Source organism: Amblyomma mixtum, chromosome 7 (assembly GCF_055824585.1).
Source record: "Amblyomma mixtum isolate Tamu chromosome 7, ASM5582458v1, whole genome shotgun sequence".
NCBI classification, from domain to species: Eukaryota; Metazoa; Arthropoda; class Arachnida; order Ixodida; family Ixodidae; genus Amblyomma; species Amblyomma mixtum.
In genome coordinates, this window is record NC_143018.1 from 77,709,890 (window position 1) to 77,831,232 (window position 121,343).

At 47.7% G+C, this 121,343-nt stretch overlaps 3 protein-coding genes across 3 annotated transcripts; 2 read left to right on the plus strand and 1 right to left on the minus strand.

Moving 5' to 3' along the window:
* Positions 1–17,455: 17,455 nt before the first annotated feature.
* Positions 17,456–26,757, minus strand: LOC149336565 (uncharacterized). The gene is made up of 3 exons (XM_089554734.1): positions 26,641–26,757; positions 20,444–20,661; positions 17,456–18,104 (listed from the first exon to the last, which is right to left on the minus strand). The coding sequence occupies exons 1-3, from the start codon at positions 26,755–26,757 to the stop codon at positions 17,456–17,458; spliced, it is 984 nt and encodes a 327-aa protein (XP_089410860.1).
* A 15,780-nt stretch (positions 26,758–42,537) lies between these two features.
* Positions 42,538–107,437, plus strand: LOC149336566 (uncharacterized). The gene is made up of 10 exons (XM_089554174.1): positions 42,538–42,633; positions 45,122–45,219; positions 51,955–52,153; positions 56,543–56,594; positions 66,525–66,616; positions 67,485–67,573; positions 71,522–71,744; positions 92,979–93,116; positions 94,274–94,453; positions 107,243–107,437. Exons 1-10 carry the CDS (start codon positions 42,538–42,540, stop codon positions 107,435–107,437), a joined length of 1,362 nt encoding a protein of 453 aa, XP_089410300.1.
* A 2,081-nt stretch (positions 107,438–109,518) lies between these two features.
* LOC149336567 (neprilysin-1-like) lies at positions 109,519–119,792 on the plus strand. The gene is made up of 6 exons (XM_089554175.1): positions 109,519–109,552; positions 112,387–112,674; positions 113,237–113,434; positions 114,886–115,121; positions 117,883–118,026; positions 119,351–119,792. The coding sequence occupies exons 1-6, from the start codon at positions 109,519–109,521 to the stop codon at positions 119,696–119,698; spliced, it is 1,248 nt and encodes a 415-aa protein (XP_089410301.1). The 3' UTR covers positions 119,699–119,792.
* The last annotated feature ends 1,551 nt before the right edge of the window (positions 119,793–121,343 follow it).

A 121,343-nucleotide genomic window follows, 5' to 3' on the forward strand; every position in this document is an offset into this window, starting at 1 on the left:
AGGTCCTAAAACCGTGCCTTGAGGTACGCCGGAGGTAACAGGGGAGATGGAAGATGCATGATTGTTAGCCCATACAAACTGTTGGCGGTTAGTCAAAAAATTCCGGAGCCAATCGTATACTAGTGGGTGGAGGTTTAGGCGCGAAAGTTTAAATACGAGGCGTGTTTAAATAAGTGTAAAGTCTTAGGTGAAACAGCCTGTATGTAGCCCACGCTAGAATGAGCAAGAAGCCGGATCGTAATCGCGGGTCATGAAAGGCGTTCCTTATAGGCTTTCGCCGTAGACCATCTTAGTACTACGTAAGGGAACGCCAATATTTTGTTGAAGCTGCTTTTATTGTTTTTAAAGGCTAGGTAGCATATCTAATATAAGTGCTCAGCGTTGTTAGTGCACAAGTACTGACTCTCTGGAGCGAGGTCATTGATTCCTGTAATGCTAGTCGCAGTGTTTTGAAACCCGCAAATAATTTGGTCTTGTTAAGTTTGTTATTGTTAGACGACAATATAATGGCCTAAAGTGAGGCTGACTATTCCATCAGCCATAATCAAAATGGCTACAAAGCTGGAATAAAAATATGACTAGAATATACCCCAGCCCCTTTTTTTCACTTCTAGTACACAGCGACCTTTTCCACTGCAGCGTTGAAGAATCCATGAGTTTGGGATACCAGAATAAAAGAGACTAAAAAAGCGCAAGAATCAATGGTTCTCACTGAATACTGGTGAAATCCAGGATAATGTGTTTTAAGCATCGCTCTGAATGTGCTGCACTTTTTCGTAGTCAGACTCACTACTGAAGTGGCATTATTTATTACTGCGCATACTACGACAGTGGTTACAGAACAGGCATGCGCATTTTATCTCGCCTTCAGAATATCTTGCTAGAAAAAAAATACACTTACGCCTCTGATGGTCCCTAAGTCAGGAAAATTCACGTGGACGCAGTCTGTAAGCCACAAAAAGAAGACGCGAGATTTCGCGTTTTGATAAAAGCACTCGACGTAAAATTGAAGCGATGGTCAAAACCTCCCCGCTTTTTGGTCTAGAGGTAGTGCAGCAGTGAAAAGTTTGTGGAAGAAAATATTACCGTGGGAACAATTTCAGCAGCGTTTTCGCAAGGAGCCTAAGATAGGCAGCTGCCTCTCAAGTAAATGTGCTCTGGATGAGAATTCGCGTTTCATAAACGTATGACAGCTGGTTAACATTGTCATCACCCAGCTATACCGACTCGAGTGTAATTTTACATCAATATGCAGCCCATGATTGTACTTGCTTTTTTCCACACAAAGACAACAAAAAAAAAACGTTACAAGCGCCGTTAGATTGGTCAAATCCAACAAATCGTGAATAGCAGCTCAACCTATGTGCCTCAAAATTAATTTTCTTTTTAATGGAATTTGAAACAGGCTATGTGCTTCGGAGAACACATTTATGGCATAATTATCCTATTTCCTGCAGGTGAACATGTTTTCTGCGTGCATCTGAAAATCCTGACAATAAAGAATGAATTGCTGCGTGTTTACCTTAACGTTCCAGCTCAAAAGAAATCTATGTACTCATTGGGTATTAGTGAGATGCGCTACAGGGTCTACCAGCTGCTCTCGATGTAAATTAGGACGAACTGATTCCTTTCGTTTGCAAAGTAAATTATCTTTAAATATTACCATTCAGCAGTGTTCAGATATATTACATCGGCTACATGTCAGGACTTAAGCCGGCTGGCTATTAATATAAGCCATGTTTGGAAAGGATGCGATGTTAGCGAAATAGAGTCAAGACAAGTTTGGCAATCCACCGTCCACGCCTTCAAGTTCTGCAGGCGGAACAAATGGTCCAGAGGTTATTACCTGATGTCGACGCCGGCGGGCAGAGTCCTCCTAGACACAAAGCGACGAAGAAAAGGCAAGAAAGAGTCTTCATTGCGAAGTATAGCTTTCGGCTGCCTAAGGAAAGACATGCCGCACGGTCACGATGCCCGGAATATATAATCCACTGGCCGCTACGAATATGCGCATGGTGCCTGAACATCGTGGCATGCTACTGACAGATGTACCTTATCTGCCAGCCGTCACGTCAACCTCACATCACCGCTTTATCGGGACGTTCGGTAATGAAGTTCGGGCATGGTAGACAGACTAGAGCAGCAAATCATTCGCTGCTTATTAGATGTCGGAACTTGGTGACGGCTTTTGTTCCTAACATGACATGAAGAAATATAGTCTGAAGTATGAGCTGAGAGTGCTTATTATACAGGAATTCCGAGGTACGTCGAGATGGAAAACAGAATTAAGAAAACAGTCTTTCCACAAGTTGTGACTCGGTCCGTGCCATAAAACTAACCGACATTGCGGGCCGTAGCGCAGATGTTTACGTCCAGCAGATAACAATCACTTTCTGCGTGACGGACGGCGAAAATCTGCATTCCACTTGACGGGGTTATATGGAGGTGTATGGGAGAGCCCCTTGTCCTGCAGTGTATGTAATTAGGCGGATGATGACGACACTCGACTGCCAGCTTCCGTCACCGCCTCACTGCTCCAGTAAACCTCATTTCAAAACTCGCAATGTAGGACTTGTCATCTGCATTGTCGCTAGCTATGGGAAACCTGTGACAACCGGGAAGCATTGTACCGTCATGAGGACCCTTGTCGTTTGGTGTACGACGTTTGCGATGGCTCTAGTTATCTTTCCTTTTCATGTACATCATAGAAACAGAGCTCTGGCTCTTTGCGAGTACCGTTTTTTTTTGTTTAATCGAAGTTCACCCAAAAAAGGCTTCCAGTGGAGAAATGTAGGATATTAATACGTAACTCAAGGCATTTCCCGGAAAACAAGATGCGCGAATACTGGAGACAGCATTTTAACTCGAACCACTGATTCCTTTTTAAGAACTGTGGGATGTACATTGCTTGACAGAAGCTAACAATAACTGAAGCCGAAGAGCACAGCGCATGTTTTTTTTTTTTAAATATAATTCGTTGTGTTCTTGAATGTGAGGTTAAGAGAGCAATTCTATTAAGTATAATTTATTAGAAAGCAGAAAACAAAACAATCTCATGCCGCAGGTGGCATCCGAATCCACGACGTACGAATTTCGCGTCCGGTGTTCTAAACAACTAAGACTGTCACTGAAGCCGAAGAGAATAGCGCATGTTTTTTTTTTTTAATAAATTCGCGGATTCCTCGATATGAGATGAAAATAGTAATTCTATTGAAAATAATTTATTACAAAGCCGAAGAAACAACAATCACATGCCGCAGGTAGGATCCCAACCCACGACCTCCGAATTTGCGTCCGGTGCTCTAACCAACTAGGGCTATCCGATCTGCTTTCGGGGGTATCTATGTGTAGTGTAAGCGAAGCTTGCGAGTGTTCACCAGCGCCACCTTCGTCCATAGCGGTGGACGAAGTGCGTCCTATATTACCGCGAGTGCCACGTACGAACATGGTCGAACGGTGAGGGGGGACGCTGTGCGAGAACAGTCTTACCCTGCCTAAGGCATCAAGGCTGCCAGAATCGAGGTCATCGTTAGCCATTGAGCAGACAGGGAAGGCAAAAAAGGGGCTCGTTTTGATATATTGAGGAAGCTAGCAGTCACCGACACTGATCTTCACTAGGTGGCTGGATGCCGCCTTCCAGCTTTATGAGACGAGCGCGAGTGAAGCCACCGGAAGTTGGACGGCTTGTCCCGGAAGTCGGTTGTCTGCTGTGTATTTCAATGCAAAAAGTCGCGTCTTTCGCCCTTTCGTTCTCAGTTTTTTGCGTTGTTCTCGTGTAATGTCTGCTGTTATATGAAAGGAACAAGCAAGATGAACGCGAGAAATGTGAGCATTGTGTGCAGAATCCTGTAGTTTCAGAGAAACCGAAGAAAACAGGCATGCAGGTCTCACCCTACCGCGGCAAAGGGGTACGTGCATTAAACCCTGTATTCTTGTCTGGTTCGTGTATTCCGATCGTGAAGAAGAAGTAGTGGAATGACGATGAGGCTAGGCAACCTTAAAACCGGATTTTCCCGGAGCAAACAAAAGACACAGCGCGAGAGGAACGCCTGACAAGAAAGACGAATTCTGCAGTGCGCGTGAGAAGCGCTGTTAGAAGTGAACTGCACCAAGCACCACGAATTAAAGCCAATTCAGGCTTAACTTACTACAATACAAAACAGTACATGACACGCTCCGTCGAAAAAGCAGTACCATACCTTTTGGAGGCGCTAACGTGAACCAACCGAACACCTTCGACACCTCACCAGATAGTAACGTAGCCCTCGCTCCGGTTCGGTCTACACATAATTCGGTAAAATGGTCGCTGCAAATTCAGATGCCTGGTGAATGTTTCCACCTATTCTTTCTTATATTTATCCCCCATTGATAGCATAAGCAAGGATCACAGTAAAGAGCAGAGTTGGCGAAGCTAGGCAAACGAGACGACACCGAGCCGAGTATACGAGGATCCATACTTGCTGCGTGTAGCGACGTCCTGTCGTCTGCTGGTGTTGTCCCATTGCGATGCACTGGACCCTTATTTTTGAAACGTCTTTTCCGAAGACCTCACTGGTCTCCCCACTCAGTTGACGGGCAACAGGTAGGCATTGTCATGTAAAAAGACGAGAACGACGAAAAGACGAAATGCTAAGTGGGAAAAGAAAACTGGAACTGAAAAACCGTGCTGAGGCCCGATTTCATGCACTGCCAAAGGCTGACTTCCGGGACAAGGCCGCTTACTTCCGGTGGCTTCACTTTCGGGCGCCCGATGCGGCATCCAACTCCCCTAGTGGAGATCAGTGGTCACCGAAGTTAAGGAGCATAGTTGACGTTTTTTTTTTTCGTTTTTTCTTCTGGCGTTCATTAATGACAGATTAACAGGGTAATTGTATTAAATATAAATGATTAGAAAGAAGCAGAAAAAACGGCCACATGCCGCAGGTTGGATCCGAACCGACGCCCTCCAAATTTGCGTCCGGTGCTCTACCAACCGAGCTTGAACTTAATATTTGCAGCTGTCGCTGAATGAGGGTAGCATGTAGCGTCTTAAGGTTCCGCATGCCATCAATATTTTCATCGCGTGACTCTTTCTGGGCTGACAGTCGTTAACGACGCAAAAGCCAATTTTAAACGCTTCGGTGCCGTTCATCGACGCGCCATCTACACTGAAAGCAGGAAACTAGTTTTTTTTCTTTTCACTTGGTCTACTTTCCTTGTGGCAGCTATTTCTGAACCACTGTTGAAAACACTGGAATGTAGAAGTTGAGAATTGCCAAAGTGGAACCCTCCATGAAAGGCGGCAAATGTTGCCACTCAGCTGCATGAACATTTCACTGACCATCATGCATGAACGTTCATGAACATGCATGAACATTCATGAACATGCATGAACATTCATGAACATGCATGAACATCATGCATGAACATGCATGACCAGCTGCATGAGCATTCGACTGCTGCTTATCAGCAGATTTTTGTTGCGTTCCCTCGCATTTTTTCTACTCCTGTAAAAAATGCAAAAAAAATAAATTGAATTGAATTTCGTCGGAGATCTCGGTACCAGTGGCTCAGGGTAGGCTGCCGCATAATCCTGCTTTGGTGCAGAGGGCGATGAAGAACCGGCTAGTATTTTACTTGGGCCCGTTTAGGATTAAGCCGCCGGTTTGAAAATGGCATTGAAGTTACATATTTTACCGGTCTTCTTTGTGGTCTTTCCATATCTATTACGCAGAATTTGATGCCACCTGCACAGTGAAGGGTACACCTGGCTTTTTCACGAAAGCCTGCCTCATTATCGGGTCTAAAGTGATTGCGGCCAAGCAGGAAATCTGCACGATCTAAGAATTTGGCTTTTTTCGGAAGTATTTGCTTTCGGGTACGCAAAAAGTTTTGATATCGCAAAGTTTTCATCAATTTTTTCTTTCGTTATGGAGGATGTCAAGGCAAATTTTGCAACAAATTTTCTAAAAACAATTTCGCAAATAACTTTGAGAAGTAAACATTTATGGGAGGCTTTACTTTATAAGTTTCCGCTGAAACTTCATTCCAGAAACTAGGAGATTAAAAATTTAACTCGGTAGACAAAAATGAAGACAACTAAATGCGCATCTTTATCGTTTTATTTGGCTTCCTTTTGTATGTATGTCGTTAACTTATTAATGACATTGTTCTGAGCCCAAATTAACGAAAACGCATAAATATTAGTAATGGGTGGCAGGCAGAAGGATCAGACATGATGACAGATGACAGACGACTATCAGAAAATTTAATAGCTTCTCGCCTATCGCGAGCGCTCCGCCCGTGTAGCGGCCCCCATCATTGTCTTCCTAGTACGCAACAAGACCCGGGGCCAAACTGTCGCCGCATACTCATAAATCCTATAACACTATGGGCTAGACAGAAGGGAATACGCGCCATCGGCTGAGGAACAAGACAAGGAACCGGAAATAACACTGAGAAGGATAAGAACACACACTCAAGCTCAAAAAGACTTCCTGCAACCTACTCGGAAGACTATGAGCCACAGTGCGCACACTGTGGTATAGGGACGAACCTATACCACACGGTATGTCCTGCGAAAAGCATGAAGTGTTAGAAAAAGTGAAAGAACCGGCGAATGAGTGGTGGGAGGAAATGTTGTCCAGCTCCGACCCGAAAGTTCAGCAGAAGCTGACCGAAAGGGCAAGAGCGGCTGCAATGTCTAACGAATTCCCGGAAAAGGAGGACCGACCACATTTTAGTTCCAATTAAAGTACTTTAATCAGCATCATCCCGATCGTGAAATAAGAAGACTTCTTCAGTTGATGAGGTACAGGACATGACCAAGGGTGTGGTTGGATTGTTGTAGAGGGATGAGAAAGTGAAGAGCTTGCCGCCACGATTAAAAGACGTAAGCGGATTATGAGCGGATGAAATCTGGTCAGTGACACCTGCGAAGCCACCGGTCGCCAGAAGCCAGTGTCTAGTTCCACGGATGCACCAGACGGTAGGGGCAGGAGTGCCGCTTTTATGATCAAAAACATTGGGCGAGTCAGAGTAAGTAGGGGTGATTCAGCGGGGGAGCGGCTGGTTGGATTTGGTCAAGTCGAGCGGGGGCGATACCGGCAAGTGCGAACCACCAGCCCTCCACAGGAGACCTCGGCGGACAACAGGCTCCGAAGCGCAAGGGACAGGGCTGATGTCCGGACTTCCACACTTTCACCAAATATTACCTGATGGCAAAGAGAACGACGAGACATGATGAAAGATAGCTATGAGATGATTTATTATCTGCTAGCTTAGCGCGAGCAGTCTAAACATGCCACTGCCTACTTCGGCGCCTTCTTGCTCCGCAACAATGCCCATTTGGTTCGTGGTTGGGAGAGAGTTTAAAAGGAAAATATATTTTATACCTCCCATCGATGTCCCAATTATCGACATGCAGCACCGAAAATTGTCAAATGCCACTTGGTAATTTGGGTGCTATGAACTCGCTGAGAGGAATGCTCTCATTGGTTTGGAACGATTACTCTTCTTGCGGGATTATGAAAATTCTGAAAAGCTGTGCGAACCTTGTTATCTGGCCTCCCACGTACATAAGCCGTCCAAGTAGCAAGAAACAAACGCGCAGCACTCGCCACTCAGAATGTAAGCAGTCCTCTTATTTGCTATTTTCATGTAGTGTGTCAAAGGCAGCTGTCACGGCCGGTGGCTCCCCGCGGGTTATGCCATGGCAGAAAATCGGCGCAAACGTGAAAATCTCTTATCTGCGCAGTTTCCCAGAAATTATCGCCAGCCAAGTTCTTAGCAGGGGCCCCAACTCTACCGCGCTCTTAAGCGAGCGCATTCGGTATATGATAGATGGAGAAAAAGAGCGTGTGTGCTTCCAACGATCCAAACATATGCTCGGCGTTCTGTAGTACGTGTGTTTCACCGCAAGAATGGCCTTGGCTTACGTTTGAATTAAGAAACCTCACGGTTACTCGTCGCTTGTTGCGCTAAACAATGTCCGCTTCTCACTATCATGTGCATCAACCCTAAACTTCGTGGTAGCTGAGTTTAGAACTCAGCTGCGTGTAAATGTCAAGTTCTACGTAAAACTGTTTACAAACACTGTTGTGTAGTCCACAGGTTTCGCTGTTTAGGATTGTGTAATCGCCGAAAAGTAGCTGCTGCATGCATGATGTATCCGCGCATTGACGTGCACCTCAAGAAGCAGTGAAAGAAACCTGTCCTATGGGTGGTTTGCGTATACAGGCAAAACCCGCTCGGAATGCGCGCAGTTCTATACCAGCATGTGTTCTTTGTTGAGGTGTCGATGACTTTGTTGAGGTTGTGGATATTTTTCAGGCTTGGATTATAGATATTAGGGACGTGATTAAGACAACGGCGTTAACATGATGTTGCACATTGTATCATCCAGATATATGCTGACGAGTGATTTACGTAACCATAGGTTCGAGGGTGTTGGTTTTATTCTCAATTATAGTGAACAATTCAGGACAAAGGTGACGGAAGTCAACAGTCACCGAAAGCAAGGAGTATAGGGACGGTTTTTTTTTTAATTTGTAGTGTTAACTAGGAGATTGATAGTGTAAATGTTCAATCACTTAAAGTAACCGATAAGAAGGCTGAAGAAAAACAACCACAAGCCGCCGGGGGGATCCGAACCCATGACTGAAATTCGGAGGTCATGGGTTCAGATCCCATCGGCGGCATGTGGTTATTTTTTATTCTCCTTTCTTATCAACTATATTTAAGTGACTGAATATTAACACTACTGACTTCCAATTAATTAACACGACAAATTAAAAAAACATCCCTATGCAGCTTCGTTTCAGTGACTGTTGGCTTCTGTCGTGTATGTCATTACGAGCATCTCTTTTCCCTACACTTGTCGGCTAAATAATTCAGCACAAAGGCGTCTTTGAGCGGGATAGGGTATATGAATGATTTTTTTAATATATTGTGAGATTTTGCTATAAGATATCAATACATCCACAGATCTCTCTTCGACACGCTTGCATTTTTGGCTACTAACGTTTGAGCTAAAACCAAAAGCGTTCCTTATTGGTTTTCTATGGTAGATTTGATTGCTCGGTGCGAGCGATGGAAAACTTTAAAAGAAAGATTTTCATCGTGAGAACGAGCCATTACCGTCATATTTCCATAAGAATAGCTTACAACATTGCAGTATTCAAAGATTATGTCCTAGAATATTGTGCATGGTGAGGAGATGCTGTGTTGGCGATACACTGCGCAAATTTCCATGATGGTAACAAAGATGCGGCGGCGAACTGGTTGTTCGAGCGGAGGAGGACGGACACTTCGGATACGCAACATGCTGCATGCGGATTACAAGGTACACAAGGCACAAATCACACTCCGGTGCTAGGCACGTCTAGTGTGCGAACAACTAGTTAGGAGAGGCGTCTGCACTCTGCCAGAGTACTCGTGGTAGAGACCATTCTCGCAAGGCCAAGGGGGGAGTTCCAATGCGTTCCAGAAGCTTGATATGAGCTTGAAACATACTCCAAAGAAGTGGGAGACTACCGCAGAAGGCCTTCACAAAGCGTTGCATACAACCGTGATGAATTTGCAGTGAAGCATCAACTTTTGGTGATGAGCATGCGAATGACGAAGGCAAATTAGCAAAATTTCGTATAAATTTCAGACATGCGGTGGCCAACAGAGTAACTTGTCAATGGTCGCATATAAAAATTTGTGGTTAGCGACGCAAGGTACTGGGGTGCCCGCACCTTTCAGCACGTAGTGCGCAAGGTCGGCCCTAACAAAAAAAAACAGTGAACACGTTTCTCTTATCATTAAGGCGCTCCGTTCTCTTTATATCACTTCAGTTGAAATTAGTGCCTTCTGCAAAATTGGATGCGCAATGCGGCTGTTCGACTTATACACCATACAGGAATGTCGTCAGCGCACTGCGAGATTTCCTCAGATGGTGGGATGCATTTCTAAAACCCATTGAGTAAGATAAAAAATGTGGCACCTAAAACTCATTCCTAAAGAGTCCCTAGAGATATGTGGTTTTGGGGGCTTTTGTCGTTGACACGTAAGAAGACTTATCGTGAACATATGCAGCTGTACAACAGGCCGTTAATTCCGTCGACTTTAAGACTGGAGGCATGAACTTCCGTATAACTGTGTGAACTTCTTCGTTGACATCAAAGAGCACGTAAATTGTTATAGACCAAACCGCTTTGTTGCATCTGACGTGGTTTGAAAGGGAGCAATTTTGTGGATGTCGCTCTGGTCATTTGAGAAGCCTCGCGTCTATTTATAGATAGTAAGCCGTCATCACTATCACTTTTCAACCAGGAACGTAAAACTGCTAGGACACGAGGCGTTTGTTTCTGAATGACGCATGACGCACAGTGGTTGCAGGCAGCCTTTCCAAACAGCTTATGTCACTCCAAACAAAATGTTAGCCGAGCGAGGTCATCTGATGAACATATATTCCGCGCGTTAAATGCAAATGTGATATTTTTCAGTTAATATCCGAGTGAAAGACATATGAAATAAATGTGGAAGCACGTGCTAAACTATTCAGGATCGAATAAAGAGAAGGAAGAGAAAGAGGAGAAATGTTTCTTTAAACCAGCGGGATAATTGATCTTGAGGTGGCGTGGGTGGCTTGCTCATTCCAGGACACCCACTGGGCATGGCTGCTCGAGGAACTTGGTGGACGAGCGCTTCTCGCCTCGCCAGGGCGTCGCCGGACAGATGTACCTCCCACAACTGAAATGATGTGCTAGGCGCCTTTAAGTTTTGTGGTTTTCACCTGCACCCCCCCCCCCTTCCCCCCGAGATGTGGAAGAGTGAGGGACGCGTGTCCGCGCACCCGGGGTAGGCGCCACGATATGTTAGTGGGTACATTTTGCTGTATCTGTGTAGGTTTGGGAATGTGCTTGTTTGAATAAGGCTGAGAGCTACAGCCTCTTCAGTGCTGAGCTTTTTGTGACACGGACGATAAATGCTGTGGTTAGGCCGCTGGATACTGAAGTGTTCACCGTAATTTGACGGCAGGGACATGAAGGTAAAGATTGGAAATCGTTCGGATGATTGGTCTCGTCCCGTACGGTTGGTTAACGCTCGAGCTAAGGCGTTCGCTCTTTCGCTCCCCTCCGGTCCCTTGCGGCTCGGCGTCCACGTAATTTGATAGTATTCTTCCATCTTCGGCCAGAGGATATGAGCAGCCAGCAGCGGTGTTCGTCCGTTGGTAAAGTTGCGGCACGCCTGTTGCGAAACGGTGACGACGTGAACTTTCCTGCCGACCCTGTCGGGGTACGGGCTTCCTGTCAGTTTTTTGTAGTTGTTATGTATTTATTGAGAGTTGAACAATAAAGGGATGCTTGATGATTAGCGCCACGGCTATGATTTCAGCACCAGCTGGGCTCTCTGCTGTGACGAAGGTCGCGAGGGTCAAGCAGTCGTCTCTTCCGTCCACGGCGGCTACCGCAAAGAGAGGGTCGCCCTTCAATTTTCGCCGCTGACGGTGGATGCGAGCTTTGTGACGACCTTCGTGGAGTTCGTGGTTCATGTGGTTAGGAATGGGGCTGGCCTTGATGCTGCTTGTGACTTCGGGCAGTTGGTATCGTTTCCAATCGAGAGCGCTGAGCTCCGTTAGCGTTCCGATCTGTTGGAGGATTGCTCTTTCCGCCACCGTTTTCTGCAGTCTAGCCTTTTGCGTAGCCATAACCGTGTCCGGATGTTCGGCGAATGTGTTGTGGATCCGAGAGTCACTACCTTCTCGTTCGAGGTGGTGACGGGCATATCCAGCGCGATTTTCTATGCGCCTTTGATAATGGCCTCGATTTGTTCTTGGTCTCGTGTATTTAGAGAGTGGTGGTGATACGGCATGCCATACGTCCACCTGCTGTTCACCAGGATGCCGACAAAGAGGAGCGTGTCCTCTTCGTTCATGCCCTTGCGGCTTCTTGTGATTCTCTTGACCATTCGTGAGATGTGGACCCTGGCGGGTGCTTCGGGAGACTGATTTCTGTGGACCCATAAATCCAGAAACCTTGTCTTATTGCTCTCTGGGATTTTCTGGCCCTCTTGATAGAAGTCTATGGGGCCAGGGGACTTGCAGATTCCTCCTCTATTCACCTGGCCACCTCGGACTTTTCGGGCGAGCAACGCATCACGCTCGCGGCCGCAAACCTCTCCAAGGCCGTTGCGGCCTCCTGGAGGGTCGCCTCATTTGTTCGAGGGAGGCCATGATGGCCAGGAGCATGAAGTTGTCGGCGCAAAGGGCATAACCTAAGGTCCGGTATCTTCCGCAGTTCTTTGGTCAGCGCCAGCATAGCGATATTAACCGCCCCTTGCGGCGTTCCTTTGTTCCGCATCTCGATATTGTCCAGTCGAGTGAGGCCTCTTCCGAGGCCTCTTCCTGCCAATCAGGAACGATCCGGCATCATTAAAGATGGTTTCCCGCATCTGATGTCGTTCGGCCCCTTGAGGATGGCCTCGTGAGGGATGTTGTCGAAGACCCCCTCCAGGTCGAGTGCGAGCAGTAAGTGTTCCCCCTTTGGGGTGCCCTGTTGGACTTCTTCCCTTGGGATTAGGAGCGCATCTTCCTCAGAGAGTGCCGGCCTAAAGCCCAGCATGGGGTGCGGGAACATGTTCTCCTCTATGAAATTTTGGAGGTGGGCTTGGATGTCCTACTCGTACACCTTACCAAGGAACGAAGTCAACGAGATGGGACTCCGGGCTTCCATCGCAAAATTTTTGTCGGGCTTGGGGATTGCCACGATTTTCACATGTTTCGACTCCTTTGGAACACGGCCATGGGCCCAGAGTTTTTCCCTGAGGCATTCGGGTCACGTGGGTCACTTCTCCCTCCCTGATCGGTGCGTTCAGTTCTAGTCTTGATTCGGCTTCCTATTTTAGGGGGAAGGGTCGTACGAGGTCTCTGCCCAGGTATCCGACATGGACGCCCTGATCGTTTCCGGGAAATTTGTGAGCTATGTCCTGAAACGTGCGACTGGTTGCCAACTTGGCCTAGTCGATCTCGATCAGGCAACGCAGGATGGCCCACGCCTGCGCCGTACTGAAGCGCTTCGATTGATATCCCTCATGTGAACAATCATTGTCTCCGTTTTTGTCAAGATTTCGACAGGTACTTTCACATGTAAGTATGCTGATGTGCCAAGGAACGAAAAAACACGACTATAAGATTTAAGTTCGACTTTCTACAGTCAGGATGTCTACGATGATATTTCACTAACTATTTGCTTATCATTGTGGTTTCGTGGGAGCAATATCTTCTGCTAAGATCGCATTTCGCTCAAAAAAATTATTCCTGCTGTCTAGGAATACAAGCGTTAAAGGATAGTACTGAATAACGAAAATAAGATGCTTGTTCCCGTTACACAAGGAGTTTGCTACTACTTTCTGCTACGCGATATCTTTGATGGGTTAATGTCCTCATATGAAGAATTGGTCATTCTCTGCTTAGCATTCATAGATCTCTGGGAGCCCTCGTACCACTCCTGATGCAGTGATAGAGCGGTTAAGCGATGCGCCTCTGGCCTGCGATGACAGGTGCTGCTACCGGTGGAGCTGGTGCGATCAAGGTTGCTCATCTCGAGCAACCTCTCGCGATCAGTCACGAATTTAACTTCCATCTACCATGGTGCGCAGTTTGCCCACAATAGGTGAGGTGCGTTTCCGCCGTCAACGCAGAGAGTCATGGGAAAATCGTCTGCTAGCTACTTCCGGTTCCAAATTGCTCAACTGATTGCATGCATCGCCCTATTCACCGCGTAAGTTGACATCGTTTATGCGATAAATAACTCTTGGTACTAGTCACTGATTGCACTGAAGCATCGAAAGAGAAATTCAACTTCGCCTCATGAGCAGTCTGCAAGTTGATCCGCCTTGTAGCCTGCCGCAGTTGTGATTTTAGGGTGACGAAAGGAGCCTGGTACCTAACGCACTTTTCGCTCTAATATGGTACGTTGCGCAGCGCAGGGCTAATCACACATGCGATTGAAGTAAGTAACGTGGTGACCTTGACTTCATGCAACGTATTTCTAACGGATCACTGAAAGCAGTAAGTACTCGATAAAATATGTCTGCTCCACAACACGCGGGCAAGCGATTTCATTTTATTCACGCAGCTCCGTACAACACAGCTTGGCATATATAATCTAACGCCTCTACTCTCCTTTGCGGCGTGTTCCTGCGTGTTCTCACATGAAATGCCACCTGCACTTCATCTGGAATAACAAAAAGGCGACAAGGCGATTTATTACTGCACCATGCGATGTGCTGAGACGCGCGCCGCGCGCAGTGGCATATATAGGTCGTCTGCTAGCACACTGGCGGCTCTACACGCTGTCAGGAAAATACGAGCATCGTAGTTAAATACAAAGGTCGGATATGGCCGGTTGGTCCGATCGTACGTTGGTCAGCGGTACTTCGTCCGCTCGTCCGGCGACACGTTGCCGGTTGGGGCAGCAACTCCAAACTTCTTGACAACAAAACTCATTTAATGAAGACGAGACCAAAACAACGAACTTAAGAAAAAGGCGGTTTAAAGAAAGGCTCTTAAAGAAAAGGCTGCAGAAAAGCGGCCCAGACTGGGACTCGGCGCGCTCGTCCCGCTCTTTGTTTGCAGCGGTTTTTATCCCCTCGATAATTGGGCGGAGCTTTAATAAACCGGCTCTCGCCCAATTCCAACCAATACTGCTGCAGTGGCACTGCGCATACAAGTAGGCGGAGCCCAGTGCACGCCAGAGCCCGACTCTGGAGGCGCCACTGCTTAGCTAGACAGTCGGGGGTTTAAGGAGTCGTCGACCTTATTGTCCCCCACCCCCACTTCTATGTTTGTCAAGGGATCCTTTCAAGGGGTTGTCGGCCCCCTGGTCCCCGACAAGGCGGTCGCGGTCTTTCCCGCAGCCTTGGACGGCATCCGAAGCGCGCGACCCACTGTCGCCATTCCTAACCCCTCCCGACTTCAAACGGACACGGTAGGGGGGGAATTAGCCTACGGGCGCCGTAGGCTTCTGCCTTAACAATCGTCTAATCAGCTGCACAGATTGCAGTTTACCAAAGTGCGGCAAAAAACGGCTGTATAATGACTTATGCGCTAAACATGTCGAAACGCACACGAAATCACCCTCAGCGCATATGCACAACAGACGTGGACTACGGCGGCCGGCATATATCAACCATGAAAAAATACTCTTACCTCTCTAGATTGTCCATTTCTGCGCTCAGGTCATGCAGATACGTAGTACGGGCTTCTCTTTCCATGCTTCAGTGCAATCAGTGACTAGTACCAAGAGTTATTTATCGCATAAACGATGTCAACTTACGCGGTGAATAGGGCGATGCATGCAATCAGTTGAGCAATTTGGAACCGGAAGTAGCTAGCAGACGATTTTCCCATGACTCTTTGCGTTGACGGCGGAAACGCACCTCACCTATCTGATGGGCAGGCTGTGGTGACGTCACAAGGTTACTTGACTTAGGTGACCCCCCTGTCTCCTAGGTTCCTACTGTGGGCATTTTTCTGTCATGGTCAACGACACCGACGCCTACAACGCCGGATTTTCAGCGACACCAGCTCTTTAACACTATCGCGTTAATACTGTTTGGAAATATTCAGGTTGGTGAGGCTGGCTAAACTACCTTCCTGTCTTCCCTCGTCGCCTGCTTTGATTCTACTTCCTCGTGAATTAGAGACGCAGATCTGACTGTTTCGTCAAAACATGGGAGCCCTGCGTGCTTTATTTCTTGCGATTTTCATGATGCCTAAGACCACCGAAATCTGGGCCCATTTACTGGAAATGATTTATCGAGGTTAAAAAAGAATGAGCGACTGTTAACCTGCCCCCAGTGTAGTTCAATGCGAACTAGGGTGCCCTAATGGCGGCTACCAACATGGAGCACACCCAAAAAAAGAGGTTGTTTTGGAGTAGTGTTTTCAGTTTCCCTTGTTTCGGGTTATGCAAAGAAAAATGACTGCTGCACTCTTTTTCGCTTGGGTTTCCTCGTTCTTTATGCGTCACAAAGTTCTCGCTCTATAGTACAGTTGGCGCAAATACAGAATCATTATCTAACAGCAAATAAAAATGATGTGGTTATAACGTAGTTAAACTGAGTAGTAGACTCGCGAAGGCACGCGTTTAGCCTAACTGGCTTAATGGCTCAAGGTACAGTGTTGCTCAAGGTTTTGCTTTGCTATGTCGTCGGCACATCTGGCGACGATATTAGACTCAGGGTAAGCTCTGATCGAGGTTATGATATCTGTTCGCACCGCAGATGGAAATTGAAGAAGACGACGACGAGCAATCCATACCACGAGGGTGTGTTGCAGTTTAAAACAAGGCGTGATCGACTGTGGCGATCACGTTGGTGGCGATAGCATACTGCTCCCGTGCAGTGGCCAGCGAAGCTTGTCTGTTCACGCCGCCACATGCTTGAATCACAGTCGCGGCCACACTTATTTATTCAAGGCCAAGGTCGACGCGTTAGCGATGAATGGGCTTTTGCAGCTTTGGTCGTGAAGTATAGCTTTCGCTCTAGTAGGAAATCTACGGAGGGTGCCATAATAGTTGCCATGGAAACATCGTGTCACGAGACGTCGCTTGCAAAGCTGTAGGGCAAGGTATATGAGAATTAATATAAACATATTTTCCTTGTCTAAAGAGAACAATGACCCACGCTCTTCTCACTTCCGTCTCGTTGCGCTTAGCGTGGTCTCAATAAAACTTCAAGACGCTGTTGCGGCGGTCAGCTACGCAAGAATTCTGCTCAGATGATTTTCCTGTCACAATGCTAGAGTTCAAGAACAAGAGAGATCGTCAAGCAGGTAACTGTCTGCCGCTGGGGCTCAGTGGTTATGGCGCTGCTGAACCAAAGACGCGGGTTCCATCCCGGCCGCGGCGGTCGAATTTCGATGGAGGCGAAATTCTAGGGACCTGTGTACTGTGCGATGTCAGTGAACGTTAAAGAAGCCCCGGTGGTTGAAATTTCCGGAGCCGTTCTCTACGGCGTCCCTCATAGCCTGAGTCGCTTTGGGACGTTAAGCCTCTACAAACCCAAACCCTGACTGTGTAGGGACAAGATCGACTTTTTATTAACTGCAAATGTCAAGTCGCAGTGCGTATGCGTGCCAAGAAACTCCCACCGCCGAGTTTTTCAGCGCTGGACGCCTGTCAGCGTTTATTAGGGCAGAGACCTCCCATTAAGCACGCCTGTGTAGGTTTTAAGATTGGCAGCAAAGTTCGCAGCGTAATACATTCTGAACGGCAGTCGCTAAATCAACACTTCAGACTGCTAAAGCTCACGAAATTATAAGTCCTAAGCACCGCTATATCAGAAATCGAGGTGTTCAATCTTGCGTGTTAGAACATTCCACTTCTTGTTGCTGCCATATAGTTCGAGTTATATGCGTACTCAACAGCCATTAGGGACATATAGCAACCTTGCTCACACTGTGTGCAGTTCTTCAGTTTTCGTTCGACTATGACTCGTCTGGGGCTTCGTCTACAAAAGGTTCTGTGTGTGCGAAGGTGTAGGAGTCGCTTCTCAGGAAAGGGACCCCCGCAGAAGAGTTTGAGCTGGCGGTCCAAGAAACAATGGGCGACCTCCCGCCAGCCCAGATCTTCTCCCGCAGGGAGAAATGGGTAGCCAGTGGCTTGAGGTGCGCCGCATGGTCCCCTTCGCCATCCTCTGCCCGCCCTGCGGATGATTCCGAGCTGGCCTTGGCAGGTATCTTCGTGACAGTGGGCGCCGAAGTCCTCGGGATGAGCGGTGAGGCAAGAGGTATTTCCACATCATCCGTGTTTTCAGACCATCCCGGAGGCAATGCAGTGGTAATTACCGGCAACACTATGCGAATAAGCGGTTGTCCGATCATGAACTGCGACTGGAAGCTGGATGTCACAGCCGACTGTGATGACGTCTTTGTCACGGAAGTCTGGGATCGCGATGTCTGTGCTGCCTTCACTGTGGTTGTTTCTTGGCTTGTAGATGGTATTGGGGCAGGAGGCGTTTGGTGTGTCAGGATAGTAATACGAGATAGTTCAGGGCTCGTAGCCACAACCGAAGACTTCGAAGGCCTCGCGTGGTTGTTGTTCCTTTGTATGCCAACCTCTCTGGCCAGTTTCTCCCTGGTGAGAAAACAGAGCGAATTATGTTGAGACACGAACTGTAACGTGATTAACAAAGACATATTTCTGAAAGATGCGTTGCCCATGCTTCGTAAAACGAAATGAACTATGTTAATTGAACTCATGAAAAAAGTCAACTTAAGTGTCCTTGTAAGGTCAGGACGAATTAAGTCCAATAGACAAGCCCAGTCACCCATCGAATGGGTCACTTTATAGTAAAGAAAAAAAAACGAATAAAGCAGCTATTACACTCCATGCCAGTGAGCTACTCTTGCTTGTTTGCAAATCAAAGCAGATTGAATGTCGTCCAACCTTAACCGAAACCCAATCCAAGCAGGCCTGGAGACGTCTCATGCGCTGCACAGAGAACGATGCCCATAGTTTAACCCAGCTTTCACTACTAGGAATTCGCTTTCTACCAGAAAATTTCTTCCTTTCCTCAAGGAGACCCACGCTATTTGACGAGGACTACGGCGCATTTTTCTTTCTTCCTTATTTCACTCCTACCACCATCTCTTTCCTAATGAATCCTCTTTGAATCTTTGCTTCATGACCGCTCTCACGAAGCGGCTGAGATGCCCAGCGATTCGCTGGATAGTTGCTGCTCCCTTCGTTTCCTGAAAATTAAACTTCATTTTCATTTCCAACTTGGTTTTTTTGTCCAACGAGAACTAGATATGTACTGCACAGTTCGTTTCATCATGAGCATTTATTACTCTCAATATATGTCCCCACTGGTTATTGCTCAAGCTGCCAAATTGCTGTCGAAATAGAACTTAAAATCAAAACTATGTAGAGCCGCGAAGAACCTTTTCGTCCTGTCGTTGGTGGTGCAGCGTCCCAGTTTTGTAACACTGTTTAAGATTTCTTTTCTGGCGGCAGAATGGACTCTACATCTCATACAGAGAGAGAAAAACTTTTCTATCAACAAAGGTTGTAGGGATTCCCGCAGAGGATGGAGCCCTTTTTTCACTGAAACAGGGCTAATCCTGTCCGTAAGAACAGAAACCTCGAAATAAGATATAAAAAGGCAGGCGTTGCTATGACTGTAATGCCTATCTTTGCACTAATTTAGTTTACAATGTATTTCTTCCTGGCTTGTAGCCATAAAAAGTTTCCTTTCGTTTTACGTTAGCTTGTTTAGTTTTGTTTTTTGTTACGCGTACGATCTGCGGTGTAGCGCACTCCTTAACATTCTTCAGTAACCGATAAGGGTTCGTTGGCTTTCTCTTTATTATTTTATGATAATTAGAGTTAAAGCTGTAGCGCCCACAAACTATTTTGGTTGGCTCGCAGGTAATTTCATCCTGAAATCCAACCCGGAACATTGAAACCCAGCGTTATCTAATGGGCCTCCTATCGACGGCTTCGCCCCGGGCGTGACAGCCAGTCGCGGAGTGTCCACGAGCCGGGCGATTGACGTCACTGCCATGCGTGGACAACACTAGCAGAAGAAGCTCGAGCACCTGACGCGGCGCGTAAACGTCAGAAGGCGGCCGAAGTGGAGGGAGGCCTTTTGGAACAAATCACAAAAGCACACACGGCATGAACAGCGAAGAGCGCCCATAAGACTACTCACTTCTCGAATCAAAAGGGCGTCTTTGTCTCGCATGACATTTGGTGGATTTGGGACTAGCCACAAGATAAGCTACGAATGAGTCCAGGTGGTTGTTTATGATTGACTTGCTTAGCGAGATGCTCTGGCTACAAAGCAAAATGAAGGGAAAAAGAATAGAGGGGGCACTCAAGATCCGCCTTAAAGGTACGACGCGATAGCGTAATAGTTAATTCCCGTATATGCAGAATTGGTCATTCTCTACTTTACGTTCTTAGATCCCTGTGAGTCCTCATACCCTGCCTGGCGCAGCGGTGCAGCAGTTAAACGATGCGCCGCTGTCCTGTGATGACAGGTGGTTCCAGCGGTAGGCCTTGTGTCACCCAGGTTGGTCTTCCCGAGTGACCAATCATTACTTTAAGTGTCACATGCCACGGTGGGCAGTTTTGCTGAATATCCCGTAGGCAGGTTGTGATGACACCGCAGAGTCATGTGACCTAGGTGACACACTTGCCTCCCAAGTGGCTCTTTGGGCACAACCTGCCAGTCATGCTCGTGACTTTTCGCTCACAACGCCGACACCGCCGAAGCCAGATTTTCCGCACAACGGTGCCTTTAACGCTATCGTGCCTAAAAGACAAACACACACAGATCACAAACTATAAACTGATTTTTTATGACGGGAAATCACTTTATATGGGCTCTTAAAGCATGAAAGAACCATGCAAATCTCCTAAAGCTAACTATTTCCGATACTGAGGGTCGCACATCGAGGAACACTCACAAGAACCGAATGACGTCGTCGTCGTATGGAATACCCTTCGTGCTCTGCAGGGGCCTGCCATTTCCTGGCCCACGCCTCAAGGTCGCCGCCTTGAAGGTCGTAGCGCCGGCCTTATGGATGACGCGCCTCGTCGTCCGGATCAAAGTCGGCTTGCTCCCGCCCCTTGAGACGGGACGCACTCGCTGCGTCCTGTGTTTAGACGCCTCGCGCAGAGCAACCTGAATCGGAAAGAAACCAATTAGCGGGCAGAAAAGCAGTTCTTTACTAACTAACTTTGGTAATATAATGATGATCACTAGTTTGAATAGTGGAATGGCAACTTGGCCACCAATGAGCGCCATGTTAGCGTGCTTCGTTTGCGAAAGCTGGAATACAAGATTGCTTTTTCACAAGTTTTTGGCGCTTGCAAAAATGACAGCCGATTTACATAGTTAAGCAAATGCGAACTAGGCGAGCTAGCACTGCTCACCTCTCTTATGCTTTTCTATGCATTTTTACACTTTGTTAGGCCTGGTTTCCCTTTTGTATTAAAGGCGAGGTGATATATTGGGCAGAGAGAATGAGGAAATAGTGGATATAAGGAGAGATATGGGAGGAGAATGGACGGCAAGAGCAAAGCCGATGCTCTAGAGCTTGTCATCGCCGCATCTAGAGCAGTGAAAGAAGGTCCCCAGTGCGTAGAAAGGAAATCGAAGAGCAAGGAAGTGCGCTTGAAGGCGAGCGCCCGTTAAGGAGGGGAGGTGAGCACCAGCTGCTTCAGGATGCGGCGAGCCGCGTGGAGCCGAGGTCTACACAGTGAACAGAAAGGAGTAACAGGAGAGTAAGTTGTCCTATAGCGCACTCCCTCTTATAAAACGGTGTGCGCCCCTTTTAACTCTCATATAGGCGCATTAGTATTCAGAGTGTAGGGAGTAGTGCACTGCACGGGCTCGGGCCGGCCCGAAAGCCCGGGCCCGGCCCGGCCCGCGGGCCGGGCCGGGCCGAGACATGATTTGTTTTGCCGGGCCTGGGCCGGGCCCGGGCCTGAAGTTGCGGGCCCGGGCCGGGCTCGGGCTTAAAGCGGCGGATCCGAGTCGGGTTGGGTCCGTACAGAAACGGCTGGTGTCCGACTGTTCATTCACTATTGCAGAGTGAAGTACACAGCTCCAGCATTGGAGCAGCAACACGGATGAGCTATGGGTTATAGTAGGCGCTGAGAAAAAAAAAACTAACCTTTACTACTTGACTTTATTTTCTTATTTCCACTCCGCGGTGGCTTAGTGGTCAAGGCGGTTATTACTGAGCCGGGGAACCAAGGTTGGCTCCTAGCCTCGGCGGCTGCATTTCTATCTAGGCGGCCAGCATGACAGCCACGTACAGTCTTTGTCAAAAGTAACCAGGTTCCATGGTTTCGTTCTCATTCGTATAAGAGAGCCCGCACGGATTCCCTAAAGATCAAAAAGTTCTATGAAGGTGAGAAGAGGGGTTCTTCTTACCATACAAAGGTTTAGAGGTTGAGGGCTGGCATAATAGCTTTAATGTACGACTTTGAAGAAAAACGTGCAGCCTGGTTACTTTTGACAATGACCGTACTTTGCAGTATCATTTATCGTTGAAGAAATCCAGGTGGTCGAAATGATCCGGAGCCCTCTGCTTCGGTTTCTCTCACAGCCTGACTCCCCTTGGGCCCTTAAGCCCCAAAAACATAGTGTTTATGTTATAGCTATATTTTTCTGATGTGAGAAAATTCACAAAGTAAAGCGCATTTGGTTTTCATTTTGATCAGATGACCGGAACGTCTCGTCAATGAAACAGCCACAAAAGCTTGCGACAGTTTGTAAATCTCATCTCATAACCACATCTATCCCTCCTCGCTTCTTCAGCCTGGTTGTCATGACATGTGTTTTGCCCTGTAAGTTATCACGTAGTTCCCGCGTTATCTTCTGCTCCACCAGTAAGAGTAAAATTCAACCGGTCTTATAATTGGCCATTGATCGTTCGTCTTCCCAAAGATACCTATACACTATTACAAATGCATTCGGGAAGAACATATTGGTTTACGACGCTTATAGTCTTCAAAACACACACTGTGAAATACTCAAGCCTTTTAGCTTTTCGTTTCTGCTGAAAGGCGACCAGTTCGGCTATGCGTTCAACCTGTGAGATAGCGTTCACTAAAATTGTCATCCCAATGCTTGCTAGGCAGCTTTAATGTTTATACTTCCGGGCGGCAAAATATAACTGATTAAAATCATGGGGGAATGCAAAGTAGTCTATTACGCGCGTATGCAGCCCTTTTTATTTGTCTCTCGGAACTTCCTAGTTTATCTTTGCGCACCAACAAGAGATCACTGTCCAAAAAACGGGCCTGGCGAGCACTACTCTTAAGCGCTTCCTTCTGGGTTAAAAAGAACCAACTTTCTGCAAGCCAAACTGTTTTCAGAACCTTTGTCGGCCAGTTTCTTATCGGTCTAGTAGCAGTCTACTTGCTCACAGTGAGCAGTATATCTCAAGCGTAACTGTGAAACGGGCCGGGCCGGGCCCGGGCTGGGCTTCCCTCGAGGATTCACGGGCCGGGCCGGGCCGGGCTCGCTAGAGCGACAATTTAGCGGGCCTGGGCCGGGCCCGGGCTTGAAGCCGCGGGCCTGGGCCGGGCTCGGGCTTCAGATCTCGGGCCCGGGCCGGGCTCGGGCCTCAGATTGAGGCCCGTGCAGTGCTCTAGTAGGGAGCACCGCGCGTACACGTCTGCTAACCGTGTAGGCTGAGGGGTGACTGACGCGAGGGGAGAGAGGCCGAAGTTGAGGGCGCCCGAGCGTCTAGCTCAGTCCGCATAGCACGCGCTTGGACAACACTGCCCAGTGACGGCCGGGGCGGCGTCAACTGTGATACGCGCCACTCTCTCGTTCGCTGCAGCTGCGCGGCCGCTGATTGCGGCTAGAAGTGCTACGCACTAAAAGTAGCTTGCCAGGCCAGAGTAAACCTTCTGCGTTTTTAAAACACGATGGGTGGCCGACTTCCCAAGCAACCGGAGCGATGTCTTTGTGATAGAGCACCCACCTCTCATTCGGAAGGTGCTGGGTTCTGTCCCCAGTGCCTCCAGGTACCCACCCTTTCTCTAATAGGTACAATATTTCGCCCCGCTTTATACACAGCTCATGTGGGGTAAAATTCTGGGAAATCGGCGGTTGGACACTTTACCCTCCCTCAGTGGAAATTTATCCACGAAGGATCCGAAATCCGCCTTACCGGTAAAGCCTATTGCGGCCATATCTTAAATACAGGTACCCAGATTCCTCCACACATGTCACAGTGCAAGCTTTCGCCTGTACTGTCAGCGCACAACGGTACCACAACTACAGCTATCACCAATTACACCTATATTTGTCCAGCTGACCACCTACCGCAGTTTTCAAATGCCCCAATAAAAGAACTGAATGATGCAGTCTGTTTAAGACAGTTGTAGACAGCCCACCGGATCAAGCACAAGAATGAAAAAAGGAGTTGCAGTGGCCTTTTAGAAAAACAATGCCAAGAAATTAGGAGCAGACATAGTAGATGATATGCACAGAGTAGTTTCTAGATTTTTCAAGTACTGTTTGCACCATAAATGGGTTTTGCCTACTGGGGCAGAGCCAACCTATGGTTGTTGCCATACAAGCCGGATGGTAAAACCCATCGACATACTGGTGCGCTAGATATTGTCTGTGAATGGCTGAGCAGTTCTTACTACATTAGCTGAATGAGGAGCTTCTTCCACAGCAGGCTACCCCCCGTAGGATGTCGCAACCTATTCAATAGCTACGGAGTGCCATATACGTTACCCATGAATCGTAAGGCATGTTTAGATCAGAAATTGGCCCCTCTCGAGAATGGGCTATTTCTAGTCATGTGATTCATGAGCTCCTTAGAGTCGAAAGAATTTTGTGAGAGGGACAACATTTTGCGGGGAAGCCACCATTTTCACATCTTAGCCTCCTGCGGAGGGCAGAAGGGTTAGTAGTTTTTTAAACGTAAGACTATTAAGAAAGGTAACGGAGGCGAATATCTATACTTACCTAGAGTTATAACCCTATAAACTAGCAGTAGCAAAAGGAACGCTCCGTTCCACTACTCTTACGAACGAGCGACGTGAACCCGGGAGACAAACCAATGCATAAGGTTCTGCCTGGTGTCACGTAATAAAAGCTGATGCGGCACTTCGCGCACGTTTCTCGCGCCATAATCGAAGGCTCGAACTTGCCTTTTTCCGTGCACTTTATGCTCTTATTTTCACCTTATCTCGGACGCTCAAACATAACATTGCAAATATATTTCAGTAATAGTAATCTTAATCATGCGCAACAACAAGAGTAATGGTTAGTTATGAACACATTCCATGCGACGCAGTTTAATGTGATACCAAAGAATGTGTCACTTTCGGCACGTAGATTAGCTGATTTGGAACAATTTTACCGCGCCGCCGCCTATTTTGGTATGCGGGAGAGAGTACCCAGCAAGAGCAGCCTAAGCTGATTTGGTCGAATTGCCTACGTCAGGCCGGCTCAATGCCGAGCTTATTTTACCGTCTAGGGCCTCTATGGAATGTCGCGGCCAAATAGTAGGGCACACCGTCAAATCAACGTCACGTTTCCAACAGTGCCTAAAAATGTTGGCAAATTGCCATTCTTATGTTCAGAACTCAGTGTCCCCGGCCAGTTCTCTGCCGACGTGGTCGGCCACCGAATATTGCCCTGTCTTCGTTCGCACGTGGTTGGCCAAGGTAGCTGGTTGCGAATTAACATCCAATCTTTCGCAACCGCCTGCCATCCCTCATTTCAGCTCCAGCAGAGTACACATCTACGCGTGAAGCCATTGGAGTTATCGAATTCTTTTTCTTTAGCACGTGTGTTCATTTCGAAAAGTGTTTTGCTTGTTACTGCAGAGTTGTATATGTGTTTGCATGTTTAACCTCCATTTTCGTTATCACGTTATGCAAGGCGCGGTGTAGGCATCATCAAGAGACATGCTTGTCAGTATCCTTTTGCCTCACCTGTGGGAAAGCTTATGGAGGGTACTTAAAAGAGTACTTATTTAGGTGCTGTGAATCCGAAACCAAGCACGCGGGGTGTTCGGCTGCGGCGATGGCGTACTCCTCTAATGCAGTAGCCGGCGAAGATGACCTGTTCGCGCTACCCGAATGGAAGTTGATGAAGACTACGTTACCCCAATCCACTGGTAGTTACTGGCAATTTAACACGCGGGGCGTTGTGAACTGGTGATGGCGTAGAGCTTTAATGAAGTAGCCAGTGAAGGTCATTTGTTCACGCTGACCTGGGTTCAAAACCACTTCGAGAAACGTTTTATTTATTCTTCTATTATAATCTAGGCACTGCCGATGACGTCATGAGGTCGCGTGGGTTTTCGGTCCGTTTCTCGCAATGTATTGTATTGGGTTTTATGGCGCTTAAGCAACTGAGACCATCATGCGCCAAACATATTGTATAATTTCTTTCAAAAACTGGGGGTGTCCTCACTGAAAGTCCTTGTCTTGACAAGGAATACGATGAGCCCAACAAATCAAATAAAGACCTCAGCCTTCTTCTGAGGCCAGGGAAAATGGATTAGGTGTATCACTAAATGCGTCAAAGCACAGGCTAAGAATTTTCAGTTGATTTTTTGACTGACAAGTCTTATAGCGCTTTCGCATTAATGCTGCAATAATATCTTCAAATAAAATGTTATACAAACTAGCTCAGATTTTGACCTTATTAACTTCTGTATCACAATGAATTCCGCACTAGACAAAACAAAAGCTCGCGTGAGAAGACCGATCAGCTATAACATCCCAAACAGGACAGGTAATCGTCCTAATATTGAAAATACTTTGGCAAAGCCTGGACCCACAAAGAGCAAGAGTGGGATCATCCATTTTCAATATTGAGCCGATTACTTGTGCTGCTTGGTATACGCTAGGCGATGCTGTTTAGCCCTTATTTGGTTGCTTGGCTGCAACTGACCTTCGAGAAACAGGCCAGAGGCAAATCAGTCGTGGCCTAGAAAATTACAATGCTCACTAATGTGCACTGACATCAAGCGGACACTGAAACAAAGATATTTTGCCACAGTTGTCGAATGGTACAGATCATTGTAGAGGTTGGTGAGGTAGGCAGTGCCTCGACAGCAGAGTCCATGAAGAACATTATGCCAGAATTCTATGCTAAACTGTTTACGCTCCTTACCTCGCCTTTCACGTCGTCCCCGTTTTCTACATCCACAACGAGGGGCTCGTCTCGGCGGAGCACGCGCCTCCGGTGTTGCACAGCGAAAAGCACCATGGCCGCCACAAAGACCACCATGAAGGCCACGGCGCAGGAGTAACAAGTCAGGTCGCGCCTGCGCATGCGCGAACACGTTAGGGCATCCTCAAAGACTCATGCAGTTAGGGCGAAGGCTTGTGTGAAGAACTTCAACAGCTTCCTAAGTGTGCGTATGCTTCGCCAAGGGAGGAGTGCAGTGCCACCTCTCTGCTCATATAACTGTTTTGTTTGAGTGGGACAGAGCGTGAACACCTTCATTCATTCCTTTTGACGGAATCTAATATTCGGAGTCAACAGCGAAGATATAACGCTGCACTAAACTAACCTTTCCCAGCGATCTCGGCTACTTTTGGTCAAATGTTTAGGGAATCCCCCAAGGTGGAGTAGATTTGTAATAAGGGAGTAATCACTCATTGACGTCCACCCGAGCGCAGCCATACGGCTAAAGAGGAAAGCTATACAGATTTCTCAGAAACTTCGTAGATAAAAAAAAAATGAAGCTCAGAAACTTTCTCAGAAACTACGAAGTTTCTGAGAAAGCTGTTAGCTTTCCTTTGTAGCCGTTTGCCTTCGCTCGGGTGGATGTCAATGAGTAATTACTCCCTTATTAGCGGTTACTTTTGCGGCTGCGTTCGCAAAACAGTTCCACCCAACTTGCCACTCCTAGCGTAACCCATCACCCTATTCCACTGCTCCCTTGCATACGCGTACCTTCCTTTCCTAGCAACTCTCTCACTGTATGAATCATTTGGTATATTTGTGTAGGGTTACATTTCCTGCGTTCTTCTATTTGCTGTGCCTACGCCAGGTTGAATACTATAATTCGGTGTTTTTATCTAAGCTGCAGTCCTTGATTCTAAGAATGCCAACATCAATTTCAAGGGCACTGCTCGCACTTCTCTCCTCCTGAAGGTGGCTAGGAATCAATATGTGTAGTGTGCCATCGAATAAAATTGCACACTGCGGGGAAACAGAAATCAGCGGAAAAGGCAGGATTTGGCTTTCGCCAATCTTGGTCTTTTTTGGGGATCTGTTTAGACATAGTTTCACAAGAGTGCATAACAATCCCCTGCAGTGTCATTCAACAAGTGTTGGAAAACCACAAGCAGTCACGCTCGGAGGAGGCAAAAGGGCTCAAACTTGTTTTCGATGGTTTACCTTTCTTGTCCACTGCTTTGTCAGCTCCGTCATGGGGTGCCGTAATGGCGAATAAACTTTCCTAAGGAACGAACGGTATGGCAGACAGTTATGCTTCTAAACTCTTTTAGTGTGCATTTTAATGCGCAAGCATTTCTTGGCTCATCAGTCGCGTTCATCCGAGGAGACAGATCCATAGCCATTCCAACGCTAGCCGTATAACAATCCATTCATTGGCTAAACTGGCTAAAATGTCTTTTCGTGGCGAAAAAACTCAAATGAAAACAAAAAAAATAAAAAGTACAAGAAACTACAAAAAAATAAATAAAAATTAAAGCGAAAACAGTGAAAAAATATGGAGGGCGAAAGAGAGGACAGAGAAAGGCTTTCGCATTTTCGCTCTTAAGCTGGCTTAAGTGCAATCCTGCAGCTTTTTCATGGGCGGTCACCGACTACGGCACGTATCTACACACAACCGTTTCTTGTGTCCAATTTGATGCCGGATATTTTGCGCACTAGTGTGACATGCAAAGAGCATCAGCAATCAGCAGTCGTTCGCATTTTTATTCAGTGTTCTCAGATAAAGACATCATGGATTGTTTTTGTGATTATATAAGAAGCTATTCTCAAACGTAAAATTTTTTGTCAATGTGTGTATTTCATGGGAAGAGGACGGGCCCATTAATTCGGCACTTCGAGGAGGTGCAGAATGCCACAGTTGGCTCGGTACCACGCGATTGTATTGCGCGACGGTGAATCGCGCCAACCGAAGCCAACTGTTTGGGAAAGGCCAACAACGCGAGAATCAGACCCCTGTTTGATGGACATAACGGCCCCTCCGTTTGATGCACATAACGACAGCCTGAAAGTAAGGTTTTTTGTAACGGTTTCCGTGTCCCGCATTCTTGTTTGCAATACTTTTACATCACCGCAACCCTCGTGACGTATTACACTTCGGGCCCCGCCGCGGTGGCCCAGTGGTTACGGTGCTCGGCTGCTGGCCCGAAAGACGCGGATTCGATCCCGACCACGGCGGCCGAATTTCGATGGAGGCGAAATTCTACAGGCCCGTGTACTGTGCGATGTCAATGCACATTAAAGAACCCCAGGTGGTCGAAATTTGTGGAGCCCTTCATTAGGACGTCCCTCATGGCCTGAGTCGCTTTAGGACGTTAAAACCCAATAAACCAAACCAAACCAGTATTACACTTCGAGGCATTTTATAGCGTCCATCATGTTAATTTACTTCCATAAACCTGCAGAGTGCACATCATGAAGTGCGGACCACGGTGGAAGAATACAAGCGGCGTAATAACGGTATACAACTTGGCCTACGCGTCTAACGTTGCAGAATATGTCTTGCAGTTTCGCTGCCTGCCGAAAGATGGCGACGCAGAGAAACGGGAAGTCCGGCCGTTCTGGTTGTCATCTGCTTGCGGTGATTGATTCCATCGTTCAGTGTAATTTCTCCTCAGCACAGACTTCAGTGCTCTCTTTATGTTGTGCTTTGACTTTGATATTACTGCATTTTGACTCTGGGCTTGCATATCGCTCTGTGCAGTCCTTTTCTGCACTGACGATGGGGCGAAAGTGCTTTGCTCCACGATGCATGACTGATTATGATTATAAGTCATGCAATGAGAAGTTGCCGCTCTTTACGGCGCCCAAGGACAAAGAACGTCCGAATGTATTGAGAAATGTCATGTCACGCAAAGACCGTTTGCAGGGTTTCTAATGGGGGAGGAATTCTCAGCCTCATCTCGCGTAGAATACGTGAGCAGCAATGTATAGGGTGATATAGAGAAATGATAAAAAAAACACCCTTAGATGCAAGATGTTCCAGTAAAAGCAACGTTGAGTTCTTCAGGAGCCAGATTACGGCATTCAAGAGGAGGTGGCGAATCAAGACCCATCTACGGTGTAGAGGCCGGAGGAATCATCCCCGGATAGCACATCTCGTAGCTTCAGCTCCTTCTTCGAACTGGCGCCAAATATTTTGCCTTCGATCTCCTAGGGCTGCCGTTGACTTGAAACAGATGTAATAAGTAAGAATCTTGTATATTTACATATCTGAGTTCAACAAAGCTCCAGATCTCTCACAGGGCTGTCAGTCTGGCCACCTCCAGTCTTATTGACAAGGATTGTGTACGTGCGCTACTGACGATATGACAATGAAGATGCTAAGAAGGCACATACAGTTAGATAAATTTGATCTGGCAAGTAATAGTCCAAGCTTCGTAAATGTGGCTGTTTCGTAAGAATGTGGGTGATTCGCAGTAAGCCCTGCGTACATTGCGCGCTCTTGTCAATTTCGCATTATTTCGAGCATGTGAAACTTTCATTGGTTGCAGAAGTGCCACAGTTCACTGGTTGCAGAAGTGCAGCAGTTTACAAAAAGTTCATTAATTTTTTGGCGGTAAACAGTAACGCAAGCTATCAGCTTCTGCTCAATTCACATCCTACCTGGTGCATGACTTGAAGACCCCGAGAATAGTGATGAACACAAGGAATTTTCGGAAAACATGCATCTTATGTATTTGTTAATTTTTAATTATTCTGGCTCAGCTGTCTAATTGAACCCGCTTTTCTCATTGCGTCCGGTCTAATATTTCACCAGTATTCAAGCATGTCTTTGTTAACGTCTATCTCTACGCCATCTCCTCTGCTGCTTCAGAAAGTAAGGGCTTCAGAACGAACCGCAGTAACGTAGCGCCTCCTGGCGAAGTACCCAGAACTGCGAGGGGTTCTGTGCAGCCTGGGTAGCGCTCGTTTTTACTCCTCGTACGTTCTTCCACCATGGTGCGGACCACCTCCTTTAAGAACCGAGTACAGAGCTCGACATTGAGCGATGTCGCAATTGCAGACAGCCCTCTAGGAGCCTTCTATGTGCCTTCTCCTCGTCCCTGTCCTGATGTAAGGCAAGAGCACCGCACTAGCATGCATCGAATATGTATGTTTTACCCACCCGGTGGGGTCCCTGTCTCGCGTGACGACGACGTAGAGCCGCCCGTCCCTTGTCGGAAGGTGCGCAGATCGAACGTCCGAGGAGTCGGAGTACCGGCCGCTCGACGACCAGGAGGAATCTAGGGAGGAGCTCATGGAAGCAGGCAGCGTCCCTCCCTTCTTCGTCTTCTTCCTTCCCCTCAAATCGTTTTGTAATGATAAAATTCCAGTGAACACGGGCAGGATAAAATTATCAACAAGGCGGTTGCGATATAGGTGACGACATAGAAAGAGCTTTATGAATGCAGAATTAATTTTGTGTTTATGCAAACCGGAGATAATTTAGGGGACACTTAAGCCCCGCCTTTAGAGGGCCCCTGAAAAGGGATTTTGGTGGTTGGCTATAAAATGGTTTCACTGTAAGTAGAGTACAGCCCAGCGAGCGTTTATGTCACGTACGAGACCTCAAAAGTGAGCGGATAATTTATAATATATTTTTAAAAATTCTCTCACACCTCGCGGCGACCAGCGGTGCCAGGCTTTCGAGCGAAGCCTGTCACATGGCGTCAGGTCATGCAAGTGACATCTGGAGTAGAGAGCTATCATTGCGTAGACTGGTGGGCCAGTTGGTGCGGCATTCTGGGACACAGCGCTGTGTCTCGTCCCTTCTTCCCAGGTGTTTGTGTTAGCAGGCTATCATTGGTTGGCCGCGCCAACTCTCTCAGACATCATGCAGCTAGCTTGGCCGCGACCATTTCAGCAAGTCAGCAAGCTCTCTCCCCACCCTTCCCCTTTCTTCACCGCCTGGGGAATTCCCACGAACGTCGGCAGCCGCGAAGGAGCGCAAAAAATTGCGACAGGGCAAAAAAAAAAGCGTGAAAACTGAAGTTTTGACTACATATACAACTCAGCTTGCACAGAACGCATTTAAAAAATTCTTGCTGAGAGGATATTTGTTAAGGGACGTCCTTCAACATCCTATAGGCACACCACAACATTGTTTAGAACCCCTTTAAGGGTTTGACATGGTAGTGTTGATTTGTCCCGTTAGCGAGTCTACTTGATCTCATTAGCATGTTACGGCAGCCATTGTAGTTTACATTGTCACGGCTACGCCATGCCATTGATATGGCGCCGTCTTTCAATGATGCAGCGACGCATATGTCTTCTTCATCTTGTTCCCTATCAGCGGCCGTGTGTCGAGCTGGGTGAAGCGGTGCCGCTGTTTGTGCTCTTGGTGGAGCCGTACATTTGCAGCGGCCAAGGTGAGGACGAATCCAGAGCGGAGCCGACCGGCCCTCATAATCAAACGGTTCGCGGAGCTGGCAGTCCCGGCGCTCCCAAGCTCATCCCTGTTTCGTGCATGTTCTGCGTGTTTCGTGCCGAGTTATAGTTTCTTCAATGATTTTGTGTACAGAAGCAAGGGCCACCACTTCCGTCATCAACTGTATGTGCCGTGCTGGCCTGTGCCACCTAGTTTGCGATTGTTCAGAGTTCCGGATGGGTTCCGACGACCTCCTCACCAAGGAAGGTTTTCCCACCGATGGCGAAGAATTTCGTGCGCTGAACAGAGCCGGGGCGAACAGCATCTGGGAAGATATTGGTAAGTATGCTCAGTTGCCTCTACAAAGCAGTGCAGAGCGTGGCTTGACCACCCAAGCCGTCCCCTAATGTATCAGCAGGTCCTTACTTTCCCTTCCTTAAGAACCCATTTGCCCAAAAAACGTCTTTGAGCCTCCGTTTCTAAATGAACAGTTTATTCATTCATTCATTACCATATTACCCTATCACATGCTCTACTAACGTTACCAGATCCTATGACATATTAGTGTCACATCACACAAGAGCACAGTCGTTCGCGTGCAGTCACCACTCGCACTTATGCACTTTGCTACTCGCTTAATCACTGGTCCAGCAATTAGGGCTTCTTAATAATCACCCATCTACTCCTTAGCACTGAGTGGTACAGTGGCAAGCTACCACATTAAGTTCAAGTCCGCAGGAGATGCATATAAAATTGGATGGGACACTTGTAAGCTCAGCCTTAAAAGTACGACGCGATAGCTTTAATGTGTTAATGCCCATATATGCTCAATTGATCGTTCTGGGAGGTCGCTGAGAGTCTTCGTGCCACTCCTGGCGCAGTGTTGCAACGGTTATTAAGCGATGCGTCAGTGCCCTGCGATGGTAGGTGCTGCCATCGGTGCTGCCATCGGTAGGTGCTGCCAACAATGAATTACCAACTAGCCCAGCAAGAAGTTCTCTTAGCCATCGGTAGAGTTTGTGACATCCAGGTTGCTCTTCGCGCGCAACCTCTGACCAATCATTGATTTAAGTGCCACTTACCACAGAACCTTATTTGAAATGGAAGAAAAGTGAGAACAAGTTGGACGTCATAATACGCTATGTATATAAAAGAGCACTTTGTATCCCGATGAATGCAGGAACAGAAAAACTACTACACATGGGCATTCACAATACTGTAGACGAGATTATTGAAGGCCATTCGATATCGCAAAGGATACGGCTGTCAGGAAGCAGGATAGGAAGGTACGTGCTCGACAGACTAGGGCTCTCGTGCATTTGGTATGCGGAGGACAGAAAGGACTTGAAGGACCAGCTCATAAGAGGGGCACCCCATTCCGAGAAATATGCACCCCGAATTTCATAAGAAAAGAAGATAGGCTGGGGAGAAGTCCATCAGGACAACATGGGGCGCGATGGAAGAGGCAATTTACGTGGACGCTGCAGGACCGGTCAATGGGATATGAAAGAATGCATGCACGGATGCGCAAGAGAAATTAGTGAATGGGGCATCAATTCGATGCCAGGGTATCGCCCAGACTGAGGAAACAGGGATAGCTTTGGCGATGGTTTCCAGGAAGGTCTCACGTGTAATTACGGGCTTCCAGACTGCATGTCCTAACTATACAAGAGGAAGGATTAGTAAACACCCAAACAAAATACTCAGAGCTAAAGAAGATATGGACTTTAAATCCACAGTCACATAGACTATAGGACACACTGTAAATGTTGGAAACGACAGCGCTCATGCTACTGCCCGAGCGCTATTACCCCGAGTCCCCAACAATCGCAGGAGCATAATTATTCTGAACCTCTATTAAGCTACACGGATCGGATTTACTCCAACATTTGAGATTAACGGGTAAAGTATGCGCCAAACTGCACAAAAATCTGAAAAGGGTGCGAGGGGGCATTTCAAGATTGCAATTGCATACTTATATAAATGCTGACAAATTCAGCTATTTGCTTCCAAACTCGTACGATCCGCACTGCGCCTTCTGCGGTGAAGTGCCTGACTTATACCGTATGGTATGGGAATGCCAGAAAAACCGAGCTATACAAAGAATCAGTAACCAAACATCTGAGGAGTGGGAGGCGGCGCTTTACACCAGACATTCGGAAGACCAGATTTTGCTGGTGAACCGGGCAAGAGCAGCGGCAAAAGATAAACGGCTTCTGGAATGAGGGTCCACCCAACCAATCTATCCATTAAATGTTTTTCTCCGTCTCTCTCGCGGCAGTGGTTGCAGGCACCACCAGCGCCATGAGCGCTCAGTTTGTGCGCTTTTTTCAGCCGAAATTTATATTTCTTAAAACTATTGTGACGACGACGAAGCTGGCAGTGGCGCGGGACGGAGCGCTCGCGCTAGGCCAGCGGCCATTAAATCATCTCTTCTCCATCGTTCACTACGCCTCATTCTTCGGCTGGCCGCCACGTTACATTTGTTGTGAGGTGCTGGGGTCCCTTCATCGCCATCCCGGTCCCGGAGCTTCGGTGTCCTGCGCCTGCCGTGGACGTCGGCCGTGAGCATCTGAACCGTCCTCGACGCTCACCCCTGCCCCGTCCCCCGCCCGGACCACAAGACACGACGACCCAAGACCCAACCGACCCAAGACCCGACCGACCCATGACCCAAGACCCACAAGACTCAAGACCCGACCGACTCAAGACCCTGCCCACACATGAGGACACCGCCCCCCTGCCCCTGCCGTTCGGTGCGTCCAAGGGCTTCGGCCGTCAGCTCCTTGCACCCTACGGCTCGGATGCTTCGTGGACCGGGACTCATTCTCTCATCTTCCTCATCGTGGCGGCCGGCACTGCACTATCTTCTACATACTCTTCAACCCGCCACTCAAGACCATCGCCATTTCGCGCGTCTGTTCGTCACCGATCGGGACGATCGCTCGGTTGCCTCGGGCAGTGTGACGACGACGAAGCTGGCAGTGGCGCGGGACGGAGCGCTCGCGCTAGGCCAGCGGCCATTAAATCATCTCTTCTCCATCGTTCACTAAGCCTCATTCTTCGGCTGGCCGCCACGTTACACTATTATACAATTAAATGCTTATTTTAATGCATTCCAAAAGAAACAAGAGAAAATTTTTTTCCAGCAGCAACTAGAAGTCGTACCAGGCCTCACCGGCAGCATCGGCAGTGGCATCACCATCGGCAGTAGCGGAATTGACGGCAGCAGCGTGAGTTTCGCGAACTATTCCAGTGTCGTTCAGTACAGGCCAGGTCTACCGTGTGTCACTGCGCTTTAGCAACTTTTGAGCGCTACAACTATCCAAAACGACCTCAAGAACTATGCAAGTGTGTTTCTCATGCCGATGGTACTCATCAGAACGGCAGTAGCGGCAAGCGAGGGCAGATTTTTTTGCTCAGCGTTCTCGAAACTCGGAACTTCTTTCTCGAAACTTCTAAGAGAAGTTTTCAGTTCCACCTGGTTCTTCTTCGCGGTGTTGTACTATGCTTCTAGTGGTTTGGTTCACTTTGGCAAATACTTTTTCAGCTATGAGGACCCGTACGCAACGAATTCGCCGGTACGTAAGTTCATATCTGAGGGTCCGAGCGTCGTGGCGGAAGTTTCGTGCTACGTTCACGAAACTAAATGAAGCGCTATCAGATTCTTCTGGTTACATAGAACGCCGTTTTTCTGTGGCTTCAATGTTCGGCTTAAGCAAAAGATATCACAAGTATTAAGGCAACTATACGCATTTTTAAGCGCCTTCGGCGGTACGACCTTCTGCCCCCGCCAGACTGGATGCACCGACGATATCGCGAGCGAAAGCTCGTGCAACATATGGTGTCTTGGCAAGAAGACTTATTTTTGCAAAACTCAGCCGGCTTTCAAAACAAATTGTCGATGTCTTATGGGAGCAGATAGAGGACTCCGCGTCAGCAACGGTTGAGCCTGCAGCGCTGTTATCCTTCACCGCAGAGGCGGACATTGGCCCTGTCGGTAGTTGCGCTTCTGCAGATTCGTCGGAGTCACTGTCCAGGAGAGGAGGGGGGAAGAAACTGCTTGTCACCATGCATTCTGTGGGCCGTCGGCTGAGCAGCAGCGAGCATTTCACGTTGGCAGCGATGACGTTGCATCGCAAGCCAACACTGCCAGCTGCAGCGAGCCAACTTCGAAACTTGATCTTGAAAAACAGCTGCAGACTTCGGGAATGAAGCACAGGGTCTAACGAAGTGCAGTAGGCGACCTGCTTCTAAAGCTTTTGAGAAAACACTCATGCCATTTGACTCTTCCCGCTGTCGCACGAGTACTTCTTAAAACGCCCAGACATCCATGTCCAGAATATTCAGTTACAGAACTTTCACCAGGACAGTGCTGGCGTTTTGGGCTTGAAAGCAAACTCCTGCATGCGATCAAAGGCTTGCGTGATCTTCAAGAAGCGCTCGTGGTGTCCTTCAAAACTGACGGATTGCCACTGTCAAAGAGCGCCAACGTTGAGCTGTGCTCAATTCAGTGCCTTCTCTTGAACTGTGAACAAGCGCCATTCTTTGTTGGTGCCTTTGCGGTTCCAAGCTATCAGGCAGCTACAAATACATTTCCGATGCCGTTTCTCACTCAGCTCAAAAACCTCTTGCTGAATGGTTTAGTTGATAGTAACACTATGGCTGTGTGTTGAAAGCCATCATATGTGACGCTCCAGCACAGGCATTGGTCCTTTCTGTTAAGCGCCACACTGGTTGTAGTTCTTGGCCAAAGTGTACATGTGAAGGCGTGTGCAGGGAGGGAAAATGCACTCTGGCTGTGAAAGGCGCACCAGCGCTAGATTTCGAAAGCGGCAAGTTCATGACCACCACAGGGGTACTTCTGAGCTGACACAGCTCCCAGTTGATGTTTTCAGACATTATTTTAGACTACATGCAACTTGTGCTTCTTGGTGTTATGAAAAAGTTAATAATGCCGCGCCAAACTGCACTCACGGTTCATGTTGGCCCCCTTGAAAGAAGGCTTATGAATGAAGCCAGTGTCAGCCTAAGGAAACACGTTCCCCAAGAATCTGCTCGTTCCACATGTTCGCTGGCTGAAGTCGAACGATGGAAGTCAGTAGAATTCCGCTTAATTCTGTTTTACACAGGCCCTCTTAAGTTGAAACCTGGATTAAAGCCCGAACTCTTAGACAACTTCATTGCCCTGCATACCGCAGTGTCCATCGTCGCAGGCAATAAAATATCTCATGTAAATGCTGATTATATTTGGGCACTGCCTAAATATTATGTACTCAACATTTACATCATGCTGTGGGGGAAAACAAGTTTTCTAAAATGTGCATTGTTTAATTCATCTAGCCGATGATGTCAACGTTCATCACATTTGAAAACAACATGCTGCATGTGAAAAAAGAGCTTCGAAAGGATGAAAATCCACTCGAGCAACTGAGAAGCAGAATGGTGGAGAGACTACAGTTGCCGTGCACTTTGCGTGAACAACTTCTGTTTAATTCTTCTGTTCCACTCTCTCAGCCCTGGGGTCCTATGTCTCTGCCACTTGAATACAGAGGTCCTGAGTCTAGGGTTGCGAAGTTTAAAGAATTCATCATGACATGTAACACTGCTGCAACTGTGCCACAGTGGATAGCCACATTATTATTGTGCACACATTTGCATACATCGCACCTTCTAACAAGAAGTTTCATTTCATTTATTGGTTTTGTTTGGCCAGTACAGAGACTGCAAACAAGGGAGAGCAAGCTAAAGGCGCCTAGTAGCGCCTGACAGAGGCCTGCCCTCCCCATGTAAAAAAAAAACAAAACAAAGTGGCACTTGGCAATGGTACAAAGTTTCCATAAGTAACAGAAACTAGAAAAGCAGCGGATATATTGACAACGAAACAGAGATCAAGCATGCATAGAGCTAAGCACAACAAACTAAGATCAAAACATAACAAAGACAAAAACTGATTAGGTAGAAACACACCACAACTAGCTATAACAAAAATATTCATGAACAGTTTTCCTAAACCTGACCTCGGACATATTTTGTAGCGACAATTCTGTTAAATATGGTTGGTGTTTAATGTATGAGGAATTATGTGAGTTAGTTTTTGGAACCCATAGTTTGTACGGGATTTTGATGCATGGTATTGAGGGTGCCTAAGACTGTATGCTGTTTGGGCAATTAAATATGTGCTCTCGAAAGTCTGCCAGTTTCCTTTCATAAGGTTTCTGATATAAACAGCAAGCTTCTTGTGGTAAGCCGCCGTGATGGTTAGCAGTCTATGGTTGAGGAAGGAAGGACCTGTGCTCTCACTGTAATGTAAATTATCAATCGCTCGTACAGCTCTTTTTTGTAAAGTAAGTACTTTCACAAGATTGGTTGAGGTAGTCGTTCCCCAGATCAACAAACAACATTGTACATGCGAAAAGACTAGAGAGAAATAAATTTGTAGTTTGAATTTTCGAGGCAGTATTGTGCGAAATTTATTAGGATACCAACAGAGCGAGCCATTTTAGTGCAAACGTAGTTTACATGATCTGTCCAGAGTAAATGTTCTTCAAAAATGACTCCAAGGAACATTGTAGAGCTGACACGAGTTATAGGAGCTTGTTCGAAGTGAATTTGGAAGTTGTTCGGAACTTCCTTATTTTTGGCTCTAAACAGTATGTACTTTGTTTTCCTGACATTAAGTTCTAACCTATTTGATTTTAACCAAACAGACAATTGGGATAACCAACTATTGGAGGCTGCTTGCAAAATATTACTATCTTGCCCTGAAAAAAATACGTTAGTATCGTCTGCATAGATTATAATGTTGTCTGCTGGACGAAGGTTGACGATATCATTAATATATAATAAGAACAACGTTGGTCCTAGAACGGAGCCCTGTGGCACACCAGACACAATCTGACCGATCCCAGATGAAATACCGTTAATGATAGTTGTTTGAGATCGGTTGTCAAGGTAGCTAGCAAATAAGGTTAAAGGAACGCCGCGTATTCCGTAACACTGCATTTTTTCAAGCAATATCTTATGGTTAACCGAGTCAAACGCTTTCCTCATATCAAGGAATATGCCAACTGTTAGCAGTTTATTTTCTATGTTTTCAATTAGCTTTTCTTTGATTTCCAGTAAGGCGGCCTCAGTTGTTTTGTTTTTTTGAAATCCGTACTGTTGCTTGGAGATGACATGGTTTTTGTCGAGATATTGAGAAAGACGAGTGTTGATTGCAAGTTCTGCAATCTTAGAAAAAACTGAAAGAATGGAGATCGGCCGATAATTATTTAAATCATTAATGTCACCCCCTTTGTGAATGGCAGTGACACGAGCTATTTTCAACTGATGTGGAAATGTGCCTGTCGTGAACATTAGGTTAACTATATGTGCTAATGGTACCGCAATGACATCTGCTACTTTCTTGATCGGGACTGGAGCTATGCCATCGACACCTGGAGCACTATTACTGCGTAAGGAGTGAATAATGGTAATTATTTCTGAGTCAGTGCATGGTAACAAAAACATGGAATTACTTTGTTTACTGGTTATATAGACTGAGGCATCTTGATGTGGACCATCAGTTGATTTTGGCGGAAAAACAGATAAGAAATGCCCATTAAATTCATTTGCTAGTTTAGCGCCATCATAGTTCGCGCCATGAATGTGGAGTGAGACGGGTGCATTGGTTCTGTTTTTACCTAGAAGATCGTTAAGTGTATTCCATGTTCCCTTCGAGCCATCAGACATGGAGAACTTTCTCGCGTAATAATCACTTCTTGCTTTTTTAATGTCAGCGCCTAACTTATTGCGGAACGTTTTGAATTGACGGAGAATGTCAGTGTCTTTTGTTCTCACAAAACGAGAAAAAAGTCTGTTCTTTTCCTGTATGCGGTCATATAGTTGTTTTGAAATCCACGGCTTTCTTGATTTTCTATGAGTTCTGCGCGTTGCTTGCGGAAATGCAGTATTGTAGTGTTCTTGAATAGTAGATATAAAATTTGTGTACGATTGGCATGCATCCTCCAGTCTTAAAATATTACTACAATCTGTGCTAGCACAAAGACGTCGAAACTCTGATAAGCTGTTTTCATCAATTCTTCTAAATGTGGAAGATTCCGGTTTACTCCTGTGCTGTGCTGTGCTGTTGGCCAAGAATTTCTCTGCAGAGAGGACTACTAAAAAATCCCGTTCTAATCATCAAGCATTGGGATCTTTGTTGCAAGCTCAAATATGTGTCGATAGGCGCCTGCTGCTCTGTAGAACAAAGCGCATTGACACTTAGTTGTTGTAGAAGTATGAGAATTTTATCAAGAAAACAAGTGCGTGGCCTCTGAAGTGTCCTAGGAAGATGCTGATGCTTCTGTACTCAGCAAAATATTTGGTTTTTCCAGATCCAGTCAAGTTAATAAATAGGCTTAAGTTGGCTGCGTTTTACCTTTAGTAAGAAACATTACGCTTTAAGGTTAAAATAGACGTTTCTTTTTGAGCAAATATATTCTTCCCGTTCTTCTTGCTAAACTTCACTTTTTGTTCATTATAATTTGAATGCTGTTACAAAATCTTCGGCTGACTGCAAGGAGCCGTCTGTTGAGTAACAGACATGAACAGTCATGATATGGCGCTTGGTGAATCTACAATGACATGATTGTGCCTCGCAACAAGTTGGAAAAGGGCAGCACGTGAAACCGGCCAAACAATATACAGCATAACTACATTCGCGATGCGTAGGAAAATCTAATTCAGTTAAGATGCGTCTACGCTTAACATGCGCCCACGCCACGGCTTAAGTCGTTAAGCGCTTCTTGACAATTATCCTGCTCGTTTTCTGCACATTCAAAGTAACGCGCAACGAATAGCACTGCAAGCGTGAACAACCATTCAAAAAGATTTATTGCAATTAAGCCTAGCCCTTGGCACAGGATGCCTTCGGCTCAGATATAACCAGACATGTTTGAGGTACTTCATGCAATGTCTGGCCAGCGCTTCCAATCTGGAACTTCATCTTAAACAGTTTTTGCGGGGCAACGGCGCACTGGATTCTTCAGCCAAGTGTAGTCACGCAAAATGAACGAGAAGGCGTGGCTACCTTTAAAAACATGGCCGCTGATTTTTTCGTCCCATTCTCGGTCACTTCATCGTGCACCGGAATGGAGAAGAATCTCAGCACTCGTGACTGCAGGCTAGCCAGCGACAGAGATTTTTAATTATGATGCGTTAGGTCTCTCACTATTCCAAATGCAGTCAGTCTTTATGGTCCCTTAAGAATGTTTGGTGCTCGACGTAACAAAAACAAGGAATGTAGTTGTGAAAAATCTTGTATGTCCTGAAGCCAATTATAATATCCGAAGCATCGCAAGGCATACTATTTCTACCTTCGGTGCCATGTTCGTCCAGACTGATTCCATGGTCTTCCCGCCTTTCTCAGAGGCGGCGACCGCATAAGTAGGCCGATTTTGGGGAATGTGCACGTGAATTCAGAGTTCCCCAGCAATCCTCGAAAAATGTGTCTGCCACTCATCGTTTCCTTTGAATCATGCCTGCTGACAAGCGTCTTTCGGGCTCGGGAAACTTTTCGAAGCACGGCTTGTGTCGAGTGTTGTAACGTTATGTCCAATAGAACACGGAATAAAATGGCAATGCCTTTGAAAGTTCGATAATTTTCGGCCTTGAGTGCCAACAGCGTGGAAGCTGCATGCATTCTCGTTTAATAGGCGTAAAGACCTAGATAATTTACGGTAGCCTCACGTGCAAGAAGCCTGTGGACACGGCTTGACCACTGTGTAGGCAATGATTAAGCAGTGCCAATGTCTCTCGCATAAAGTACTGCACAGTTAGAAAAGCGAACTTCCCTGGCCCCAGGAAAGCGAGCCTAACGAACTGTACCCAGGAAAATTTTAAAAAAGGGAACCGTGAAAATTTGGCGTTGAATATAGTATTTTTTTAACAAGTGCATTGAGTGCAAAAGGGAAAAAGCCGCATCATTTATACTGGATCGAACAATGAAATAAAAGTTCAAAGTTCAGTGCTTCCGCCCCCGTCATGCTCCACTGTTTTGGTTTTTGTGTTCTTTTGCGCTTGTTCACCAAAGCTTCTTTTGGGCACACCAAAGAGAAAAGCACCGGACGAGGACCAAATGACAACGACTTTGGAGGCGGCATCTCCAACTGATAATCTTTAATAGCAGGGTATTATTATTACAATTGCGTTCTGCGGCAACCTTCGCAGCTGGCTTGAAAAGAATGACGCCAGTGCTTTCTCTGTCGTCCAACCATATAGGATACAACCTTAGCATCCTCATTACTCTGGCTGTTCCCAGACAAACGAACTCCCAGCCGAAGTGCCAAATTGAGATACTGATCGATTGTGCTGTACCGTTTGGAGCGAGAGGTTTGATTCCAGAACGTTCCAGAGCTCTGTGTTTTTCTTGAGACGGTAGACGAGCTTGCTGCGGTCCGCGAATTCTTCGAACTCTCAGTTCACGCTCGAAAATGCAAAATACTGGCCTTTATTCAAGCATATCGATGGCAGAAAAGGCTGAAATGGTTAGAATAGGCAACAAAACAGGCCATCACTTCTATTTCGAGGTAGGTATTTTCGCTTTGCGATCTTTTGCCAGTTTAGAGTGATCTGCTGGAACTGTATGTCCTGAGCAAAATTTCTCATCTGGTGTTAGAAATTTAATTATTTTGCCACGCATCTGTCAGTTATACAGGGCGTTTCACCTAAAATTTTACAGAATTTTTAAACATATTCTTTTAAATTAGAGGAGTGTTTTTTGCGGCATGACACTATGAGCAGTGTGGTTCATCAGTATACAGCTAAGACGTGCTATCTAGCAGGCTGCTTAACTAATAATGAATAGCTAACTTTTTAACTATCACTTTTAGACTCTTTAGTTATTGAGAGGCCTGTAGCCCACCGTAAGTAATCTCCGTGTCAGTTTTTAGAATTATAAAATGCGGCTACTCTCGACCCTGTGGCTCAACAAATTTTGGCTCTTTCGACGAGTTGCATGAGCTGGACAGGTTGCTTTACCTGCAAGCTTCTCGAAAGCGCATGTATTTTGGCGCGATGTAGCCACAATTTGTTGGGCCACAGCGCCGAGGGTAACCGCTGTTTCGAAATTCTATAAACTATTTCAGATATTACTTACCGTGGGATACGCGCCTCCAAATAATTAGAGCCTAACCGTAAAAGTTAAAGAGTAAACAATTCAGTATTGGTTAACCAGCCTTCTAGTTAGCACGTCTTAGCTGTATACTGATGTACTCCACTGATCATAGTGGTATGCTGCAAAAACCGCTCTTCTAATTTAAAAGCCTATGATTAAAAATTTTGTATAATATTAGGTGAAACACCCTGTGTAACGGACAGAGCCATGGTAAAATAATTGGAATTTCTAACTGCGATTGAGAAATTTTCCTCAAGACATACAGTTCCAGCAGATCACTCCGTGAGAAACGCACTCGTTGCATCAAGGCCAATCGCGCTACAGGAGAAGCAGATGGCGCCCGCGGCAGCTACCCTTCCAGACAAAGCGCGCAGCAGCGTGCTGCACAGATGAGAGGCCGAGGCTAGAGACTGTCACCGCCAGGGCAGTGTGGGGCTCGAAGTTCCGAACGTGTTCCCGTCTTCATGTCTAACAAACCACGCAGACGAACCATCTCGTGGAAAGAACTATAATGAAAGAAACTCAGAAGCGTAAAAACTAACACCTTCGTATTCTACACGTAAGCAATCTTAAGTGTCCTATCAATTTTAAGCATGAAATGCTTTTAGCTCCGGTTGTCGGTAGTGTGGTGACGTCACACCGAGACCGAGAGCCAGCATCCGGGCACTGAATTCCACTCATCCGGGTACTGAAACGAGAGCATCCGGGCACCGTACGAGATTTAACGAGACTCTCTAAGAGAGAGGGCCGCGCTTCCGCGCCGTCCCCAAGGATGGCGCTGCGGTCCCACACTCACGCATGTAAAAGACCGGCCACTGGGCCTTCAGCTCATGAAGTTTCCCCCTTTGGCAGGCAGATGTATACATGCTCGCGGAGTATTCGAACACGCTGCATATAAATTCTTGTCAGGCCTGCGTCTCGTCGTGTCCGCGTACGCTTCTGCATCGTCCTGATTTTTAATGCCGCCACCATCACAGCTGCTTAAGCCGAACAATGGAGCCTGATGAAAGGAGAGGTAGGAAGCGTCTTGCGGAAAACAATCGCTTTGCGAGTGGTACGCCACAGCAGAAGATTGCTCGCCCCTGCCGACAACGCCGTGATTATGCGGCCGCTCCCGAAAGCGACAAGGCCGCCATGGTGGAACACTAGACCCACTTCAAGACTTTTACTAGTTTTTTTTTTATGTTCTTGTTTTCAATTCATCATTTTTTTTATTTTGAGCATTGTTCTCCTTTTCGCCTCCTTCTCAGGGCTCCCTCTCTCTTTCCCTTATGTTGCTATGTTTCTTTTGAGGGGAGTAATAATAAAGGTGATACGGGGTAACAAGCCAGCCAATGGCGGCCTCCGTACATGCGGACGGACTAAATATGCAGTGTATAGCTGGCTAGATGCGTTGGTCGCTTTCAATTACGGTGTAAGAATGTATTTAAGTGCTGACAGCCACCGGCCGCCTCGGCGGCGAGCGCGCACACGTAGTGTTCGCGCTCTAATACATGCGCCAACCTCGAAGGGAATTCTGCTCTTGGCTCTTGCTGTTCGTGTTCAAAATACGAGGAGCGGCGCGCAAGATTTGATCGCGCCGTCGCGGGGGGTCTTAACACCTAAAGAGCGCACAGATAGTTTTCGCGCATGCGCCGTCCCCAGAGGGGCTTTTTCGCAGCGTCTTGTAGGTGCGTGGTGCGGCGAACAATCTGGACGCACTGCCACCCGGAGTGTCAATGCCAGAATAGTTCTTGCACCATGCTTTAGATGCGAACTTTACCAACAGCGTTGGAGTTTTGGCGCAGGGCAGCCGAGTTTGTGAGCTACTGATTCGGTTCGAGACTGTCATTTGGAAAGCCGGTACAGATCCGCACTGGAGATTCAGTCTGGTGAAGGGTAAGCTTCTTTCCTTATTTCAGAATACAATGGAGTACACGAAGGAGATTGATTTCCCAATGCCTTTGCCTTTGAAAATTGGTTACACAGCACGTATGTTTATATTCATCGCCACAAAAAGGTACGTGGAAAATATATGTATTGTCACTGGGACCATGGCTGAAATTTCACTTCGTTCGGATCAGCGCTGTAGTTCACTGCTTCCCCACAGCACGGCGTTGCGCAGCTCGATCACGGCTGAGCATGGTGGCAATTGCCACCACCCCGTTTCTAAGGGGGCGCTCCTATCCATCCATCCATCCATCCATCCATCCATCCATCCATACGGCACTGGACGGCCTCTTCAAAGCAATCATTCCCTTCGGCTCAGGAAATGCCTTGCCGTAGCTGCACACTTGCAGAAATTTCCGGATTAATCCGCAATGATACACCAACCTTAGGCTGCATATGTGTGGCCTGTTTCTCTGCAGGCAGGAGCGCCGCTTCTGTACTCGCGCCGTTGTCCCCTGGCCCCCGGAGTAAGTTCTCGTCGCCACTGGATAGGAGAATTAGCTACAGACAGCGTTTAATTATCCCAACCAGTTCGTGTGCCTTCACAACTTTGGCAGCGCTCTCTTGCGGGCTCCGTGAGCCAATGCCGCTAGCTAAGACGCTGACGCGACGCCGAAGATACTTTGCCTTCTGGTTGAGACTCAGCACCTCCTCTGTATATAGTTGGTAGTGTTCCCAAAAGGCATCGCATCAGTGCAGCATCTTTTATTAAGGCGAAAGCCTTTTAATGCCTCGACAGACGCGTCAGCAGCCCTCTCGGCAGATTTTCCGCCTTTCGGCGTCACTGCTTAAAAAGAAACTGCGCCGCGGGTGGGAATCGAACCAGGGCCTTTGGCATTTGAAGCGGAGACGCTACCACTCTGCCACGAAGGCTCAAGGTTCGAGCATGAATAAAGGCGCATCTAGTGAATGCATGGGTTTCATAAATAAAATAAAAGGAATAAAGTCAAAAAAAGTAAAAATAGAAAATAAAATAAGATATGAAAATAAAAATAAAAAACAAGAAAAAATAAGAGGAGCAAAAAAATAAAAATTAAAATAAACAAAATCAGAAAAATAAAAATTAAATAAAAAACAAACAGTGCGCCAGGAAAGGCTTTCGCCTTGCAGCCCTTTAGAGAGCTAAAGTGCCCCCTGAATTTTTTTTAAACATTTCCCTTGTCTTATTAGTTAGGGGGAGTCCTAGCATCCTATAACTCACGACCCTGTCCCTACGTGCCCTTCTCATAGTGGAAGCTTCAACCACTGATAATAATGTAACGATGGCCAGATCGTATTACAGCGAGAGGTTTGTTTCTTGGGGTTTAGGAGAGGTCTCCTGGGACAAACTGCTGCGAACACCCTGAAGGCTGTTCGAGCAGACGCAGCAGCTGGTATGACGTCACCATCGGCGCAGCTTCTGACGTCATCGTCACCAAGAGCAGGTGCACGGCTCGAGCGGTGTCCTTATGATGTCGCAGTGCGGATGAATGGAGGCAGAAAAGCTGGTATCAGCTGGGTGCATAGCGGGACGTCACGCCTGTTCCGCTACAAAAGAGGGCGAGGACGCAGGTGGGCGAAACCCTTGGCCATTAATTACAGATAAGTCGCAGAAATGAGCAGGAGGACAAAAGCTGCACCATGTAGCTTAACTAACCAGCTACATTTTGCCTGTGCGAGGCTAAACAACAGCACTCACTACAATTTTGCGACAAGTAAAACCAGAGCTTAGCTTTCCAGGTAGTGTTCCTTTTTATTGCGTAAGCAATATTACAACAGGTTTCAGCCCTTCGCGTCGGGGCGGCCGCAAGGCACGTTTGACCTTGAAGGGCGGCGCGAGGCGCGGCGTACTACAGCTGTACCGCGCCGCTGCTGAGTGGAGGCGCTGCCGTCGCCGAGCTCTCGCCAGCTGCGGAGTGTGGATAGGAGGCTGTGAACGAAGGGGGGGGAGGGGGGTATAAATGCGCTCGCTCGCTTGCCGGCTCCGTAGTTATGCCGCCTTATAAACAGGAAGGGAGGCTACGTACGACTTGACGAAGCCAGGAAACGACAACGGGCTTCGGAAACAGATGAAGAACGCGAACAGATGCCTTGCTAAACGGCGCGCTCAAGACTCTGCTAGACGGGCGCACCGCACCTCTATCGAAACCGAATCGTCTACAACCGGTGATGGTCCCGAATGGAACGCTATGGATGCTTACGCAACCTACCAGGTTTAACCAAAGCTAAACCCTAGCAGATTTTTTCTTCTTCCCTTTTCAGAAAGACGAATCAGGGACGGTCCTTTGGTGCGCTATAACTTAGTGGCCATTACCCGCATTTAGCCGCTGTGGGTTTTTTTGTCCGAAGCCCACTTCTGGCAGGTGGACACCTGTCCACAGGGTTGTAGGCCACCTGCTAGTCTGTATAAATACACTTGCAGGTTTTGAGGTTGTCGCAAATATATATGACCTAGGCGACTCACCGTTTATAAAGAAGACACACCATGCAAACACCTTAGCGTACCAGTGTTTAATGACGAAAAAATTACGAGAACGCCCTGCACATAATCACGTTTGGCTGAATCACGCAAATCGGCTGATATCTTTGTTTATGTATTTATTTTCGATACCCTCAGCGTAAAATACATCATAGACGGGTGTGGTGAGAGTAGTTATCGGAAATAAAAAGTAAATCAGAAAGGCATGCGTAATAATACTAAAATGCAACACGGCAACTGGGTTGGCGAATGTATCAAAAGCAGCAAGTACAAGAAGACATGCTGTGCATATTCGTTGACGGAAGGAAAAGACAAAACCGAAAGTCGCAATGGTGATCAAAAAGCAAAAAGTCTTAAAACAGTCGCTAAGTGCAGCTAATTGTCGCAGCAAAGGAAACGAATGAAACTGATATTAATGAAGAACAGCAAAAACTTTTTTCAGGCTGTTTTGAAGAGCACGAGATCAGTAAAGGACTACTGACACCAGATTTTTTCTTCTTCTTCTTCTTCTCCATATTCTTGCGTGTTTTCTTCTTTCAGACGACGCGCTATATAGTGCTGCACACAGAACAGCCAGTGGCATTCGCTTACGACCGCTAAATAACTTATAATTGGATTTCTTCTTCACGCTGCTTCGCTTTTGGTTCATCAACTGAACGATGACTGTGACGTGTAGTTGATGAAAGCGCCACTTCAGGCAACAAAAAAACGACAATATAACTGCTGATACCTTGTTTGTTGTAATTTTAGCTATTGAAGAGCAGTGGTTTAAGTGCTCTAGCCAGTTGAAACTATGTATTAAATACATATTGTCGTTTATTTATGTGCGTGCCACGTGACTTAAATGTCAAGTACACTTCACAGCCATGGTTCGGTTGATGAAGCCGAAACCGAAACAACATGAAAGAAGAAAAGCAATTATGTAGTATTTAGCGGTCGTAGGCAAAAATTAAGCGGTGATCATGCATCTTGATGTCTAAAACATCATTTGAAAGAATTAAAGGCGCAATAAAATTAGGTTTCTATATCCCGTGAAAGCGTAATAATCATGCATGCAGTTTATTCGGCTCAACTAAAGCTTTTGGGAGTAATGTATTGGAGATCACTTTTGCATGGTCGTCATGGCGAGCAGAAAGAAATGGGGCTGAGTGAATCCATGTCTGGAGAGGCTCGGCATGGTAGTAGATTTTGTGCATAAAACAAATGCATGCTAACTTCCTGCGGGCAGCCAGAAGTTGAATGTTTAGAGCTGCTTTCATTTGAGAGACAGCGGCAGTGCTTTTGTAGTTAACTTTTAAGAAACGGATTGATAGACTCTGTTCTCCTCCTTCTGCTAGTGTGAATGATGTGTAGAAAGCATCCCAAATTGACGAGGCATATTTTAACTGTTGTCAAACAAAAGTTGCGTAAAGTGGCATTTTCAGTGGTGATGGCGCAAGATAGAAATTACGTTTCAGATATCCCAGAGTTGTATTGGGTGTGGCTATAACTAATTATGTGATTTCCAGTACATTGTCCTAGTTATCTCAACTCCGAGGCAGCGGTATGATGATACGGGTTTCAAATGCAGGTTGTTTATTAAGCATTTAGGACACAGTGCTAGGGCTGAAAATACGATTCAATTAAAACTTTGTAAAGTTAAGCTCCATCTGACGAGTACTCCACCCGTCAACCACGTTATTCAGGTCGACCAGAACGAGAGTAGCTTCGGTGTTTTTAGAATCGCTTGTTATTATCCGACGTATTACGCAGTCACCAGCAAACAAGCATCTTTGGGAAGAAACAACATTGAATACCCTTACAAAAAATTTTTTCTACAGTCTACACAGTCTGTCCATATATGTTCGTCTATGAAGTCTATAGACTTTCTAAACACAAAATCTCATAAACTGTCTACAAGTAACACAAACTCCAGAGACAGTCTACAGACACTGTACAGATTTATGGCCATGCCCTTCTTTTAGTACACGGTTGTCTATAGTCCTTATACTGACAATGAATAGACGAAAGGAAATGTGTATATGAAGGCAATACAGCCTGCAAGAAGTCTATAGACAGTCTATTAAACATTTTATATAGAAAGGAATCCAGAGGAAAGGAAGATCGACACGACGGAACAAACATCTAGGATAGCTCCATAGTGCAGGTGTCCGCCCTGGGAAAGCGTGCACGACATCCATCACATTCACTCGATTGGGCTAGTGCCACCGTTTGCAGTCGGCCTGTTGTTTGAAAGCTGTCGGCTGGCCCGTGTCCTGACTGGTTTTATGAGGGACGGATCTGTCTAAGCGCTAATTGGCTGGAATGGTAATGGCGCTCAGTTACGCCGTAAAGCATGAGGGGCCAGCTGTGAACAGTGAAGAATGGCCATTGATATCATAACGCACTTGAATCGGGAAGTCTACTTGCTGCATGGCCTTCGACACTACCGACTAGGGTTTAGCGTCAGTGGTGTCAGAGGGATTGCAGTTGTGGGACAATAGTTCATGGCGTCTAAGAAATTTCCATGCCATGGCCATTGTGCAACAAGGCAATCAATAGAGCCGTAAAAAACTTTTCTTCTTCTTAATGACCAAAACTTATGTCCATGCCTGTTTCATCATGATGATAACACTAACAAATATTTTTGAGCTACTGAATATCACCAACCATCAGCAACACGGGAGTGATACTAAAATGTCGCACGGTACGTGCCGCCTTTACTAAAATTAACTCAGCAACGGGGTTTACTTCTCAATGCGTAACCCGTACCGCACCCTTAAAGACCAAAAGGTCTCTTAACGGTGAGGTAAAGGGTTTTCGTGACGTAACCCGGATTAAGAGTTTAAGGGGTGCCATAAGTGCTGCGCTGCCCGACCCAAGTAAACGAACCATGTATTTTACTTGGTTGCTTATGTCAAAGACGACACATACATCGACGCATCCGCGTACATCAACGGCAGGTGTGTTCTATGTTTCGTTCCGCGCAGCAGATCTTAAACGGCCGCATTTTTTTCAACATCACCTCTGCGGTCATAGTACTAATAGTAAGAATGCACTAGCTGCCTCTCTCAACGTAAACACATGAGCTGCACCACCAGGGAAGGATTGAAGAAGGTGATGAAAAAAAATGGTTAGAGCTAACCTTACCGGCTAAGCGCCTCACTCAGCGGGAGCTCAGTCCTTCTGTGCGAGTGGCGTCTAATCAAGGCATTGGCGCAACACTACCGGCTTTTTTTGACGTCACATGACATGCTTGCAATGACCATGCAACACGCGTCATGGTGTTGGGCCCCCTACACACTTGTCAAATCGATTTCCATCCACCAACCTTTTTTTATAGAGGTTGTTCCCGCCTCTCTTGAATAACTTTACTGCTTCAGTGCTTTGCCCTTACAAGAATTTTTACACAGTCTATAGACTGTCCATAGAATTCAGTCTATAAAGTCTATAGACTCTCTATAGGCAAATCCTAGAGAACAGCCTACAGGCAATACAGATAGATAGATACAGAGAGAGGGAAAGGCAGGGATGTTAACCAGAAAGGATTCCGGTTGGCTACCCTGCACAGGGGAAGGGAATAAGGGGAATTAAAGAGGAAAGAGAGAAGGAACGGGAAGTAATCACAGTCTGTCAATCAAGGCAGTCTCTCTCAAAAAACAAAAGAGTGTCTTGTAAGCCTTGATGGCAGTTGACTGTTGTGGCCACGGACCGAGGATCTTGGCCTCTGTGAAAGGGCGAGAGTCCAGGCGGCCCAGAGCACAGCGCAGCTCACGTCTTTCGGCCACAAAGGCAGGGCACTCACACAAGAGATGAGTGATTGTCTCTTCACAGGCGCAGTACAGGCAATGCAAATGCTATAGACAGTCTATAGACAATCTGTAGATCTATGCCCATGCACGTTTAATAGACTTTGGTTATAGAAAGCCTATAGACTATGAATATAAAAGGAAATATCTATAGAAAGGCAATAGAGTCTATAAGAATCTATAGACTGTCTATATACCGTTTTTATAAGGCTTGTGCCTCACTGCCTGAGTTGTTTGTCCGAGGACCCCCCTCTTAAGCCTTAATATATGTAACCCGCTCTGAAAAAGGAAGAAAGATAGTCACAGCGGACAGCCTCGGAATAATTTAGATCACCTGAAGTTCTATAGCATGCACCCGTTATCGCACAGCACACGCGTGGTTTTTCGCATTAGCCCGCGGCCGAAATTCGGACGCTACGGCCGAGGCTGGAATCCGCGACCTTGTGCTTAGTGGACGAAAGCCATTAAACCTGAACCACGGTGTATAGCTGGGGCTAACCGTACGAAACTGATCGTGCTTCATCGAGTCTCATTATGCTTTCCTCTCATCTGCTTTCAGGGGCTTTGCTGAAATGAAGATGCGCAATAGTCGCGGCTACTGCATGTCATGTAGAGTGAAGGATGGAAGTTTGGAATATGCGTGTGAAAGACAAGGAAATGATCACAAGCAAAAGGAGGTTAAAGATACTGGCAATTTTGCAGACCCAGGCCATCCCACTTCTCTGGCTGTAAGAATTGAAACTAATACTCGCCTGGGCGTAAGTTCCTTTAATTTATTCTAACCTGCTTGGGGCTGTGGTGACATGCGGGAGAGGTACAGTTTATGCGGAAACCGTGTAGGAGGCGTCAAAAAAGATGTTCCATGTATTCAAGTACCGTCTTTGTCAAAAGTATACAGCCCAAGGGGTCTGCATCTGAGCCCTGCAGTGCGGATCCTCTGGCATACTCAGGGACCCTAATCTCATGAAGCCTGGTCGAATTTAAGTCATCAACCCTCCCAAGCTTAGGACTGTCGAATCTGCTTAAGAGCTCCACTACACGGTTCGGAAGCAGACTCCTTGGGCTGTATATTTTTGACGAAGACTGCACATGAAGTTCTGCTATCACTTCTTACATAGAAACAAGCATAGAGGTGGATACAGTGACGAATGCAAATTAGAAAGAAATTTTGTGAAGTTCGGACTATTAAAAACCTGAAAATGTCGTTTTGGTTTCGTGAAGAAGAAAAAAGACGGAGCGAGGAAAAAACACGAGATGCTTAAGCTCCGCCTTACGAGTGAAACGCTATAGCGTCAGTGGACTCCGTCAAAGATTTTTCGCATAGCTTCAGCACGCCGAACCTTGTTCTGCGCCTTCTCTTCTTCCGTCTTGTACGGCCTCCCTCGTGGTCCGGTTAATGTAGACGGCACATTAAAATTCAGGGAAGGCGCAGTTTTAGAGAAGGCTGCGCTCTAGTAGATGTAACTGGCTCCATCACACACGTGTGTGAGGAGCAAGCAAGCGCCCACTCTTTATGCTATCACATGACGGCATCACTCGGCCCTGTTCCTAGAGGCCGCCGTGCGCAATGGAACTTTCGGATCCGCTTCCTGAAGGGCAAAATGTGAATAGATGGAAAGGTGGATGTAAGAAAAGAGGGCCCTCTTAGAAACGGGGTGGTGACAGTTGCCACCTTGCTCTGCTTTTTTTTCGTTTTTTTGGTTTAACTGTGCTATAGATTTTTATTAAATATTGCCATTTTCTTCAAATACGCTTTCTTACACTTCTAACTTTGTCATTTTTCTGCTTTTGAGCCATAAATCTTCCTATCGCTTTTAGCTAACTTCCACCACATATTTATTTACATGACCACTGATGTCTCTAAACCATAGGGATTCTGGGAGAGTGATTGTGCCTCCATTGACAACGGGATGGATACCATCAAATATGAGAATAGGATTTACCACACAGCACGTGTGTAATCTTCGTCGTTAAATTTCCTTTTGTAACTGCGCGTTCTAAGCCACCCATCGTTGTGCGATGGCCTCCTTAATTTCCTTATTCCACCACTTCGTGGCTTCCTCTTTCCTTTCCAGCGGTTTACTCCTTTTACTTGTTTCATTTTTGTACTGATGAGTAGTTATAACTGATTATAATCCCACTTTTTCATGGGGCCTTTCTCTATTCCTATGGCCATGCTGGCTGCTATTAGCACTATTTGTTCGTTAATTCTGCGTTCTCTTTTTGACTTCCCTGCATTTTCCATTTGATCAAGGTTCCAAACTGTAGACTAATATGGCCCCGCCGCGGTGGCTCAGTTGTTACGGCGCTCGGCTGCTGACCCGAAAGACGCGGGTTCGATCCCGGCCGCGGAGGCTGAATTTCTTGAAGGCGAAATTCTAGACGCCCGTGTGCTGTGCGATGTCAGTGCACGTTAAAGAACACCAGGTGGTCAAAATTTCCGGAGCCCTTCACTACGGCATCTCTCGTAGCCTCAGTCGCTTTGGGACGTTAAACCCCAATAAACCAAACCAAACCGTAGACTAATACGCTTACGGTCAGTCCCCAGACTATACTGCTCCGCTTCGTCTATTTCCCTTGCTATAGATCCCCATCGACATTAGGCAGTAGTCAATGGCCTGTTAAGGATTCCGCACGTGATTTGACCCCCACATTTAGTTTCTTTATTTACAATAAATGGGTTGTGCCGCTCACAGAAGTCCACCATTAACTTTCCGTTTCAATCAGTGTATCCATCCAGATCCTGGATGTGGCCATTCATGTCACGCAGCAAAATAATATTGGCATTAGATCGCTTTTATTCATGCCTGCATTTGTTCGCTGTCCCTCAATAAACTACCCCTAGCCATGTCCTTTTAGCAGCAATTGTGCCTGATACTCAGATATGTTCTTTGCAAGTTGATTTTATTTTTTGCCAATTTGTTCCTCTGTGTATCAGCATACCTACCCCTCCTCCCTTCTTCTCCGTGGTTGTTCTGTTGCTCCCTTCCCAGACGTAGCCACCAATAAACGGTGGAGCTTCTAGACTCCGGATATGTGTCTCGCATAGCGCATACACACCTACTTTTTCGTTCTTTAACGGCTGTTCTATTTTAGCCCTTTCGCTCTCTTTCTACCACCATGCATGAATGCCGATGACGTCACACTCACAGCACTCCTGGTGGCCTCCGCGAGAAGTTCAAAGCTCTCCTTTCCTCAAGCTGCGGAGCTGCTCCTGCCATTTTTCCCGCACGAAGCCGCGGTAGCCTCACACAGTGACGTAGAAGGCGTCGACAAAACCGGCTTTTCCGCCTAACGAGCTGGTTTACTATTTTGCGTTAATAACAAGTCCGACATTCTCGGAGAAAAATTTTTAAAACTCGGAGATTGCAAGACACTGTTACTGAAATATTGAATGCAATGGTGCATTCTTCTGATATATAGAAAAATCTTTCTCTTAAGTGTTTTCATCGCTCGCGTGCAGCAGTTAAGCCTGTAATAGAAAACCAATGGCGAACGCTTTTCAATGCGTTTGCCATTGGTTTTCTATTGCAGTTTTCACTGCGCCACGCGAGCTATGAAGAAAGTTTAAAAGAAGATTTTGCTACACATGTAAAGAATGGACCATTAGCTGCAATAGTTCCATAACAGTACCTTACAATTTTCTAATATTTCATTTTTCTGCCCAAGAATGTTGGACATGTTATCGTCGCGGAAGAATGCGTTACAAATTTAAGAGTACGACACTGGTCTGAAAACATTTTAAGGCGTCCAATTTTATTATCTTTGAGGGGAGCGGCTGGGACAAAGACATCCAGTCTTTGTCCAGCGGATTGACTATCGGAATCGAGCAGAGCATGCCAACTGCAAACCTGCGCGCAAGGCTAGACTTGGGTATCAAGCTCATACAGCAGATGTTTTATGTCCTTTCTCTAGTCAAACTCGCTTTTTATCGCAGCAGGCAATGTCGGTACAATCTCACAAGCAGTAACCGTAAATGAATATTTACCTTTGCTTGCAATACTGCAAATATTATGTGCACCTGCTTTCAACTTTCTGATATAAAAGGCTAACAGTGGAACATCGGTTCTAGATGCTTCTCCCAGCTCGTTTAAAATGTGACGCTATAAGCTGATAGAGATAAAATCAAAACTGGCAAGGGCGCTTTCTTCTATCAGATGACAATGCAATGCACGGGTTTGGATTGCATGAACAAACGCAGCTGGCCAAGGGACGTGCGTGACTACACTGGCAGCGCATGCAGCTGCTAAGGCCAGCGCGCTACAAAGTTTTTGAGCGAAAGCTCTACTCTTCGCACTATAACTCCCAAGGTCAAGAATGGTGCGCGTTTGACCTTGAGCCGGTGGAGTGGAGATACGCATACCACGTGACTCGCTGTGGAAAGGCGCCGCAGCTGCGCTCGCTTGGCACCTCCCCGCGGCTGTACCAAGTGACTAGCGGGGGTATAACAGCTGCTTCGCTGGCGCTCGGTCGCTCAGTCTCACCATGAATGAGGCGCGCGCGGAACCGACTTCGGCGCCAAACCATGCGTATGTATGCTTAACTGAGCTTTCGATCCTATCACTGGTTTTAGCAAGTGTAAACCTCTGCTAGTTTTAAGGGGTCGCGTTATCGTATTTCTGTAATATAGCGCTAGTGGCACCTGTAACACCAATGCGGAATTGTGTTCATTCGCGAGCGCTTAAATGAGCTCTAAGCATTTGTAGAAAGCCTCGATGCAAGTGCGCAGCAAGTGTTTGCTGCTAACAGCCTGACCGACGCCCGATGAAGCTCGACCAAGGCGAATCGTACGAGCTGCGAGATAGATCGACTTCGCGCTCAGCCCATCACCAACATCACCGAGCCACCGGTTTGCCCAAGCGCTTTCCGGTGGCTGCGTTCAGCTTGCTCATCAAAATGGCGGCTGTTGCTGGTGAAAGTACGTTGTGAGCCCTTCTCTATTCATGCCGAAGCTCGGCTAAACATCGCATATTTGGTATTTACGAAAGCTGGGGCGTTGTAAAAAGTGGCAGTAGCCAAAATCGAACGCCACACTTTGAAGCCAGTGCTAAAACTGTGATATTTCTCGAAGCATTTGTGATAAAGATCCCTGGAAGATGATGGTCAGGTTATCTTCATTATTAAGATCTATTTTATCTGCATTGCAGTCGTGGTACGACGAATCGGACGCATACAAAGAAGAAGTTGGCAACATCATGAGTAAGCATACCAAAGCATTTTGTTTTGTTGATATCATGGCGGTAAACAACGTTTGTTCATGTTACAGTTCGTGAAGCATTGCAACAAAGAAAACTGCACTATTGTACAGGACAGGGGAAGGCGTGTGTCTAGTCTGCTTTTTTTTTACCCGTGCTGTCCTGTAGCGCAGTTTGATAGTGGCTACAGGTGCATGATTCGAGTCGGGTAGTAACAAGGAAGGAAGTGAAAAAAAAAACCGAAACGAAGATCGTAAATTATCGCTTTCTGAAGCCACCCGTGCCGATTAAAACACCATTTGCGGTCGATCGCCCGAATTAAATGTCATCCGCGTATGGACGAATAGAATCTAGGCAATACCACGAAAGCTTTTTTCATTGTTTTTCTGATACACCTCCTTTCAGTAAATGCCGCAGAGGTGTGCCCCAGCCATTCCAAGCTCAGACGCTATAAAGATAGCTCTGGCGGTTACTAATATGTAGCACTTGGACAAGATGTTCTGCACAACCACGTCATATCCGTCGCTCTTTTTTTTTTCTCAGGCCGGGCCTCTGGAAGGGTCTTTCCTTTTCTTGCCTGGCCCCATGGTCGTAATGAAAAACGCTTCCGTTAACATGGCGGCTGCGACCATGTTTCATCAGTAAGCTTAATAATAACGCGTGGACCAGGAGCGCTCAATCTGGAGACTGCGCCATGTGCGACCATGTGATCCAAGCCGGTCTCAGAGAAGCGTCTGAGCGTTCTTATCTGTATTATGTTCACAACCTTCCCTTCGACAGCCGTAGCAAAAGTGGGCGACAACATTGTCACTGACAAAGAAGTACAGACGTCCAATGTGGGTTCGAAATTATATAAACCAACCCATAAGAAAAATGTATTGTAAAGAGGAAGACGCTTAGCAGACGGAGCAACAGAACCGATGCGCGGGGCGAGGCGAGAAGACGACGATCGGCAGCTGAGGCAGTAGAACCGACGCGCGGCGCGTGGTGGGAGCATCAACTGTTCTGCGACCGGACCTGTCCTTGCCCGCTCTAACCGGCCTTCACAATCAGTCATCTCTTGCCAATAAAGGCCGTTACATCTTGGTGGAGGTTGCGGAATCCCGTCCTGGAGCTACGTAACCGGACTATCACTACCCCTATGCCTGCCAACGCCAACCAGCCAGCCAGCTCCTCACCGGCACCCGTCGCTTGCCATGGTGCGCTCCGCCAGCGCGACCCTGCCGTCTTCAGCGGCACGGACGATCACGACGTGGAAGACTGGTTGTCCTCTTACGACAGGGTGAGCGCACATAACCGATGGGACGACACTATGAAACTCACCAATGTAATCTTCTACCTAACCGGCGTTGCCCACCTTTGGTACCAGAACCACGAATCGGAGTTTACCACCTGGACCGCATTTAAAACCAGCTTCTCCGACATCTTCGGCCGTCCTGCAGTACGCAAACTTCGCGCCGAGCAGCGTCTTCGCGTTCGCGCACAGCAGAGTGGTGAATCATACACCAGCTACATAGAAGATGTCGTCAATCTCTGCAAGCGCGTCAATGCGTCCATGGCGGAGGCCGATAAAGTTAAACACATTCTGAAAGGAATCGAAGATGACGCTTTCAATATGCTTGTGGGCAAGAACGTTACATCTGTCACCGAAATCTTCGACCACTGCCAAAGCTACGATGAGCTCCGCCGACAGCGCGTTTTCACTCGGCAGCCCTCTGCACAGACAGACACAGTAACTAGCCTCAGCATGACGCCAGAGGACAGCTCGCTACTGCTCCAGATCAAGCAGTTTGTCCGTAAGGAAGTTGCGCGGAAGCTGTCGCTTCTTCCTACTGTTTCGGGTTCATCTACCCTGACTCCGACACTTCAGCACGTGATCCGGGAGCAAGTGTCCGAAGCCCTGCCACCGGTTTCCTCCCAGCCTCCTGTCGCTGCGCCACTTACCTACGCCGAAGCAGTCAGGCGTCCCCGCCGAGACGCGTTAGTTTCGTACCAGCATCCACCGCAGTCGACACCATTTCGTCCTGCCCGGCCACCACCGCAACGTTTCCGTTCATGGCGGACGCCGGACAACCTACCCATCTGTTATGCCTGCGGCATTCCTGGCCACGTGATGCGTCACTGCCGCCGCCATGTTTTGTCCCCTGCTGCCGATACCGACCCTCGCGGTTACGCCTACGCCCCTCCCCAGCATTTTCATCGCACTTCGCCTTCTGAGACCACTGGTTCCTCCGATCACGGCCCCTCTATTCGCCGCCGCTCTCCATCTCCGCGTCGCCGCTCGGTTTCCCCGATGCGCCGTCGTCCCTCTTCCCCTTCGGAAAACTAGTGCCCGCAGTTCCGGAGGCAAGAACTGCGTGCTCGTCGCCAAGCTCAAGACCTCGACTTTCTCCGGCCAATTTGATCACCGTTTCTGTGGAGGGCACCGATGCTTTTGCGCTTGTTGACACCGGTGCTGCTGTATCTGTACTCAGTGCAAAATTATACCGCCAGTTACGAAAAGTGATGACTCCGCTATCTGGTTTTATGCTTCGCGCCGCTAATTCGCAAATTATCGCGCCTTTGGGGGCCTGTACAGCCCGAGTTGCTATTCAGGACGTTGTGTACATTGTTGAATTCATCGTCTTCGCATCGCCGTCTCACGACGTCATCTTAGGCTGGGACTTTCTCTCCCAACATGAAGCTGTCATCGACTGCACTCGTTCCGAAGTCACCCTTCTTCCCTTCGGCGACGCCTCTGTGAACGCTTCCATTAATCCGTGCTCCAAGTTGACTGTGGCTGACGACGTCGTGATCCCGCCGTGCTCTGCTGTCCTCGTGTCTGTTCATTGCGACGCTGCATCCAACGGCCCTGTCATCTTCATCCCGTCCGACTCCTTCGCTTCTCGTCACTGTCTACCCCTGCCATTCGCCGTGCTTACCGTCTCAGCCGGCTGCAGCGCCATGCCCCTGACGAATCCATTCATGTGCCCCTCTACTCTTCTTCGCGGTGAATGCCTGGGACGTGTTCAGCCTTTCGCCTCCGTCGTCGCCTGGGACCCTTATGAGGATGACTCCTGCCGCATGCAAGTGTCTTCACTTACTTCTTCCCCACCGTCTCCTGATTCCGCTCCCGAAGCCGTCTTTGCGCGCTCAATCGACTCGAATCTTTCGCCACCGGAGAAGACCCAGCTTGCGGCCCTGCTCGATAAGTTTCGGTCATCGTTTGACTTCTCTCACCACCGTTTGGGCCGCACCTCAGCTGTTACCCATCGGATCGACACTGGTGCCCACTCGCCGTTGCGCCAACGCCCATATCGCGTCTCGTCCACCGAACGCCAGGTTATCGACGCCCAGGTAAATGACATGCTGCAGCGTGGCGTCATACAGCCATCGCACAGTCCTTGGGCTTCCCCCGTCGTCCTTGTCACCAAGAAAGATGGCTCTATACGCTTTTGCGTTGACTACCGGCGCCTGAACAAAATCACCCGCAAAGACGTCTATCCGCTGCCTCGCATTGATGACGCACTTGACTGCTTGCAGGGAGCTGAATTCTTTTCTTCTTTAGATCTACGTTCGGGTTATTGGCAAGTCCCGATGGCCGATGGCCGACGCTGACCGCTCTAAGACAGCCTTTGTGACGCCTGACGGGCTGTATGAATTCAACGTCATGCACTTCGGACTCTGCAATGCCCCTGCCACTTTTGAGCGGATGATGGACACAATACTGCGCGGCCTGAAATGGAAAACATGCTTATGTTACTTGGACGATATCGTTGTTTTCTCCACCGATTTCCAGACCCACCTCGTTCGCCTCGAGCAAGTTTTGGAATGCCTCGCGACTGCCGGGCTTCAACTCAATTTAAAGAAATGTCGCTTCGCCGCTCGCCAGCTGACTATTTTGGGCCACGTCGTGTCGAAACAGGGTGTCCTTCCTGACCCAGCAAAGCTTCGTGCTGTCTCTGAGTTCCCAAAGCCCTCTACAATGAAGGAACTTCGCAGTTTTATCGGCTTATGTTCTTACTTCCGACGCTTTATCCGAAATTTCGCTTCTATCATCGCGCCTCTGACTGCCCTTCTTCGTGGCAGTAGCGACCTATCAAGCTGGAGTCCTGCCTGTGACGAAGCGTTCATCACGTTGCGCCGTCTACTTACCTCTCCGCCCATACTGCGCCACTTTGACCCTGCTTCTCCAACTGAAATCCACACAGATGCCAGTGGCGTTGGTATCGGTGCTGTTCTTGCTCAACGCAAACCGGGGTATGCGGTGTATGTTGTTGCATACGCGAGCCGCACCCTGACGAAGGCAGAGCAAAACTACTCAGTCACCGAAAAAGAGTGCTTGGCGATCGTTTGGGCGATCGGGAAATTTCGGCCTTACGTATACGGCCGGCCTTTCGAGGTCGTCACGGACCACCATGCCCTATGTTGGCTGTCCTCCCTAAAAGACCCAAATGGCCGCCTCGCCCGATGGGCCTTACGCCTTCAAGAGTACGATATTCGTGTCATCTATCGCTCTGGCAGGAAGCATAACGACGCCGACGCTTTGTCTCGTTCACCTCTAGCCAATGAAAGTGCCTCTCCTCCCGCCATCGACTGCGCCTCCTTGTCATTGGACGATATGCTCAACGAGCAGTCTAAGGACCCTTGGATCACTTCTCTTGTACGCTATCTTTCAGACCGTTCTGCCGTGTCGGTACCGCGCGCAATCCGCCGTCAGGCTGCCCCCTTCACTATTCATGATGGGATTTTGTACCGCCGAAATTATCTCTCTGATGGCCGCAAGTGGCTCCTAGTGATCCGTGGACATTTACGCTCAGAAATATGCGCAGCCTTTCATAGCGACCCGCAAGCTGGTCACGGCGGTGCTTTCAAGACCTACAACCGGCTTCGCCTCCGCTATTACTGGCGCGGCATGTATAACTACGTTCGAAAATTCGTCCGGTCCTGCCCCGATTGCCAGCGCCGCAAGCCGGGTCATCACCATTCGACCGGCGCTATGCAGCCTTTGCCTTGCCCATCCAGGCCATTTGAAAGAGTTGGCATTGACCTGTATGGCCCACTTCCCTACACTGCTGCAGGAAACCGCTGGGTCATCGTCGCTGTAGACCACCTGACCCGGTACGCCGAAACAGCTGCCCTCCCAGCTGCTACGGCGCGGGATGTTGCAGCCTTCCTTTTGCACCATTTCATCCTTCGGCACGGAGCCCCGCGTGAACTGTTGAGCGACCGTGGGCGGGTGTTTCTGTCAGACGTCGTTTCATCTCTTCTGCAGCAATGCAACATTACTCGCCGCACCACTACTGCCTATCATCCCCAGACGAACGGCTTGACAGAACGTTTCAATCGAACATTAGGTGACATGTTGTCAATGTACGTGGCGGCAGACCATTCTAACTGGGACGTCATCCTCCCCTTCGTCACATATGCCTACAACACCGCTACGCAGAGCACTACTGGTTTCTCACCATTCTTCCTTCTATACGGCCGTGAACCATCCTCGCCGCTCGACACTATTCTTCCGTACCATCCTGATTCGTCGGAAACCACAACCGTATCTGAAGCCTCCCGACACGCTGAAGAGTGCCGCCAGCTCGCCCGGTCATTCACGTCCGACGACCAAGGGCGCCAAAAATACCGCTTCGACCACTCCCATGGCACAGACACTTTTCAGCCGCAATCTCTTGTTTGGCTCCGTGTGCCTTCTGCTGCACCAGGTCTCTCTACCAAATTGCTGCCCAACTACCACGGACCCTACCGTGTCCTTGAGCGCACTTCTCCCGTCAATTACGTCGTTGAGCCCGTGACGCCATCATCCGATCTCCGACGACGTGGGCGTGAGACCGTCCACATTTCGCGTTTGAAGCCATACTACGACCCCTGCGTCCTGTTGACCCCCTAAATCGCCAGGATGGCTCTTTTTCCCCCGGGGCCAAATGTAAAGAGGAAGACGCTTAGCAGACGGAGCAACAGAACCGATGCGCGGGGCGAGGCGAGAAGACGACGATCGGCAGCTGAGGCAGCAGAACCGACGCGCGGCGCGTGATGGGAGCATCAACTGTTCTGCGACCGGACCTGTCCTTGCCCGCTCTAACCGGCCTTCACAATCAGTCATCTCTTGCCAATAAAGGCCGTTACAGTATGATGATGTTCAGAGATCGCTGTTGGAAATTGCTTAATGGCTCGCTCTTTCGATGGGATTCATCGCACATTCTATCATGGGCGCATACGACGACGTTAAAACGCCAGGCCAATTTTGACGCCATGGAAGCTGCTCAGATTGGAGGAAGCATGTACACCTACATAATTTTTAACGCGAAAGCATTTCTAGGCTATGTCGGAGGGTTCGTGTCACCAAAACGTGTCCGCGAAACGTGTAAGCAAAACGCGCCCGCAGCAGTTGTGACGTTCTCAGGAAAGGCAGCATAAAATGAATAGTTGTGATCAATATAGGACGGTGTGGCAATGCTCCGCAAAAAAATATGCCGATATGATGATTAGTTAATTAATTAGAGCAAAAAATGCCTAAAAACATCGAAATAGCGCGGACCTCGATATTGTGAGTGGACGTGAAAACAGCAATGGATGGCAATATAGTGGTAAAAAAAGGCAAAGGAGTGAAAATAAGGTTTAACATTAATTGAAATGTATTTGATGAGTGATAATTTATCGAAGATAAAGTTTCATTGACATAGAATAATTAGTTAATTAATTATCAGCTAAAACCATTGGACGGTTGAATAGGCTGGACGGGGATATGGTAAGTGGACGGGAAGCAACCATGGCGCCAAATTTGAAAAACCAAAATGATTGATTGATGTAAAAGAAGGTATAATCACAGTAAATACATCAGTCTTTAATTAGTAGTTAAACTAGTATACAAACAAAAAATAAACGATAAAGAGAGGCAAAGATAGGCGACGAGGGCCCTGGAGGCGTCAATCCAAATGCGGGTCGCCGCAGTGATCCCTAATTTTTACCGAAGAAGTCGCTCATTGTCGAGACTGAAAACAGACCGATGTCTTTGCATTACACCTCACGCGCAGCCCGACAGGGTGAGTGCCGAGCACAAGTTTCTTCAACCTTCCTCTCGTCGGAGTGGTCAACTTACTACCTCAATCTGCTCAGCTCTTCATTGAGCGGACGATATAAGTATTTAGGCATCATGTGTGACTCGTTTCACGTTTCATCATGTGTGACAAGTTCGTGCCAGACTCCAGAAGGCGGCAGCAGCAGTGACCATAGAGTTTCTTAAAATTACCTAGAGGGAAAGCTGGCGGCGCTGCACTTCAGCCACCATGGACGCTCAAAGCATCATGGGGCGGTGAGCTACTTGTTGCGGGACAGTCGTAGTTTTTCGGGAACGCGGAGTGGAACTACTGAGATGTTTCATTCCGAAAACGCTGTTCGTGAGTGCGCACATGACTTTCGCGCGAATGCAGTGTGTAAAAACCATAGTAGTGAAATCACAACGACACACAACGCCAATAAAAGGTTTCACTTTTCCAAAATGCTATTAAAAAAGCTTTTGACGTATTTAAGCAAGTAATTTTATTTGAAAACATATTTCCTTTTAAAAACGCGCCTGTTGAGAACGAAATATTAGTTTTTATAATCTTCAATACTTGGCCAATAGGAGAGCGAGTCGTCTCTTATTTTGGGCAAACTTCGCACTTAAAGGTTTTTTCTGCTCGTTTGTTGCAATTTACAGACAGGATATTGAATGTTAGAACATTCGTATTTATCGAACAGCTTTATTTTTGCATTATTTTTTGGCCAAAAGTTGAAGTTCTGCAGTCGGTAGCTCACCGCCCCATGGTGCTTTGAGCGCCCATGGTGGCTGAAGTGGTCAAGAGGGGCCTCTATGCAAACTCCCATAGACGGCTTGTCAGCTTTCCCTCTAGGTAATAGTAAGAAACTCTATGGCAGTGACATCTTAATTTCGTCTGCATCGCGAAGATAGCCTGATTGAGAAGTGTTTTCTTCCGTTGTTAATTTTCCACGCAAAAATATGTCATCTTACGCCTAATGTATAAATAGTAAAGCCGTTCCCTACTTCAGAAGCCATCAATTCTTAGGAGTAATGACTGTCCGAAGTCTCCCGCAGAGCCCTCTTTTCTCCACGTTTAAAAATAGACAGACCGCAATTGTCCACATCCTATTTTTGCTCGGAGAAAGGACATGGGGTGCATCCGTGCGATCGATTGCAATTCCAGTGCAATTCCAGAATGTTCGGCTTTCTCCTGCACAGCCTCCCAGTACTTGCTAACATTAAGGTTACAAACATCCCGGCTTTGCGGAGTATGCAAGCACAACCTTCCAGCATTTGCTTTAGGCTGCCGAAAAGCGCTTCTACAGCAATACTTTGATTTGAGCTAGTTGGTTGTAGCATGACATGTTTACGCAAAAGGCGTACTGGCGCTAAAAAACGAAGACAACACACACAACAGGACAGGACTGGCGCCAACTTCCAACTAGTTTTGAGAACACCAAATTCATTGCAAGATCAAAAGACAGATTAGAGCGTGAAATAATAGAAGCCTATTACATCAAACAGAGGGGCGATATCTGCATAAGCAAGCCATCTGTGTCATTGTCAGAAGAAGAGATTAGGTTTCTGAGTGGGTCTCTTGCAGCGTTATAATCATTCCTTTGGTCCGTTTGGCACGTGCATCTTTGTTAAATCACCCCTTGTTTCTGGTTTGTCTGTATCTTTTTGCATGCAGTGTGGTTCTTAAGTGGTTTTTTTCTGTGAATAAACTAGTTGGAAGTTGGCGCCAGTCCTGTCCTGTTGTGTGTGTTGTCTTCGTTTTTTAGCGCCAGTACGCCTTTTGCGTAAACATGTCTTCTACAGCAGCAGCTGCTATCATCGCCACAAAACATCCATTTATTAAACACATTGCTGTTGCCAAAAGGAGAGCCCATATTCGGCTCCTTGCTCAGATCCTCTGTCATAATCTCGCAACTCTGCCTGTAATCAGGCCACGTACTAATTTCAGCAAAGTCACATGATGCTCATACCACCATTCTGCACTTAAAATTACCACCCCTTCAGGACCGTCGTCGCGTTTGTGAAGTTTGCATGATCATCGGGTGAACGTTTCTGTACCCGGAGTTACGAAGAAAGGCGGTGTATCACCGTCTCCTCTGAAGCAGGTCACGTTAGAACGTCTGCATTCTATCAACAGTCGCAACATACACGTCTTACGGGCGGCTCCGTTCACTCCGCCAGTTCTGCAGGGTCTGCCGTCATCATGGGAAAGTTCATCTTGATCGTGGTGAAGGAAACCTACGACACTTCCTCGACTGGTGCAAAAGTAGCTGCCCTTTGGGCTACAGTTAAGTTTCTAGCGCTGCCGCTTTTGCGCGCGCGATGAAGAACCTAGGTTATCGCGAACTGAACAGAACAGGTCATGTGCCCAGCCGAAGCAGCAGCCATGTTCTTCAGCTCCTTGGTACATGGCTCTCCGCCTTCGTCTATGACACGGCGTCAGCAACAATAAATGCGCGGGCGCCCGCAGCTCGTACCATTGTGCGCCACATTGTTGGTGACACGGAAGTGGTCACGCTAGTCACGTAATGGATTGTGATAGCTTACTGCCTGAGTGGAAGACCGCCTTGCTGAATGAAGAACAAAGACGTGTGTCCGTCCGTTGTGCTGAACATAAACGTGCATCACACCATAGAAGGGCACTGTGTAATTTTAAAGTCCCATGCTGGCGGTTTCACTCTTTAGATGCTGAAATAGTGCACGTCACTGCTTTCTTGATAGTACGGAGACTGCTGCTTCCTTATCCAACTCCATGCTTAGCGATGTTCCGTTGATAACGGGCAAGCCATACCCATCCCCCAGATACTTTTCAGACGGTAATATCTTTCTTTTTCTTTTCTTTTTTCCTTTTCTTTTTTTTTCTTTTAATTTTATTTCTTCTTTCTCTATTTTTTCTTTTTTCAGATAGTAATTTCAGAATATACTTGAAGGTCGAGAAGCACAGACTGCTGTCACTTCATGTGACGGTAGAAACTAACGACAATAATGAACCCTGGGTAAGGCCTTAACTTGGTAAAAGAGTGACGAAATGTATTTTCCCTCTCGCTATTGGAACTAGAATGCGCTGACATAGAAACTCATGCAAGAAGGCAACATCTGCAATGCAGATGTTTCACCAAAACCGAGTATGGTAGATGCTTTAGACTTAAAGGTACGCTCAATAACACGGCTTATATATCAGACGTCGGCAACTTTTTCGTTCCGAATAGACTTGATCCGGTCAATAACAGATTGTATAGAATTGTAGTAAGCTCCGAAAACTTCTTGCAAAAAATTTTGAGGTACGTAGTGTTGGTAAGCAAGATCTCGTTGATAATACAATATATTCGAGAACAATGTAGGCTCTCCTGCCATGTCTACTAATTTGAAAACAAGGCAGTTGCACTAGGCTCCAGTGAGTGTGTGTAAGGAGAAAAGTGGATTGCATCCGCCCCCAATGCCACTTACTGGAGGATGTGCTATCGCATAGTGAGGTCAGTTTCGGAGCGACTTATGACGTCGAAAAGAAATCCTACAGCCTGCCGAAAACCAATACGAACGATGTCAGAAAGCTTGGTTTAGTGCATGTCTCACAACGTAACTAGGTTGTGAAAGCCTTCGCCAGATGGCGACAACAACAAGTTCGCCATTATGGTTACGTTATTTGTAGAGGTCACCATAACGCCGGCTCAGCATGCGTCGTGAAATGAAGACAACTTTTTACAGGCAGTGGGCGAACTCGCGCGGGCGGAACTCGAGACTTTTAAATGGTGTTGCCTCCGTCTGCGGAAATAATATCCAAGGCAGAGCATGGGAAAGCAAAGCAAGCTGCTTTGTTTGTGCAAGATGTGGTTCATGCCGTCGCTTTCCTGCCCCTCACACCAGGCAAACAATTCACTTTTATGGGACCGGGCTCTTCCCATGCACACAGCAGTCATCTACACTGTGCAACCAAAGAAAGACAAACCGTCAGAGTAAGTTTCAAAACAAATGTGTTTTACTGCGGTTAACTGAGCCTCTCTTTATTTCTCCGAGTTTCCACCTTCTTAAAGGCAAGCCGGTTTTCTCTGTGTTCTCATGGGTACGGGTAATGGTTTCTTCGCTATCTATTTCATGAGCACGAAAGCTAATACTTCCTCCGCATTGCTGCTATTTAACGTGCAGATCTGGGAACGCAAGTTATTTTATGACACTGACACTAACGGTGGGGATGCAGAGTACACGGGGCAACTGACTAACCACTGTACCATACCGTGACTTTTTTAAGGCGAAAGCCTTTAATGCCTCATTGTTGTCGACAGAAGGTTGTCAGCAGAGTTGTCACGCTTTTCGGTTGGTCGAAAGGTATATGACGTCACATTGCGCGGATTCGAAGTAATGAGGTCATCCACAGATGCCTGACGCCCCCTTTTGGAGCAGACGACACTAATAAAAAAAATAGTTGCTGTCAGCACCGACAGGGGGCGTAAGGCGTCCGTCGGTGACCACATTACATACCTCACTACTGCGAACAGAGCCATGGATACAACCGAACTCATCGAAGCAGAGAGAGAGTCGTGCTATAGAAGCAAAGTCGGCAGTCGAAGTGTGTAGATGTAATGTATAGTCAAAGTATGTAGTCAAATAAAGCACTAGTACGGCACAAAATTCTCGCTGTCAATGCTAAACAGTGCGGCAGGAAAGGCTTTCGCCTTGCAGCACTTTAGAGAGCCAAAGTGCCCCCTGAATTTTTTTTTTGACATTTGCAGATTTTTATTTTTAAGAAGTGCGAGAGACGCGTCGATGCGATCTCTACCGGTGGGATGTGCAAGGTAGAAACTATGTTCATAATAGAGCTCGACAATTAGGCAAAACTAACTAATCAACTTTTTGTTTTTGGTTTTAGAGGCCACAATTACACTGTGAAGTTAAAGACTATTCAACAACGAAGGCGGGCCCGGTTTCTTAAGATTTTTCTTATGATAATGCGGTTCAACTTAACGAACATTAAAATTGCATTTCAAAGCTGATTAAACTGGTTTTGCCAGAGTGCATATTTATAACATGGTGCTGTTGCGCGTAATGTGCTCGCCGAAATCACGTTAACCGGATTTACGTCATAAAAGACACAAGCGGCGTCTGTGTTTGCGGCATTAAAAATGCGAGCGACACCATTTTATAAATGTTCGACGCGGCAAGCCCAGCTCAACGAATTTCGCTGTTTGGAGACGTGGGTTCGATCCCGACCGCGGCGATCGCATTTCGATGGAGGTGAAATGCTGAAGGCCCGTGTACAGTGTGATGTCATTGCACGAACTCCAGATGGTAGAAATTATCCCAAGCTCTCCACTACGGCGTCGCGCATAGCCTGAGTCTCTTAAGGACATTAAACCTCGTATCAGGTTTTAGCGTTACGAACCTGCGTATGGACTCTGCGAGACGCGGTAAGAGTGCGCTCCCGAACAGTTTAGACCACCCGGATCTATGTAATGCATCGCGCTAAGCATGGTCGTGTTTTAATACAGCCTTCATCGAATGTCGGCCTTTAGCTAATCCTGCCGCGTAGTGTGATCTCAGGGTCCAGGGCACAAGCTCGCGTGCCTGTAATTATTTAAGAAGGGCGGATAGCCGGGCGAGCTGGTATGAGTAGTTCAGTGACAGCGCTCGTGCCTATCGCCTTCTACTTTTTGTCTGTTTCTTGCAGTACCACCCGCAGAGTATTTATTGAGATGTGGCACTAGTTTTTTTTTTTCACCAGTAGGAAAAGTTCATTTTCCCACCCGTGTAACATAACGCTCGCAGAACTAATGCCCTGAATCCGCGTTCCGTCTCCCTAGTGAGTAGCAGTGTTTGACAGCAATAGTTGCAATTTCATGAGATATCATCCGCGCCTCGTCGCAGCAGTACCGCAATGGCATATCTAGCACTTCGTTGTACCCGTCCCATGTATCGAGTATACGTACCGGTTCACCATTCGTATTCCAATAAGATATTTAACATCTGAATGCATATTCTATTCTGTTTTTGGCTACACTTTTCATATTCGATTCGGCAGCAGCCTACACTTGTTGTATACGGTTCGGTTTTCGAGAAGGTACCAATCTCACACCCCTATGGAAAATAAGGTCTATTTATCGCTGGCAGCGACAGTCCTAAGAGACCGACGCCGATGACGTGAACTATGTTTTTCTGCGCAGATGTTAGTAAATAATTCCAGCTGTATTCGCCGACGTTGGCTTAGTAGCACGGCTGGTCACCTGACCAGACCTAACTAACCGCGATCACATGAGGCTGATAACATAATGACCACTCTCAAGGCGCTGATCATCATGCGGCCAGAACCGGCCAGAACCATGACGTCACCAGAGTGAGCGCTTCATGGCAGCTGGCCGCCCAGGTGACCTCCGCGCTGTGACATCACCGCAGATAGAGCCATCTTGGGCAAAGCCTTCCGAGGTCTCCAGGTGACCTCCGCGCTGTGACGTCACCGCTGACAGAGCCATCTTGGGCAAAGCCCTCCGAGTTGTCCAGGTGACCTCCGCGCTGTGACGTCACCGCAGGCAGAGCCATCTTGGCCAAAGCCCTCCGAGGTGTCCAGGTGACCTCCGCGCTGGGACGTCACCGCAGACAGCGGCATCTTGGGCAAAGCCCTCCGAGTTGTCGAGGTGACATCCGCGCTGTGACGTCACCGCAGATAGAGCCATCTTAGGCAAAGCCCTCCGAGGTGTCCAGGTGACATCCGCGCTGTGACGTCACCGCAGACAGAGCCATCTTGGGCAAAGCCCTCCGAGGTGTCCAGGTGATCTCCGCGCTGTAGCAACGCTTCAAGCATGTGTCGTGAAAAGAAGAGGAGCAAACCCGAATTGACAGGTCGCAAAATCACAAATCGCAAAATCGTAAATTGGAAAATAATATTCTCAAGAGCAGACAACAGCTTACCTGAACAAACGCATTATTGAGAAGCGTAATCGTCCATGCATTTTTGCAATCATTTGTGAAGCTAGGCCCCTCGGCCAGTTTATCAGTGCTCTTGGAGGTCACCTCAGCCTCCGGATCATTGTCAGTGTCATGAGTTTCACTCGAATTGCGGGAAACGTCATTAAGTTTTGAACGAAATTTTTATGCGAAGCATATTACTAGAGCTACACTACAGCCCGTCGAGCGCGGCGGTGGAGCTACCATTGACCTTTAGCGTGACCACGTGACACCACGTGACAACATGACGTCACAGCAGAGAAGAGATGGGCTGCCGGCTCGCGCGGTCGGCCGCAGCGGTGGAGGCTCCGCATCAGAGGCGCGGCGGCTGACCACGTGACAACATGACGTCACAGCAGAGGAGAGATGGGCTGCCGGCTCGCGCGGTTGGCCGCTGCGGTGGAGGCTCCACATCAGAGGCGCTGCAGCTGACCACGTGACGCTACAGCAGCTGTATAAAGCTGAGCTTGCCTCGCTCTCCGGGCACTTACGAGGTGGCCAGGTGTTGGGATGCCGCCTAGAAGCAGGGCTGATTTGAACGAGAAGCGAAAGCTTCAGCGTGCCACAGAGACCGATGAAGAGCGGGATGAACGTCTGGCTAAGCGGCGTGCTCAATATGCGGCTCGGCGACAACGTTCTACAACAACTGAAGAACAAAGCGAGGAACTTTACCAAGCCTAGCCATCAATACGCTTCGCATCTGACTAGGCTTAACCTTAGCTAAGCCTCAACCATTTTATTACGCGGAAAAGATCTCTCGTCATGTGGCGCCAACGTGAGTTCAGCCACAAGAAATCGAAGCAAGCAATTTTTACTAACAGCAAAGAGTGGGTGGAGTTTTCCTTCTTGTCTGTAAACGACAAGTTAAAGTAACCATCCGGAGAAAAGTTCCCTATTCAGTACTTTTCCTTTTTCGCAGCATAACCTAACCTAACACACACATTTTTGTCTGGTTTCTTTCTTTCTAGCTTGTATGTCGAACTACCAGGAAAAGGCGATAAAAAAGCAACTTTCACCAACGATGTTAAGAAAGGCCAACGTCTCATGTTCATGGTACGCACGGAGACCAATTGTCTCGTGGTCACCAACAACTTCGACCAAAAGAAGCCATTCGTCGTTCTTTACAGGGCCAATGAACCCTACATAAAAGCGAAATTCCCCCCTGACCTGGAGATCATAACGGTAAAAGGCGTACGTGATGCTTCATTGCCTTCCCTAATTTCTTATCGCCCTGGGCATGCCACGCCCACTCTTCCCTTATCGTATCTGTTGGCTACCAAGCAGCTGGAGTACATCTTGAGACGTTGCGAAAGTTAGGCCCTTATTGTACCTGTTACGTTATGCGCCTCTGTCTTTGAGTGTACACATATTGTACTCGGAAGTGAGCATCATATCTCTCACTGCTTCTTTCAATGCAGGCCTCAAATTCGTGCTGTGAGAAAGATTGTAGCTAACGTCTGCAATTTTTACAGCGGGAGCTGTTAAATGCACGTTCCGCGGATCTGCGCCGGTATAGTAGCCGTAGTAGGCGACGTAACCGGTGGGTGGGTAACCATGCGAACCACTCGGAGGGTGGTTACCGTGGAAGGATGGGGGTTGCTGTAGGATGGTTGTCGCAGAAGGAAGATGGGATGGCGAGAGCGTAAGAATGCGTAACCGGAGAGCAGTTGCCACGGAAACCACCAGGCGAGTGGTTACCATGGTTACTTGGGAAGAAGAAGGAAGAGTATGACGAGAGTTTGGCTCCGCCTAATGCGAAAGGCGCCGGCCGGAAGGGGGGTGAGGGGGGGGGGGGGGGTTAAGTGGCTGTCATATTTTCTACCTCGAAATATTATCGCTGTCAGTTGCTTCTTTGCCATAAAACTTGACACAACAACAATCTTCCTTTACAAAGTGCTAACCGTCGCGTCAGTTTTCTAAATATCGTTTTTGATCGAAACACCCTGTGTTGGCGTAGTGTTTGGGGCTGCACGTAAAGTGAACTGAGAGCCTTTGTCTTTTGCTTTTTTCAGTGTCTGCCAGTTCAGAAGTCCGCCTAAGAACGCATACGGGTTTACACGATACTTGGCCAGCCCTGTGAGCCTACGTTTAGCAATGTAAATAAACAATTTCTGGTACGACGAAACTACTGAGTCTAACGCTGCTTTTACCTTTTGGCACCAACACCTCCGCCTAATTATTTCTCTCCGGTTATCTTTTTTGGTAGCCACTGGATGACGACTAACATCTCATTCTACGCCCAACCTACGTCTGCGAGACAAGCACTGACCGGGTCCCTGCGCCGGAAATGAATGAGAAAAATGTGCTTGTTCAGTGCTACCTTTTGTTTTCGGAGAAAACGGAAGTAGCTGTGGTAGTACCTTTCGCTTCACGCATTCGTAGTGTAACTTTACGTATTGCAGAGTGGACTCTAGCTTGTGAGGGTAGTTGCTGTCCGCCTGCCTAGAATGCCGCCGCTCTGTATTATGATTTCGTTTTGAGAAGTGATGGCACCGTGTGTATGGTTCACAACGGATATGGGCCACAACACATTACCAGAACGGGAAAAAAATTATTGGTTTCAGTTTTAGCGTTTTTTCTTGATTTTTTTTTATTAGTCACGTTTGATTATAAGTTTTGAGATTGAGTTGTGGGCAGTCTATAGGCCGTTTTCTTAGTTCTTTTAAAAAGGCATTACTAAAAATAGTACCTTCCAGGGTACACATCTCACCGCGGCTGAGGTCAGAGACTTAAAAGACGTAAAAAAAATCGGACTTGAAGCTTAGGTTACGCGCCTAATTTCTGCATTGCAATACAAAGCACAACTTTCTGGGGTAGCACAAAAACACAGTGCACACGAAGCGCTTGAAATCATATGAGTAGAAGACTCGTTGTTGTCTTCTTTAAACTCTAGTGACCTTGAGATGCGCACATCACACTACACACTCAATCACCAGGATCTTCTAATGCTCCACTACTCATGGAATTTGCGAATCACTAACACGTCCATTGCTTCCTTGAAGATTGGTGGCTTTCATTAACTCTTTCCTCGCGAATATTCTTCAAAAGCGTCTAATATGCAGACTTGCGAAGGTATTGTTGGCTTTGGGCATGGGTTGATAAAAGGATGTGGGTGTTTCTCTTGTCACGTGTATTTAGTCCACCGAATCCGACTCCACTTTATACTGTCGCAAAGTACTTGCTGGTACGTTTAGAATATCAAGCACTGCGTGCAGTAAATATAAACTCCTAAAGAAAACGCGTCATATTGATGCCACGTGCAGCATTATGTGTGGTGTGTTATGGAAGTGCGAGATAACAAGTATTATTCGAAGTTAGCGGTCTCTTTGCCTCCCTGAAATGAAAGGTGCCGGTGTCGGTAGAAAACCGCGCCGCTGATGTTTGCGGTTGAGCGGGCAACCCAAGGTAGGCCCACTTCATTGAGTCGAGCACGCATCAACATGCATTACTCCGTAGCAGAATTGATAGTTGGCAAGTTGGTACGTATTCATTTTTCGGCAGAAACATCGCGAACGGACGAAGGACCGAAAATGAGGAAACACACAGCCAAGCGCTGTCATTGCTGCTTATAACCAAAAATGAATACATTACTCCGGATCCACCATGTTCACTGGTGAAAATGATTTACTTTGAACATTGCTACATACTCGGCCATGCGCTTATACCTTCATATCACGCAGTTAGCTTTAGCGGTCTTGCCGCTGCAGCCGAATTTCGATGGGGGCGAAATTCTAGAGGCCCGTGAACTGTGCGGCGTCAGTGCATGTTAAAGAACCCCAGGTGGTCGAAATTTCTGGAGCCCTTCACTACGGCGTCTCTCATAACATGAGTCACTTTGGGACGTTAAACCCCCATAAACCATAAACTTTTCCTTATGCCTCCGAGAAACATGCTGACCCGATTTGTAAACACGCTTAGGCTTCACTGGGACGCGCGCCAAGGTCCTACCAGGGCTTCTGTATGGTCTGATGGAATTCGGAAAGAGTGTGCTTGGAAACCAGTGCTAATTGGTGAAAATTTTTGCTTGCAGTACCTTTGATGGGTGAGGCCAATCTGTGTTGTTTCTCTGTTTGCCGTTTTGTCTGGCTGGTATATTTTTTTCACGCTCAAACTAAAGATTGGAGTACCTGGCGCCTACTGAGGACAAAAAATTCTGCAGTCAACATTTGTTAACTGCGCTAAATATGACGACCTCGATCAAAGTTTCAACTTATAAAAGTATGCCGATGTCATCGCTGCTGGCATATACCAAGCGTATAACTCTCTGACAGTTAAGAAGCTGGCATGAACACAGATGGACAAAAAAAAACGTATCAAACGATTTCTGAATAATTTCGACAGGGTAGCAGCTGGGTGTTGTTATTCTATTTTATATCTGTAAGTCCAAAAAGTTATGAAATTCGACTACTCTTTCTGTGAAAGATTGTGAACCGTTGCTTATCTTACGCTCAACCAAGACGAAATGCTTGCTGCTCCAGGGAGGGAGGAGAGGAACCTTAGTTTCTTTTTAGGAAATCTTTTTAATGATCCAGTCGGCACCCCAGACTTAGTTCAAGCGTCATAAAGCGGTGATTTCGTGTCATAAAACGGAGAGAATTTCGTGCATTTTGGGTTTACATATTGGTAGGCTCCTGGAAATGTAATAACACTGCTCCTTCTCGCTGCTACTGGAACGGCTAACACGCAGATAAGCGTTGCACAGAATTCGTTGACAAAGTGACGGCCACCTTCGTAAAAGAAGTGTTTATGCCTAGGACTGCCGTACTTATTAGGTTGCTTGGCATCTGAAAAAGAGGTTTGTAAAGTTCCTTGGCAGCTACCACAGCCACAAGAGTTTCCAATGGTATCCACAGTGTGGTATCATGACATTCACCGCCGTTGTACGACGCTGCTATTTAAATAAAATGTCCACTTGTTTTCTGAACTCACCTTATAGGTAATTAAATTCAAAGGCGCCAAACCATACGCACACACACAGGAGAAGAAAGAAAGACGAGACAGACCTTATCGGATGCTATTGCCATGCCGGTTAGGGACACATCCAACGTATAAAGCGCAGCTGCTAAGCGCCCGCTCCTGGGTTGCGTGCCGTCCCGCCTTGTAACCGTAATAGCACGAGGAGAAACGCGAAGGAGGAGAGCAAGGCGGTGATGAATGAAGCGAGTGTGAGAGCTCCGCTTGTTAGCGTGGGTAGCGATGTCATAGGAGGGAAGATTGTAGCATGGTAGCCGCGAGAGGGGAGCGGCTCCGATTGGAGATCAGAAGTCACTGGATTCGAACCTAACCTACTGAACTTCTTACTGCAGTAGAGCAATATCGTGGTACCCACAATTGTAAATTTGAGATGTACAATATCACCGTTCCAAATTATCCCTTGTGCATGCAAGCATATTGACACTGGGCTTTGGTAAGAGCGTTATGATTGGTGAATTTCACTGCGACAGCCTACTGGGTATGCGCGGCGCAACCCAGGAAGCGCATAGAGGCATTCCAATTGTAATCTTTTTGCGGCACGGAAACTTCAAGTGTAAACTTTAGCCGAAACTGTGCAAATATTCAAAGCTCCATACAGACCCAAGCCTAAGGAGATAAGTCAGAGCTTCAAGTTCTTCACCGGTGTCAAAAACGACGATGAGCGGTCACAGCAGTTCATAACAGAACGTTGATGACTTTAGACGATGACATGCTGAACCGCAGTCGTTTTTTCTCACTTCTTTTTAGCTATCAAAGTAGAGTAAAAGAAGATATGAAGAAAGGTTAATCTTCTGAGAAACTCACTTGTCCAAACAATCTCAAACGACTGAATTCAGTTGAGGTCGTTGCAAGCTGCAGGTGGGAATAGCCTTGCGCATTCTGCCGGCAATTGCTCCACCGTAGCGAAACTTTACTGTTAACTAAGGCCCACAAGTCAGGCAGATACCTGAGAGCTGGCTGATCGACATCGTTATACACACAATCATCCATAATAGTCAATATTCAACTCCTTCTGTCACCATCTCGAGTCCAGATCCAAGTCCTGGAGGAACTCTAATGACTGTCGAAACGGGGTGTATTCAGCCACCAGATGGTATAGCTAGAATTGACTGCCACTAATTCGAACTAGCTTAATTTAAATCTGTTTTGTCTCGGCTCAAGAAAGTGTACTAAACGTTCTTTCTTTGATTGAAGTTGCCATACTTCACAAATATTTTCAGTCTCCTTTCATTGAAAAGCATCGACAGTCGACTGTATTTCTCAGACTTCACAATACATGATAGCTGCATTCCGTTGAGGTGAAGAAAGCTGGTATCAGTACATAAATAAATATGTAGTTTATTATTCCGAAAGCAATACTAGTTGCACTTTCAGCCCGTCGCGTAGCGAGGCCGGTAGCTTCCATATTAGCATATTGGATTGGATTGGATTGGATTGGATTGGATTGTATAACCGATGCATCACCACAAGTCTAACCACAAGCACCACCACCAGCTACACTACCAGCTGAACCATGGCGTAGCTACGGATATTGCTTTCGCAATTACCGGGCTTAACCAAGCTAAGCCACAGCCATTTTTGAAGAAATGTTTGCATAGGTACATATAAATAACTGGCTGAGGAGATGACAAATTCTCAATCTGAGGAAGAGCTGATATAGATATTAAGAGGATGTAATATAAAGTAATGTCAAGCAGCAGCAGTAAAAAATATGACCGTATAATTCGCCTGCAGTTATTTTTTACGGTTTGCCACAAGACATCACAGCTTGGTAGGATCCCATGTTCTTTTTATAAATAGAAATGGCATCGTTTCTGATTTTTTTTAAAGGAACTGTCCATGTCAAGTATGGGAATAAATACTTGTTTAACAAAGCATCCCGTGCATTTTAATATTTGTTGCGCAAATTCTGGATACTAAATGCTGGAAGAAATGATGTGAAATATTTAAAGCAAAAGTTTCACTCCCTGTTGAAAGCTTCCAGCCTTGTCATCCGCCTCTGTTGGCTGAGAAAATAACTGATGCGAACCGAGGATAATAAATTTATCCCGAATTTCAATAGTTATTAACGCTAAGTAATGGTAAGGCAGAAAAGTGTACAGCGGCTAAGCTACTACTGAACACAAAAAATTCAGGGAAAAGCTGCCCCGCGCTGGTGTTTCCCCTGCTGTTCGGCTTTGCAAGCATCCTGCTCATAAGTGTTCACATGGCGGCAGCTTCGCTGACGGTTCGTTCACGACCAGAGTGGCAGCCAGTACAGGTGCCTCGCTGTCTCGATCACATGTTGCATTCATCTGGAGGCGATGTTCGGTTCTAGCGTGAACCACGGGGGAGACTGCGTCTCGCCTCACATACGGCTCGATTTCACCCCTGCTGTCGCTTCTCACACTTTTGAACATACCGAATCTTTGCCACCGACTGCACCTCATCCATAAATAAGGCAAAGCAGCAACGGGCTCGTCAGGTACGTACGGTCTAGTCACGTGATTTTAAAGACTCCCCGTCGCCAGCACCAACGCTTAAACAGCAGACGATCCATTAGCAGCCAAGTACAGCGCGACCTCAGCTCTGAGCGGCAGAGAAGACGAAGCAGCCACTGGAGCGTGCAGAGCGCTCGTTTTCGTTAGGTTTATGCGTGCCCTGTCACGTGACCAACCACTGCCCGCGCGTCGCGCTCCCTACGCAGACCTTGGTTGCGGAGCAGGCTAACTCGCGGCTGTGGAGTCGGATCACCCTTGATGATTGCGGGTAAGCTGCCTATAACAGCTTTCGAAGCGGTAGCTTCACTACTAGACGCCTCGGGCTGAGATCGCCGTGCGTTGCTGATGACGTTCAAGGCTCAGCCAAGGTCAAATCATCAGTTTGTAAGTTTGGAGAATCAGTGGATGGCCAATGGTCACACCAATGGTCAAACAATCGGACAGGTCAAGGGTCAAAGTCATTTCAAGGGCAAAACAAGATCAAGCCCAGGACGACAAGGTCAACCAAAATTTGGTCACGTGATCTACTTTGGGCTCACCGAGAACCTAGACGAGGCGTTTACATGATAGAGCGTGACGTCAGGCATTCAGGCTAGCATAAAAGCAGCTGCGGAGTCGCCTAGCAGTCAGAGCCATGGAGTCCGGTGCTGAACAAGGTCGTCTCCGCACTAAATACAACCGGTGCTTGGCGTCGTCTGACGACCCGAACAGCAATGAGATTCGCTAGGAGAGTCTGCGGAAAATTCGTGAGCGGGAAAGGGTGAATATAGCAGCCGAGACGCCGCAGGATCGGGAAGAAAGTACCAAAGAAACGCTCAACGAACAGCATAACAGGACTTTGCCAGGCTCAACCATCGTGAAACTACCGCTTCTAACTCGATTTAACCAAAGCTAAAGCACCGGTAATTTTATATTGTAAAGTTTTGCGTGCTTATAGTTGGTACCGATACAGAAACGCAGCTGTGTTCTGTAGCTATTAAGTGCGCGCCTTTTAAATGTAGGACGACATAAAGCAATACACGTCAACGACCGCCATCAACCACGAGACAAGGGCTGGCTGCCGGGTATACAGGTACATAAGGACGTCAGCATAGAGGTGCATTCCGCATTCTCAGAGTCCGTGAATGCGCTAGTGTGCATAATTTGGTAACGATCAGGGTGAAACAGCGTGTGTCCGCGGTGGGTGCGCTTGCAGAAACACCTTCCGCTGCAATAATCACTAGGCAGTGTACCGTACAAATGATGCTGGCGTTAGCAGTGCAGCAAAACGGGGTGCTGGTGCTAGGAGCGCTGGTCAGTACTTTCATATCGCCACGTCTGGTATAAGAATAGACGGAAAGTTAAAGACGACTTAGTGCATGGACTTGACTGCCAATGCCGTGGCCTCCACTGAGGAGACCCCTGACGTGGGAACGGCCGGCTCAAGACAAACTGTAGAGCAAGTTGCTATGTGTATACTGCTCAGCTCAAGGAAATATCAGCAGCCTATGGTCTGTTATGCTCGCACTGCAGCTAGCCTGTTGATAGCTCCCAGGGCCCTCAGCCTAAGACTGAAACAGACGGAAGTCGTCTAAGCTCAGTTCCCCAAATGTGATTTTTGTGTCAGCACCTGCACCAGTTGTAACGACAGGAGGGAACGACTTGATGCAGTATTAAATTCTTTAAAAGGTAGCAGTTCTCGAGCAAGAGTTCTGTCGCATGCCGCTGCCGGCTTCTTCGTCTGTGGATAGCATTAGAAGCCACATTGGAAAAAAAATCTCTGCCTCTCCCGTAACCGAGAGTAGAGTAAGCATGAAATGTTTGCGGGCATAACACATTGGTTGTAGATGGTAGTAGTCAAAATCTTGAAATGGGTCTAGTGTTCACCACACCACACTCTCCTTGTTGCGTCGAAGCGATCGCCTGCAATAGAGCGGGCTTCGGTAAGCAGCCGCGAACCGTGGCGGCCTTGTCGCTTTCGGGAGCGGCCGCATAATCATGGCATTGTCGGCAGGGGCGAGTAGTCTTCTGCTGTGGCGTATCACTCGCAAAGCGATCGCTTTCCGCAAGACGTTTCCTACCTCTCCTTTCATCTGGCTCCATTGCTCGGCTCAAGCAAGCAGCTGTGACGGTGGTGGTATTGGAATGCAGGACAATGCAGAAGCGTACGCGGGCACGATGAGACGCAGGCCTGACAAGAATGTATATGCAGCGCGTCTGAAGGCCAAGCGGCCGGTCTTTTACATGCGTGAGTGTGGGACCGCAGCGCCATCCTTGGGGATGGCGCGGAAGCAGTATTTCAGCCAAAAGCCCTTCTCGCCCTGGAGCATCCCTCTTGCTCTCGTCTTGTCTCGTTAAATCTCCTACGGTGCCCGGATGTTCTTGTTTCAGTGCCCGGATGAGGGGAATTCAGTGCCCGGATGTTGGCTCTCGGTCTCGGCGTGACGTCACCACACTGCCGACAACGGGAGCTAAAAGCATTTCATGCTTAACAAGTGTGTGTGGCGTCGGTCATAGAGTTCTCCTATTGGCTAGAGGGAATTGACGTCGCCAGAGCGGAAGGAACGTCACTTCGGGTAAAGGTATCTAGAACGCCTAATGCTACAGCATTGTCAACCGAATGAAAGTAAGTGTCGCCGTGAATTCTTATTACGGACTTAAGGCGTCAAAGACAATGCGGTATATAGTTCACGGCAGCACATTTAATTTCGGTGTCACTTTCTCTCGGAAACCGAGGGCGGAGCGAACCGTACTTCGAAGCAATGGCAACGCCATTTGAGTGCACTCGGTGCCGTCGGTGGACAGAAATGTTCCAGACAAAACTTCGTCTAAAATTTCGCATCTGTAGCGCTTCAATGTCTTAAAAGTTACCTGCCTTAAATTTGATCTGTACCACAGCTTGATGCCGTGGAACGTACTGATGAGAAGGAAGACGACAGGAAAAAAACGAGCCGAAGGAAATTGTTCTTAATTTCAATCATGTATTCTGCATTCTTTTTTTGTGAGGATCTGACCGTAGCGCCTATGTCTTGGCCAATCCTCCGCAGTGGGTACATGTCATTTACTTATCAAGGAGAACAACAACGAGAACGCCGAAAACAGCTTATCTCTTCGTGTGTACAAAGCATAATTCCTTCCAAAACGGAGTGATCAGTATTTACAATGCCTTTGATTTATTCTAAAGAGGAATCGAGTCTTCAACTCGCTGTTGGAGCAGGACAACTGTAGATATGATTTTAATTTCTAATCTACGCTGCTCTCCTCACCGTCGACATTATCCATCCCAACGCACGGAGCTCTCAGAGAGAAATCCGGCTGTGTGGAGCTGATTTTGCGGACTGAATGAGAGGAACAGGAAGACTGCGCCACTAGATAATGATAGCTATGAACCTTATTTTCAACATAATAGAGGATATGGTTTTATACCACACATCTCGGCAACAATCAAAACGAAATCCTCTGAAACGGCAGAAGAGGCGGCTATAGCCCTCGCCCTAGCGCATACCCAAGAGAGCATCACCCTCAGCGATTCCAAAATGGGTATCAGTAAATTCGCAGAAGGGTGAATTACAAACACCTCCCTTAGAATCCTTAATGCAACCATATTCTCACCAAATTATTCCGAATTGATATGGGTCCCAGCCCATTCGGGGAATCCGGGGAACGAGGCAGCCCACAATAAAGCCCGAGGTTTCGTCGACCGGGCAGTGGATGAGTCTGGCTCCCTGAATTTCACGAAGGACTCCATGATCACATATCACGATCTCACCAATCCTTTTAAACTAGAGAGGAGAATTTTCCCCCCTCCGGACAAAAGCCTGACTAAAGAACAAGAGGTTACGTGGCGTCGTCTACAGACGAGATCGATACACTCCTCGCGCACATTTATCCGGATCTTTACAACCCAAATTGGAAACACTGTGGCCAACGAGCCACCTACGATCACATCCTGTGGGACTGCAAAATAGAGCCACCTCCGGGTAATCTAGTTACAGCGCCTTCTCTCGAGCGGTGGGAGACCGTGCTGGCTAGCTCTGACCCCAGAACGCAAGTTTTGGCTGTGCAGTGGGCTGACAAAGTCGTCGAGGGCTGCGTACTCTCGAACTCTTAACGCGACCTCTTACCAAGCTCTTTCCGGCGAATAAAATGTTTTACAGTCAATATACGGACACAATCCCATGAAAACCTGATACAGAAATAAAAGACGAGGTATAGTTGAACAGGTATTGGATACCATGCGGCCGCTTTTAGGTATGTGGCAGAAATGGGCAACGTGGATTAGAATGAAACTCAGGAGTAACCTGTTACTAAGGATCGCGTAAAACTTCACTCCGCTCCCTATCAGCGGCGATGTATTTGCGCTGACTGTTTGGCAGCCTCCGCATGCTGTCAGATGTGAATAAGGCGGCTTCGAGGACACACACGGCGAAATACAATATGCCTCTGTTCGACATGAAAAACGTATCATCAAGGGATCTTTATTTTCGGCGAACAGTCAAAGGCCGTATGACGCGAGCTGACTATTGGGGAGACTGAGCTTAGAATCCACGCTCAGTGTTTCCAGGAACAGTGGACAGCGGTCTAGTTCAGTGCGGAGGACAACAAACTAAGTGCTTTATTTTTTTTTTTTTTTTGCGCCTGGCGTAGTGAATGTTCGATCTGAGACCCTCTTCATCTGTGCGGTGCAGCTTTAGGCCACTCTGCTATGGAGCGACGTACATGTGCTACGGGCCAACACGCGTCGCGAAAATGTGAATTTTGCATTACTTTTAATTGTGTACGGAAACGGGACAATAAGTAAAAGAAAGCCCAGTCTCTATTGTATTTCTATGCGCCGAAGAAAAGAATCTGGTGTTGTAGACCTCTGTAAAATCCTGCTGTTGTCATCCAAAGGGGCTCTAAATTTTTATCGTGTCCAATGAACTCCATTGTTTATAGTTTGAATATTGTTGGAAAAGAACGTCAGGCGTGCGGTCGAGACGGTTCGGCTTTTCACGTGCGTGGGAGATCACTAAGAGCCTAAATCCTGCAGGAAAATCCTTATCTGTACAATTCGTGATACCTAAAAACGCGGTTTCTCCCACGGAATCGCCATAGGTGAAAGGCTTAACGGCTCTAGTTTCCGGAATTTCTCCTAACGTCTGATACGGCTGTAGACAGAACCCAGTGGGATATAAGCAAACATAGCTTAAAACTGAAAAAGCATTTTGTGGCGTATAGATTACTAGGGTAGGGCTCGTGGCAAGAAGAAGAAGAAAACGAAGAATGTATACCACTATACTTTGGCCAATCCCCCCACGTGGGTATGTGCCATTATAAAGAGGTGAAGAAGAAGAAGAAGATTGCTGCAACGAACCCCGAAGTCTCCTGGGCAGATCTTAAGGACATCCAGGATCGACGTCGCCACGGACGAACCGCAGTGTACGAGGCATCTAGAGGGATTTCGGTAAGTGAAATAGACCCCATGCCTGAAGAAAATCTGCTTCCGCTCTATCCGGATAAAAATTAAGAACGCAATGGCTTTTCCCCGTCAAAGGACCCGCTTCCAGCCAATGGCGTCGGCCGATTCTCATCACCCTGGTTGTGTGACAAAGCAGGGTGTGGTAGATGAAAGGGGATAATCGCTTTCCTCTGTGGCCAGGGGTAAATGCCTGGCCACAGATAATAATAAATCCCTTGCGGTGCCGCTCCCTGCATTGTAACGCTAGTAGGGTCACGAGAATCGGCCGATGCCATTGGCTGTGAAGGAGTTCTTTGACGGGAAAAAGCCGCTGCGCTCGTAGTTGTATCCGAGTACAGTACTCGCGAAAATGGGGCACTTTCATAACACCGTGCTTTAAGCAGTAGGGGCTTTTAAAAAGTGACTCTTACACACACATGGCGAAGGCGACGCGAATTTGTGTCGCGACGAAATGCGATGACCGCTTATTTTTTGAGCTGATTGCTCTGACACAGCGCATCACACATTCTTTCTGCTTGTCGCAACACCAGTCTGCCACCTCGAAAGAAAAGCTAATAAACGTCGCTGACGCGGATCCCCGACTGTATGAGGTTCAGTGGCAGCATTTCAGCATTAGCTGGGCCGGAAGTCAACGCCAGAAAGGGGCGGCTAGAACGGCTGGGTGAACTCTTTTATTAAGCCCAAAAACAGGGGACCAGTCCAAGGACTGGTTGCGCTGGCTTAGAGGAGGTCGGCGCGGATCCCTTGGGATGTCGCGGCCTCCACCGTGCACTGGATAAGCCAGCGTTGGTCTGCTGGCTCGGAAGTACGCAGGAGAGACTACCACGTATCTGGGGTGTTTGAGTTGTTTGTGTTCTAGTGTGTACAAGTCCACGCCATGTGTATGAGACTGGTCGGAGTTGAGCAGTGTTTGCACATGGGGTCTATCTGTTGCGGAAAGATCCTGCTGTATAAGAGGGGGTTTGGAAAACTGTCAGTTTGTAGTTTGCGCCATTGGACGGCATCGCGTCTTGTTAGATCACGGTGTGCGGAAGGATAGAAACATGTCTATTTTTGACTCCTAGTGCAGAATGTCAAGCGGGTCACAGCCATGGCGAATGGCAGAGAAAAAAGTGGCAGGGTTTTAATGCAGTTGCAATGAGTACACATGCGAAATCCTGTGTTCATTCTTCGTCTCTTGAGACCAGTTCAACTTGTGTGGACATTAACCCATTAACCCAATAGCGTCATACCCTAAAGTTGAAGCTGAAGAGTCCCCTCCAAATCTATGGATTTAAAATCGATAATGGCCAGTTCATCTTGTAAGCATGATTAACCCATTAACCATATAGCGTCATTCCCTCAAGGCGAAGCTTAATTGTCCCCCTCCAGTTTTTACTGCCGCGTATGGAATGTCTTGCCGCGTGCTCCAACATGGGTCGCACATCCCTACCAGTGACTGTGGTACAGCCACCTGCCAGTGCAGTGGCGCATCGCTTAACTACTGCGCTGGTAGTTGTATGAGGATTCGCTGCCATCAATGAATATGAAGTAGATAATGAGCAATTCAACATGTATGGGCACTAAACCACTATGCGCTATCACAACATACAAAAGAGCATGTTGTTGGGCGAGTCGGTCGTACAGCCTTTGTCAAAAGTTTAGAGACTAGGGGGCTTGCTTCTGGGCCACATTGCTTTGTTCGTAATGCGTCCTCAGCGTCCCAAATCTCGTGAAGGTAAGAAGATTTTTGGTCCTGCTCCCTCTGATGCGTAGGACTTTCATTAGTGCTACAGGAGCGCCACAATAGTGCTTAGAAGCAAACCCCCTGGGCTCTAAACTTTTGACAAAGGCTGCATATACTTAAAGAAGGAAATTGCGCTAAAAAGACACGGACGAGAAAGGACATGGACGGGCGCCCGTCCATGTTCTTTATCGTCCGAGTCTTTTTAGCGCAATTCTCTTCTTTAATATCACAACATACCTTTAATGCGGAACCCAAGTGCCCCCTCCAATCGACGAATGAACGCCTACTTTCGTTCGTCTACTCGGCTGAACTAATTTTTTATTCGTCTACAATCTTCCGTCTATTACAGAAGCTTACTGCAACGAAGAAAAACAGCAGAGAGGATGGAGCCCGCATCACCGTATCTGGTCGCAGATGAAGAGGTGAAGAAGCACACTACTCTTAGTGTGCCTTGTTCTTGGACAACTATTTACTCGTTTCCAACGCACCCTCGCTTTTAACACGCATCCGTTCTTCACGGTCAGGAAAGAAAAGTGCAATATGTGCAAAGAATTAATCAATAAATCAGTCGCCGAAGGCAGGGCGAAGCTCAGGAAGGCGAAACCTAAACTAGGCGGTCGGACTTTCTTCGGAGGCGGAGGCCTTTCGTTTTTTTTCACGCCTTCCGTTCCGCGCGCGCGTTAGAGGTACTCGGGTAACTCTATAGAGTATGCAGTTCACGTTTGAGTAGGGCTATTTGTACGATCGCTTGCCGTGCCAGTCGTATATGGACGCGGTCTGCCTTCGCTTAGTTGTTCGAACTGAACGGCACGAGACGCGTAGCGTCCGAATAAGCTGGCGCCAAACGCCACATATTTGCATGGGTGTCGGCTGTTCGAACTATCAAGATTTTCGAAATAACGGGGCTCGAATTAATCAGCTCTTACTGTATTGACGCACAAGAAGTACAAAGTCGCCATATTTGTGATGCGGATGACAGTACAGTGTTGTTAGCATAGTTCCATTTTCGTATTCGTTTCTAATGCGCACGTCATTTTTAGACGCGTTTTATCGCAAAAAAAAGTGATCTTTAGAATCTAGTAAATACAATATGTGATACAATGAGCAATAAGGGGCAGGGGGGGGGGGAGGGGGAATGTGGTTCTGCATTCCCCCCTCCCCTCATGGCTGAAGCAAGATACAAGATTGCCTGTATAAGATTCATCTTCCCCGTCCTAACACCATTCCCACTTCAGACCCTCCTTCCACTCACTGGCCCTTCCTCCTCGGTGTGAAGACACCTATTTAAACCTCACCAGTGATGAAAGCTTTGCTCAGACGAATACAAGTCCTCTTGCCGAAACGTCGGCAAACACCCTGAGCTTTTCCCCTCCCTTGTTCCCTTTGTCATTACCAAGAACCATCTGCGCAACCTTTCTCTACCATACTCCATTGTAGTAAAGCCAACTCAACGAGCTTACAAAGAATATTTTTGACTCGATATTTCGAATCACAGTGCTGGTTTAGCAAATTAAAACACTGAACTCGGCTTCCATGTTGACGGCCTTCAGTATCGCGATATAACTTTGGCAACTGACTAGTTATTTTTGCTAATGAATCGTCTTTTAATTGACGTCTCTTACGGTGTTAATTACGGTAGTTAATTGAGGTCTCTTGAGGTGGAATTCAACCAGAAAAACCACGCCTATGTAGCTCGCATGATTATTCAAACAAGAATAAGTAAACATCGACAAAATTCACCCAACTTATCAACACGTGGTGGCGCCATATTTTTCTTTTTTGGCTTCTGAAGGGGCTACGCACTACGGCTCCACTCCGGCCGAGTGTGCGGCATGCGAAGTGAGCGACACTTCGCGATCTGAGATCTGAAAAGCACTACCTGCGCTCTATTTTGACGCTGCTTTCAGCCCCCGCCAACTAGTATTGCATGATAGAATGGTAATTCTCTCCTTGTCAGCGGATAATTCACGTTAACAGATGCAACTTCCGTAATTCATCGGGGCCACCCGCCGCGGTGGCCTAGTGGTTATGGTGCTCGGCTGCTGACCCGAAAGATGCGGGTTCGATACCGACCGCGGCGGTCGAATTTCTATGGGGGCGAAAATCAAGAGGGCCGTGTACTTTGCGATGTCATTGCATGTTAAAGAACCCCAGGTGGTCGAAATTTCAGGATCCCTTCACTACGGCGTCTCTCATAGCCTGAGTCGCTTTGGGACGTTAAACCCACATAAACCAAACCAATTCATCGTGGCCATCTCTACAATCTCGATATCATGCATTTTTCTGGATTATCGGATCTGTGTTGTACTTAAAAGTGACGAAATTTATTTCTTGTGGAACGAACCTTATCATGATGCTGAACTTCTATTTCCCTGAATGTGACTAAGGCTAGATTTTTCTGCTTTGCGACAGATGCAAAACGAGATTAATCGCCCAGACATCAACGAAATGTCGTTGTGCACACTTGACAAAACAGACGAAGAGGACAGCTTCCTTGGTGTTTCTACCGTAGCCATCTTTCTTTTGGGGTTGCTGACCATACTCTTGATGTGTGCCTTGGTCGCGCTCATGTGGTTCCTGGAAGAGGTAAGCGTCTGACACCGTGCGTCCACTTTATGTTAGCTGCAGGTTCACCTTAAACCGCCATGGAAAAGAATGTATCACAAATCTGACGATGAAAGGTAACAAATACATTATTGCAAATTTTCATAAATGACAAAAGGTAATCATAAAAACTTTATATCAAGATTATTCAAATCATGTGTGGAGCCGAAAAGTGTTTCTCTGTGGAGGGAGTTCACAGCAATTAACTCCTGACTAGAAAATGCGATTGTAAATCAACATCAGAACACATGACGGTGGCGAGAAACTATACTTAACTCTCTGATATGTTGTTTTTACAATTCAGCTACTGTCGGCATCTCATGACATTCCATCTTCAAAAATGACACCCAGAGTCATAGGTGTAATTTCTACAGATGTTGAATTTAGTAATTTTTTTTTTGCTTATCTATGTTTTTCTTTCACTTATGATACAAAACCGCTTGCGTTTTCTCAGTAATTATCTTCAAGCTATTTATTGCGTCCATAAACAAGCTGCACATCTACGCAGTCGCTTAGCGACGAGCACGCTCCGAACGCCAGCGAGGCTGCTTGCTTACGCTTGGCAAAGATGATACTTATAGTGCGAAAAAAATTGGCAGTGGCTTTGCTCGGCTATGCCAGGACATACGTAGCGAAAGCTAAGGCATAGCTTGGTTAGCCTTGGTTAATCTCGATAGCAAGTGCAGGTTAGTCTGCGACACAGCTAGCGAAGCGAGCGGAGGAGAGCGCAACGGCGAGTCAAGTGGTGTGACGTCATACCAAACGGCGGCGGCGGCGGCTCCGCGGCGAGGCGCGCGGTGTGACGTCATGTCTGATGGCGCGGAGAGCGCGCGGAGAGCGCGCGGCGTCCGCCAGCTGCGGCGGTTGCTAGGCGGTTGCTAGGCAACGGCTCAAGATCGGTCTCTGTGCCTCCTCGGAGCACCGCCACAGCGAAATCGCAAGCACGTGGCCAGTGTAGCTTTCGCTACAAGACTTCTAGCCGCACTCCCCGTGTTTCAGGGGTGTCTGTCGTGTGAAGACCCTGAATAGCGAGTGTAACTGGCTCAATCAAGTCAGTGGACGCCTCAACCACGCTGTGAGTAGGTGGTGGCCTCCACCTACAAATTGGGCGGCTATGCGGGTTTCCTTTTCTCAAAACCAGCGAAAAGTTTCGACTCTTGTTGATTTTGAGAAAAGGAAAGGCGCGTAACTGGCTCCCATGGTCAGTGGACACCTCAATCGCGCTGTGAGGTGCGTGGCGGTGGTGTCCACGTGCAAAAAAACCGTGCTTTCAAACAATGTTTCGTGCTTAGTAATGATAAACCACCAGCCATATTTTCTTTCCATTTATTGCGGCTTCGTAAAGTTCCTACATGTTCACCATCCCTGTGCTTATATTTATCGCTTTTGTATTACCGTTTCTCTACGTCTCTCTGTACTTTTTATGTATTCTTTTCCCTTGTAATTTCAGCATCACATCTGCTGTAACCTTTGATTTTATTTCCGTATATTCTGCTGGTCATGCTGTTTCGTTGGTCACGTCTGGTTTGATTGATTTGTTCTGCTGCCACATGTACCTTTTATGCCTCACGCCTACGGACAGCGACTTAATAAGGTGCGGCCTTTATTGGCGGTCACCTGTCCTCACACCTTTCTTTTGCACACGGGGTTGAGTAGTTGGTCGCTCCGCCCCTTGAAACCTGGCAGTACCGGACAGTATCCTGCGGCGCCAATCAGACATCTAGACCATCATCCTCTGAGAATTTGTGAAGCCGAAATCGAATGTGCTCCTTCTTTCCTGCTTATGAAGTATAGGAAATGGGGTACGGTAGATGCTTACTGTTATGCGTCGTTAAAGGCATGTGGTGTACGCTCGCCTGGGAGTGGTAATACCAATGAGGGGTAGGTAGAAGGAACACAGGTGCTCATATTGCTGTCAGCTCATCCCAGAAAAAGAAAGTCGGCGAGATTTTGTGATCCCTTTTTTCTTATGGTGAGAAATGGCGTTTTTTCTTCTTTTTGACCGGCATGGTGCAGCCAAATTATTTGAAATTTTTCGAAATTCGGACCGCTTTGTTGCAGCAAGTTTATCATACTGTAGACGTATACCGCCTTACATACACCTCAGTGCTATCGGAGGAACACTAGCGTGTAAAAAAATTAGCGGTCTAATCCGTGCTATGTATAGATTATTCCAGTGCTGGAATGCATGCGTGCGGAGCCATGTTCTTAAATGAATGTTCAAGCACGAGCGCCAGGTTGGCTGAGTACAGAATTTTGATCACTCAGTTCTCCCACGCGCTCATTGGTCCCGAGATACCGGATTTCCAGCCACCTCGCGGACAAGTGGCGCCATCTGCAGTGTCGTTATTGCAGGTAGTAATTTAAAGAAACACGTTCGCAATTAGTACTGTTTTACTTGATGATATTTGAACTAATACTTACAAAAACAACACATGAGAATTTCTGAAGTTCCTCTGAGCCTCACTAGGGCACCTATGGACGACTTGTAGCGTTGGTGGATGGAACCGTGGAGGACGATGGGAGTTTAAAACTTTAAAATCTAGCCGTTAAATGCATTCTTGCATAAGCAGCCGTGCTCGCCGGCCATAATCTGAGGAATGCAGATAGCTGTGTTAGTGACTTGGAACGTGGGCGAACAGCTGATACATGCCCTCCCCTCTGCGGCAGTAGGAATCTGTTTTATTTTCTTGTAAGGGTGCATTTCTCTTTTATATATAGCTGATCCTTACTTGTGTAGCTCCTTTAATGCAACTTTTGAAGTGGTCTTGTTCTCAAGCTTAGTTTACTTCCATGCTAGTAAGAAATAATAATTAATAGTATGAATGGTTTACTAATCGCCACCGCTTTTCAAAGTTAAGCGGCCAATTGGTGCACTTTCTTAGTGGTCATTTTTGAAGTCTTATACTTGCAAAGGATTGGAGGGCTTTTCGAGGAAAGGAATTTTTGTAAGGTGCTGAGAAAGTTATATTATTTTGCTATGAGGTCTTGAAGTTAACCATAAACGCACGCTCGTCATGAAATACAGCACGGATGAAAGTGTGTTTCCTTCCCCGCAGTTGACGCTGACACCACCTGACGTGCAGTAAAGCGTCTATGATGATGACGAAAGTCCCGACGATTCCGAAGGTAGCGGCAACCAGGACTATTATGACGATTACCAGTATCCTGACGACGGGGAATATGCCGACCCACTTCCACCGATGCCCGCCCCTCCGATAACCGTCCGAGAAAAGACCAGAACCCCAAGGGCCCCGAGAGTTTCGAAATTGACCTCGAGAACTCCGACGTCTGCCCCGACAAACCTCAACCCTTGTACAACAACAGATTGTCACCGCCAAAGCCATTATCTAAAGCAGCAGCTCAATTTCGCCGCCCACCCGTGCCAGGACTTCTATAACTTCGCATGTGGCAACTACGAAGTTCACCGAGAGGGTCCTTACTCTGAGGTAACTCGTATTTCCCTAATTTTTTGTTCCTCATTTGTTCACCTTTATCGTCCTGGAAAGCTGCGTTTTGGTAGTTCTACCTAGTGTGTTAATGTCCGCTACATTATTTTGTCGTGCCTGTTGGTTTACCTGCCGTCTGGTGCCGTCTCTCCAACATTCTTGGACAAAATATTCTGAATATTGAAACATTTTCAGGCATTGTTATGAAAATATTGAAGGTCCATTCTTGCGATGTGTAGCAAAATCTGTTTCCATCGCTCGCATGAATCAGTTACGGCTGCCGTAGAAAACCAATGGCGAACGCTTCTGACGACAGCAAGAAAGTAATTACTAAGAAAATTCAAGCCTGCCGACGACAAATGTGCTTATATGTTGATCTTTATAGTGAAATATTACAATATACAAAAAAAATGCGTTCTTATACTGGTTTCTCGTACAAAATGGTTTTATCGAGAATTGTTGGGTAGGAATGTTTCTGACATTGTTACTTGGCGTTAATGCCTTCTTTATTCTCAATGTGCACTTGAATATACGACCGTGCCGTAGTGAGTACGATGGCACCGCGAAGTCGTAACGCGTTATGCTTGTTACTGCCATTAACAGACAAGAAAAGGGGCAAAGGAGCTGCTGGTTGAGCTGTACAGAATGGTCATGAGTATGCTTTAAGGGTTATTTATAAAAAAGGACAAATGTGTTCCTCCTAGGTTAAGTTACTAGACTGAAACAAAATGACAGGAAATTTACTTTTTCAATCTCGTTAATGAGTAAAATCAGAAGACAAAATTTGGTTTACTCAGGTTGGTTTGCTTGTTCGTATTCGAAGCTCAGAGGTTTTCGTATTCTATGGCTATTCTACGTGTCTGGACGCTCATAGCAAGTCCGCGTTCCGGGATGTTCTCCTGTGTATTTCCTATTCTATCTGCGTAATTACGCATTCGAAGCAGCGGCGATCGGTATACAGGGTGAAGTCTGCCCTGTATACTAATCGCTTGTGCTAACATTCACCACTGGCGACTCCACGGCGGGAGCTGTGACGTTGCAGAACAGGTATTGTCCCTGCAACGTTCAAGGCACTTGGCTGCATAATGCTAACAGAGCATCTTCTTTATTCCTTTCTCCTCTCCTTTATCTCCGCTTAAGTGAGCTGTCTTTCCAACAAGAGTCGACACTGTGAGATCATATAAATGAAAGCAAATATTTATAATAATACTGTTCCGGTACTGCTCATGAGTTTGTTTGTTTTTTGCTTAAAAATCCCGAAATTTTCATTGGGAGAAAATGTGAATTTTACTCGTTTGCTCTTCCACCCTTCAAATGAGTGGATGATGCAAATGCAGAAACTCTAAGTTATAACTCCAGGTGCAGTCTGCTGCACATAAGTGGATGTTCCTTCGTGTTTATGCGGCTAGAGTGATGAAGTAACTCTGATTGCAGTTTAGTACCGCATGGAGTACTTGCTGGAATAGTCATGTAGCTTGCAGTGGTGCAGCATCCGCCTCCTTCTGCATGACCAGTGGTGCATCAGGTCCATTTAGATGACCTCGCAAAAATACCATTGCATTCGGAAGCTGAACCTGAAACTCTGCAGAATAACTTTCATAAGCTGAGTAAGTGCCTGATCTATGCTACAGCCTATTCCAACTAGAAGCTTAACACCTGCTGTGCATCAGTCAACTATTGGCCACCTAACCGTGGTTTAAATAAACGTTAACAGAGTCCTAAGCTTCATAAAGGTCCTGTACAAATATGCAGGCTGAGAACGCCTTACGCGCTGTAACCATCTCGGCCCTCAAGGCTACAAGGGTGCCTGCCACGGGTCAGAGCGCTTGGCAGAAAGCCGCAGGCATCTTCCAGGGCTGCATCACATTCGCCAATTCTGAAGACTCTGAGGTAAGTGAGCAGAAAAGGCGCGCTTTCTGTCATGGATAGCACACTGCCAATTATATGAAGGACAGTAGAAGCCACTTCTCGTTAGTAGAATCCACTTCATCGTTGACAAAATAACTGCAGTGATTTTAACGTGGAAAACATTTTCCTCGGGGTGAACATGAATTCCTCCTACCTCACCTAAACTTCACAATACCGAGCCGCGGTCGTGAATCAGCTCAATGCACTTGATTTTATCAGGGACAGCCAACATATGCACAATAATATAAGTTGCCAGGAACGTGGTTCAGCTCCTTGCACTGACAAATATATTTGAATCGACAGCAAAACAGTTCCACAACCCCTTTTTTCAAAAGCTACCATCAATGACTGTCTCCAGCTGTAAATCACTACCTGATCATGCGCTGTCCGTTACCTGCATAGCAAGGCAGTTTTTGGAGCGAAATCTATTGTGAGGTATTCTAGAGAATATGGCGTTGCCTAATTGCGCCCAGGAAACGGACAAGGAGGCTATACGCAAGCCGCGACACCCGAGTTGGTTGGGCACATTACGTATAAAACCGCGTTAACCCTGTTTTGAACAATGTCGGAGAGACACGGTGGGCAGGTCACGCATCCAGCACAGGACAAAATAATAATCACTGTGCTCTATAGTGAACCATCAATAGACCAAGACAAGTACAGAAAGTAAAACAACAGGCGGCACGAAATCAAGCCGGGCGCTTTGTTTTATTTGCGAGCTATGGGGTTAATTAGTTGACTCCATTTTGAGGCTCCGCCATATTTGGGCCGCCTAGATGTAGGGCTTAGAGAACGTACAGGGACGGTAAAGAAATCCTTCACTTGTAATGTCAGGCCGCGTCTCAGAACCTGTTTTTGAGGCGCTTTCTTCAATGAAGAAGTGAAGGTTTTCCCGTTAAAGGGCAAGTGTACATTCCTCAGACATGTGCCCCATTCGATGGAGTGACGGAAGTTTGCTTTCTTCATGTGGGCTCAGAACGGAGTGCTCTCATAATAGTGAACGGGCATGGGATACCATGAATAGCGGCGTCACTATTGCTAATATTCTTCCTCGGTTGGCAGAAATTAGTCTGACAGTTTTCGTATGAAGGCTACGTGCTCTTTTACCGACTCCAGACGCGTTCTTTAATTGTGCACAGTTTGCCGTGCTGAAGTCGTGGATGGTATGGCTGAACCTGGACCCGCTCAACTTGGCGGCTTCCCGGACGGTCAACGCTGTGGACATGTCGGTGCGCCTGGCACTTGACCTGGGCGTCCCCGCCGTGTTTCACTTCAAGCTCTCCGATACTGCCTTCATCGGAGGAAAACGGGCCATGCAGGTGGGTACATCCAGGTTAAAGGGAGACTGAAGCACTTTTTCTGAAAATCGGGCTGGCAGCGGCATCCTATAGTTTTTCATGCTGTATACTGGAATATGGCATCCAAATAAGGCAAAAACAAGCGCGAATTGCCTTTTTTATCCGAAATATGCGGCCTGTGCCGCGGGGCACGCCGGGCGGCGCGCCGCCGCCCGTGATTGGTCAAGAGAGGTCGTGACGTCACTTTGAGGATGGAGAAGCTGCCGATGCGGATCCGACGCTGCGTTGAGGGCAGATCGCAGCTTTCCGTGTCGTTGTAAAAGCGAATACGGCGAGTATTTTTTTTTACTGACCACCGAAGAAAAGGATACTACAGTTTGCTCATTCCACGTATCGCCTGAAACCAAAAAAGACACAAGGAAAATATTCTATGCCTAGCACAAGCATACGCCAGCGTCAAAGACGCGATGCAGACCATGCGTAAAAGGTGCCAGCACAACCTCGGCTCGTATTCTCGGAAAGGAAGGGGTGCGAACAATACTCAAGTCAATTACCACCACCGGACGCCTCCTGGCTCGCCCGGAAGAGCGTCATCCTAAAGAAAAGGCCCAAAGCACTGTCTACAAAAAAATCCTGTTCTCAGTACCCTGCGTTGCAGGTTGGGGCAAGAAAGTATTTCAAGGAAACGATGAAGGAGCACAAAGTTGGTGTCAAAATTAGCGAAGCGCAGTGGCCAAGCACTGCGAGGCATGTGACCACAAGATAGTGACGCAATCATGGTGCGCTGGAAACCAAGCCAAATACGCGCACAAATACGCTTCACTCCTGGCGCGTTCAGCAGATGCCAGAAAATATTAATCGCTGCCTCGGAAACATTCGCCCTTCCTAGATTTGCAGTTTAGGTTCAATGAAGTAGTTGCCAACTATATGTGTGTTTAAAAACCAAGCTAGCTGCAACTCGCCCGCTGCCACAACTTGATGAAGAAACCGAGTAAGGTTGCGGTGTTTTTTTGCAAAAACTCGGTTGGCATTCATTTCTCTCATAAATTTGCATCCGAAATCAACGCCGAACGCTTTCATTTTAATTGCTTAGCTAGGATTAAACGAGATGCCGCATATGAAGAGTTTCGATGCTTGCTTGCTTTGCTTTATTGTGCTTTGCTCTGCTTGCTTGCTTGCTTGCTTGCTTGCTTGCTTGCTTGCTTGCTTGCTTGCTTGCTTGCTTGCTTGCTTGCTTGCTTGCTTGCTTGCTTGCTTGCTTGCTTGCTTGCTTGCTTGCTTGCTTGCTTGCTTGCTTGCTTGCTTGCTTGCTTGCTTGCTTGCTTGCTTGCTTGCTTGCTTGCTTGCTTGCTTGCTTGCTTGCTTGCTTGCTTGCTTGCTTGCTTGCTTGCTTGCTTGCTTGCTTGCTTGCTTGCTTGCTTGCTTGCTTGCTTGCTTGCTTGCTTGCTTGCTTGCTTGCTTGCTTGCTTGCTTGCTTGCTTGCTTGCTTGCTTGCTTGCTTGCTTGCTTGCTTGCTTGCTTGCTTGCTTGCTTGCTTGCTTGCTTGCTTGCTTGCTTGCTTGCTTGCTTGCTTGCTTGCTTGCTTGCTTGCTTGCTTGCTTGCTTGCTTGCTTGCTTGCTTGCTTGCTTGCTTGCTTGCTTGCTTGCTTGCTTGCTTGCTTGCTTGCTTGCTTGCTTGCTTGCTTGCTTGCTTGCTTGCTTGCTTGCTTGCTTGCTTGCTTGCTTGCTTGCTTGCTTGCTTGCTTGCTTGCTTGCTTGCTTGCTTGCTTGCTTGCTTGCTTGCTTGCTTGCTTGCTTGCTTGCTTGCTTGCTTGCTTGCTTGCTTGCTTGCTTGCTTGCTTGCTTGCTTGCTTGCTTGCTTGCTTGCTTGCTTGCTTGCTTGCTTGCTTGCTTGCTTGCTTGCTTGCTTGCTTGCTTGCTTGCTTGCTTGCTTGCTTGCTTGCTTGCTTGCTTGCTTGCTTGCTTGCTTGCTTGCTTGCTTGCTTGCTTGCTTGCTTGCTTGCTTGCTTGCTTGCTTGCTTGCTTGCTTGCTTGCTTGCTTGCTTGCTTGCTTGCTTGCTTGCTTGCTTGCTTGCTTGCTTGCTTGCTTGCTTGCTTGCTTGCTTGCTTGCTTGCTTGCTTGCTTGCTTGCTTGCTTGCTTGCTTGCTTGCTTGCTTGCTTGCTTGCTTGCTTGCTTGCTTGCTTGCTTGCTTGCTTGCTTGCTTGCTTGCTTGCTTGCTTGCTTGCTTGCTTGCTTGCTTGCTTGCTTGCTTGCTTGCTTGCTTGCTTGCTTGCTTGCTTGCTTGCTTGCTTGCTTGCTTGCTTGCTTGCTTGCTTGCTTGCTTGCTTGCTTGCTTGCTTGCTTGCTTGCTTGCTTGCTTGCTTGCTTGCTTGCTTGCTTGCTTGCTTGCTTGCTTGCTTGCTTGCTTGCTTGCTTGCTTGCTTGCTTGCTTGCTTGCTTGCTTGCTTGCTTGCTTGCTTGCTTGCTTGCTTGCTTGCTTGCTTGCTTGCTTGCTTGCTTGCTTGCTTGCTTGCTTGCTTGCTTGCTTGCTTGCTTGCTTGCTTGCTTGCTTGCTTGCTTGCTTGCTTGCTTGCTTGCTTGCTTGCTTGCTTGCTTGCTTGCTTGCTTGCTTGCTTGCTTGCTTGCTTGCTTGCTTGCTTGCTTGCTTGCTTGCTTGCTTGCTTGCTTGCTTGCTTGCTTGCTTGCTTGCTTGCTTGCTTGCTTGCTTGCTTGCTTGCTTGCTTGCTTGCTTGCTTGCTTGCTTGCTTGCTTGCTTGCTTGCTTGCTTGCTTGCTTGCTTGCTTGCTTGCTTGCTTGCTTGCTTGCTTGCTTGCTTGCTTGCTTGCTTGCTTGCTTGCTTGCTTGCTTGCTTGCTTGCTTGCTTGCTTGCTTGCTTGCTTGCTTGCTTGCTTGCTTGCTTGCTTGCTTGCTTGCTTGCTTGCTTGCTTGCTTGCTTGCTTGCTTGCTTGCTTGCTTGCTTGCTTGCTTGCTTGCTTGCTTGCTTGCTTGCTTGCTTGCTTGCTTGCTTGCTTGCTTGCTTGCTTGCTTGCTTGCTTGCTTGCTTGCTTGCTTGCTTGCTTGCTTGCTTGCTTGCTTGCTTGCTTGCTTGCTTGCTTGCTTGCTTGCTTGCTTGCTTGCTTGCTTGCTTGCTTGCTTGCTTGCTTGCTTGCTTGCTTGGACACGTCGAACTGAGTATAAAATCACTAACCGAGCCTTGCTGAGCACGTCTCAGGCGGTCTGACCGCAGCTAAGCTGAGGAGAGCGACACATGCTTAAGCCTCTATAAGGTTTCTTCAGGGGCTAAGTGAGCATGTTTATACTTTTAAAAGAGGCGCTTCTTCGAAATGGTGACACGCCTCTTATGCGCGAGGAAATCAATGGAACTGTGTCATGGTTCAGCCGCGCCTTTTCGACAGAAATCTCCAGAGATCACACTAGGACAAGCTCTGCCTGTAGCCGCTCTTACGAAAGTGTTTCGAGCAGAGTAAGCTTGCTTTAGACGGCTTGAATTCTTCGTCACAGCAGCGAGCGGTTGCGCTGCGAGCTTGTGATCTTGCGGAAAACAGTGGAAGACGACACAGTCGCGGCCGTAGTTGTTCGTGGACACGAACGCAGAGTTGAATCTGATTCTCAAGGTCGGCTGACACGCTTTGTACGTCACAACGCACGCAGTACGAGGAACAACGCATGCAGCACGAGAAACAACGCGCGCTGAAAGCGCGCTCGGGTGCGCCGAAGCATCCCCGGCTCCTCAACATGACGTCACGCTGGCCGACATGGACGAGGTTTCCCTCTCCGCTCTTCCCCTCTCCTGCGCTCGCGCGGGGCGCGGGAAATTTAAACATCGCATCTTTAATTGGTGATTGCGCCACTGTTTTAGTCAAAATCGAAAAAATAATTTCACAGACGTGATCAGCAATGACACTACTTCAAAACCCTAGAAGGTTAGCTGATTCGAAAACCGCCTCAGTATCCCTTTAACATTGCGGCTAAAGTTACTATCGGGGCGAAAGCGACTTCAGTCGCCCTCTCCCAGAATAGACTGCCTACGTTCCGAGGTGCCCTCTAGTGGCTTACAGAACTAGTCTTCCTAAGTCCAAGCCTAGTGCTCCGATGCTGTCGGTCATGGTTTAGAAACCAATGCCTTGCGCAGTTGGCGGGACCACAGTGAACTGTTGACGACTTCACGCGTATTTTTTGAGGGACCCTCTTACGTGCATCGACTATGTAAGTCTTCCCAGTAAACCTGCAGCCACCTAAAAATGACGTCAATAAAAGCGACCTTGTGAAAAACAGCGCTTGCAGACAAAGGACCAGAATGAGAAGGACACACAACTGCGCTGTGTGAAAAATAAGCGCCTGCAGACAAAGGACCAGACCGAGGTCCTTTTCGTTCTGGTCCTCTGTCTGCAAACGCTGTTTTTCACAAGATGTACTACAACCAACTCGTCCAGCAACACACCTTGCTAAAGTTCAATAAAAGCGAAGCTGAAAGCAGCGTTTTGGGAGCACACCACACAAAACTGGGTAAACAAATGGGTTTCGAGCGCGCGCCAGCGTGATTGTCACTGGAAGCAATCCCGGCACTAGACAGACATTCCTTACGCAATCACACTCCCAAATGGGGGATTTTTCAGTCCCTCATGTGATGTCCATCCGTGTACGGACAAGATTTCTTCTAGCTCGCAAACCTGAAAAGGCAAAGATGTGATTCAAGTCTCTTTAAGGATTAGCACACAGTTTCATTGGGATACTCTGCAAGGATAGTTGTATTTGGGACGCAGGGCGTCTTTCTTTGGTCGCGAACAGTCAAATCCACATATATTGATGGAGCATGAATTAGATGCTGGAGTTGATGGCGATTTTAGGAATTAGCATATCTACAGTGAAGAGACCTAAACGGGTCAGCGCAGTCAGAGCCTTACGGGCTGCTGGGATTATCACTGCCTTGAATGCTTTGCCTGTAGTCTTGCCATTAGGATTGGAAATAAGTGATCTGGGTCGCCTTTGCTCAGTTTACTGTTTTCATCTCTTCGTTTTGACAAAAAGCAATTTTTCGCATTCTTTCGTCTTCCGGTGAGAGGGGTTTGCAAACCAGAATACGTACTGTAGAAGTTATGAATTTATAGATTTGTTTACATCGCTCACGAAAATTGAAGCTATATCGAAGTAACTGCTGGTCAGCCGATGATGGGATTATTTTAGAAATGAACTCCTTGATAATATAGACGTTTTATGCTGGGTCCCGTCCAATGCATGACGCATCAAGCAGGGTGACTTCGTCGCCTCTCCCCCCCCCCCCCCCTCTTCAGACACTATCACAGTGAAGATGTGTATAATGTAAAAAGAACCCTGTACACCAGATACGGTTGGAAATACGGTTGGGTCAGCCGTATGCAGCTGCGCAGTGGAACCTACGAGCACGAGACGCCGGCTTCCACAATCACGCTGTTCGCAAGCATTCATGATCAGAAGACATTTGAGATAGCGGCGTTCACTCGTAACTTCCACTGCATAGCCACTCAAGGCTGTGCCTAATTATAGCACTGCTTCCGTACTAAAATCCTTGATCTGTTTGCATGAAGTCTCCTCTCTCGAGCGCGCCTATCGGATCGAAGTAGATCGGACTTCTTCCGATCGGCCCCTTCCTTCAGGCACCCAAATGAAGGTTCATCTTCAGGCACACACCACTAATAGAGCATCTCGCTCCTGTAGGCGCCCATCTAACTTCCACCCAGTAACCTCTAAAAGCATCCTCATGCCCTCCCTCGCCCTCTAGTAAACTCCCACCTAGCCCCACCCACACTGCGTACCTTCACGCTCCAGAATCTTCCACTATCCACACGACCGCGAGGCAGAGCAACTAAAAGGCAACGGCGACATCAAATTCAGAGACACAAACGGTAGGCGATCAATGTAAAAGTGAAGCGCACAAGCGATACTGATAGCACAGATCTGTCGCATCACACCGTGTGATGGCCTGTACATTTTTTTGTTTGCGTGGTCTTCTTAAACCAAAATCATTAGGACAGCCATTATGGGAAAAACTGTCAGGCGTCGACGTTCGCGTAGGCATATGTTTGAAGCCTCCACTTTCCAGCCGCGAAATGTTGCATTTAGGGGAAGTTCCGCCTGATATAACACCGCCTAGAAAACAAGCATCAATTACAATTGCGCATCGGCTGTAAAGAAACACCGGCAATAGCAACATATTGTCACGACCAGAGGAGCCGCGAAGGTAGGCGTCGGTAAGAACCCAAGACTGGGAGCCTTCTTTTAATTATAGAGTCAGCTTCCACGACACCAAACAGAACAAGCGCGCCGCGAGAGGCCACCGCCGCTTCGTCGTCGTCTTCGATTCAGCGCGGAGGCCGCGCGGCGCGTTAGGCGCGTGGCATTATTCCCTTCCGCGAAAGAAAACATCGTCTCGATGTGGAATGGGGTATGTACAGTGAGAGGAGGAGGAGCAAAAACAAGAAGAATAGGGGTGAGGTGAACTATACAACGTGCGCTGAATGAAATGCGGCGAGAGTCAAGGTCACACGTGGGGTAAGGGGAAAAAGGTAAAACACAGCGTGAACGCAGCGCTCAGTCACGCGAAAAGTACGGCTTTAAGCGCACTACATGCACAATTTCAGGCCGTTGACGCTGAGGGCCGACGATCACAGTTCCATGGGGTACAACTTCGTAGTTGACGCTGTTCAGGCGGCGCAGGACTCTGTACGGGCCAAAGTACCTATTTATAAACTTTTCGCACAATCCCTTGCGGCGCACGGGTGTCCACACCCACACGTGGTCGCCGGGCTCGTAGTGCACGTCCCTGTGCCGAAGGTTATAGTGTCGGGCATCGGCGGATTGCTGGTCCTTGATGTGCAAGCGGGCCAGCTGACGGGCCTGCTCTGCTTGTTCCACGAAGTGGCCTGCTTCAGGGGGGAGCTCTGCGTCGCCATACGGCAGCATGGCGTCTAGCATCATGCGGACCTCTCTGCCATACACGAGACGGAACGGGGTGAACTGGGTGGTTTCCTGCGTCGCGGTATTATATGCGAAGGTAACGTACGGCAAGACCTCATCCCAGGTTTTGTGTTCAACGTCGACGTACATCGAGATCATGTCCGCCAATGTTTTGTTGAGCCGTTCCGTTAGACCATTGGTTTGGGGATGATACGCTGTTGTTGGTCGATGCGCAGTATGGCTAAGCGTTAAGACGTCTCGTAGAAGTCGGGCTGTAAACGCCTTGCCTCGGTCAGTAATGATGGCCGATGGGGCGCCGTGTCTAAGCACGATGTCGTGCATAAAGAAGTGGGCAACTTCGGCGGCAGTACCTCGAGCAAGGGCCTTTGTTTCAGCGTAGCGGGTCAAGTAGTCTGTGGCGACTACGATCCACTTGTGGCCGGACGACGAGAGAGGAAATGGCCCCAGAAGGTCCATGCCGACTTTGTCGAATGGTATTTGTGGTGGCTCGATGCACTGAAGCAGTCCAGGAGGCTTGAGCGCGGGTTTTTTCCGCCGCTGGCATTGCCGGCATGTCCGGACATAATGCTTGACACTTGAAGTTAGGTTGGGCCAGTAATATTTCTTCCGGATTCGGGATAAGGTGCGTGTAACTCCAAGGTGGCCGGAAGTCGGTTCATCATGGCAGGCAAGGAGGACTTCATCCCGGAGATCGGACGGTATGACGAGCAGGTAAGTTGTCGGACTTGAAGTAGAGTTCTTTTTATAAAGCACCCCTCTCCGCAGGCAGAACGATGATAGTCCACGAGCTAGGTATCGTGGTATTGCAGGGCGCCCGCCTTCGAGATGTTCGATGAGGAGACCCAGCTCGGCGTCGGCACGCTGTCTGGAAACGAGCTCAGACGTGCTGACCGCTCCAAGAAAGCTATCATCATCGGTGGTGCCTTCTGGAGGAGGTTCGACGGGAGCGCGTGACAAGCTGTCAGCGTCGGTGTGCTTCCTGCCTGACTTGTAGGTGACGGTGAAATCGAATTCCTGCAGGCGTAATGCCCAACGTGCTAGGCGGCCGCAAGGGTCCTTTAAATTTTTCAACCAGCACAGCGAGTGGTGGTCGGTGACGATACGAAACGGTTTACCATACAGGTATGGGCGGAACTTAGAGGCGGCCCAGACTACCGCCAAACATTCTTTTTCCGTAGTAGAGTAGTTCAACTCAGCGCGCGACAGTGCGCGGCTGGCGTAGGCAATTACTTTGTCGACGCCATTTTGCCGCTGTACTAGAACAGCGCCAAGACCGACGTTGCTCGCATCCGTGTGCACCTCCGTGTCAGCATCTTCGTCGAAATGTGCCAGGATGGGCGGCGATTGGAGTCGGCGTCGTAACTCGTCGAAGGCAGTCCGCTGTTCGTTGCCCCAGGAAAATGACGTGTCATCACGGGTTAGGAGTGTCAGAGGGCTGGCGAGCTGGGCGAAGTTTCTAATGAAGCGGCGATAGTAGGAGCACAGGCCCAGGAAGCGTCGGACTGCTTTTTTGTGGGCGGGAACCGGAAAGGCAGCAACGGCAGCAAGCTTCTCTGGGTCAGCGCGGATTCCGTCAGCACTAATGACGTGCCCGAGGAACTTCAATTCGGTGAACCCAAAGTGGCATTTTTCTGGTTTGAGGGAGAGGTTGGCGGATCGAACGGCTTCGAGGACAGTCCTGAGGCGGTGCAGATGTTCCGTGAACGTTGCGGAAAAAATGATGACATCATCAAGATAAACAAGACAGGTCTGCCACTTCAAACCGGTGAGAACGGTGTCCATCATTCTTTGGAACGTGGCAGGAGCACAGCAGAGCCCGAATGGGAGGACACGAAATTCATACAGCCCGTCCGGTGTGATGAAGGCGGTTTTCTCGCGGTCCCTCTCATCAACTTCTATCTCCCAATAACCACTTCTGAGGTCGACCGAAGAGAAGTACTTGGCTTGACGAAATCGGTCGAGGGAGTCGTCGATACGCGGGAGCGGGTACACATCTTTCTTGGTCACACTGTTCAGCTTCCTGTAGTCGACGCAGAACCGTAGTGTCCCGTCTTTCTTTTTCACGAGGACGACAGGAGACGACCACGGACTGCTTGACGGTTGGATGACGCCGTCTGTGAGCATCTCTTCGACCTGTGTTTGAATAGCATCTCGCTCACGAGGGGACACACGATAGGGCTGCTGATGGATGGGTCGGGCTCCTTCATGCGTGATAATGCGGTGTTTAACTATCGACGTTTGGCGCACTTTAGACGACGACGTGAAACACGCACCAAACTCCCGCAAGAGGTCCTGGAGTTGCCTCTTTTCCGTCGGTGGAAGGCCTGGATTTATGTCTACGTTGGTGACCGCTTCGGCGTCAGCTCCAGGTGTGTCCTCCGCACAAGCAAAGCATTCGGCCACTTCCTGAACATGGTCGACGTAAGCGATGGCTGTGCCACGGAACAGATGTCGATGCTCATTGCAGAAGTTGGTGACAAGGACCTCTGTACAACCGTCATGAAGGGATCCAAGGCCCCGTGCCACCGCAACCCCCTTAGTGAGTACGAGGGAGACATTAGGCTCGACAACCCGGAGTCCCCTATGTGGCTCGTCGCAGGTAACTCTAGCGAGAATGCTGGCACGTGGTGGCACCGTAACGTTATCGTCGGCGACTCGCAGGGCGGACCGAGAACCCTGGTGCGCAGGTTCTTCTGTGGCCATTGCGGTAGAAAACGTCACCAAGCGGTTCGGCAGGTCTATGATAGCACCCTGCTCGCGAAGAAAGTCGATGCCAAGGATGACATCGCGAGAACATTCGCGGAGAACGAGAAAAGTGGCAACGAATGTGCAGCCTCGAACCGTAACCCGGGCCGCACACATGCCGAGTGGTGCGACAAGATGTCCGCCTGCCGTGCGTATGTCGGGGCCGTCCCAGGGTGTCGTCACTTTTTTCAGGGCCGTCGCAAGCCGTCCGCTAAGGATAGAGTAATCTGCGCCCGTATCGACCAACGCACTGACCTCCTTTGTGTCGACGAGAACGGGGATATCCAAGGAGACCCTGCCTTCAGCACGGCCCGTCGATGGCTGTTGTGGAGGACTCAGTCGGTGCGGCGGCGGAACCTGGTCGGCGACTGGGGTTGCGCTGTCGGAGCGATTCAAGTGGTGCGTTGGGGAAAACTCTTCGGCGATGCGGCGTTCGGCGTCGGGGCGATTGGTTCGGTGCGGCGGCGGAAGCGGGTCGGCGATCGGGGTTGCGGCATCGCGGCGAGACGAAAGGCGCGTCGGGGAAAACTGTGCAGCGATGCGGCGTGCGACGTCGGGGCGATTCAGTTGCTGCGGCGGTGGAAGCTTTGCGTCGGAACGGCGTTCGGCGGCCTCGCCTCCAAAGGCCGCCGGAGCTAGTTTTCCCGACGAGGGCTCGAGGAACCACGTTGTCCTGGGGCGAAACGGGACCCAGAGGGCGAAGACCGGCGTGGAGAGGGCGATCGCGACTCGCGGCGCGGGGGAGACGGTGAACTACGCTGGCGGGTGACATACTCAGCGATGTCTTGAGGGCCCTCTCCAGGGCGTGGACGGGGGCTGTCGATGGAAAAACCGCGTAGTCCCATTTCGCGATAGGGGCACCGCCGGTAGAGATGGCCGGCCTCACCACAGTGGTAACAGAGCGGGCGTTGATCCGGAGTCCGCCATAGGTCAGTCTTCCGAGGTGCCTGGCGCCGATCCGCCCAGTAAGGAGTCGGCTGGGCAGAGTGCACCGCGACCAATGGTGCGGTGTAAGGCGAAGGCCCAGGAGGTGGGGCCGCGCGGCGCACGACGTCCGCGTACGTGACTGGCTGGACAGGAGTCGGGTACGGCGCGGGATCGTATGGGGTCGGTTGCGGCGCCGGCACAGCTGCAGCGTCTTGTGCCCTGAGTGCCTGCCGGACTTCCTCGCGGACGACGCTGGTGACGGAATCGACGCGAGGGGCAAAGGTGGCTTGAAGGTGCTGCAGCTCCTCGCGGACCACGGAACGGATGAGTTCGCGAAGGGAGTCCGGATTCGGCCTGGGTTCATGGTCGAACCGGTCCAACGTTGATAGAGTCGGAGTTTGACGCAGTTGCCGGTCGTACTGATGGGATCTCTGCTGCAGCAATTTCTCCATGTGCACGGCGTCGGCCAGAAACTCCGCGACGGTGTTGGGCGGGTTCCGCACGAGGCCGGAAAAGAGCTGTTCTTTTACACCGCGCATCAGGTGCCGCAGCTTTTTTTCTTCAAGCATGGCTGGATCGGCGCGATGGCAAAGACGCGTCACATCCTCGACGTACATGGCAACACCCTCATTGGGAAGCTGAATTCGAGAGGACAGTGCATGCTCTGCGCTCTCCCGGCGGTCGCTGTTGGCGTACGTACTCAGGAGCTGACGTCGAAAGTCCGGCCACGTAGAGAAAGTAGTCTCATGGTTTTCGAACCACGTTCGTGCGGAGTCTTCAAGGCTGAAGTACACGTTACGCAGCTTTGTGGCGTCGTCCCAGCAGTTAAAGGTCGCGACCCGTTCGTAGTGAGCCAACCAGTCTTCGGCATCTTCAAACAGGTCACCGTGAAAGGGCTTAGGCGTGCGTGGAGTCTGAAGGGTGAGATAGGTGGGGCTGGCTGCAGGGACGGTCGTAGGCAGGGCGGGCAGTGGCGTCGCCATGAGTGGAATGGTAGTTGAAGGCGCGCTGACAACAGGGAGGGCCTCGGGGGACAGGCCTCGGATCCTCCGGCTGGCACGATGGACGGGGGTGGTCACAAGAGGCGGGCGCGGCGAGTCGTCCTCAGGAGTAGGGAGCATCGGTCGCACCTCCACCAGTGTCACGACCAGAGGAGCCGCGAAGGTAGGTGTCGGTAAGAACCCAAGACTGGGAGCCTTCTTTTAATTATAGAGTCAGCTTCCACGACACCAAACAGAACAAGCGCGCCGCGAGAGGCCACCGCCGCTTCGTCGTCGTCTTCGATTCAGCGCGGAGGCCGCGCGGCGCGTTAGGCGCGTGGCAATATTAAGGACACTCAGTGATAAGTGATAGTGACAGGGCTCGAGTGATGGTAGTGGCTTAGTGAAGGTCCAAGTGACGGTGGTGGTCGTAGTGGTACTGTTGGTGCTCCTGTCTGCAGGCCGCTAGCACAAAGAAAGAGAAGGTAGATAAGAATACCCTACTTATCCTTGGCATCAATCCAAACTATCATCTCTCATTTCTTTTTACTCTTAGATGCGCAACCCCTCGGATGTGTACGTTATATGCCACAGTTGATTGTCATTGACGTTGTGGTTCCATGTTGTTGAAAGCTTTGCCTTTAAAAAAAAAACTCCGCAACTGGTAAGGGCCTTCTCACTCTACCGTTGCCCGACACTCGCTAGGCGTAGCAAAGAAACAGTTGCGCCTGGAGCGGAAAAATAGAACCAACGCATTTTTACTCTATGTGGTTGAACAGAAGCTTAGCGCTTAAGAATGAGGTGTCCGCAAGCATTAGCTTACGATGTATTTATATCGGCTGAATTGCAATGCCTGCAAAACAGTGTTGTATCACATCAATTCGTGCGATGCGGTACCGCAACAAAGCCTTCGTGCCGAGAAATCTAAGCCAGCTAAGCGCGACTTCCTTTAAATCCTGTTAAACTAGGCCTGCGCCTCCTGCACTGATGACATCCAACATGACAGAAGGCTATTACTAAATAGAAAGAAACGAAGCAAACATTATTTGGCACTACAGATATCACGCGCAGGCGAGCTTTATTTACGTTTCTTTTTTACTTACATAATAAGGAATCGGGCTCTAAAACACTAGGCTAAAGATAGAGGAGGCCGAGAGCTTCATTAAACACAGTTTTCATTACGTGGCTTGCCGTCTCTGCAGTTCCGGGTCAGCGACATGCGGCAGCAGTGGTTCGAGATACGTGAAGCCTTGCTGAGCAGGAATAACGGGCCAAGACTAGTTCGTCGGGTCTACTCTTACCTGCTGTCCTTCTACCCAGGCTACAACTCTGGAAGACATCGGGGTATCGGTGAGACGCTGTACAACTACGATGAAGCATGTAAGCGCATTCTTTAGTTCTTCCAGCCTTATGCACTACTCACTCTAAAGCATGCCCGAGAGCTTGAGCGCTGCTTTTACGCTGCCGGTTAACACATGACGTGATGTCGGCGTCCGACTTCACTGGACTGCCAAGCATAACGCAAATGCACGGCACCGGTTGGTGCCGGAGCGCAAGAGAAACTTCCATTTTTGACGCGATAGCTTTAAGGACCCCGTGTAGCACATAAGCCGCCGTCGGCGTTAGCGCTGGCGTCGTTGGCTGTGCGCTTAAAATGCCTGGAGGAGGGCAACCTCGGGGTCAGGTGGGTCACCCAGTTGCACGTGATGCTTGTGGCGTCATCACAATCTGCCCACAGGATTATGAGCAAACTGCCCGCCGAGGCAGAGGGCTGTTCAATGATTGGGCGCTAGAGGTTGCTCGCGAAGAACAGCCTAGGTCTTACAGGCCCCACCGCTGGCAGCACCTTCCATCGCAGGGCAGTGGCGTATCTCTTAACCGCTGCACCACTGCGCCAGGAGCGGCATCAGGGCTCCCAGAGGTCTATGGATGTAAAGTAGAGATTGACCAATTCTGCATGTATGGGCATTAACGCATTAACTCTATCACGTCATATCCTTATTAAGTGTTCACTGCAGTTTTTTTTTGTTGTTGTTGTAGTTGCTAAGCAGGGATGTGGACCGAAGTGAACATTGCAAATCGAGCAAGTCTAGAATTTTTTGCGACGGTAACGGTGTGTGCACTTTCCTCTGCTGTAAAACGACGTCCTATTAGCACTCTGGTTTTGTGTCATGAATGAACGCTTGCTCATTGACCTGCGGACTGAGAATTTTGTCCTTGTTATGTTACGTTAGGAGTGACGAGGTACGTTAAAGTGCCGCTGATTTTGTACTCGACAGAAACTAGTCACAGCCTCTTCGCGAGGGACACCTACTACTCACATTTAGTGAATGTACAATGGTGCAGACTCTTCTCAGTGGTGCACGTTTCTGTGATGAACAAATTGTAGGTTGACTAAAAAGGCAGAATACACCCGCACCACTGGTGTATCGGGGATGCATGATCGAAAAGAAATATCATCGAAACACGAAGTCATTATGACCACTCTAACTTCCACACGAGTGTCGACGTATTGCCCTAGCAAACCTGTTGTTCTGTGGGCGCCAATTCGCATAAAAAACCTTCCTCCCCTGCCTGTAACTTCCAGGCTTAATACTCACTGACATTATTTGGTTAACCACGGCGGCTCAATGGCTTTGTCGTATGGTTGCTGTTGCCAAGGTGGCGGGTTAGCATTCTGGCTTTGCGGCCGGATTTTGGTGGCGCCGAAAAGTAATATTGCCTGTGGACTTCCCCAAGTAGCCGTAATTCGTTCAGAGCCTTCCATAAGGGTCCCTCATACCTCGGCCGCCGTGGTGGCTCAGTGGTTATGGCGCTCGGCTGCTGTCTCGAAAGACGCGGGTTCGGTACCGGCCGCGGCAGTCGAATTTCGATGAAGGCAAAATTCTAGAGGCCCGTGTACTGTGCGATGTCAGTGCACGTTAAAGAACCCCAGGTGGTCGAAATTTCCAGAGCCTTTCACTACGGCGTCGCTCATAGCCTGAGTCGCTTTGGAACGTTAAACATCCATAAACCAAACCCTCATATCTCGCGCGCAGCATCATGATAATAGCAGATGATATCCCTTCACCGCCTCTACTTCTTCAGTGCTTTGTGACAGCATATTTCGAGTTTACAAGGGATATGTTTTTCTTTTCAACTTCCTAGCGTGGCCTGGGAATAAAAACAGTTGATTATCAAGCATAGTTTACTTACGAAATGAATGTACATGCTTAGCCTACCATCAAACTTATTAGTCACGCCATTTGGGGCACTTCCAAATTAAAAAATTCTCTCCCGTCGTCAAACATGCTTGGCGGCTTTGCGGAGCAGACTACATTTGGCTCTTAACAGAAAATATCTTTTATTGTCTTTGTAGTAAGGTGTCACGCCAGCGTCAAAAATTATTGTATTCAAACATGCCTCGTTCACAGTTATAACGGCGGTGAGAAAGCACGTGAACGGGAGTACGAGGTTTATTACTGCCACCATTCACGATATGGGCAACTACACGTCCTCGCATGTCACGTCAGGTGAGTACAGGTTTCTCTGAGCGTGATAAAAAAAAACCTTGCTCAGCCGACGTTCTAATGGAAACTAAGAATGCGTAGGCGTAAACAAAGCAGAGCAGTTAGAGCAGACGTCGACGATGAAGCGCTGTCTAGTTTAGCTAAAACTATGTCCTTCGCCTACGTTTCCAGCTTAACTGTGTGCAAATACACGATATGGGGCGAAGAAAGCACAGAGATGCTTACTCGTTCCACGTATCGAACGTTGTGGGTAAAACGAGGGGTCTCAGCATTACAATGCCGCTTTGCACCTCGAACGCCCGTGGAGTGTTCTATTCCAGGCAGTGATCTGGTACAGCTAACCGAATCCTCGTGAAACATTTTCGATGAAATACGCCGCGGTTCTCAGATTCCTTAATTCACACCTTCATAGCACATGTCTTTCCAGATGAAAAGTGGGCCCTGGCAAACTCCTGTACAACCTGCGCCCAGTTTGTGAAGGCAGTCAATCAATCAAAACACTATTTTATTGCGAAAGCAATACTACGGTCATGAACGGCCTTTCGCGTAGCGGCGGCCGGTAGCCACGTTTGACCTTTAGGATGACCTCTGACGTCATGTCATGCCTAGTGACGTCATAGCGTGACGTAATACCAGGGTGAGAGGAGCTACCAAGTCGAGTCGTCGCACAGCGGTGGCCGGTAGCCACGCGTGACCTGTAGACGCGGCGCACTGCGTTCCTTCTGTTGGAGGCGCTGCGCTCTCTATGACGTCACCAAGGACACCACCAAGGTACACCCCAAGTCGTGCTAAGGCATAGACAAGGTGTATTGCTTTCGCAACCTACCAGGCTTAACCAAAGCTTAGCCCCCACCAATGTTTTCACTTGACATAAGAGCTGAAACGGAAAAAAAGAAAAGAAGCTATTTCGGTGTTCCTTGACAGCGCCGCTTCCTACAAGACAGAGGTGAACGCAGCACATTTTAAGACACAAAGCCAAAAAATTCGAAATAAAGAAAATCAACAATTACGTAAAGAATAAACAACCGAATCTCAGTTCCGATTACATTTGACTGCACTAGCTTCCACGAAGCCTCAACGCCGTTGGCTTTCTTCCTTCTTGCAATCATAAGCTTAGAGCTTCTTCTGGAACCGCAGTGTGCTCTACGCGCAGGTTCTTTGCTTAACGTTCTCCAAACGCTATTGGAACCAATTCGGAATTAGTCATCAACCACCTAGTCCGTGAGACGCATTATGCTCTGCGTGAGTTCAGCATACGCAGAATCAAGGGCCACCCTGAACAAAGCACATAATGGTACATAGACCGTGACAATACAGGTCGGTGATGGTGAGGCTCAGCTTTTGCGTTCAAGACACCTGAAGACAGCAAGGAGTAGTCCTATTGTACAAATAAATCCAACTAATCGGCTAGAAAATGGTGCGTACACTGTCTCTTTAAGCGTATACCGCACGCTTGTTGAGTGGCTGGCAGGCATGTGAGCGCATTCCCACGACGTGGACCTGTGAGCTCAGCAACAATACGCACCTGCGCACAGTTTCCCGCCAACGCTAGTGTGGTCTGGTAGGCTGTACCCACAAAAATAATACAGCCCCTACCAGTGTTAAATTGGGGTCCAGCTTCCTGGCTGAACTTTGACCGCAAATGTGCCTGAAAATGGGTTCCTTTTTTCTAAATAAATGTCACTATTTTCACTTGCCCAAGGAAAAATAATGAAGAAAGCGCGCAGAGCAAAAATAGTAAACTATATACGCAATTGAAAACGTTAAATACAATTCATGCTTCTTTATCTAGTGCACTTTCGGTACTTTGGTTGTGTGTTTGAGTGTATTTTACACATAAAAAGCGAATTCTTTTTATAATGGTTGCTCATCTGACGGCCGCTTGACTATAGAAGCTTTCTTTATCTGACTTAGCCTCTAAAGGCAATCCTGCGAAGCAGATTCTTGATCGTTTTCCTGCGCAAGGAGGCAATCTGCGTGCGAACTGCCACTAATGCAAAGCAAGCCAGTCGAACGCTAACTGTGCACAACCGCAGAGACGTTCCCATCTTCGGTGCACTGAGATTGCTCTTCGCTTTAAATCAAAAGTTGGCGATATGCGCGAAACAACTTAAACGTTTCTCCTTCACTTGCGTGCAGTTCTTTCAAGCCTCGATGGCATAGCTGTGCCGGCCTTTGGCGAAGGGGCAGGCAGCAGCTGGGGCAGTGCCGTATTCCTTTGACTTTACACGAACACGAGCTGACTCCGGTTGACACGAAATCTACATGCACAATCTCTCTGCATTCGCCACTCAGCGCCACGATAATGCGCTGACATGCCAACCTGCCGGCGATCGCGAGGCGTTGTCAAGGGACAGGCAGGGTGTTCGTGTTTAAACTGCGGATGTGAAAACAGCGCAAACTTTCAAAAGAGAGTCCTGGGGCCGTATTCTATAAGCTGCCTATTTTGTATTGTCCATTTCGTGTCCACATGGTCCTCTGTGATTGGTCACTCAGATATATCCGCGGCTTTCAAGCGTCTGTGGAAAGCTACACGGCCATTGGGGGATTGGCAACCGCGCCACGCCATTGGCTGTATATTGTAGCCAATAGTAGCCAGAGTGGCCCGGTCCGGTCACCGGATGTTGACAGAGCGCTGCAATCCACCTTAAGTCGCAGCCAATCGCAGCCAATTGGGAGGCAGATCGCAGCATTGCGCTTGAACGTTTTACCTTGGTTTCATTATCAAGTGCAGATGTTAGCATTAGTAATGCTACCACGAAGATGGCGACTGCACATCTAAACGGCGCAATAATTGTAACGATGGTCGCTAAACTAGACGCATGTTGTGTTTCCAGAGCAATGGAGTGGCTCCGTGGCCAGATACACCAAAGGAATGTACACTGGTGGAAATGAGATCCGCTTTCAGAAGGAGCTGCTCCAAGCCCTTACGGAGTTGCTGGAGTCTTTCGACTTTGGCCCAGACGGGTTACGCGCCCTGCTGTCTTGGAGCTTGCTCCAGGGTTTGAATTCTTATATGTCGGCCGCACATATGGTGCCCGTCGGAATCGACAGCGAGGAAGTCTGCTACGATCACGTCCTCGAGGTCATGGACTTCGCCGTGACCGCCCGCTACCTGAGATCCAGTGAGTTCCATATTTGTAAAAGGGTGCGCATCTTCTGTGGAATTATCGATAAGATAAGATAAGACTAATAAATAAATATTCATATCATTCATTACTGATTTTTTAATGATATGTATGCCCACCCCTCATGTAATGCCCCTAGTGGGCCTTTGAGGTACTAATAAATAAATAAATAAATAAATAAATAAATAAATATAAGGCTCCCAGAAGAGCAGTGCCTTTGTACATGCTGAGCGTTGATTATTTAAATATAGCAAAGAAGCTCATTAATTGGACTGCTGCCTCCCACTGTGGTCAGTTTCCTCCCAATCCTGAGCTTTGAATATTTAAAGATAAAAAAGAAGTTAAACTAATTGGACTGCTGCCCGTGGTCAGTTTGCTCACAATCCTGTGAGCAGGTTGTGGTGACGCCACGCTCATCGCAGGAGATTCTTACGGCACTATAGTAAATGTCTACCCCAGTAATGAGATGCACAACGCCCCATGTATCCATTCCACTCCCGCTGGCTAACCTGAAGAGACTAGCGCTATTGATTCTTCTTTTCTCCGCTGCTCAACGCAGAAGTCACCGTGGAAGGAATGAAGAAAGCAAGGGTCATGTTTTCCAACGTCAGCAAAGCCTTCTCATTAACTCTGCGTGACTCCACTTGGCTGAAAAACCCACTGCGCCAAGTTGCCCTGCGAAAACTTGCCAAGATGGAGGCCCGGATTGGAAGCCCTGGCCAGAGACTGGGCAAAGCATTCGTAAATGATTACTACGGTCAGTGTTTCAAACAACATCTTCCTGGTTTGACCTCGCCAGAGAGCATGCTGTGGCAAGATTTAGGCCGAATTGCCATAGTTTCTTTTTTTGCAAAAGTACTTCACCCGTTTCGTGTTCATTCGTAGAATGCGAAAGCCAATGTAAAGAAAACAAAAAGGATAATTGTCAAGAAGCGTTCATTCGCTTCCATTAAGCGCAGTGTGTACGCACATTCAGCTTAGAAGAATCTTGACTGAATGATATATACTTTCTTACGCAACGCGTATGAAGTTTTGACTTTTTTTTTTTCGACGGGTTTATAGTGCCGCCTTTTTTCCATTTGGTATTAGACGTAAACATGGCAACGCTTATGCAATGAGACGCCATCGCTTGGCTGCTCATATCTGTTACTCATTATCCGTCTTCTTATATCAGCCGAATATTCTATAACAGCATTTAAATTACAGCAACGAAACCTTCTTTTGATTGATTGCTTTCGGTGAAAGCGCAGCTGTCGCAAATACAAGCCTGCTAGAAACTTCCAACCATAAGCACCGAGCTGCAAAGGAGACATGTATCAGATTAAAGCAATGCTTCTACAGTGCGGTTGTTCAATTTCTTCTTGACTGAGTCTTCATGAATTCAAAGATTCATATACATTTCTCTAGAACATACCAGATATTTGAACACTGTGCCTTTGAAAAGTTAGCTATGTATTTGAGACGCCAAGTCAAAGTTAGTAAAATGCAATCTGCTCCACGAAAAATACAGCTCCGGAGAAAAATTTTTCCTTCTTTACAACATATTCTGCCGCTTTATTCCTTGCGCCTTTCGAGCTGAAAGAACTCGTAAAAAAAGCGCCACTTCTGAATTTCCGTTACATCCTGTTGTTCTGTAACTATAAGCGTCAGAGAAAAGCCCCGAGAAGCGTTAATGGGCGAAAGTACGTTGCACCTGATTCGAGCAATGAACAGAAGTATATTAATGTTTTGCTCTGATTGAAGTTATCCGGCCTGTCTAATGTTTACCTGCAAAGACGCTCTAACGCTGATACAATTCCTACCGTATCCGACGATAGTCTAACCGTCTATAGACTCCAGCCCTTTTAACTGCTTCACCCCGCCGCGGTGGCTCAGTGGTTACGGCGCTCGGCAGCTGACCCGAAAGACGCGGGTTCGATCCCGGCCGCGGAGGCCGAATTTCGATGAAGGCGAAATTCTAGATGCCCGTGTGCTGTGCGACGTCAGTGCACGTTAGAGAACCCCAGGTATTCGAAATTTCCGGAGCCCTTCACTACGGCGTCCCTCATAGCCTGAGTTGCTTCGGGACGTTAAACCCCAATAAACCAAAGCTTTTACCTGCTTCATCATCAATTTTTGCATGGCTATAAAACATGGACGCTACGTTGTCATATTGATCACTTCAAGCATCCGCTTGGTAACAAAAATCACAAATCTCTGCTTGCGCAGCGTCTTTTCCGGATATGTCACCGACCGCCCGTTTCCTGGACACGTGGCTCAAGGCCCGGTCTGCCCGGGCTCGCCAAAAGTGGACGGACCAGACGCACGTCTTCTTCAACATGAGCAGGGCGACCGCGTACTACGTGTACGAAGGCAACACCCTGGCTGTCCCAGCTGGCGCCCTGCAGCCCGTCTTCTTCTACACTGACGGCAACCCGGCTTTGAATTACGGAAGCCTCGGCGATGCGAGTTTCAGTCGAGTGACGTGTATCCCGACTGGGGGAGTGTCGGTCGGAATCGACGGCCATCCAAGTTTCGCGACCATAGTACCCGAAGTTTTCTACCCTCGCATAACATGCAGTGTTTAGGGATAGCTTCTTTCGAGGGAAATAGTCGTGAATCAGAATACATGTTGGAAGCCTTTAGAGATAGAGATAGTGTATTAAGTTCTACTGGAAGAAAGCGCTGTGCTGGTTGGCTCCTCCGCCGGACTTGCCTGACTTCCAGCAGGTTATAATGGGCGCCAAACTCTTCCAAAGCGGTGACATAGTCTTTTAACCCATATATAATGCGAAACAACGTTGAGGAAAAAAGAAAGCGAGCCCATGTTCTTACTTGTTTATCCACTCAAACACAATACATTGACACATTGATTTAATCAGTCAGAGCCAAACTGAACACAAACGCCATTTGAACCAATATCTCGATCCGTAGCTCACCGACTAGTTGCGATCCGCATACATATTGGTTAGAAACTGTAAATAACAGGCAGGATAAGAATTCCGCACAGTTTACTAAGAACACAAAAAACCAAAACACATTATGAAGGACGACTTCAGTAATGCAGCGAATTCATTTTTTTGCTTTGTTCAAGATGGGAATTATTTCCAAATTAGAGTTTCGACAATGTAGAATTGTATTTTCGTACATTTTTATGCTAATGGGGGTGAGATAGTTGTTTCTTTCTACTCTGCGTAATCTATATTATAAACGATACGAAGTGTGACGAAGTTATTCAAAAGTTGCTGCGAATCGAACGGTACACCATTTAGGAATTTTCGCATTCAACTGATAGATGAAGAAGTATCTCTAAAGACTGAAACAGAGGTAGCGTATGAACATGATAACTACCTGATGTTATGAACTGATTTCCTCGTTCCTAAATTTTGAATAATGTCTCCACGTATTTCGAATAGATGTGGTCCCAGAATTCAGCATATTAAGACAGGTGACTGTGAAATAAATTGAAATATATTGTTCTTAGATGTGACTGCACAAAAAATATAGCCGGCATTTTAGTAGTGTGAAGCAGATACGGGATAACTTTTTGTAGAGATATTCGATTTGTTGCTGTCAGTAAAACTGTTCCCCAAGAGATCCAGGTAATGTATTGGTGCCGTCCTCTGCCTTGAGTTATTTAGTTATGCTTCGTTTTAGTGTAAAAACAGCAAAGACATATATAAGTTTTAGGTCAGCAATGACTTTACATCCTTATAGTCAGAATGACATTTCTTTCATGCTACGACGTCATAGGCACAATTTAACATGAGTTTAGAAGATTTTTATTCCATATATCCGCGTGTGACACCACGGCCCTCTCGAGTAATCCTGAATTGGTGTGAGAATTGCCATTTCTATTCGTCCGAACGTCCGCTCTAGCGCTATACCAGAATACAGCGGAGATTAAGGCAGTGTCATCAGCGTACACAATTGCCTTCAATATATATAACGCTTTTGGCAAGTCATGCAGTAATGTATATGACGATGGGGACAAGCCCAAAGACTGGTTTCTGATGCGCCTTAACTTCGATTACGCCCTACTCTTGTTTTACATGCAGCGATTGAACAGACTGTTTTCTGTAGTTAATAATTACGAAATAAATCCAAGCTTTTTTTAGCGAAAACCGTTTCATTCTTATTTCCGCAATAAGTTCTAGTGATTCATTTTAACAGAAACCTTTTTAATGTTTAACAATACTCCTGGTACAAATTTGTTATTTTTTAATACCTTATTCAGACGGTTGGAAATTGAGAAAACCGCAGCATTATTTCGTCGCTTGCTTTCAAACACATGCCAAATTTTAGAAAGTGTTGCTTCGCGTTCTAAGAAAGCAATTGCGCGCCGAGCAAAAGCTGTTCTAACTGTGCTTGCGCTCACACCAACTGTTTCCATGGACGGCCATAGGAAATCAATGAGCGTTAGCAAAAATTCGAAATTCTCGCAGGGAATTTTACTATCCAGCATCAGGGAGTACGTGGCGGCGGACATGAAAACTGGTTTAGTTTGGTTTATTGGGGTTTAACGTCCCAAAGCGACTCAGGCTATGAGAGACGCCGTAGTGTAGGGCTCCGGATATTTCGACCACCCGGGGTTCTTTAACGTGCACTGACATTGCACAGCACACGGGCCTCTGGAATTTCGCCTCCATCGAAATTCAGCCGCCGCGGCCGGGACCGAACTCGCGTCTTTCGGATCAGCAGCGAAGGGCCATAACCACTGAGCCACCGCGGCGGGGCAGACATGAAAACTAGATGTGTTTCTTGAAGCTTGATTTGCTCCCTTTCACTTGATAATCTTTCGAAATCTGAAAGCTGCGGCCATGTAAGGTTCACAGTCACTGAGCTTTTTCAAGAAGACGGATCTCCAGAAATAGGAGACGCTTTCATCATCGCGAACCAATAGCGGTATAGCAAGCAGGTACCGCAAACTTCAGAATGGCAGGGAGCCCGCACATTTCTTTTTGCAAGTGAGTGGCTGCCTTTAAGGTTTTCGTGCTTCTGCTATAATTCAGAACTCACAAAAAGACGGTTCGGACACAAGGCCAGAGTTATTTATGCTTGCACAAAAACGGCAGGACTGCGTGAACAAGACAGGACAGGAGACTTCGAAATGAAAGTCTTGTTCTGTCCTGTTTTTTTTTTTTTTTCGCGTAGTCCTGCCTTTTTTATTGAGATGAATCAACTAAGGTTTTATTTCCTCATGATACCAGCCTGTATTTACTGCAGGCTTTGGCCCACCGCATTATGAATGCCTACGACGTCGTCGGAATAGAGTATGATGAGAATGGACAACTTAATCCCTGGATCACAGCGGATGCCCGAGCCCGCTACGTAAACAGCACGCTTTGCCTCCGCGAGTCCTATACACAAGTGAGTGAGACTGCTCCAGACGTCTATTAATCAGTGACCAAAGCTGCTGTCATACCTCGACATGAGCAGGAGGCGTACAGCAAAGTTAGTTTCTGCCAGCCCCTTGTAAAGGGATAACTCACTTGGAATAAAAAAAAGAGGAATGTCGTACAAAACAAAGTTTCTATGATGGCACAAAAATACGATGCAATGAAAAATCTCCGCAATCATTTAATTTAAGGACCATGACATGCGGGAATTCCCTTTTGATATTTTCTATGGTACCTTGCACCACTCGGTCCGAGCTGGTATTGCTTCCGCAAAGAACATGTGTAAGGCTAAAGTTTTAGTGCGACCCAAAAAGAACCACAGTACGCTATCAAGCACACCATGTATTCCGGTGCCCGTTTCAAGCTATACTCGGTGGTAACTTCTCTTGGCAGTGAAGGCAAGGCTACAGGGGCGAATCAGCCGTAACTGTATCATTCCACCAAATATCTTGGCCGCTTGACAGTGATCCTGGTCCCCTGATGACGAGGTCACTCCACTACTGCTGTAGCTGGCGCCATCTATTAACGTGGTCTTTCATGATTACGCTTCTGAGAAAACTTAAACACAAGCGGGAAACGACACATAGCACGGATGCGCGAACTGTGAACTGAATTTTTTTCCACAGTACATACGTATATAGGCGTTTCAAACTAAAATAAAATTCCAAATCGCAGTTAAGGTGTCATTTTTGTTATCATATCGACAGGCAAAATCCGTTTCTTGCACTACGGACCCGACTGGTGTATTTACGTTTTTTTTTCACTTTTTCAGAACACATTTTCTTGTCTCAAAAGTATAATGCGAATGCGTTAGATATCTCATGGACACAACACCCGGCGTCAACCAAAAAAGCAGCGGTGTTACAAAACTCACGGTTGGTCGAAATGTTATGACGTCATCAAAGGCGGGTAAAATGCGAAATGTTAACCGGTAACCTTCTGTGCTAGTACTTACAACTACACCAAATATAAATAAATAGAATCGTAATAGATTCAAAACAAAGTGTAAGTAGAATTCGAATGAAATTCAAATATAAATGGAATTGAGTTGCGATACTTTCATAACAATCGCACGTAAGCTTCGTAAATGCCTCAAGTAAATTTTTGGGGTGCGCCATACCGCTCCGCACTTTTGGTGAAATTTCGAAGGCGTAGTTAATGCTCAAAGGAGCCAAGCGGCAGAAATCAGAAACGCCCACCCCTGGCAGAAAATTCTTTCGTGGTACCTTGTGTCTGCCCATCGCGCTACACGTATCTCCTGGGAGAAAAAGCGTTTCTGATTTGGCCTACCGCAGGCGGGACGCTCGATTCACAAAGACTCGAGTCTCGACGACCTCGCGGATTCGGAGAACATCGGGGACACTGTGGGTGCTGTGACGGCCTACCGGGCGCTCCGGAGCCTACCCAGCGACCAGCAAACCCAGACGCTCCCAGGCCTCAACCTTACCGCCGATCAGCTCTACTTCGTAGGCCGTTGCATGACGCTGTGCAAACGGGACAGCCGCAAGTCGAGTGGACGCTACGCGAGCCCCCGGGCGCGGTGCAACGTGCCTGCGATGAACATGGCCGCTTTCTCTTGGGCTTTCGGCTGTCGCATCACAGCGCCTATGAACCCATATTCCAAGTGCTCCTTCTGGATGTAGCTGCCCCGCCACAAAGTAACCGCGGGACCTTTTTCTAATAGCACAATCTCTCCTTGTCTATAATACCTTGTTGAATGATGCAAAAGCTCTAATAAAAGTACTGGTTGGAACGTTGCGTGAGCGTGACGGTTGGTTAATACTTTCCGAGACCTTTCGCACCAGTATGGTCTCCCATTCTGCTGCCGCTACCATGTATCAGCCGCAAATGCGTGGAGGTGCTCCGCGAGCTGATAGCGGTTTCATACCGGGCACAATTTTGATGTAGGTTGAAGTCAACACGGGGTATCTGTTGCAACCAGCGTCTCTACTTCGGCGGGCGCGGTTACAGCTACGCGTGTCTTTTCTTTCTGTCTTTCTGTCATATCTTTCAATTTTCTTCTGTCCGCACGTGGCAGCGGTGGTGACTCAGCTGCAGCCAGTCGGCAGGTCCGTGCAGTTTTCCTTTTCATCCTTCTTTGTCAGTCAGTCAAGCCAGTCAGTCAGTCGAGGACCACAGCGCAACCTAACAGTTAGACTTTGGAGCGCCGCAATGATGGATACCGAGAATGACCAGACAGCAATTACAGCACGTTTATCACTTCGCCAGCAGTCTACGGGTACTGCACGCCAGAAGTAAAACTGAGCCCGTGAGCTGTGACAAAACTTGTGCTTGCCCAATCATGAAAGTTGAAATGGCTACAAACTATGCGCACATCTTTCACTTCCTAATCAATATGAGTGTTTTATTGCATTATTCATTGCAGCGTTGGTTTCAGCGACCGCTGAAGAATGAGGGACCCATCGCTAAGTATACCTTTGTCTGTGGTAAAGCAAACAAGCGAAGGGATGAGGGGCTCGTTATAAATATGACAGAAGCCAACAGCCACAGAAACCAAGGGCACAGGGGATTTTTAATTAATTTATTTATTTTGTGGTGTTGATCAGTTTAGAATATTCTGAATATGTTATCGCTTAAAGCTAATTGATTAGAAAAGCTGAAGAAAAAACAACCACATGCCGCCGGTGGAATCCGAACCCACGACCTCCGAATTACGCGTCCGGTGCTCTACCTCTGAGCTACGGCGACGGCTGTCAAATCTTCTGCTTTAGGGGGTATTTATGTTTACAAATAGCCTAACCTTGAGAGTGTTCATCAGCGCCACCCACGTTCATAAGCGGCGGACGTGGAACGTCCCGAGTTACCGCAGGTGTGACGTAGAACGCCATCGAACGGAGAGGGTGAAAGCTGGTTTCTGGTTTCTGTGGCTGTTGGCTTCTGTCATATTTATAACGAGCCCCTCATCCCTTCGCTTGTTTGCTTAATTGCTTAGCGAGGGCCTCGGTTCTGGCAGCCTTGATGCCATAGGAAGCATAAGAGGGTTCTCACGCAGCTTCCACCCTCTCCGTTCGATGGCGTTCTACGTCACACCTGCGGTAACTCGGGACGTTCCACGTCCGCCGCTTATGAACGTGGGTGGCGCTGATGAACACTCTCAAGGTTAGGTTATTTGTAAACATAAATACCCCCGAAAGCAGAAGGTTTGACAGCCGTCGCCGTAGCTCAGAGGTAGAGCACCGGACGCGTAATTCGGAGGTCGTGGGTTCGGATCCCACCGGCGGCATGTGGTTGTTTTTTCTTCAGCTTTTCTAATCAATTAGCTTTAAG

Excerpts from the sequence above, each read along its gene's own strand:
- LOC149336565 (XM_089554734.1), bottom strand. The coding sequence starts at position 26,757 with ATGGTGGTCTTTGTGGCGGCCATGGTGCTTTTCGCTGTGCAACACCGG. Across the intron at positions 20,662-26,640 it reads GGGACGACGTGAAAGGCGAG|GTTGCTCTGCGCGAGGCGTC; the intron begins GTAAGGAGCGTA and ends TTTCCGATTCAG. Across the intron at positions 18,105-20,443 it reads GACGACGTCATTCGGTTCTT|GGAGAAACTGGCCAGAGAGG; the intron begins GTGAGTGTTCCT and ends TTTTCTCACCAG.
- LOC149336566 (XM_089554174.1), top strand. The coding sequence starts at position 42,538 with ATGCAAAATACTGGCCTTTATTCAAGCATATCGATGGCAGAAAAGGCT. Across the intron at positions 67,574-71,521 it reads AAGAAAGACAAACCGTCAGA|CTTGTATGTCGAACTACCAG; the intron begins GTAAGTTTCAAA and ends CTTTCTTTCTAG. Across the intron at positions 94,454-107,242 it reads GAGGAAAACGGGCCATGCAG|TTCCGGGTCAGCGACATGCG; the intron begins GTGGGTACATCC and ends CCGTCTCTGCAG.
- LOC149336567 (XM_089554175.1), top strand. The coding sequence starts at position 109,519 with ATGGGCAACTACACGTCCTCGCATGTCACGTCAG. Across the intron at positions 113,435-114,885 it reads ATTCGTAAATGATTACTACG|CGTCTTTTCCGGATATGTCA; the intron begins GTCAGTGTTTCA and ends CTGCTTGCGCAG. Across the intron at positions 118,027-119,350 it reads TCCGCGAGTCCTATACACAA|GCGGGACGCTCGATTCACAA; the intron begins GTGAGTGAGACT and ends GGCCTACCGCAG.